Genomic DNA, 143,317 nt, shown 5'->3' with positions numbered 1-143,317 from the left:
GCTTGCCTGCCAATACAACGGTTGGTTCTGACCTATTGACATTTCCACAGGCCTGAGATTCGGATGCAGGGGCTGTCGCTTTAAATTTGAATTGCCTGATTTTTCCATCACAACAGCCTGATGTTTTTTTGCTCGTGAAGAATAAATATTTACAAACTTTAACTCTAGCCAAAAAAAAGCATTCTGTTCCAGAATTTTCTTGGGTTTTTGTTCTGTTTTTAAATGGTTTTAGAAATCGTTGCTCAACACTTTAAATTCTTGTATTAAAACAAGCAACACAGTAAAAAGATATATGCATGAGGGGATGGACCACAGAAGCTCACTGTCCACCTTCAATGGTTTTCAGCAACACGTTGGAAAATGTCTGAGAGCATTTACAGGAAAGGCAACGGATAAGAGCACAGCAAGTCCAGACAAGGACAGGTCACCCATCTGCAGGAAACACGTGTTCTTGGTAAACTAATGGTGGTTCAACAACTTCATGCAAGCAAATGTGAGGTCGTAAACAAATTAAAAAGAAAAAAAAAAAAAAGATTGAAGACAAATACCCACTCAATGAGACAGCACATCTCCTCCAGCCAGAGAAGCTGATTCAACACTACTTAGACATCTAGAGAGCTGCAAACAAAAACCAAGCCCAGGAAAAGGCAACCTGCTCACCATTTAACAAGTGTTTGTCATCCCGAAGTACTTGACAAGCCACACGTATGGAACATCATCTCCAAGTGCAATGCACTTCACTGGGATGTTGGGGAGGGTTTAGCGAGCCCCGTTTGGGGCAGTGAGCAAAGGTCAGGGTAGACACCTGACTAAACACAAGCTTCCAGCACTGAGATGAGGCTAACCACACTTCCCTCTGCTCGGTGGAGTATAAAGGGAGTTGTATTTCACATTGCTATTGTGCTGGCAAGAACATTGTGTCCAGTTTTTGCATTCACGCTTCCAAAAAAAAGTGTCAGAAGTGGAGAGTTCAGATAATAGCTACGATAATAATTTAGGGTGTGAAGAACCAGCCTTAAGGTGAGAACCTTAAGGAGTTCAGTCAATTTATTTTCCTAAGAAGGTTAAAAAGCAACTTGACTCAGGTCCATGCATTCCTGCACAAAACAATTTCTGGTATTAGTGGCTCTTTAATGTTGCCAACTGCAATCCAACAGCTGGAGGATGGAGCTTGAAAGGTCCAAAACCAGACCTTAGATGAAAATTGTGGCCACATGGGTCCGTGAGATTTAGATGTCTTTCCAGAAAAGATGATCACACTCAATTACAAGTGGTTGTCCATCGACCAAAATCTGGGGGTCGCATCCTCCTGCCTGAGTTATGCTGAAGCCAAAGCAGCTCTCCCTGATTTCCCCAGAGCCCCATCCCTCACCCTTCGCAACTCCAGAGGTGATGGTGGAGACCATTTCAGACCCTACACAGGTTGCACAAAGCAGGGTGAGAAGGTCACCAGCCCACACAGCTGCAGGAGTCTCTGCTTTTTGGACGTTTGCTGCAGGAACACCTGCAGGCAAGCAAGGGCACGGGCATGGCTGAACCGCGGTGGGAAGCAAAGGGAAACCCAGCAGGGGAGATGATCTCCAGTGCATCTGCATTAGGGTCACTGCCAGAAGGGAGCAGCCAGCATGGGCAACCTGGCAGCTCCTGTGGACAGAGAGATGGAGAGACCAAGCTGGGAGCAATGAGATAAATACTGGAGATAGATGATGCATTGCATACCCCACACACAATATATAGCTGCTCGACTCTATTAGGTAGATGGATGGCAGGGAATTTAAGAAGAGAAATAGATTTTTTTTCACTAAGCTAATTAGCTAAAAAGGCTTGTCTGGAAACACGGGCCCCATTGTGTCTGAAGTCTGCTGACACACAGCTCAGAGCAACATTTTTCTTCCCTGTTATTACTCTGCCTCCCGGCACATCCCTCACAGGCACATAAAGGGGGATGGTGATCCCTGCAGCCAACCACTGGCACCCAAGCCACCCAATGAGACGCTCAAGTGACACAGTTAACACATCTGCATATGTGTGTGTATACATATATAGTGTGTATAGCAACTTGCATGTATGTGCAAGCATCTACATATATACAAGCATACATTACTTATAAATACATTAGATTCATGTATATATTAGTATATAAAAAAAAATTAAAAACCCTGAAAGAACAAAGTTTGCAATCAGAACCAGTTTGCTGCTTCACATTAACCTACTGCTTAATTTAAAAGCAAAACGGGGGGTACATGATGAAACAGAAAGGCTGTAGATTTGAAAGAAATAAAAGAAAAATATGCCTTGACCCAGCACAGTCACTTCTGGAATCCACTGCCCCAGGAAGTCACGGAGACACACACCAGTGGAACAGACATTTTAAAGGACTGGATAATTTTATGAGCATTAATAACATTTGCAGCTATGCAAGCTAATAAAATGTTACAAGGGTAATCAAACTTCATGCTTCAACGTGTAAGTTGATCACCTGTGAGCACTGGGAAGGAATTTCCTCTCTGGTGCTATTGCACTGAGCAAGTAGACAGCACTTTTTTTAAAAAGTGGGGGGGGTGCTTTTTAAAAAAAAACAAAAAAACCTAGAAAAAATCAGTGCCAGTGCTGCTGCCGCTATGTCTGTGATTTGGTTTTCTCCTTCTGCAGGAGCTGGCACCCACCAGAGACTAAGCTCACCACATCAATTAGGATTTTGCTGTCAACTTCCTAAGGTTTCCTGGTGCAGTTTTGGGACAACATATCTGACACTATCCAAAAATGATACCACTTTACTCTTGGAGGGTTGTTCCTATATGCTGGCAGCAGGCTTACCCCAAGCTGAACCTGTCATTCCAGGACCATGGATCCCACATTTACTCTTTACTGCATCCATACTACACAAGTTGCGTTGGCCAACAAAGCACTGGCTCTTCCATTAAAGTTGCTCTGAGCCTGTCTCTGAAGGTGGGCTCCAGGTAAACTTGGCAACTTTTGAGCCATCTTTACCAATTCAGAACTACCCAATATGTTATTTATAACATCTGAGAAGCAACCTCGGGATTGCCAGTGTCTGCTAGGCTCAGAAGTTAGTGCCCTCGTATTAATGAGCTGACAGAAAACGCTGCCATCTGCTGCCACAGGCTTTGCAAAAAAAAAAACACCCAAAAAACAACACAACAAAACAAAAAAAACCCCATCCCCCCCAAAAAAAAACCCAGGCTTTGCTCCTGTGCCTACCCTTCTGTTCCAGGGAATCCAGATACAGTTCAGCCAGTGAGGGAGGAGGCTGAAAGGAGGATGGGATGTAGCAGAAGTGTCAAAATAATCCTTCCACTTAAAAATAACCAGCACAGGGGTTTACAGATAGAAGTCCAAAGGGCTGAAGAGGACTACTGTATGCTGTCAGGCACTTGGTGAGAAAACAACAAAAGGATGGTGATGCTAGCAATCAAGCAAGAGACCTGTTCCAGGAGCCTTGCATCTCCAAAACAAAAAGAGCTGGACTACACTGGCAAAATATCTGCTCCAGCCTCTTGACCAGCTTGCCATGGTCAGACCACAGCAGGTTCTGGTGTGCTCTACTGTGAAGTATGGTCCTTGGGAATGCAGGATTACAGCCCCCTACTGTACCCTCTCCACCCCTCCATCCATCCATTGTTGTTAAAAAACACACATCACCATGGTAACAGAATATCAACCTGAATTGTTCACTAAATCTGAGCAGCCTATGCCCAGGCCTGGCTTCAATGCTTGTGTTCCACCTACCCTTGTGGGCCCCTTTTCCTAGGTCTAAGAGCCAGGGGTCTTCCCTTTCCTTTGTTGGAAGAGGCAAAACACACTTCCCCAGGAGAGGAGGAAAAAACATCTCACTGGAATGAAGAGGTACATCACTTACCACTGGAATCTTTTTTATCCACAGATTCCTCATTTGAGCAGAAGGTATGTTCCAACGAGAACCATGAAGATCCACCAACCAGACTGGCCATGCACGAGTCTTGGCCCATATTTCCTCTCCTTCCTGTTTGTCCTGATAGAACATCAGTTCAATAATCCTTTGGGAGAGAGGAGGCGAAGGATGCGAGGATTACCCGCATCAGCCACCCTTTCATCCCCTAACAATCATTCTTACCCTGATGGTGACCTCCAGGCCACAGCAGCCATATATTTCTGAATACACAGCATCTGAGAGCTACAGTTGCTGCCCTTCAAAGACCCTTCCAAATTAAGCCCCCTCCTCAGCAACGGCAGTGGCTGGCCCAGAACACGATACACCCTGAGAAAGCTGTAACTTTCCCCATCACGACAGGAAGGCACTTTAAATCACAATTAGAAGAGCACTGTCATCAGAGACCGGAGCTGACACCACGTGTGATGTCACGCGCATGAACCCCAGCACGGTGACAACAGCCATGGGCCCAGATAGATTTTAAAATTATAGGCAATAAAGTATGACATCATGATGACATCATGGAAGGGGAAATTTAATTCCCAGCTCAGAGGCTATCAGTTACTGTTCTATTCTAAAAGCTGTCATTATCTGCATGAGCAATGAGCAGAATCAATCATTTCCACGGGTCTTTATGGCCACCATAAATTTTGAACACTTATGTCTCAGCCACCTTCCCGTATACATACGAGCCCATCTGTCAGCTCCCGCAACGCTCCCTCAACATCCCGGCGCTACAAAACCCACAAGCACATTTCAGGCGTAGTCACGGCAAATAAAAGAAATTCACGGCCGGTATGAGATCACACACATTTGGCTTTGGGGTGTTCGGGTACCTGTCAGCTCTGCACGTGGTTTCCTTCGCCGCTGTGCTGACACAGATGGGTACACTGTAGACTAACCCTCTGACACGTGTGTGACCTTTAAAAGTCATTTTAAAATCTGTTTTGACAAGCACTCTAAGAGAGATGCTTCAAGAAGATCGCACACTGCAGGCTGCCCATCTCACCCCCTCTCTGCTGAGGCACATAGTGTATGTTAATCAAGTATTGTTTTCTCATACAGATAAAGCATGCAGCACAACAGGTTACATCAGAGGCAAACGTGAATGTGCTCTGCCAGTGAAGTTGAAGCAGGTGGAATATTTTGGGATGGTTTTATGAGCACAAGATACTAATTTGGCTACTCTCACAAATATGATCTGGCTTGTGTGGTCTTACAGACAGTTAACTCGGTCTTCATAAGACCTCCAGCAGTGATAAGTGATGGATTTTTCATAAGACTCTTGATAGCAGAGAGATGCCCCTTGTCTCTGCTTTTTTTTTTTTTTTTTTTCTCTTTTTTTGGTGTATTTTACCTGGTCCTGCAAAAAAATAAAGCAGTGACACAACCTGATAGCTATCTCATAGAGTATCAAAGTATATCAGAGACCTCTTGACTGTGTTATTTCCAGTCATAAGCCAGGAAACTTCCCCATCGCAACGAGCTGCCATTTCCAATTCCTTGACCACCGTAGCATTAGATGAGGCCAAGCAGTCTGTTCTTTACCAGCTACCTTGAAAATATGGAAACATCCTTCTGTTTGCTCCCATCGCTGCAAGATACAATTCCCCATACATACTAAAATAGCAGGACTGACTCATTTTTATCAATTGCAACTGCACTTGTCCTGCTAACTTCTTACAGAACTCATGCAGAAAACTCATCACATACAAAAACGATCACACTGTGTTATCAGTGTGATGGGGAAATGATTGCCAGCTGCTTGGGACCTTCTAGGTACCCTTGACTCATTCTCAAAATCCCTGGCCAGGATGCTTAATGGTGGTGCCTTTAAGGGAGTTCAGCTGATAGGCATCAAGCATGGTACCAAGTTTTGACACATTTTTAACTGTTTGTTGATGTACTGAATAACCTTGTTGATGCATAATCCCTAGGGGAAAAAAAAAAAGAAAAAAAATCACAGCGATAGTTGGGCACAAAATATTCAACTTCTGCTAAGGGAAACCTCAGTAGCAGTATCGGCTGGATCACAACTCAGCACAGAGTTTGCCTCACTTTCAAGATATTTCATAAGATAGTCTTTACACAATCTGAATTCATTACTTCTGCAGAAAGATCAAGGATAACACTGAGTTTTGGAGATGAAAGAACTTTGCAAGTCACCTCTTTTCTCACAGGCAAGGGATAACCCAAAGAACAAAGCAACCTCATTTAAGAAGGGCTGTTGGACAAGTTGCTTTTGATGGAATTTGGGGGAGGCTGTTGATATTCAGGGAGGGCAAGGAGCTGCTAAAATTCCTCATGTAAGAGCCCGCTTCAATTCTCAGGTCTTGCAGTCACAAAAATCACTGTATCATTTCAGATCTGCACCTCTGATTACTTGTAGGCTTTCTGAAAGTGTGACTTCTCACTAATATCCAGCTTCAAGAAGGATTTTAAAAATCCAGTGAGTTTTTCTTAACCCAATTTCCATGGTCCTCATCGGTAGCACCCGATGGACAGGTAATTTGAGGTGACTTATGAGACAGCGGCCTGCATGCAACGCTCACCACGCTCACCATGGCTAATACACTGTACAGCTGCACATACGCCAACCAAGAGGTATGAAAATATGCAAAAGATTGACTATATTACCTGAAAGTTGCTGTGTAGATGTAACTCACGAGTTAAACATCCAGAGCTTATGCGACCATAGGGCTAGCAATTACTGAATTCGTTACTGCTTCAGCTATCATGACAGGCATTGAAATAAATCTCATCTATATGACACACAGTCATCTAAAAAACACTTTTTTTTCTATTTAGAAATTCTTCTAGGATGTCAATGTGCTACACATGGCTCCGTTTTGAGACCTGTCCAGACTGGAGGTCAGGCAAGATATACAAGCCTTTCAGTCTGCCAACTTTCATACTTGTTAAGATCAAGTCTGAATTCTGAACATTTTCTATACGGTGCCTCCATGAATGAGATTAAGGAAGGCCTCTTGCTGTTAAATGTTGGCTGAGTGCATCCAGCACACGTGCTCGGTTGCTGCTGCAACCTTTTGAAGCAGGGCGAGCATCTCCCTGACCGCCACAGCAACCAAGCGAGCAGAATACGTGCAGGGAACGGGTAAGACAAATCAAATTTCCTTCCCTGGCTTCAGGGATTCAAAACCACTTCTCACATCACCCTAAAGGCTGGGTTCATCACTGCTGTGCTCCAAGTTTTGTATTTGCCTCCGTGGGTTAGGTTCGGGATCTTTCTTTGGAGCCTGAACCAGACCCAGATGTTTCTCCTCCCTCTTCAGGCATCCCCACCCACCCACTGGTACCCTGCATCCCCCTTCCTTTAACACACTGACCCAGTCACACCACACCAGAAGACAGGGTGGGCTGAGGAGTCTCTTAGTTGTTCTGGTCCGGGGATGCCAGCCCTCCCAGGTGCAAGGTCTGAGCAACAGGTGACTGATGTCAAAACCCACCAGCATCTCCCTCGAGAGGTCCTGCCTCCTAGTTCAGGGTAGTTGCATTCCTGGCCCTAAGGCAATGGCTTCACCTCATCACTCTCTCCTTAAATACTTAGGAAGGGGACATTATGGCAGATGCTGTAACTGGGACTCATCACATCTACCCACTGAGCAGTGAAGAAAACCACCTGTTATGTTCCTCTATTTAAGTATCACACTACTGCAAATTACAGCTCAATTAGTCTCTCCTGGAATCCATCACACATCTCCATAAGAACACAGGCCCAACTACTGCGCTATCCAGGCAAGTTGAGGAAGTAAACAGAAAAGCCTAATTGGGAAAGGGGGGAGATGCTATTTCCTGATGTTAAAAATATCTGACACTTCCAGGAAATAATGGTATAAATAGAAAATGAAGCCATTCCTCCTCCAAAAATATTTCATAATTACATGTCATAAAAATAATTAGGTTATGGTGAATTAGTACAAATGTTTACAACAAAATTGCCATGCAAAACATTATGGGTAATAACATGCTAATTGCTGTAGAAGCAAAAGCTGATTATGTTTCAGCAATATTAAAAGTTGCCAACTCGGCGCTTCTATCCAAGCTTCAATATCTCTCGGCGGTATCTAGGGACACAAGGAGAACTGGTGACGAGCGAGGGAGGTGGCAGGTAGGCAGGCTCGTGCCCTGCTCTGCCAAACGCTTCCCTTGTTGAGCAGCAATTCCTAGAAAGCTCATGACGGATAACACATGGCACGAGCAGAGGATGCCTGCATCAGCCCTCGCTCCCTGGGTACGACTCAGGGAACGCGGAACGATGGGAGCACCCGGCGTAGGTTGCAGCACGGTCACCTCTCCATCTGCTGCGAGGAGATTACCCAGGCTGGGGGCTGCCCAAGCTGGTCAGAAGGAGCTGAGCTAGCTTCTGTGGCACCAGCTCTGATCCAGAGCAGCACAGTCATTCCTGCGGTTGTTAGCTTTGAGCCGGTTCCATGCAGACACCATCTGAGCATCTGCTCTGCTCCATGCCGACAGCTCTGCCCGAAGGCAGGCAGCCAGCCTGTGGCCAGCACGGCACCAGCGCCAGCTTCCTACAATCCCCTTAGCCCGGGCAACACCGTGCTGCAGGACAGTGCTGAGGCGGAGCTGACATGGCCCTGAGGTCCCTGCAGGGTGGATTACTCGGTCTCTACACCACCTTTTCCAGCCCGTCGCACTCCACTGCCCAACACATCCCAGCTCTCCCCGTTGCTTCAGGTGTGGGGCACGTGCCTCCTGCTCCAGCCAAGAGCTGCCACACCACCAGCCCAGAAGGCACCAGGTCCATGCCGCAGCATACGCCAGAGGATGGTCTTAGCCCCTGGCTGATGCCAGGACAACACACCCCTTGCTCTGTCCGCTCCTGTTTCTGCTGCCCAGCACTATGGGGCCCAGGAGGGTACCATGTTCCTATTTTGAAGCAATCCTACAGCTGAGCATGAGCAGAGGAACGTGCACGGATCTGCACCGTGAGCAACGTTTCACGCTGAAGTGCCCTCTGCTCGATGGAGCATGCTGGTCACTTACTCAGGTGCATGTCTGGAGTCTTTGGACATGACAACAAGCCTACAACCTGAAGCATTCTTCCTCCTACTTTTGGGAAGAGCAGGGATTGCCACAGGCTTGCTCCCAACAACCACCACATGCCAAGGCTGGGAGGTTGATGGCTCCTTCTCCCAGATGCTCTTGTGCTGGCCACACCACAGCAATGCCCTTGGTCACCACTGGGCAGCCAGAGGGTGGCCTCTGCCCATCAAGGGGTCAGGAGCTGCTTTTTCAGCCCACCATGCATTGCCTCCAAACTCCCACCCCACCGGGCTCCTGTGCTACAGGACCACAGGTCTCCAAGGGATGAGCTACATGTGCTAGCAGGCTGCGACAGGGGTTGCAGTAGCAGCAGCCACTGCCTGAAGATGTGGGATTTTGTACTTGCATAGATGTCCCCCTGAGAGGGGACCTCTCTGGAGCCCACATCTCCAACCTGCTGCTCAACTAACTCATGGGCCCGCTGCTTTTTGCAGTGGATTCCCTTGATCCAAAATGTCTCAGAAGAATTGGGCTCTACATATTTCTAGAGAATGGGCAGACATCTTTCACACATCCAAATAAATTTCTCTGGTTCCTTGTGGGCACGTTTGCTTGTCACCAGATGTGGCTAACTGCTATCTCAAAGGGAGCACTAGGTGAAGTTTGGACATACTAGTTGAAGGTGTGAATTTGAAGCGGATTACTTCAAAGTTAGCAGATCCCTACGGGGTGCTCTCATTCAGAATTGAAGTGACATTAATTGGGTTTACCAAACTCATTTCCAAAGCAAATTACGATAAACCGGATTACATTTGAATGGAGGCATTCACATAAAAATTTAACACAGTTTAACTAATCCTCTTTAAGAGCAAATTTGGCTTAAACCTTCTAAGTGCCCCATATTCCAGTTTCTCCTGAAGGGGAGGTGCTGAGTTTTACCTTTGAAAACTTCATCTTTGTCCCTTTCTTTTTATTTTTAAGGTTGGAAATAAGGGGCTTTCCAAAAGGCAGAAATTCCTCATCGCCCTTTTACCAGTGCCCAGAGCCAAGGCAATTCTCAGACCAGTACAGAGAGATGACCTGAGTAAATGGTGCCAAGAGCAGGTGAAGCCCATCTCTTTTAAGGGGCTGTGGAGCAGCCTGACACCTGCCCCAAATCCGGCACATCTCCGCAGACCTCAGCAATGCCCCTCGCATTGATGTCGCTAAAGCACCTCCTCATCCCAGCCTCCCAAGTTTGCAAATACTGAATGAAAGCAGCCGTGGAAATTAATTTTTTTTCTTTTTTTTTTTTTTTGTTTCTTTTCTTTTTTTAAACAAAGCATCGTTTCAGATGTTAATTCTGACGCTGGCTAATGAGAGGCTTTGCTGTGAATAGACTCTGCAAGCGGCTCAAAGCCCGGCCTCTCCCTCCCGCTCAGCTTTTGGTGTTAAAAGTAGTGTTTCGTGGTGCTGGAGCACTACCATCTGCTGTGCCCCGTTCATTATGCACCAAGTCATACCGGGCAGCTCCCGGCAGAAAGCGAAGACGGAGGTAAACTAGTATTTGAAAACAAAGGAGGGCTCTCTCCATCCTAATTAGCGGCAGGTTGCAGAGTGCAGCAGCGGAAGGCGAAGGTCACTTCCCACAAGGCTCTGCTCAGGATGCCAAAACACCCACTTAATTCAAGCAGCTCAGCGGGCAGAGTCAGACCAGAGCAATTACGCTCCCTGGATTTCCCTAAGGAAGGTTTTAACAATGCAACTCTTAGAAAAAAGATGACTGCAGGAGCTCTTTATTCTGCCACCTTGGAGCAGGAGGAAGCGCAGTCTACCCTGCTACCGACTCCGGAATGGCTGTCTCTTTGTGCCCCAGCACTTGGAGGCAAGCTTGGAGGGGTTTGGTTGGGTATTTTTTTTTCCCTCCCTTAAGAAATGAATGAGAGCAAATTTTAACATTTAAAAAACAAAGACCAAAAAAACCCACAGACATGAAGTCCCTTTGTAGTAGGTCGAATTCCCCCTGAGCACTCCAGGTTTCCTTCCAGATGCTGCCAGTGAGAATTAACCTTTAAAGGAACCATCTAAGCATGAAATCTGGGAGCCTTCTTAGAAGCAGCAGCTCCTCTGCTGGGATACTCTGCTGGGCTCAGCCCAAGAATTCGGCTGCTCTGTTAAATGATGCACCACACCCCAGCCTCCTCACACAGACAGCATTTCCAAAAGGTCAAAGCATCGTTTTTAACCTCAGCTGATTCTTCCTCCTTGGACACACCCTGGGTGATGTTCATCCGCATCTGCCCTCCTGCTCGTACCTCTCACCGCTCCACGAGGCAGCAACTCTCCCTTCAAAAGGATCTGCACAGCCCTTGACGCCTTCTGCCAATGGCAGGAGCATTTTCCAGGGGTGCTGCATAGGATCCCCACTTCCCTCATCCCTTCCAAAGGCTCCAGAAAGGGGAATTTATGATAATTTTAGTGGGGAGGGATGACTGATGTATTTATTTATTTATTTATTTGTTTACTTTTACCCCGATAGACAGGAGATGCAGACACCATCTGGATCCCTCCTCAAAGACTTCAAATACAAAATGCTGTCCAGACCCTTCTCCAGTGATCCAGCTAAGAGCAGGTGGTCACCACCACACGCTACAAGGGTCCACCCCAGCCTGTTCTCGGCTGGGAAGCTGCTTCAGACAGCAGCTGTGCAGGAGGCAGCGCAGCCATCGGTCTAACGCAGTTTCCTTTAAAGCGCTTGTAAAATACTTTTCAGAAGACAGCCTGCGGCTCGTTCCCTGGCCACACCACATGGTGTCCAGCAACCATCGCCCAGCGCCACCGAGTCCCACAGACCTGCCGCTTTCCGAGCCCGCGTCACAGCTGATGTGCTGCACAGAGCCACCCTCCACAGTCTGCCAAGGACCTGGGCAAAATCCTGCAGATGCGGTTCCCTCTGATTCCCTCTCCCAGCTACACCAGCAGTAACTAATGCTCAGCACTGGTGTTACAGGGGTTTCCAGCTGTTCACAAGCAGCCCATTAACGGGCCAGCAGTGCTTGAGAAGGCTCTAGTGTGAGCACCACAGCTCTGCCCGCTGTTCCCAGCAAACAGAACTGGCTGCATGTTTGCCCTGGCACAGAGCTGGGGACACCGCACCAATGGCATGTTGTATAGTCTCAGCTGCATGCCACTCCTGTTTGGTGACAGGCTGTAAAACCTTCATCTAGCGACATGGTTAGTGGTGGACTTGGAAGTCCTGGGTTAACGGTTGGACTCAATCTCCTAAACGATTGTAGGAGATTCTATCCTGGCACGCCTCTTGGCGTCAGATTGACTTTGCAGATCTGGGTGGCTGGAGCTGAAAAGCAGTTTTCTTCTTGCTCGGGAGGTGTTTGCCAGGTCCCTTCTGAGAGTGCTAAGAGGCAGTTTTAAGTGCAGGTTCAGCCAGGCCTGCCAGAAACAATGATGCTCTAGGGGGTGTGTGGCAGGGGGGAGGTTGCCACCAAGGACATACAGCTCTCCTCCAGGCTGGTAGCCCCATCATGCACACTACAACGCTGAAGCATCCCATTTGCTCTCAGTCACCCCTGCCCGCAGCGCTGGCCACTGCTCTGCTGATGGATCCCATCAAGACGTCAGCTGCTGCCTCTTTTTCTATTGCTCAGGTTTGCTCTGCAAACATTTACTGAGGGATAAAACCTACAGTCACATGAAAGCAATACAGGGCATCGGCACCAGCGCCATACCACCCCAGCACCCAGGGTAAACACACCGTTACCTCCCAGGTCTCTGTCAGTCCCGGTGGCAGTTAGCTACAGTCAAGCAACCAACACTCACAACAACCAAAACTGCAGCAAGGGCACCCACGTGCTCAGCTGTTTGCTTTTTTTCTGCTTCAAACGTAAACTCACAAAAGCAGTAAGTACCTCACAACTAGCAATTCAACAAAGTTAGTTCTCTCCAGCCTTTTTTCTCCTGACACTCATTGCCTGCAGAGCCGGAGTGAAGAGCTGTTTACCTCTTCTCTTGTCCTCCTCCACATCTCCATAGCCTCTGTTCCGATGAAGTTTTGCTGCTCCCTTTTTCCGTGCGGAGTGATTCTTTGCCCATTTTGTTCCCGGTCCCACGTGTTGTTGGGAGACCATTCAAGAGACAAGAAGCTGCTCTGCTCACCAAACATCCTCTAAGCATTTGACGGGGCATCTGCTGAGCACAACAGCCAGTCCCAACACAACTCATGCTATCGTTTCCAAGAAGTACACCTCTCACACCTACCAGGCTTAAGGAGAGGGTGAAAATGGAGCAGTGCAGCCCAGCTCCCTCCCTTTGCATACTACCAGAGCCAGGGAAGGTCCCAGGAGAACTTCTTCCAAGGACAGAGGATGCTGGCAGGAGATGAGCATCAGCAAGAAGAAATGAGTGCCGGAGCATGGTGGCACGGCTGCGGCATGGAGCCAGTGCCACCGCTCCCAGGGATGCCTCCTGCTCCACAGGTGCCAAAAACAACCTGGGACTGCAACCTGCTCTCCCTATGGAAAACGCTCTGCCTGCCATCTCCAAGCCCACAGGTGGGAGGAGACCCTTGTCTTCAGTGCTCTGCTGACCAGCACAACTCTCCATCCTGACGGACCCTCAGGAACGCCCCTTCTCTGCCACCCGCTCTCCCCCCTGCAGCAATTAAACCTTCACTGCCTTGGCCGGGCATGATAAATGGTGTTTATTGGGATCACTTTCCTGGATGCCAAACATAAAACAAAATGCCAATCGATACAGCTGCCTCACCCGATGGTTTTATTTCTCTTATTCCCCCACTCCTGCTTTTAGTTTTGCTGTGCACTGGAGCTTTTGGTGGGGCTTGCACTGTGGTGATAAACCAACAGATCCTCCTCAACCCACAGTCCATGGCCAACAACAAGAATTCACCTTCTCTCTCTCTCTTTTTCCTGTTTTCTTTTCCTTCTTTCTTTTTTTTTAAAAAAACAACAAAACAAAACAACAAAAAAAAACCCACAAACTCTCCCTCTATCAATATTCGATGAGGGTAATTTCAAAGACTTGTTTAGTATGATCTCCACATAAGGAGTCCTTCGAAGTGTTTATCACGTTTGAGGTATAATTACATTCAAATCCTGAGACACAGTTGCCAGGGTTACAGCTGCTGGTGGTTCCTCCAGCTTTTGTGTATCTGGGGTTTCTCACCGCCCCCTGTGCACACACGCACACCCCACGCTCTCTGCTCCTTTTTCTGCTGAGGTAGGAGAGGATGATGGGCAGGTGACAGAGCAGCATTGGCCGGGGCAAGTCACACTGAGCATCTCCCAGCCTGAAGGAGAAGTCAGCATCACCACGCGGGGCGGATGGAGTGCAGGATTTTGATGCTGCCCTGGGGGGTTCGGCGTGGAGGGAGAGCTGAGCACAGAGCTGAACGTTACTTACAAAAATATGGTAGTAAGAACCTCAGTGGCTGTAGGAGCTCCATGGATGGAGAGACAGCAATGTCTTTCCTTCATCCCTTGAATCCCAAGTCAAAATGAAATCTAAAGAGTGAAGATTTGAATTGCCAGGGGCAGAGGGTTGCATAATCCCGAGGGAGAGGTCCAAGAGAGGCGGGCGCTGCTGCCAGGCCAGCCTGCAATCTGGCCTCCTTGTGCTGTCGGCCTTCCCCACCACGAGGGACAGGACGACCATGCAGCCCTGCCACGAGCTCCTCTGCTCTACCCAGGCCAGGAGAAGCCTCCCGAGAGGCACTTGATGCCCAAGGACACCAGCTCTGCAAGGCACCAAGAGGACACAAACTCCACCTAAGACATTCTTGCAAGAATTCCTGGCATCAGCCCATATATGCTTAAAGCACATATAAACGTTACGGGCTGTCTGCTGGAGACCTGGGCTCGCGTCACTGGCCGTGCGGAAAGGGGAAGGGGCTGCCAGCTCAGGCTCCCTGCCATCAGCTTGGCAGAAGCCCAGCGACAGTGGGGTGGTGTGCCTGAAGCCATCTGCGACCACCGGAGCTGGGAGCAGCCCCAGCCCCACTCTTAGTCAGCGGCATGGACCTACTGAAGTGCCCCACGACCCTACAGTACTGCAAGTTTCCAGCAAGCTGGGAAGAGAAATCAAAACCTGAGCATTTCCACTGCAACGCTCTGTCCCCTTCCTGCTGCACCAGCTACGCGGGGATCTATAGGTCAAGGGCCGTGCTCAACGAGGCATTAATAACCACCATCAGGGATGGGGCAACCCAAGGAGAAGCCGTTCCCCCCTCCTGCCCAAGCTCTGGTGCTGGACAGAGGCTGCCCAGCCACGTTATCTCCCTTCACTGGCCCCAAGACAGGCAGAAACTCAGCTCATACCTTGCATTTCCTGGACAGTGTCAGTAAATGCTATTTTACCCATACAGCAAGGAACTGGAATTGAATTGCCTTTGTTCTAGTTCCAATTTTAAATAATATGAACCTTTGTACAATAGGCAGTGTTATCACTAATCCCCATAGTTGAGCCTGAAATAAGCTTACAAACCACGCGGCAGTCACTGTGGGAAGAACAATTATTCTAACAAAGGATGGAGACGGGGGAAATAACCATGAGCTCCTTGGGTTATAGGGAGGGTGAACACAAACGCTGTCAATTCACAATAAATAAATAATAAAATTTAAAAAACAAAACCAAACAAAAAAAAAATAATAATCCACCCAACAAAAAAACCAAACAACTGCAGTGTGAAGGACTGGTAAAATATTTACAAATATTTCAATAATAGAAAAAGCTACCTGCTACAGTCAATAGGTTGTAAAACAAATTCAGAGGGAAGCTATTGTTTACCCCTAAATCAGCTCTAATGCACTAGCAAATGCGATTATCAGCATTCTGTGGGGAACGGCAGCATCAGCATTCATTACAGGTGTGCTCAGTAAAGGCTCTTTTGGCCACAGGTTCATTTGTAATTATTAAAATGCATCTTGTTAGCCTGCACTGAGCATGCAGCAAGTTCCAAATGTCTGGGCACCAGCATGCAGTATTTGCTTTAGTTTATTATGTGTGTTTTATGTATTATTTTACTGTGTCAGTGCCACAGTGCAAATTAAAACCCTCATCTCAAACGCACCAAATGGAATATAGCTTAGCATTTTATGTTACCCGTGTACTTGGAGTTGGCACATTCTTTGTTCGTAGGGGAAAGATTTTACATCAAGGACAAGCAACCAGAAAGCTGGCAGCCATGGTGGCCATTCTCACTGCCAGGCGTGGGGAAGGGACTAACACAGTGCCTGGACGTACACCAAGGGGGAAAGTGGTAATATAGGAACAGGGAAGCCCTGTTACCTCCCTAAGGGCACAAACCAGACCACTGCGGGGCCACCCTGAGCAGCGGTGTTATTCCAGATGACAGCAAATACAGAGAACTGCTAGAAAACCAGGAAGGGAAAGAAACCACAAGAGAGTTTGCAGCATGCCTCATCTCACTTACCCAAGAGAAAAATGAGGGCAAAACCATGCGAGAAATCCTGGAGCCACTGTGCTTAGGCTGGAGCCTTTTGAGGAGAGGAGCTCTCACCTGGACACAGCTGCAAGGAAGGCTTGGGGCTGATGATTAAAGGGACCAGTGCAGAGGGATACTGGAGTCACTGGGATCTGAACACCTCACCCAAAATGCAGGTTACCATTCCTAAAGCAGAGGACCAGGAGGAGATGTGGTCCTAAGTATTTTCAGATATTGGGGAGGGCGGATGAAGACATTGGGGTGAAGGTCCAGAGCAGTGTAAAGAGCACGGCTTCATGGCCTCGCCTCAAAGCACGGTGGTACAAGGGACACCACTTACCAGAGGAAGGAAGCGGGAACGAGCTGACCACCGAGCATGTCTGAGCATTCAAATTACAAGCAGAGCTTGTAAGGAACAGGATCTGACATTTAATACCTCTGTTTGTAAAGTGCTTGACATTCACGATAACAGGAGTGGCACAGATAGGCAGCAAGGACTTCTGCCTTCCTGGGAAAGCACACGCGTTGCTAAAACAACCTGGCTTTCCCCGTTTGCTAGCTGGGTCCCCGGGAGATACGAGCGCCAGGAGCTGTGTGTCTTACACGAGCAGCTGTGGCCTCCCGGGGCCGGAGTGCCTTCAGACTCCAGGAAAAGTCACCTTATCCCCTGGTGCCTTGGCTTTCCTGCCCAGAAGATGGATTGTCTATTCTGCTTGCAGGCTCTGCAGGACACATACCACGCTTGTGGAGCCCACAGCCCAAAAGAGGCAGGTTTTGATCTTATCTGGGGCCCTGAGGAGCCATTATATGAAAAATAAAGTTCAACACTCGTTTCTCTCTTGGAAAGCTGTGCATTACAGCAGACTGGATGGAAATAACTTATTTTAAAAGGTGCCTTACCTGACAGCAGTTCAGAAATTGAAGTGGCAGAGGGGGAAGGAAGCAATTAGCAGTTAGCGTTGCCATCAAGCCTATGCTCGGCAGAAGTTACATCCCTGGAACCAGATTCAGTGCAGGACTCGGCTTGGAGCAATGTCGCTGCCACCACTGGTGTGGGCACCTTGGTCCCTAGCAAGGAATCCCAAAGTCCTGGCAGCCTGTCTGGTCCCCAGGGGGATCTCTGTTTGAAAGACAAGATGAACCCAGCGAGCAAAATACTCACAGTGGGAAGAAAGAAGATGGAGTAATAGCACAGACCATCTGTTAGGTTTAGTATCACTAGTGCTAACTCTCAGCTTCCCAACCCATCTGATCCCAAGTGTTCCTGCAGGGTTTTCACCCTGGACAGACACTGCCCTGCGAGCTGGCTCATCCTTCCCCATCCCCTTCCCCCAGTACAGCTCTCTGTGCCTCCAGGGGCTCTGCTGAGATGTGGCTGGTGAGCAGACAAGCCCCCAGGGTGGTCCCAGGCTTCACAGGGCAGGTCCTGGCAAAGCTGGGGTCACAAGAGTTCGTACTGGCACATAACAGTATCAGCACCACACGTGGATAGGAACTTACTGGTGCCACGGTGTAATGTACTGCCCAGCGAGGAGAAAGGATGCGATGGGGAGAAAGGCGGTGATGGGGAAGGCAGCAGAGCCCAAGGGCTCTGGAGCACACAGCAGAACCTTGCTGTCTAGCCCATCCATCCAGCCGTATCTTCTCTTAATTACATTAAAATAACACTCTCCCACCTCATTTTTTATTATTAGAAATGAACAGATTTAAAGCTTTTCCCCTCAAATTATGGTTCACCTGAGTAGATAATTAAGAGACTATAAAGGAGATACATTTTTATGTGTAATTACGCCTACTTCTGCTGCTGTATCGGGGCTTCAAAAATATTTGCAAAACAACTCAAAACTTTTATTTTGTCAGTGCAATAATTGCTGCTTGTCATGGCTATCGTATGGGTGTCTCTGCTCTAATGAGAGCAGCGTCTCGCAGGCAGCTTTGCTGAAAGAGGGAGGGCGGGTGCTGGAGCTATGAAGCATCACGGGTGCGCTGCTGGCGGAACAGCTGCGCACGGTGTGACACCAAGACAGCACAGCCGCGGGCTGGCCCGGAGCTCACCCGGAGCCAAGGCTCCGCCGGGTCCAGCTTCAGAAAGGAGAAGGATATTTGTTTGCATTTTATGGGGAGACAGGAGGCTGGAGTGGGGAGGATGCTCAGACTCTTCCCCTGAACAGTACAAGGTTTGCTCCCCATTCATCATGTTAGTGGGCACACACGGGGCTGGATCTCCTCCACACACTGCTGGATGCATCTGGTTTTGTTTGGCACACTGGAGGCTCAGTACAGAACCACAGACTGGTTTGAGTTGGAAGGGACCTTTAAAGGTCATCTAGTCCATCCCCCCTGCAATGAGCAGGGACATCTTCAACTGGACCAGGTTGCTCAGAGCCCCATCCAACCTGGCCTTGAATGTTTCTGGGGATGAAGCATCTACCACCCCTCTGGGCAACCTCTTCCAGTGTTTTACCACCCTCAGTGAAAATTTTCTTCCTTCTATGTAGTCTGAATCTTCCTTCTTTTAGTTTCAAACCGTTATCCCTTGTCCTATTGCTACAAGCCCTGCTAAAAGGCTCAGTAATACCAGTGTGGGACCCAGCTGCCACCTCCCTGGGCAGGCTCGTACCCCAGGCACATGGGGACGAGGGGCAAGTCACCCACCACATGCAGGAGGCTCCTGCAGAGGAGCCGAATCTGCCCCTGTGCGGGCTGGCAGCACCCACCGTGCATGCAGCAGCAGAGCTGCGCTCACACTGCTGGCGAGAACAGGCTGGAGATGGGTGTTTGCTGCTCCTTGAGAGGCTTCCTTGGGTTTGGGGGATGCAGCCACCTCTTCCAGCAAAGAAGGGTCTCAGTTGCTGACAACTCGGCCTGTGGTGACCCTGTGGAGGCCAGCAGCTCCCTGCCGGCACCCTGCAGGCTGACACCCCCGCAGCACAGCGTGCCTGGGCTCATTAGCTTGGGCTCGGAGGCGACCTTGCTGTCACTTGGGCTGATTAGCACAGCCCAGGGCTGCGTGAGCAGCTTCAGCGCTCCCAGCCCCGAGCTGGATCCTGGCTATCGCATGCATCGCACCTCGGTTAATAAATCCTCCCCAAGCTAAAAAACAGTGCTGACCTGACATCTCCTGCCCTGGTACGCACTGCTTCTCTCCACATCCCTGGTCAAGTCAGTTGGGGCTTACCAGGGGGGAAAATCTAAAAGAAAAGGGCCCAGCAGGCAGCCCTTGCACAAGGAAACAAGAGCTGAGCACAGCAGAAAGATGCTGACTCAGCACAGTGTGAGGCCACCTGAAGAGCAAGGGAACATGGATAGCTGGGGAAGGCAAGGAGCCCAAGGGCAGCAGGAGCACTGAAGGGCACAGCGCCCGGGAAAGAGGTCCCACAGAGCAACAGATAAGGCTTGTGGCCCCTGATGCAATTCAGAAAGCAGAGAAGAACAGGGAGCAGGCTAGGACGGGATGCTGCTGCACTCCAGGCAGCTCCCGGTGCACCCCAGGCGAGCCCTGGGCTGTGGTTACAGCTACAGACAAACCTGAGCTTCGTGCCTGTGCTGGGCACAGCAGGTCCGAGACAAACAACCTTTTGGGTTTCTCCCTGACTTGTCCTGGGGAAACAAAAAACTCCCACAGTGGTGGATGAAGCTACTGAAGTGGTTTTATGCTTCACCTGGTTACACTTGGGATAAGAACTTGCGTCCATGCGCTGCCCGGTGACCCTCACCCATCAACACAGGAGCTGCGTTAAGAACAGGCTCGGCCACCTCCCAGCAGAAGCCCCCGTTGGACACGAAGCTGGGGAGCCATTGCAGACCTGGTCGGCGTGCCACGTGCACCCTCTTCTGCAGCTTTAAGGCAGATGGGCTTCCGCGAGTGCACGGGCAGCAGTCCCGTGGTGGAGTCACCACACATGATATTGCACCTGTACATTTGCAGAGCCAAGCAGTCAAATAAATGCTAAATACAGGAGGGAAGGTGGGTCTGCCGGGAGGAAGGTTCCGCTGGGATGAAGGCTGAGTGGGGACCACCAGGACGGGGGCCAGCTCTTGGGTGAGCATCATCCACCCTCCTGCTGGGACACCCGGCACCGGCTGAGTGCCCACAGCCGCTGCAGGCAGGGTGCCCTGAACACGCCTGGTGCCAAACACCACCAGCCCACGGCACAGTGGCGCTCCTGGCCTCCCAGGGTGCTTACTTGGCTTTGAAGTTCCCAGATCTGCGCTCAAACTCACTGTGCATAACGAAGATATAATACCCCATCTCCCTCATAAGGGCATCGGGAAATAAATTCATTAGTGTTTATAAAGAACTAAGAAACTCTGATTAGAGAGCCATGGAAAAAGCCCACAAGGGAAATGAATAATTCGGTGTACAGCACTGTGCTGGGAAGGCGCGCGGTAAATAATGCATGGGCTGCGCGTGGCGCCGGGAGATAAAAGGCTTGGGAGCAGCTCCAGCGCCGTGTGCCGAGTGCGGCAGAGGTCCAGGGAGGGCAAAACATCCTCTCAGCTGGGGAAATGGATGACCACCTCGTCACGCCTGGATGGGAGGGGTCTCAAGCCAGGCAGCACCAGTACTTTGGGGTTCTGGGGAGCCCAGCTTTGCGCTTTCCACGTTCCTTCAGCGCCGGCTGGCTGGGGAGTGGGCAGCAGCCTGTGCCACGCAGGGTGCAGCAGCACGACAGGCTCCTCGCTGAGCCGCTGGGCCCCTGCCTTTAGCCCGCCTGCCTGTGGTAACCAGAAATAAGGGCTGCCCGTGCTGCTCCTAGGCCAGCTGGGCTGAGGCTAACCCCTTCCCCAGCCCCACCTGCACTGCTGCTTTGCTGCCAGGCCGGGCGGAGGGGGGCTAGCAAGGCAGCACCAGCATCCCCAGGAGGTCTGCAGGGACAGTCCCCAAGGATGGGGTGACAGCAGAGAGATGATTTCCCACTCAGGTTAACGCCAGCACCCTGGTGCACCTCATAGCAGAAAGCACTGCCCACTCTTCCAGAGCCAGGCGGGTGCGAGAGGTGCTGCCAAAGGGCTGGTCCTGCAGGGAAGCATCCTGCATCCTCTCCCTTGCTGAGGGTGGGGGCAGAGGAGCCCAGCTCGCAGCAGAGGAGCAGCTCAAAGCTGCCTTCCCTCCTGCCCAAATCACAGGAGGTGGACCCCTTTGCTCAGTTAGCTTGGTGAGAGCATGTTAATGGGGGCTTCATGCAAAATGCCCAGAGAAATCCACTGCGGAGGAGAGGTGTTGCAAGCCGAAGCTGTTGCTATCGATTTGCTCATCTCCTTGCTCGTCATGCCCAAGGGTGCCACATAGATGATGCTGCGGGCAATCCCTGCGCAGAGATGCGCAGATGTCCTCATGCCAGCGCGTGAGCAGAAACAATCGCATCAAGGAGTTGCCCAACCAGCTCTGGAACAGAGCTGGGGGTTTCAATTCCTGGCGCTGGCACTGGCTTTTGGGTGGCCATGCAGTTTTAATCAAGGTGGTAACTGGAAACCAGCTAAAAGCAATTAAATGGAGTAAATCCTGCCCTGTCCTGAGCACCTTGGGGCACAGGGAGGATGCGAGCTGTGCATGTGTGTGGCTGTGCACGCACACACACGTCGGTGCATGTCACTTAGGTGTATGTGGTGTGACCTGATAAACAAGCAATTTGGCTGGCGACAGGAGGTGGCTTTCTCAAAAGCATCCCTGAAAACCTCTCCCACAGGGTCTGGAGGAGATTTCAACACAGCAGCAGCCTCAGCCCTGCTCCATCCGAGTCCTCCTGGCTCCATCCTCCAGGAAAAACCCAGCACTTTTAACAGGCGTGTGGCATCTCCAGTAATTCCAGCAGATGATGTCATTTAACACGGGTTGGCACATAACTTCATAATCGGACCATATTGCTCCAATTACAATTTAGCCTATAGTCCTCTTGGGCTTGTCTTTTATTTGTCTTTCATTGCCAAGCGCAGGATGGAGGGGAGGTGGGAGAGGACTGGGAACCTGTGTGCCTCAGACCTCCCCCTCCTTCACTGTCACGTCTCTGCGCAGCCGATACCTTCCTGGCCAGGGCTGTCCTCAGCCCAGAGCTCTCCCTTGTTTGCAGGGAGCAGCTTGCCCCTCAGCGATGGAGTAAGAGCAAGTGTCTTCCACCAGACCCCCCAGTTGAACCCCGCTGGGGGCAGCCCTCCCCATTGCACCCCACGGAGCATCGTGCCTCCCGTGTCGAGAGCAGTCCCGGCTCAGTTTTCTGCTTGCAGTGGTGTAAATCAGGAGTTACTCTACTGACGGTGATTGAGTTAGGCTGGCATCAAGCTGGTGTGTCAGAGTATCAGGTATATTGAAATTTCTGGGAGCTGCTGCAGAGTAATTGGAGCCAACATGCTGCTTCCATTTTTCAAACCTGAGAGCCATGAAGGAAAGATTTTTCATTTTAAGAGTTAGTCTCTGCTTCGGCTGTGACAGCCGCCTGTGTCTATATTCAAAGCTCAGGGAAAGTTTTTTTGGACTCTGTGGGGCCTGGGTAAAAGACATCTCATTCCAGCTGGGATGCAGGCGAAACTGGTGGCTGGGAAAAGGGACAGAGGGGCCAGAGCCCGCAGCTGTATGCACCGGTCCGAGGGAGGTGAGGGTCCATCTGGCCGGCCCCAGGCCAGGATGCTGCCGGCCAGCACAGGACCAGCCCCAAGCCGGGCTCTGCTGAGCGGCTCCGGGCTCCGGCAGCGACCCCGCGCAGCTGCCGCCCTTCCGAGCCCATTAAAGCATCAAACTGTCAGCAGGGCTCCTCCAGACCCTATTAAAAGGCTATTCCCAGGCAAGCTACTTTGGGAATGTTAAGCACAGGCTGTAAATGTCTTTAGGTTATTTAAGGGGAAAACCTCGGGGCGACCTGTCTAAGGGATACACTTCCCTGCGCCCCAAATCCCAGGGGGGTCAAGAAACATGAATGTTCATTTAAAGCACACCAGTAGCCCATTAAATCAAGTATCTACTCAACTTAATACACACAAACAATTTCAGCTCTGCCCTCCATCAGCCGCTGCCTGTTTGCATCTTGCATGTCCGAAGACCTGCCAGGAGGCTGGATTTTTATGGCAGAGGCACTTCTGGTTTCATTTGTCAAGATGGGCTTGGAAAAAAAAAAATAAATAAAAATTCCCCAAAACATCCAAAACCCCAGTTACTCTGGAGTTGCCATTCTTCCCCTGCGTACAGCGTGAGGCAAAGCTCACTGTGCGTGTGAGCCCAGGGCAGCAGAGTCCTGCCTGCAGGGACCTGGAGCCGTCACTGCGAGCACGTGGAACTCACTTGCTCAAAACCCCCTAAAGTACCCCCCTCCCCCCAGCAATTAATGGCCCTGGAGACCAGCAAGAAGTCAGAGACCTCCCGACAGCAGGCGTGAGAAAGCCCCGCATCAGCAATACGGCTGATCTGAGATGACAGGGCAGCAGGGCGCGGGGGGACGTGCCAGCCCCAGCTGCGGTGGAACCAGCGGCCGCCTCCCTCCCTGTAAGATCACCCCAACAGCACGGGCCATGGGAAGCCCGCACCCCCATCTCCAAAGCCCTCTCAGCAGCAGCTCCGCTTTCTGAACCCCAGACACCTGGGGTCGTTGCGTATTTCTAGACCTATCCCTTTACAAAACGTTCCCGTTTTAGCCCTCGCCGCCAGCCGGACACTGCTCCCTGGGGTCACCCAGCGCCAGCGGGGTCAGCTGCCCTCAGGTGGCATCACCTGGATGGGCTGTGGGGTCCCCGCTGGATAAAATGCCCGAGTGTAGCTGATGCAAAAGGAAGAATCCATTGTCATGCCATCATTTACAGTAATCCTTCAGGCAACCAGGTTCAAGCTGAGCACGGCCTCTCAACGGACAGGCTCCAGCAAGACAGGGGAAGCCAGGAGCCGCCACGCTCCCCCAGTGCAGACGGCATTTTCATCCCAGTCAGTGCTTCCAGTGTGGCTTCTCTGAGCGATTGCACATGAGGGCTTTGAAACGTACTTCGCGGAAAAACCCGTGCCAAGAAAATTCCTTCTCCTGGCTTTCCGCAGCAAGCAAACTCTGATAGGGATCGCCGAGAATAAAGTCACTTCATTTACAAACCAGAGAGCCAAATCTGATAGACATCAAAATTCGAGGTAAGTCAAGGAGCGATGGAGCACTGCCAGTTCCCCAAATGAATATTCATGGCAAATATTCACCCAGCTCCAAGCTGAAGAGAAACCGGCAGCAGAAAGGCTACCCCTGGGAAGAGGAAGGAGAGGGATCGGGCTTATTTCATCATTTTTATTGAGTGCAATTTTCTCTTTAGTACAATATTCTCTGAAAGTTACTGTTACAAACTCTGACAATTTCAACACAATCAACAAATTGGTGGAAGGCTGGGGAGGGGTGGGGGGAGGAGGGCAAAAAAAATTACAAGGGTTGAAATCTTTTACAGACATCTCACTGGTTATGTACAGGACAGGGTACGGCTGGCTGGCCCAGGGCACGCCGCGGCTCGGGGGGGACAGGGCTGCCGGGGCACTGTGGACACCTCCCGGATCAGCATCATCTCATGGTGGCAGGGAGGTGGGGGGAGCGGTCCCTGGGGACCGGTGTCAATCCCCTCTCTGGTGCTGCTGCCCGGCTGCAATGCTGGACTCAACGCCCCTGCAAGGCAAGAGGGAGGGAAACAAAAAGCGGGTGAGAATAAACACGTCCTGTGCCGGGAGATGGTGCACCTCCCCAAAAACACAGGCTGCTCCTTCGCAGCTGGGACCTGCCACAACCCGGCCGGTGAGTTCTGCACCCAGCGAAACCCAAAGACTTCTCACGACAGATACAGCCTCTCTAAAAAAAAACCAACCCAAACCAAAACTAAAAACCAACCCACAAAAAGCAGCGATTAATTAATATGCTGTCAGAAAAGTGATGATTTCACTGAAAGCTCTCAATTTTTCCTCAGGGGAAAAAAAAAAGAATGGAAGAGACGTGTTTCTTTGTGAAGCCGAGATGCTTCAGAGAGCAGAGGCTGAGACTTGACTTTGGGGGTGGGAGAGTTACCATGTCCCCCAGCAGTGAAGATGTTCCCCATGCCCCACCCTGCAATATGAGCATCCCCCCGGTCTAAAGCGAAAGCAAACTACCAGGCACCATGAAATCACTTTTTCCAATGTAAAACAAAAAAATAGCCATTTTTCGCTGCTGCTGGGGGGGAAGCCAGAAGCTCTCCGAACCAGAAGAGCAGCCCCAGGAGCGCCTCCTTCTCTCCCTGCAACCAAGAAGTGCCGCGCAGCAGCAAAATCCCATTATTTAGCCATTTCATAGAGGCAAAGATGCTTTTAATATACAATTGCACCTTGGAAACATAAAGGTGCCACATTAAATAACAAAGCAATTGACCGCTGTGTCCCTTTGCTGGGCCACCAATAACTGGGGCTCACTGGTGTTAATTATTGCTGGGCGTCTCTCTGCCTCTCCAAATACACCAATGCTTTCAAAAAACAACTCCAGCTGTGTCTGACATTTCAGTCCTATTAAAATTCATCATTCTCCTGAATGAAAATAGTTTTTTTAGCAAACCCAGGTAGTAATGAAACTTTTATTTAGTAATTTAGTGTTTGGCAGAAAAAGGGGCAGGGGAGAAAGAATAAGAGAAATTGAGATTATCTTAAAAACAAAAAAAAAAAAAAAAAAAAAGAAAAAAGAGCTTCAACTGGGGGAAAAGATATCACTGTGCATTTCTTATGCACTGGGGTCCATTTTCAGTGCCTCGCTTGGAGACTGGGTCTCACAGCTCCCATTAATGTTAATGGGAGCAGAACAGCTAAACGGCTGGAAAAAAAATCGACAACAGAAGTTCCAATAATGTTTTACAAAAGGCAGCAGATGCAGGGCACAGCAGACGACGCTGAACACGCTGCTGAGCCGGGCAGGTCCTCGGGGACCGGCGTAAATCAAGGTGGTTGCACCCAGGTCGGTGGGGTGACGGTGATTTATATCAGCTGCAGGTTTGGCCACATTAAAGCTGAAGCCGAGCGATGGCTCCGGCCGCGGGCGCTGCTCCCGGCTCTGCCACCGCCTTCCCCCGTGGCCTTTCCCAGCTCATTCAGCCACAGCCACCCAACCCGCCCGGCTGCAGCGGGGCCAGGAAGGGTTTGGGGGTTTGCAATGCCCTGGGGAGCCTGCGCCTTCCCTGGCAGGGCGGCTGGTGGGGCAGCTCTGCCACGGCGCCTGCAGCTCACCCCTTCGTCCTGGCAAAAATGATCTGGGAGCAGCTACCGATGATTTGGGCCGATCCCAAAGGATCGACTCCAAAGGACCTGAGGGACAGGTCACGAGCAGCTGGGGGAGGACAGGGAGGGGGCAGCACGGTCCAGCATCCCCCAGGTATGCAGCCACCGAATCACCCCCCACACTGCACACCCTCCTCCCCGTGCTTCAGCATGGGAGCCCCTGCAAAGCAGCGTGGCATGGAGGGCGTTGATCTCAGCCTGTAAGTGTTGGTGTCACACAAACAGCAATAAAAAGGCCACGTTCCTGAGATGAGAAGGCATCCCATAAGGGAAGGTGTTATCAGCACCAGCGCGGCCGTAGGGGAGCAAACGGTGTGGTTGGGGTGCAGGCAGCGTGCTGGCCTTGGGGCGCTCTCCCCTTCCACTCCCATGGGAATGGGGCAGCCTGGGCAGAACCGCAAATACCCGAAGCAATCAAAGGATGGATAGCACTGCAAACCCAGCTGCGTTCCCGAGCGCTGCCGTGGAAAAGGGGAGCAGCAGGTGGGAGCGGGAACGGGATGGAGGCACGCGCAGAGCTGCCCCCAGCTCTGGGAGCGCCCCGAAGCCATCCCCGTATCACCAAAGGCTCCTGCACGGCCTCCCCGTGCATGGCCCAGCCGCTGCCCTCACCCAGCCCTTCTGCAAAGGGGAGTCACACCTCACCCTCACCACCGCTCCCCTGGGACAGCGGGGCAGGGGTCTCCCAGGGCCCCGTCCCCATCCACGCACCACCACGGTCGGGACACAGCGCTGCTGCCTGGGCACTAACCCCAGCCTGAAGGCGGGAGGCTGAGCCCCCGACTGCCAGCAGCCTCTGGCTGTGGACCTCCCCCCCCCCCCCCCCAAATATTTAGGCTGGGGAATCTGGAAGAAGTTCACCCAAAGTGTGGTGGGGAAAAATAAACAAACTGAAGTGGGCACATTTGGCAGCCACCTGTCCATGAAGCCCCCGCAAGGCCCCAGCCCACGTTTCTGACGCGAGGCTCACCTTGCTCCTTAGACAGCACTTGGCATGGTCTGCACCTCCCACCGTCAGCCCCGCTTGGTGCTAATTAGCATTGATAATTGCACTGATGGCAACCGTAATTTTCCTGCCCTCCCTCCCCTACCTTCACGCTAGGGTTCAATTGCCTAATGAGACCCCTGAGGATAATCATCAAGAGAGGAGCAGGTTCACCCGCACTGCAACGTCAGCTCCTGGGCACCATGTGGGGCTGGGAGAGCAGAGAAAGGAAAGCCACAGCTGGGGCTGGTGGACGGGGAAAGCTGCTGAGCCTTGTTTACTTGGGGACACAGAGAAAAGTTCACTCCAATTAATTTTTTTAAGTGGATAGGCATTAATCCCCTACACTTATCTAGAATTAACGCAGCCTTAAGTAGATTTTTGCCTAATCCACTTCCACATCTGCCCCAAAAGGGCACATCTGTTTTGGGAACAAACGGAGTTCAGCTAATCCACTTAAAATTCAGGCGGCTGGTTTGTTCAGATTAACCTCCTCCAGCACCTCCCCTCCAGAGATGGGCCAGGAGCCCTCAGCACCATCCTGCCTCTGCCACCAGCAGGGCCACCCCATCCACGGTCACCTCGCCCAGCAATGCAGCTGGCTTCCCCGCCGCTTGCTGTCTGTGTGTCAGGGTCTGCCGGGACCCGGTGACACCCCTCAACCAGCCGCTGCAGCAGGGGACGGGCAGCCAAGGGCTTCACGGCGTTTTAAATGCCAGCGGCCAGAGGAAGGAGAGCAGAAGTAGTGGAGAAGCTCAGCCACTGATGGGGAGGGAGCGGGCAGCTCTGCCTAGGGTGGAGGGATGCTCACGATGCTGTTCCATGGAGGACAGCCAGAGAAAGTGGATGGATGGCCCTGGGACACCGTCCCCAGAGCAGCTCTGACAATCCAGAAAGGCCCAGATGAAGGGCACCATGGTCACCATAGGCAGATGTGCTCTCCTCCCCAGCACCGATCTACTTCTTTGACATGAGCCAAGAGATGAGATTTAATGCCTTGGATACTTACAGTCCCCAAAGGCAGTGCCTGGTTCCCACCTCACATCCCCTTCCACCATAAAAAGCAGACGAGGCCCTCTCCTGACCAGAGCAGCCATGCCCGCTCTCCTTTCCATGCCCAATCCTGGGATAGCAACACAGCCCATCAGGGTCCAACGACATGGACACGAGCCAGGGGACCTCCCTGAGACACAGATGCAGAACCAAAGCCCAAGGGCATAAAAATGGGAGAGCGCAACATGACAGCAGCTCTCACACCTCCCAGAGACAGGGTCTGGAGGAGGCTGAGCTCAGCTGGGACAGGCACAGCCATTCCCCCTGGGCAGGAGGGTTAGACTAGATGACCTTGACAGGTCCCTTCCAACCTAAACTAATCCTATGGAAAACATAAGCTAGAACAGGAGCAATGGAGAAACCACCGATGGGATGAAACAACTCGCTACGGGGGTCCCATCGGTGTGGACTTTGCTTCTCCTCTGTCATCGCTCAAGAAGTTTCTGGCTGTTCCAAAATTGAGAGGAGACTCACTGGGAAGTACCAGAGGTCTCCTTCAGGCTCTTTGAAAATAATCTGGAAGGCACCCAAGCTGTAATTAGATCAGCATTCACCCTGGCAGGATCTTTCATAGAAGAGGCACCAAAGGAGATGATGACACAGGCATTAAATAACCCCCTGCAGCTCCCCATGCAGAGGGGACGTTACGGGAGCAGGAGACACACAGCACCTGGATGAGTGCACAGGCGGGATGTGAAACCCCGGCCCCAACCACCCGCATTTCCATCTGCACTTTAACAAGGACAGGTGGCCTTGGAGCGATGTTAATGCTTCCGAGAGCTTGAAAATCTGCCACAGGGTCTGTAAATCCATTCCTCATCTAAGAAACTGATTGATCCTTTCTTTTTTTTTTTTTTGAAGTCAAATTCAATGTTTAGGTGCAATGATTTCCAAGTGAACAGAGAGTGGCTCAAATGTATCGGCAGCTTTTATGGATCAAAGGCAAAAGCCTTAATTCAGACCCTAACGAAAGCAAATGTATCTATCCCCATCACAAAACAAAGGTGGTGGTGATGCAAAAATAAACCTTCATAGGTGATGCCCAATGACCTACTCTGGGCCATGGGCCAGCTGTGATGCTCGCCTGGCTCCCACAAGGATGTCCTCGGATGGCAGGCAGGGATGCAGGCAGGGATGCAGGCAGGGATGCAACAGCTTTATCGACAAGACCTCTGCAAACCAGCCCCAAAACAACCCTTCCCTCGCTCCGAATCAAACAGCCCGGAGCAGCATCCTCCACACCAGCTCATCGGGAAGACGCCATCGCCCTGCAGAAGAGCAGAAAGCAGAAGAGGAGAGATCCCGCGGGGCTCGGGCTTGTGTGCAGGGAGTTCCTGGAGCAGAGGGAGGAGAAGGGAAGGGGGACGGGGGGTCGACAGCCCTGTTTTCTCCTAGGGGAAGGAGCACTACAAGCACCAAAAGCTGACAGGCTCAGAAATAATGGTCTGTCGGTCTTATTTAAAAACCAGCTGCCTGCTGTTTTCATCGCAAGCCCTGCTCTGACTTGCAGCAACATTTAAAATTAAATATACATAAGTGCTTTCAAAGAACTGTTAATTCGAAGGTCATTAAATGGCGTAAAATACACTCCTTTTTTTTTTCCTAGAAAGAGGCACATAATAATGCTATTAATACGTTCTGCTCTTCCACATTCAAAAGCTCCCTCTTGCCTTGGATGTGCGAGTGGCTGAGTTCACCTTCGCTTGCAGTGGCACAACATCTCATTTTAATTACTGCTATTGAGAAAGCTGCTGCTGCTGCTGCCTCCTCCATCGTGCATGGCACAGCCCGCCAGGGATGGGGCTGTATAAAAGACAGGGCAAAGCCCAGGGGGAAACAATGCAGCTGAATTGCCAAGGGGGATTTTGGTGGGGGGATGAGGGGAGCAACACAGCAGGGCTGGCACCGGAGGACGGACGCAGGAGGGGGCAATGTGAGGCCAGCTGGCAACACCCAGTCCAGACGTGACCATCTCACCCATCGGTTCTCACACCAAGACCATGGCCCAAGCTTAGAGAAGGGTTTTTGTAGCAAAAATCCCTTTTTTGATGTAACGCCACATGCAAAAAAGACAAAGCTGACAGAGACACAAAAAAAAAACAACCTAAAAAGGACACAAAAGGGCTGAGGTTTTTGCAGTTGCCATAGAAACGTAGAGAAGCTGACAACTGCAAAACGCTTCCCTGAAAGGATGGGATCAGGGTGAGCGTGAGGTGGGCTCACTCAGAGGTGACCTGGGCGAGCGGCCACATCTCCGTGCAGTGCAGAGATGGGATGCAGCCAGAGGAGCAAGGAGTCACAGCCGTGTTTCCACTAGCAGAGGTGGCCAGGGGCCAGGATCCGTCCCGGTGGGGTCCCCCAGCAAAGGGCACCTCCCAGAACTAGTACATGGCAGATGAACCCACCAGAACCCTGTATGATGGATGAAACCCAGCCTGGAGGAAAGGTCTGTGGGGTGCGTTCACTTTGATCAGAAATGCCTATTTCTTCTTTTTATTTCTGTGCAAATCAAAACTTTGGGGGAGGGGGGGGGGGGTGTTAAAGAAATTTTTGAGCTATCCCTTTCCCTTTGGGATTGAAGAAAGGAACTCCAACACCAACCACAGCACTGATCAGGTGTGAAACGGGAGCTTCCATTTTTAGACCACAGTTAGCGACTTCATTTTTCTTCTTTTTTTTCACTGGTTCTTTCCCACATTTGGCAGAGCCCCTCAGTGTTGGCAAAGCACCTAACGGATCCAAACCTGCATCACTCCTCAGTCCACAGAAACACAGCAGTAGCTGTAAGAGACAGCCTCCTGCCTCAGGTCCCACCGCTGCCTGCAGCTTCACACCCCGTCTCTGTACAGGGCAAAGCCAGAGCATCTCGACCACTTCTCCATGACATCACTAATGCAGGAGACTTCTTAAATGACCTGGACAGTGCAGTCACACAGCTATTGCCAAGGGCCCAGGAGTCTCCTGTTGATGCAGAGAAGCAAATATTGGCAGACAGCCTTGACTTAATCAGCACCTCTTCGATGGTGCCCTGCACCTCCTACTCCAGCAAAAGCCTCCTCCTTGGCATCTGAGAAAGGAAAAGAAGGGCCAGTCCAAAGACACACAACTCCGCTGTCATGGCCAGACAGGGATGACGCTGTCACTCCTGGACAGTAAAGTTTCCCAGGTTGTGAAACACCTTTTCCTTGAAAGAGCAAGCTCTAAAGAAGTAAAATGGTCTGTTAGAAGTGTTCTGAATTTTTTATGTTTGGGGTTTTTTTTTTCCAGAAAAAGCAAAAATCAAACATTACTGTTTTGCACTTTCCCCTTTGTTTTCCATCAGATAGAAAACTGACAGCTTTTGGTGAAATCTTCCCTTTGGGATGAAATGCCTTTTACTGAAAGGCAGGAGAGGAGGTGGCCCTCCCTCAGGTATCATCTTGATGGGGACCTCCTTGGCCAGCTCATCACCCAGGGGAGCTGTTTGCACCACCTTCAGTCTCCTTGTTCAGCCCTGAGCACCATCAGCCTGCTGCTGGGCTCTCGCATGACCCTGGAGGGGATGTCTCCAGGTCCCTGAGCCACTGCTGGTGGACTCACCCTGCTGACCCAGCACAAGGCAGAGATACCACCTTTGCGGAGAGAACGGGTTAGAAGAAGTGGGATATGGAAATCACTTGCCACGCCACAGCACAGGAGGCATCAGATGTTGGCCAGCTGGGAAAAAGCATCAAGGTGGAAAGACCAACAGCCCTGGTATTGCCAATGGGCACTGGTGCGGCCACATGTCACCTCTTGAGGGGACTTGCCACCCTGACCTCCTGCTGATCTCCCTATGGGTGAGATTCGGGTGGTGCACGAAACTTCTCTGGGGCTGAGAGTGGTCTGGAAGGCATCACCTCCAAGGATGATGGCATCAGCATCTTCACCCAGCCCACGGAGCATGGGAGAGACTGCATGAGGCTAGACCCAACACAGCCCTCAACTCACACCGCAGCCCCGTTTTTCCTTGCCTTCCAGCCAAAAAGAAGAGTGGGCGAGTGCCGGGCTGAGTTAGCCATCATCAGGGTGTAACGAGGGTTTGGAAGGCATCCCACAAGTTTTAAGAGGTCAGGGTGAACCCTCCCATTCCCTGCGCTGTGCAAACACCGTGCCACTCCGCCTCTCCCTGCTCCATCGGCAGCAGTCCTGGGGCCCAGATGTGTTTCCTTCCCACACCGACGCCTGCAGAGCAACTGTCTCCCCAGCCAGAAACCTGCCTGCAGCCACCCTCCCATGCACATGGGAGCAGCGGCACTTCGTCCACAGCTGTGTGGCAGCATGAGCAAGCTGAGGGCCAGGGAAGTGATGAGCATCGTCCATCCCGGGAAACTGAACCAAGACGTAAAGGAGGACTCTGTATCTCCAAAAGCATCTGAGCACCTGGACAACATGGTTTATTCACTCATGGGTACCCAGTCTGCTGGGTTGGATGGGCAAGACTGAACACTTCATATTAAAGATTTTATGTTTAAAAAGGTGCCATCGCATCGTCCTTCCAGCCCCGGGTGCTGAGCAGAGAGGATGCTGAGCGGGGCTGCAGGACCAGCTGCCTCACAGGTGCTTGCGCGACCAGGCGACACGCAGCAGGGGAGTCATAAAGGTGGAGTTTTGATATTTAGCCTGTGTCGCTCTCATTCGTTTCTTTAAATGCCTTTAGCTTCCTTCTAATAAAAAAGAAATCATAAAAAAACCCACAAAGGATCCTTCACTGCCGGCGAATATCAATGTGGTGAGGCGGCATATTAGTATGCACGGCACCCACTCCATCTGCATGTTGTATTCGGTGTGACAACATCCTGGAATACAGATTTGGGCCATGAGTATCCCAAGAGGTATTAGCGATCGTCTATCAGACAGGATGAGGAGCAGTCCCTGCTGTTGTAAACAAGGGGTGTTTTTCTCTGCCTCTTTCTCTGGGGAAAGTTCAGTGATTTGAAACAAGCTCATTCCTGCATCTTGTTACTTCCTCTTCTCCAGCAGAGCAGTGGGTCATCTTCCTTAGACAATTCAAAGAAATAAAATTGGAGGTGTCAAGAACACCCCATCACCAGTCCTTCATCTACTGGTGGTGTCAACTGCCATCCTCCCAAAACAAGCACTGCTCCCCTGGGACACACGGGGGTCCCCCGAGCCAGAGAGCACCCCCAGGGCCCCAGCACGGGGGACAATGCTCACACCCAGAACACGAGGACAGGCACTGGTAGCAGGCAGAGGAAGGGCTTGTTCCTTTGTGTTCGGTGGCAGCAAACAAATCTGGTGAGGCATCTCTGTGGCATAGATGGATGTAGGGCAATCTGACGGTGCAGACGGATGTGGAGCAATCCCATGGTGTGGATGGATGTGGAGCATCCCCACGGCACAGCTGGACTTGGGGCATCCCTGGGGCACAGGAAGATGTGGGACATCCCCGTGACAGGAATGGATGCAGGGCACCCCCACGGCACAGGCAGATGTGGGGCATCCCCACGGTGGGGATGGATGTGTGAGGACGGAGAGTTTCTCGACACGTATGAGCCACCACACCACTAAATTACGGCAAGAACTGGCAGCCCTTGAGGCACGGCTGGGCAGCCCGCCCGCACCACCGCTCCCCCTGCCACATGGGTGCTGCCTGCTGCCAGCACGGTGCCTGCAAGAGCACGGTGATGGATCATTACAACTCACACACAATCATCTAAGTAAAAGCCTTATTAAGAGTTCATTCATTTGATAAACTCTCAGTGCGATCCACAGAGGGATGTTAGATTGCCCAGTCTTACAATATTCTGTGTAAACACTGACACGCGTCTAGTGATTTTAACTAGATCAATTTGCAAAGGAGACCAATGGTGAAACAAAAAACAAATAAACAAACAAACAAATTAAACAGGGAAACAATCACTGGGAGAGGCTTTAAGAAAGCGAGCAGAAAAATACCGAGAAGGACGGACGGATGGACAGAAAGGCACACGAGACAAATGGACCTACCTCTGAAGCCATGAAAACTAAGTCTGTAAATCAATATCAAAATCCTCAGGTCCACAAGATGGGGGGAAAAAAAGTTCTCCATAGCCATCTTCTGCGCATCGCCGAGGCTCTGGAGGCCTTAGCAGTCTGTTTCCCAGAGCATCTCTCCTCCTTCTCCAGCAGACACCAACCCAGTCACAACCAGGCGGCGGCTCCTCTGGTCCCATCCTGTCCCTGCCGCGCTGGCCGGCCCTTGGCATCCTCTCATCCCTGCTTGCAGGAGGCTGAGCACTTGCTATGCCGCCGGGTAATTCCCTGCTACCTCCCGCTCCTGGGGGCTGCGGGTACAATCCCACGCCCCCACCCCGGGCTGGGAACCGGCCGGCTGCTGGCCACAGGGTCAGCGGTGATCTTCGGTTATGGACAAGCAGTGAGTCCACGGTAGGTTGACAACGTACACACGCGCACGAGCGCACACACACACGGGAACACCTCTTTCTGTTTTCCAGGATGGATTATTATTTTTTTTTAATCCTTTTTTTTCCTTTTTGCAAAAAAAATGCAAGCAAAAGAGAAAAAAAACCAAAAAAACCAAAACCAAACCAAGGTTTTCTATTGAAGGTACATCTCTTCTTCAATATGAAGACATTAACTGGACTGAGTCGGAACCCCCATGCAGTGGTCAGCGAAGTCCTTTGGTAGTTGCCGGAGTGGCACCCGGGTAGGATGGCAGGGAGCTGCGGAGACGTCTGAGGACACTTCCACCCGGTTCATGAGCAGAGAGGGGAGCGAGGTGAGCAGGGAGGGCCAGGGCAGGGAGGGAGGGTGAAAGAAGAAAAGGAAGGTGGTTTGTCCGGACGGGATGCTCCATCTCATGCCTCTCCCTTCCCCAACAGCCCCTTCCTCCTTCTCAGTTTTGACCACTGCTCAGTGGTGGTGGGATTGGAGTCTGGTCTCTAGGGTTTGGGTTTGCTTCCCCAACACACATTGGTTTGTCTTCATTGTTTTTTGTGTTGGGTTTTTTTGTTTGTTTTGTTTTTTAAATATATGATTTGTACATATTTATATGTATTTATACGCTGTTCCCCATGACATTGGTAAGTGTGCTTCTGTTGGTGAGGAACGGAAGTCACCAGTTAGAGATGAGTCCCAGGAACATCCTTCGTCTGCGGTCACAGTCCCCGGGCAGCGGCAGCACCTCTCCAAATGCTCCCTGCAGCGCCCGTCAGTTCCTCCCCTCCCACATCTGCCCCTCCGCTGCATGCCCTCCCCATCCCCTCCCCGTTGAACAAGGGATGTCATGCCATCGAGGTCGGAGATTGACTCATCTGTACTCGCATGGACTGGACGCTGTTCAGGATCTTCTTCTGGTGCCCGGCCAAAGTCACCCCTATTCTCAGGAGGTCTCTGGAAAGCAGACAGATGGAGGAGTATCAATGGGCAGCTGAGGGCTTTACATCTGTTTTGCTGTCTTGAAGCGAGATGAGGGATGTAAGCTCAGCTGCTCCACGCCTTCCAGCAGAGGAACAGCCACAGAGCCCAAGCTCAGCCCTGTGAGCATCACTGGGGGCGAGCTGGGACCCCGATCAGCGAGACACCCACACGCTAACCCCTGGATGGCAAACGCAGCCACCTCCAGACTCAGTTGCTTCTGCTGACCAGTGTGATGGATGCTCACACCCTTCCTTTGTGCCTTGAACTGACCTTCCCACCTCCCTGCAACCCCAACCCGTCCCAGGCAGCACCCAGCTTTTGGGCAGCCCTGGCACGGCACCCAACTCACTCGGATGTCATCTGGGCAACCAGCTGCAGGGAGGTGAAGCCAGCGGTCAGGAAGCTGTCCCGGTACTGGCTCATCTTCACAGCGCTCAGCCAGTCATCTACTGAGGTAAAGGCAGTGAAGTCGGGGATGGAGCGGTCGAGGAGGGGCTGAGAAGGCCTGCAACAGGACACACCGCTGGGGACAAGCCTCGCCGGTGCCAAGGGGCTGCCACACGTGAGCCCAGCTGGTGCACTGGTGCGCTCCCCCACCCACCCCTCCATGCCCCTGAGCTCCCCTCGGCACTGCCTTGCTCCCAGCACATGCCTGAGACATGGAAGGCCACAAGGAAGGCCCGTCCCATGGGAACACCGCTCTGCCAAGCAGCGCTTTGCAACCCCGCACATTGTAATCCAGCCGCGGGAGCCACAGGGACGGAGGCACTGGCAGAGCAGACACTGAGCCTGTACCGTCACACACCATAAAGAATCAATAGCAAAGAATTATTGCTGTTGCTTGACTGAAAACTACATGTTCTTTGTCTGACTGTCAGGCAGAGCAAAGACAGAACCCCACACCCCCCCCCGGCACCTGGCAAATGATTTATGAATTCCTGTCCCTCCCCCGGCAGCACGAGCTGCTCAGGGAGCCTTTCGCTGCGGCTTGGGATGCTGACACGAGAGCATCCTCCGCGTGCTGGGAGACTCACACAGCGGTGATGGTAGCCACAGTTTTGAGGCTCGCCGGATTGCGGATCATTTTATCGAGGGTGTTGACTATCTCGGTGAAGCGCGGTCGGGTGTTGCGGTCCTTCTGCCAGCAGTCCAGCATCAGCTGGTGCAGGGCGGCGGGACAGTCCATGGGCGGCGGGAGCCGGTAATCCTGCTCGATGGCATTGATGACCTGCAGAGCAGCAGGGGAGAAAGCAGCACGTGAGGACAAGGGACTCGGGGAGCTCGTGGAGGGAAAACCACAGCCACGGCAGGGGGTGAGCCCCCCCACTGCTCCTCTCTCCGAGCCGAGCTGCCTGTGTGGGCAGAGGTGCTGCAGGCAGCCCTGCCGCAGGCCGGGAAGGCAGCTGCCAGCCCATTTGATCATCAGCAAAGGGAGCAGGAGGAGATGCTCCCAGCTCTGTCGGAGCCGGGGCTCTCGGAGGTTAATCTCCACTCTGATGCTCTGCGCACTGCAGTTCCTCCCGGCGGAGAGCTGCCACTCATTATCTCGGCAGATCGCATCGGAGTACAGCAGTCCAACTACCAAAGCTCTTTCCCCGCTTGTAAACCCTCTGAACATTTTCAAAGGCCCTGCAGCTTGTTGAAGTCCAATTACCAGCCCACTGGCTTTTCTTCCCAATTTCCCTCCTTGCATCCTCTCACTCGCCAGCCTGATTCATCTCCAAAACGGAGCACTGCCGAGGCTCTGGGGAGGAGCAGACAGCCCTTCAGGCAGGGCTTTCTTTGGGGAACAGGCCCCCCCACCGCCCCAGAGCTGTGTGGATGACCCCTAGTGCTTACGTCTTGGTTGGACATGTCCCAGTAGGGCCTCTCCCCAAACGACATCACCTCCCACATGACGATGCCATAGCTCCAGACGTCGCTGGCCGAGGTGAACTTGCGGTAGGCGATGGCCTCCGGCGCCGTCCATCTGACCGGGATCTTCCCCCCCTAGGGAAAATGGGAGAGCAGCTGAGAAACGGCTCCCTTGGCAGAGGAGCCTGGACACCCGCGACCCAGGGCTGGAGCCATCCCACACAGCACTGGTCCCTGGGGACCCCGCTGAGGAGTGGGCCGGCAGTACCCGATGGGAAGAGGAGGCAGGAGCCAAAACCACCTCCACAAACGTGTCTTGTACCTGCACAAAGGGCTTAGCTAAACAAAAGGGTTTACCCCACTCAGGTGGCACCTCCCCACTCTGGCCGCTCTGCAGGAGCCGGCACATGGGTGTCCTGTCCCCAGGTCCCTTCCCAGGGAGACATCAGGTGATAAGGACTATGTAGGACTGCCACTAGTGCTCATCTCAGGTAAGCAGCCACAGGTATCCCCATCCCTTGACCTTCAATGGAAACGAGGTCTAACCAAAGAGCATCCTCTAAGCATCACCTGGGCTTCCACAGCTGCTGGATGGTCCTTCCAGCTCCACTTTTGGAGTGGGATGCAAAAAGCAAAACACCTTTAAGCCCCAAAGGAGACTTGGAAAGCACTGGCATAGGAAAGTGCCTCTGGCAGAGAGCCTCACATTTCTCCCAGAAGCTCAGAATCAGGCTCAGCATCTCAAGCCATCCCATCAAGCCAGGGCAGGTCCCAGCTCCTGGCAAGACAGGAAGGGCTGGAGGCCATGCCAAGGGGGCAGGGATGCTGCAGAGAGGCAGCATGCACAGAGGGACTGCTCCTTGGGCAAGCACCGCTGAAATAACAGCAAAAAAAGCCACGGGATGAAGGAAAACCACAGACATGCACGGTATTTACTTGGGGCAGAATTGCACTGTAAATCATTTAGCGCAATTGTTTTCCGTAGCCTTCCCAATGAAGCGTCAGATGCTCTTGAAGGATGAATGGCAAAAAAGTTGATTTGAATAACTACAAATGAAGAAATTAACTGCTAGGTTGTTTTTCCTGCCTTTTCCCCAGAGCTAAAAACCTGCTGTGGGAGGCAGTGTGATGTAATCGCAGGCACAGCATCACTTCCCAGCTGCTGGGGAGATCTATTATGGCCTAAATTAAATAAAAACACAGATGAAATAATCTCTTTTATCTCTAAAGGTGGGAGAAAGGCTACTTCATGCCTCATCCCAGCAGCTACTGCTGGGGGTCTTTGAACAAAAAATAAATAATGGGTGTCTGCTCAAAGGCCAGTGCCTGCAGGACAGGGCTGGGCAGGGAGCAGGGCAGGTCTAGCGTGGGGGGAAATGTCCCACAAGCTGGGGGGCAAGAGCAAGGGGCTGCAGCTGGGCCAAACCCCAAAGTCAGCCTTAAAGGCGTGTCCATGGGTTTTGCATTTTGGAGGCTGGAGACAGCCCCAGTGGCTGGGCACAGCTCAGCAGCCCAAGAAACTGCTTCTGCAGGAGTCAGTGCAGCCTTGTGCTTGCACCCAGCGCATGATCTTTTAATTAATCAATGCAATGAGGCCAACGGGTTGCTCATCGCCTTCTCCTCTGATCATCCTTAACACCACCAAGGGTCTTGCGAGCCCACTGGCATGAGGATGGCCACGGTGGGGAGCCAGGGGTCCCCTGGGGTGGCAGGGAGCGAGGGGAGAGCAGGCTGCCATTACCTATGAATGAGTTAATTAAGGACGAGAAGGGTGGCTGGGGAACAGCGGAGCTCCCATTAGGCTTGCCTCTTTAGTTAATGCCTGGAACAAGTTTCCAGCAGAGAAAGGCAGACCAGACCTAGAGCGCTGGGGGGAGTTAAAACACCATCGCTGTGCTGGCAGCAGATGCTGTGATCTCCCTGTCTCTCCAGGGACTCCTCTGTGCACCCGCCCTCCACGAAGGAGAGGGAAGAGGCTTATCTGGAAACCACCGAGGGAAGAAAGGTGCTTGAGGGAGGAGAGAGGCAGAAAACTCATAAAAGGGAGGAAGAGAAAGGAGTAAAAAAAGGACGATGGGTGGGAACCACAGCCAGAGTCTCTGGGCCATGAGCCTATGTGGTGGCAACCCTCCTGAGATGCTCCCACCCATGGTAGAAGCTCCGGGGCATACGTCCAGCGCCCTTCTCCCACATCTAGCTGGCAGCAGGGGATGCTGAGCAAGACAAAAACTTGTGAGAGGTACATACCAAGGAGCTGGTGTAGGTGGGGTCAGACGTATCGTCCTGCAAATAGCGTGAGAGGCCAAAGTCGGAAACTTTGCACACCAGGTTGCTGTTGACCAGGATGTTCCTGGCAGCCAGATCTCGGTGCACGTAATTCATCTCTGCAAGGTACTTCATCCCAGCAGCAATTCCTCTGAGCATCCCCACCAGCTGGATAACTGTGAACTGCCCATCGTTTTGCTGTGATCAGAAAGAGCAGGCAACAGGGTGAGTGTTCAGAGCCCACCATGGCACCAGAGCCGCTTACCCCCAACCCTGGGAGGATGCTGGACCTCCCCAGAGGACTACCCAGCTGCCCTGCCCTGCCGGCTTAAAGCAGAGGTATGCCAGCACCAGAACACACGTGTTTCGGGGGCGTACAGCACACTGCAACCAGCTCCCAAGCTACAGAAACAGGCTTGGATGCCAACATCTCATTCCCAAATCCCACAGCCGAACAGCAGCCCACAGGGCCCCAGATCGTCTTACCCGCAGGAAAGAGTCCAAGGCCCCATTCTCCATGAACTCTGTGATGATCATGACCGGTCGGCTTTTGGTCACCACCCCTTCCAGCCGAATGATGTTGGGGTGGTCAAACTGCCCCATAATGCTGGCCTCGCTCAGGAAATCCCGGCGCTGCTTCTCGGAGTAGCCAGCTTTGAGCGTTTTGATGGCCACGTAGATCTCCCGCTTGCCAGGCAACTTCAGGCGTCCTTTATATACTTCTCCAAACTCCCCTGCAAGTGGAAAACCATCCGCTACCACCTCCTCCTCCACATGAAACATTGCAAAGAGTAATGGTACCCTGAGCGGCTTCATCTCCATCCGGCTAAGAAATGTCAGCCAGTTAACCCTCCAACAACGTTCTCCTCTACAAATCTACCTGCTTGTCCTCTTTAGAAGGGGCAAAGTCTGCTACTGATGCCATGTTTAGGCTTGCAACCTTCTCCAAGGTGACAGAGCCCAGCACCTACAGAAGCAGAGGCTGGGGCCGCTCTTGCAAACCCCCGCAAGAAGGATTTGCTGAGCAAAAGCATCAGCATTGAAGAACTAGCTCAAATAGAGGGTGCTGGCGTTCATGATCTCGGTTGCCTTTTTGCACATCCCTTATCTCGAAATGGAAAATAATTGGGCTGTTTTCATTGCTGCCCTCTGATTTAAAATACAGGGGAAAGCATCCTCTCGTTTTCAGCAGGAGAGGTTTCCCTTCACCAAGGCAAAATTTGCCTGTGGAGGGATTACATTTAAGCCACATTTGCAGCCACTTTGCCTTGATGAGCAGCAAAGGGCAGCTGATACATTGCTGAACTTGATCCCGACCAAACTAGCTCATTGCTTCTTTGCAGCTTCCCCCCGGCTTCTCACTTTCTCTTCTACCAGTATGACAGAGTTATTTAAAAATTGTAATAAAAGCAGCACAGATGACATACAGATACGTGCACGCGTGTGTATATATACATATGGATGGAAATATGGCACAGACTAGAGAGATCTGGCTTTTTCTTGTTACCTCATGGAAAAGCCAAGTAGGAAATCCCAAGGGGCCCCACAGTCACACAGCAAATATTCATGGAGCCTTTCACACCTCAGAGGAACTCCGAGAGCAGAAACCAACCTTTGTCCACCCTAACCCATCACAAACCCAGGAAAGCCTGATGTCTCAAGGCTTCCTTGAGGGTTTCCCATGTGCACCTGCAGAAAACTGCTCCAGGTGGGTGTCTGGCCACGCAGGAGTGGCAGAGAGGCAGGGAGGGACGGGCAGCAGGGCACGGTGAGACCCACCTGCTCCAATGACTTCTTCAATCTTCACAAAGGATACATCGATCTCCTTGGCGAACTCTCGGACTGCCTCATTGGGGTCCTCGTAAGTGAAGGGGTCGATGTAGATCTTCATCCCTGGAGACCCTTGTTGCAGGAAATATGGGAGCAATGGCAAAAGGGAGGGAAACCAGGAACAGTTGTGCCATGGCCGAGAACTGGAGACCCCCATGTCCTGACACCCTCTGTGTGCCTGTTAAGATGGCTTCTATCGCTGTGCTCACCTGCACCACTTCCACAAACGCTTACCGTACTCTTTGATGCCCCTGCTCCACTCGACTCTACCCTGCATCCCCTCCTCTCCCTCTCTGCTCTCCACTCCTCCGCCGTTATCCTTCCTCTTCCTCCTCCCCGGCAATGGGGAGCAGTTACAGACCTAAACTACAATTAGCTGGCTTTACAGCGAGGGCTTTACGAGCCTCCATGCATTACTGAAGAAATATTTATTTACCCAAAAAGGCCTCTGATAGCTTTGTGGCGGCCACTAAATTGACAGAGTGCAGCAATTATAATCAGCAACCTGTATGGAGCCATAAAATATGGCTTGGCCGACCTCCATGACAAGTATGTCGTGCCTTGCACGGGGGCAACGTGTGGCAGCAGGATCCGGCCACGCTGCAGAGAGATGCAGCGTGTGGGCTCTTGCCCTTTTCAAATGGGGGGAAAAAACCAAAACGGGCGCCCGGATTCCCCAGATGGGGTTTGTGGACATTGTGTTTGGATGCCCTGGGGCTTGCAGAGCTGCCGGGTGGCATGGCCACAGAGCAGAGCGTGGCCACTGCCATCCCCGGGGCTCAGTGGGGCACTGGTGTTATGGCACAGTTCCCAGAGGGGACCCAGAAGGAGCTGTGGCTCCTCTGTGGGGGTGCAGCCTCCCATGCCATTTCTCACCCAAAAAGGGGGCCAGGAATGGCATAGCAGCCCCTCAAGGTCATCTCTAGAGACCAGGAAGGACACTACTGCCTGGTCCTCCTCCCCAGCTGCCCTTATGGTGATGAACAGCACTTGATCACACTGTTAAGGACCTCACCAAGGGCCACGATCCCATCACCCCGGTGCTTCCCAGAGCCCTCCGAGAGGCAACATGCAAACGCATGGACCGCAGCATCGCCTCTGCACGGTTCTGCGCTGGGAATACAAATCGGCTCTCAGCTGCTTTGCAATTTTGCCGGCAATAATTTGGGAGGAGGCATGAAAGCCTCGCAGGGGGGCACTGCCAGTGCAAAACAGCCACTGAGGGAGAACGGCTTGTGGGGCAGCTGGGACTCGGGAGGGACCAGGCAGGAGCATCTGCATCCCCCAAAGGGGTGCTGGGGGCAAAAGCTTTGCACCTTGGAGGCGGGCAGGGAAGGCTGCAATGAAGCCATCTGTGCATCTCCCAGTTCATAAATCCTTTTACGGCTCTGTCTCATACACTTTAACTGCCCCATAAATTTTTTTACAAGAGCAGCTGATGCTCCAGCCAGGATTACAAAGGGATTTACAGGATCGTAACCGAGACTGACTCACTGATCAAAATATTGAAGAAATAAAGAAGACAACAGTGCCAAAGTTTCCTGCCCACTGTCAACACAGGCTGTTTTTCAATCACCCTCTGATGTGCCCCAGGGTCTGCGTGCTGGCTCAGTAACCACCAGGTTCAGCTCCCTCCTAATCCTCATCCCACCCAAACCAAGCAGGATTAGGGCACCTAAACCCATTACCCATCTCGGCAAACCTCAGCCACTGGCTCACCACCTTCCTGGCAAAAGCTGGACAAAATGCTGGGTCCCGAAGTGCCACATCAAGGGCAAGCCATGCTGAGCCTACCTGCAGAGAGAGCTTTGCGCTCTTCAAATCGCCCCGATACTCCTAGGAACTAGATTAGGCCATTTATCACTACCACAGACGATGGCAAATTTTTTATCACTCCTCTAAAGTCGAAGCGCTCTGCACTGCAACCCTGACTCCACAGTTAGATTCCTTCCAACACCGTTTTTCCTTGGGAATAAATATCATCAGCAGAGAGAAAAACCCTTGCCTGCCGAATTGCTGCTGCTTCAACGGGACGTTTCCCTGCTCCCCCGATCTCAAAGCTCCTGGTGAAGCAGTGGCAGAGATAAAACACGAGAAATTACAAGCTGAGAGACCCCAGCTCACCCCCAAGCCCACCTGGGGCAGTCCTTGTGGCAGCAGGCAGCCAGCGATCCCGGGGAGCTCTCGGGAGGGACAGCAGATCTGTGCCAGGGAGGCTGTAATTGCCATGCTGCTAAACGTGCGGGTCATTTGTTTCAGTGGATGCACTCATTACTCCATTAGTCGCTTGCCACAAATTTCCCACCTGTTTTGCTCAAACGTCTACAATAACCGAGCACCTGGAGGCTTGCTAACCTTGAAAGGGTTTTGCTGTGTCCCCCCAGGACCCCCAGCTTTCAGGCACCGATCCTCACCTCGCCCAGCTTTACAAACTACAGACAGACACACGCTCCACTGCTTTCCCACCTGGTTTGAGCACCCTGGGGGTTGGGGTGCTTGGGGCAAGCTAGGGATGCGCACAGGGTGAGTGTTTCAAAACAGAGGGAACACAAGAGGAGTCCACTTGAAGCCCAACAGGGGGTTAGCCATCAGGCATCAGATAAATCTTCTGCCAACCACAGTGCAGAAACGTAGAGAAAAAAGGGATGAAAAGCACAGGTCCATCATATTTAAGTAGCACTTGGTGATGTTTGGAAAACAGTTTATGGTTTGCTTGGAGGTTTACAGCCCCCCACAGCCCTGCCATCACATTGGAAGGGGTTGGTACGAAGCCAAGAAGGTCAAAAGAGATTCAGTGCACTGCTGCTTGCCTGGGCTCTCCTGGCTGCATCCAAACCCTCTCTGCTTTTCTCTGCCAGGCAGATCGCTCCATCTCCATCCTTCCCCTCTGCTCACCCATCCTTTCCTCCTCCTTCTCCAGCCATCCTTCACCCATCCTTGCATCCCACCACCATCCCTTTTCCCCAGGCAAGTGCTCAGGACCCAGGGGCGGTTTCTTCCCGCAAGGCAGCAAATTGCACCTGGGAGGCAACTCTAGGAGAGCATGAAAGGGATTTACGTCCCGTGGGGATGAGGCACAGAGCCTGCAGGCACTGGGTGACAACTCCTCAGCCCTTGAAGCTGCTGCTTTGCTGCTTTGTTACCATTTACAGCAATCACAATGGCTCACTGGCTGCTGGAGGGGCACCGGAGCAAGCATTATACACCGCTGACACCTCCAATTTATTCTGGTGCACAGCTCCACCAACCACAAAGATCTCTGAGGAAAAGGCCCTTCAAGCTCAGGCTCTCCTAGTTGTTTGCCAAGGGGATCAGCAGCCCAAAGCCAGTTAAACCTTCCCAGTCACTGGCCACATACCCTTCCCAGAGCAGGGTGCAGGGCATCAGCCACGCAGCCAGAACAGCAGCAATGCTGGCCACCAGCCCCCACTCCCCAGCCATGCTCCCAAAATCCAGAGTCCCTTTAGCAGTAAGAGCAACCCAGCACTGATCCTGGCCAGGGCAGAGCCTGTGGCAGGAGAACAGGAGCTCATCTTCCCTCTGAACACCGCTTCCCTCCTTCCCTTCCTCCCATGGGAGTCTTCACAGCATCCACTCCCCATCCCTTGTCCCCCTACATCCCCCGCTACCCCTTATATCCTCCGGTCACCCCAAATCCATCCTCATTCCCCAAATCCCCCCTGTTGTTCTTTTTTTTCCACCCACAATGCTGCACCACTGCAACCCCCCCCCCAACGCCCTGACACACACTTGTGGACATCTCTACTCCCACCCAATGGTCCTCTCCATCTGCCCCATGGGACTTTCATCACCCGATGTGCACATTTGAAGGTGGAGGAGTGGGGCACATGCCGGGTGCAGGTTTAGGAGTGTCTCCCCTACCCGTTTTTCCCCCACTCACCTCGCCCGGTGCTGTAGTGCTGTAATTTATCGCTGTACACTGCCTCCTTGCTGTAGGCGCGCTTCCTGGAAGAAGAGGGGAGAAAACAGCCAGGCTTGAGGGACCAGTGGCTGGCAGAAGCCCCAAACCGCTCTCCTGCCAGCAACACACAGCAAATGATGGCAGCTCAGCGCTCTCTCCAGCTATGGGGGTCCCCCTCCTACCCCAAATCTGTCACAGTTATGTCTTATGACCTCCCATCTTCCAGGGATAAAGCATCCCACGGGGACCCACCTGCTGCAGACAATAGAAATGGCCACCAACGAGACGATGAAGACCACCCCAGCCGCTGCAGACCCTGCAATCAAAGGCAGCTGCTCTCTCAGCTCCGACTTGTAGTCATCTGCAAGAGAAGAGGGACGGGATGAATTCTCCCTTGCACACTCATGGAGTAAGAGCAGCCTCCTGGGAAGGGGTCCTGTACCACCCCCTCTGATTCTGTGGCTGCTGCTCCCATGGGAGGGTGGTGGGACAAGGGGGACCCGGGCAGGAGCGTTGGTTGAGGCAGGCGATGAGCTGGCACGTGTTGCACAGGGAAGGATTGCCACACTCAGCTCAGGCAAACTTTGGGTTAAAAATACGGAGGAGAAGGTCCTGGGAATGAAGTCAAACCAATGTGTGCGGGCCCAGCTTCCCAAAGACATGAGGTTCATAATGTGGCTTTGTCCGTGCCTCTGGTGTTTCTCTTCCTGCAATAAATGTAAACCTGTTGGCCATTTTGACCAAATTTAACAGGGGGTCTCACAGACAGAGTTCCTACAAGTTCCAGGAAAGGAGGAAAAGATCCCATTAATAACTAAGCCAGCTGGGGAAGGCTGCACCAGGAGTCCACCCATATTAAGACACCGGAGAGTCCACCATGCAGCATTTAACCTTGAGAGAGAGGCCCAGGAGAACCCAAGCCCCTTCACTGCAGGTCTGCTTGTAGTTTTTACATCTCAACAGACTGCAGGAGCCAAGTCCTTTTGCAATGCCAAGGCAACCACAGCATCCCTTCCACATCGAGCATTCCTCAAACCTCCTGCACCCCCTCGGCCAGCCCCTGTGCCCTTCAGCAGCTGGCTGCAGTGAAAGCCAAGGTGGCACAGGGAGGACTGGACATGCCTAGAGGAAATTCAAGAATGTCACCTGCAACCTCCATGTGTCTCCCCCCATTTCCCCCTTCCCCTGCCCTGCCCTGTTAGCAGTGTGGGTACCGGCGCAGGCAGTATCTGGCCGACCCCACCTCCTGGGGCTTTCTACAGCCCTCCAGAAACAATCCCCTCTTCCAACCATCCCCAGCAAGGTCTGCCAGGCTGTGTCAGAAGCTACAAGCAAGGGTTAAAACAAAATTTGCTCCAAAAAAAAAGCATTTAGCACCCTTTTATCTGTATTTTTCTACTCCGCGGTTAATTACCAGCAACTAGATTTATCTCTTGCATGCTGTTTAAATCCCGAGACATTCTCATCTAACAATCAATTATTATTTAATAATCTACACTATCCATTCTTATTAAATTTCAATTAATTGCTTATTTGAGGCAGGGTTTTTCTTCTCGCTTCTCTAATCTTGAGTATTTGAGGCACTGGGGGGGGATTATAACCATCTCCTTCCCTTCAGTCACCCTGCGTGGTTTTCCCCTTCCCACCCCAGCTGGCACTCAACATGAGTGCAAGCACAGCACAATGCAGTTTTAGGGAAGAAGAAGTTTTAGGAAAGACAGCCAGCAGGCCTGGGACCCATGGCTGTCACCTAAGCAGAACAGGGAACCACGCCAGCAGCGGCAGGGAAGGGGCTCTCTGCAGGGACTTCAGCCGCCCCAGGGGTAGAAGGACCACAAAAGGAGCCATGCTTCACTCACTGGCTTATGGATTAGTCCTGAAGCTGGGATAAATGTAAAACCCTCCCACGAGTTATCAGTCTCTGAAGGGATGTGGTGTTTGTGGGTGCAGGGAAGGGCTGGGGCCAGAAATGACAGCACAACCCTGGCAAGGAAGCCAGAAGAAGCCGTGAAGATCATGAGCTGGCCCTTTCCCTTGGACACGTCACTTCAGGGTGAAAAATCAGCTTTCAGGGATGGGTCTGACCCTTCCAGCTTTCCCTGATGGCCCAGATGCAGCTCTGAGCATCCCTGGAGAGCATCCCTGAGAGAGCATCCCGGAGCCCTTCCTCCACGGGTCTACAACCCTCCTCTCCTCCCCATCCAACAGCGCCAGGCTCGCAGCTGGTGGCCGGAGGGCTCTGCCACCACAGTCGGAGGCAGGAAAGACAAAACCGCAGCTAAATAGCGGGGGAGAAAACAGAGCTAAGAGATTTAAAGCAGATTACTCCTCCAGCTGGCGATTAATAAGACACCGCTGTAAATCACCTGCCTTTTGCCATGCTGCCCGCTGGGAGAGAGGTTTGTGGAGACAAGTTCGTTTAATCCAATTAGAGCCCAAACTGTTGCTGCGAAGACAACCACTCCCTTCACCTCCCTGCCCCCCCCCTCCCGGACTCACCATCCGTCAGTGTCTGGAAGCACATCTTCCCGCTGTACTTGCCGTAGCCAGCCACGGTGCGGGCTCGCACCTGTACCACGTACACCATGCCGGGTCGCAGCCCCTCAATCCTGGCCGTGTTGGTCTGGCTGCGGGCCATGGAGGAGTTGTACTCGTTGTGGTCCTGTGGGTATGGCCAAGAGAGACAGTCAGCCGTGACGGGGACAGGGGACAGCAGGGGGGATGATGTGATGGCAGAGCACGTCTCCCAGGCAGCCCCCCCGGTCCCACCATAGCGAAGAGCATGGAGCAGCAGGGGGAAACAGTAAGAGCATCGAGAGCAAAAACACTCATGAGCAGCAAATTCCTCATCTTTGAACCACTGATGTCCCTGCACGTTTCAGAATCGTCATGCTGTTACAGAAACACTGTAACGCAACCCTACGAGACCCTGCTCAAGCAGGTTCAAGGGCAACTTGCCTCTGCTGAGAGCTCCAGCGCCTGTGGTCCCTGCTCTGCTGGCACAGGTCCTTGTGCTAAACCTTGGTGGAAACCTCATGCATCTCAAATCTCATTTTTTGCAATGTTCCCCAGTGATTTGCTGTGAAGGGGCTGCTGCTGAGATCATCTAATTATTCACATTTGGAGGAATTCATTAAAGCTGGCAAGACACAGGAGGGATGGAACAGCTTGGGCTCAGCACAGTTCACCAGAAGGGTCGAGAGCGTGTCCCCTACGGGGAAGGACAGCTGCCAGTGAAAGGACCCAACAGGGAGGCAGTGACCTGGGACAGGGACAACCCTGATAACCTTCGCCAGCTCTCACTGTCCCCCTCCTTTCCTCCTGATGCTGCCCTCATGGCTCATGGTCCTGGCTCACCCTAGCAGATACCAGAGCCAAGGCAGCAATGAGCGCTGATGTGCTGGACGCCACAGGGGAGGAACTGGCACTTGCAGCTACATCATCAGTCCCACCCTCCAGAGCCAGTCCCACCACCCAGACCCTTCCCAGCAGAGCCTGACTCAGAGCTCACCGATGTTTCCCCTCTCCCAGCAAGCTCAAGACCTGAGCAGCCTCCCCAGCAGTGCGGTACAAAGCTCCACGTACCCCGAGCCCACCCTCCGTCACAAGGTTTCCAACCGAGCTCACCGCTGCCGGCCTGGAGCCCACGGTGCTGCTGACGTCAGGCGTGCAGATGCGGCTCACCTTCTCGTAGTAACGGATCTCGTAGTCCAGGATGATGCCATTGGGCTGCTCAGGCTGAGGCCAGGAGAGCGTGATGCTCCTCATCGTGGCACTCACCTGGTGCATGATGGGGACGGTGGAGGGTGCTGCCGAGGAAGCAGGGAGGGAGGGAAAATTAATGGAGAGGGGCAGGACCAAGGGCCTTGGGGAGGGGGAGAATCCCCTGGGCACACAGAGCATCCTACATCTCCCATGCCTGAGGTTGTTCAACCCATGGGACAAGCTCACGCATTAGCAGTGGGAAGAGCAGCATCTCAGCAGCTTACATGGAACCAGAGCAGCAAGCCAGCAAGGGAATTCTGGTATTTAAACCTACTTTTTTATTAAAAAAACTACTCTTTTTAATTAGGGGCTTAGAAATCCTCAGCGTTCCTTCTCCCTGGGATTGTTTGCTCCAAGGATGTCTTCCCACAGCGGGGCAGGGCAGCAAAGCTCTCCCCAGCGGAGACACACCAAGGCTCGATGGCGGTCTCCAGCTCTGCTTGCCATCTTTTGCTGTAACAGCCTCCCTGAGGGAGCCAGCACTCAGCACTGCAGGAGTCTGTGCCGCCGCTGCTGCAACCCCACATGCTGTCAGTAATAGAATATAGGAGCAAAAATCTGCCCACCCTGAGGACAGTGACAGGAAACCAGAGCAGGGACACCCCACCCCAGCACAGGGACCCCAGGGTGCTGAAGCCTGTAGCACAGCTTTGGCTCAGCCCTGTCCCAGAGGAGCAGCTGGGTCCATGCTTAGGGGCTCTTGGGGGACGCTCAGCCTCGGTGCCCAAATGTGTTCCAGGAGTTTTATTTCCAAAGCCCAAACAGCTGCAGAACAACCTAAAACCATCCTTCAGCTCCTCACCCGCCTCGGGCCCATGGCACAAGGCTGCTCCAAAGGCAGCACCTCCATCCCTGCAGTCCCTGAGACCTCCCAGGCAGCAAACCACAGGGGTCCCAGGCATCTTGTCGCAGCATCCCCGGAGAAAGCAAGATGCTCGGCACTGGCCAAGAATGCAGGCAGCATCAGGTGTGAGCCCGGCTTGTCTGACCTGCTTCCCTCCCTGCCACGTGTTCCCAGTCAGTCCCGCCAGCTACGCCACACACCACGTTGCTCTGCAAAGCAGCCCACAGTATTTCGGTTCATGCACCAGACCAGAGCTAAGCCAGCAGGTTTCCCAAAATAGCTGCCAGGCACATCCTCGCCACTGCTGCTGCTCCCTGCCCCGCTCTCCACACACACTGGAGCAATCCCGGGGCTGCTCTGTGCCAGCCGGGGAGCCGAGCATCCCTGGAGCTGACCATCCAGGAGCCAAGCATCTCAGGGCCTGAGCATCACTGGAGCTGAGCATCCCTGGCAGCAGCGACACCAAGGACACCAAGCCACTAAATTAGCCAGGAGCCAATTTTCCAAAGGCTTTTTGCCCTCCAAGTTAGACCTGGGAGGGCCAGAGCCAGCCAACACAGCCCTGATCCTTCACTTAATCCTACCAAAAGCCTCCAAGAAAGGTACACAAGCTTCTCCAAAGCAGCACTGGCATGATCTGCTCACAGGGTCAGCTCCCTGGCCAGCACTCTCTGCCCTCCTCCTCACCATGCCCAGAGTACAGACAGCACTGGGCAGGAAAAATACATCCTCCATGTGGGTCTAGGGCAGAGCTCAGCTTAGTATGACCAGCTTGGGGCACAGGATCATGCCATGGAGGGAATATCTGGGGGCAGCCGGAGCACAGTTCCATGCGGCCACACTGGGAGATGTCAATAGTTCAGCACCACCTTTGTTTCCCCAGCATATGTAATCTCCCCCTTTTTTTTTTTTAGTCTTTCCAAATCAGCTCCAAGAAGATGTTTGTGGGCTGAAATTAAACACTTGGCTTGATTGGTGTTTTATTAACTGCTGCGTTCCCCTCCCCATTAGCGTGGATAGTGGCACGCAGGCAACCTGGGGCTAAGAGCAGTCCGGCAGGCTGGACGCACTAACCAGCCCGGATCCTGCCCTGCATGGGGAAAGCAGTTGGAAAAACCCACTTCAAAGCCAAAGGGATTGTAGAGGGACAGCGCCAATCCTGCTCTTGACACACCTGACGCATTTCCATCAGGTTACCCCGCAGCCTGTCCTGTGGCACTGGGAGCCACGTTCGTATATTCAGCCTTTGCAAGACAAACAGGGAGTGTGGGGTACAGAGGGACAGCCACGGATGCGCAGGCTGTTCCCAGCTCCTGGGCAGCCCTGGGGTGGGAGATGAGCAAAGAAACCACCCTAAAAATCCCACTCTCAAAAAAAAAAGACCTGGAAGCAAGAGGCAGATTTGATTGCACATGGTTTAGGAGACAATGATGCCAGCCAGGCACCAAGCGTAGATTTGTATTCCCCAGAGGCAAGAGACTAAAATACGTACGCCAGGTTTCCCTGCCGCACCCTCCCAAGGGAGCGGGTTGGCGAAGGCTGCCTGTGTTACATGCTCAGCACAAAGCAGAAACTACCATCCCCTTCCTCTGTCCAAAGAGACGGTTTCCATCCCCTCTGCTCCCTATCCTCCGCATTGCAGCCCAGGACCAGATCCTCCCTTTCATCTGCACATCCACCCTGCCAGCGTCCCAGCTTGGCCCAGAGCTGCTTCTTCAGCTCCTGATGCCTGATCGGGAAAAGGGAGGAAAAGGGACAGGGGAGCCTGAAAAAGGGGACAAGAGGAAAATGAAGGGAGAGGGATGTGCCAGAGGAGACGGAGACTGAGCTCAGCCCCGGGATGCTACGCCCTCCGTGCTGTAATGCAGCCAGGCTGCATTTCAAGGCTGGAGTCACCCCGTCTCCCTGCTCTCACCTGGGAAAAGGGGGGAAATGGCAATGCCATTTCATCTTCAAGCAATCTAGAGGGGGATAAAAAACAAATATTGGTTCTCACACCCTTTCCTCCCAAAACTCATCTCTCAATTCGCCTGGGGTGCAGCCACCCCTCCACCTCCTCAATCCCTCTCCCTCCCTCTTTTCACCAGGGCTGGGTGCGGGTCCCCCACAGCCACCACACACCACTCACACCCCAGGAGCTTTTGCCTTTGGACATGGAGCTTCCTTCCACACGGAGCTTGCAACTGGTAGGGTACAGCCAAACCACCCCATCAGTGCATCATCTCGGGACTCACCGGCTTGGTTGGTGGTGATGTTGACGGACACGTGCTGCTGCGGGAAGGGGCTCTTGTTGGAAACCCCATTGACAGCCTGGATCTCGAAGGTGTAGGGCGTGTGCGCCCACAGGTTGCTGATGAAGACCCGGGTCTCTGTCAGCCCCAGCTGCCTGGGGACAAAGTCCACGTTGTCGTCACAGCGGGAGCAAGCGCGTCGGTCCGACCGGCACTTCTTGCAGACGATGTTGTAGGTGACATCATCCCGACCCCCTGTCTCTCGTGGCGGATGCCACTCCAGGATGATGGACGTCTCGTTGACAATGGAGATGACATTGCGGGGACCAGAAGGGACACCTGTGGAAAGGGAGAGTGCTTGAGACAGGTCCTTGACCAAAACGTTACGCTCAGCCCCACTAGGGCTCAGTGGGAGCCTCAGGGGCTCCAGCACACAGACACCTCATGGCTCCATCATCTCCTGCCTCAGGAGGGATTTGGTCTCTATGGTTTTGCTCGATTCAGGGTCAGTCTCTCCTCATCAGCAATGCCAACCACCTGTGCCACCAGCCAGAGAGGGGTTTCACAGTTGGGGATGAGGACTCCCATGGCAGAAACTCAGTCTCCAAAAAAACCCCACCGTGGAGCACATGCAGATCCATCTGTGAAGGTGGACCCATTTTAACAATCAGGAGATGCCGAGATAGCTCTGGTGCACATGTGGAGAAGCACCTCAAACAGATTATCACAGCGAGAGAAACATCACTTAGTCAGCACCAGGGAGAAACGCAGGGGCAGTGGGTGAAAAGAGAGTATGGAAAGCAGTTATTAACAGTTCGATATCTCAAGTTGGGAACCCTGGCATTTAACAGCGTAGAGGAGAGATGGCACCGCTCACTGGTTTGCGAGCAGCTTGGATGTTGGACGAGAGATCAAACTTGCATTGATCAAATCCGCCGGGAGCCGTCGCAAATGCTTCGGAGGACAGGAATTGAATGCAGCACCGATTGCAAGTGCTGCCAGAACAGGGCCAGAGTCCATAGGGAGCAATTCAGGAGGAATCCAGGCAGGAGAGCATCATCGAGGCACAAACATATGTCTGCCCAGGTCTGGGGAAGGATTTGGGGTAAGCCAGGATGGCTCCACAGCCAAAACCGCAAATTCCAGCTGCTGGGTTATATTAAATAAGGAAAGTGATCAATTACTCATGCTGGCTGGGCTCGGTGCTGCACTTCCAAGGAAGAAAAAGGACTTTGCCATGATGCAGAGAGCAATAAAAATGATGGAGGACTTGACCCACAAGGAAAGGTTAAGAAAGCAAAGCACGCTCCACCTTGGGGAAAACCATCCCAGAGGAGCCCTCCATATGTGTGTTCTGGGAAGCATCATTAGGGGCTGCAGATAAATTAGCCCCGATAGTGGCCAGGGATGGGATGGGCAGAGGCGTCTTCATCAGCACAAGGCTGATGTGGCCAGTGGATAGAGAGGTCACCCTGCATGGATGACCTCCGGCTGACACTGTGCTCTGGCCACCGGTGACAGGCAGTCGTGGGGGACATGGGTGCCCACCCCTGCCCAGCTCCCTGCCTGTGCTGCCCTCTCCCCCTGCTCCATAACCACAGCCAGCCAGGCACTTTGGGAGCCTCTCTGAGCCATTGCTACGGGTACTGCAGATGAAAGAGTTTTGTTAAAATGTCTAGGAAAATGACAGACTTTGAATAAAAAAAAATAAAAGAAAATAATTCTGTTCCTTTAATTCTTTTCCCCTTTAGCAGGTAAACGTGCCTGTCACGGAGCAGTCGCCAGCATGGCATCCTCACTGGAAAGGGCTTTTGTGGACTTGAGACACCACAGACATCCCACTGCAGGGCACCCCCAAAACCCCATTAGCACACAGTGGAGAGGTCAAAGGTGGGTTACAGGACGGGTGGTAGGGGACATGTGGCAGGAGCAGCGGGAAAAACGCCAGTTCCCCAGGGAAACCAGAGCAAAGGACTCACAAAAGCTGGGGGACAAGGATCAATAAATAGCAAGTCACCCCCAAAAAGCTGCAACCTGTCTCAGAGCCTTAACCCAATCCCCCTGTTCATACCTTAAGCAGGTAATATCTTTTCAAGCTTTTTTTCAAGAAAAAAGGGAGAAAACCATCTTTCTTCCCAAGCTTGGTGGCAAACCACTGTCTCCCCACATTCATCCCCCTTTAAGTGCAGCCTCTTCCCTCCTCTTCCAGGGATGCGGGGCAGAAACTGCACCCGCAGGCATAGCCCTGGGGAAGAGCTGTGGTCCAGAGCAGCGCCTGTAGCTCCAGGCTGTTATTTACGCCTCTGTCACAGAGAAACTTTGTCGGCGAACAGCTGGCACCTCAAATTAAAGCGTTGTAAAATTAAGTGACGCCGAGAAGAAATAAAAATCAGCAAATAGACTTTTTTATACTGTATTTCTAGAGCACAGCAATACTGTAAATCAGCTATATAACGAGACATAATAAAGACATATAGATTATCTGCAGTTGTGCTACCTGCTGACTACCTCTGATCTGACAGCTCAAGTGGTCCAGCAAAACAAGCAAATCCTTTCATCGTTTCCGACATGCATTTCGGGCACTCCCCAGCACCAAGTGTGCAGAGCATCCTTGTGCTAAAGCTCCCTGACGGGCTGATTCGAGGGCCTGCGGCATGTTTTGCAGGGGGAGCAGAGGCTGAGGCTTGCGTCCCCAGCAGGCTGAAGAGCACAGCAGGTCTTTCTTCTCTCTTGGGCTCTTTTCTCACCAAAAGACAGACTTGAGGCTGCTGCTGCCATCCCAGGCACTTTGGGCAGACAGCCGAGAGTGATGCATCGCGCACACAGCACCGTGCTGAATACTAATGCTTAACGCACCCTTTCCCCCTGTAAAAAAATACTCCATCTGCAAGACTATGAACAAGACAGCAACAGCAGATAACTTTAAATTCTAATCTATCCTGGGGACTATCTCCCTGCCATCACCACCGCTGCCAGGGTGAAGTATAAACTCAAACGACTGCTGGAGAGGTGGGTTGCGGGGGCTGTCCCATCACTCATCGGTTGGTGCGTGTCACAGCGGTGTCCCAGGAAAGCAGAGCAAAGGGTGATACAATATCACGTGCTTATGCCAGTATGGCAGTGAAAGGATTCACGTCTGTGTAAGAGGTGTTTCTGTAGCACGCGGAGGCGGTGCCGTGCCGCGCGGAGAGGGGTGGGTATTCAATAAGGGTACCCCAGCTCCCCGCACAGCTAAGCCCCTGCGGTGGAGGCTGCCCTCGGCTGGCTGCCAGATGCCCACCCAACTGCTCTCTCGCTCCCCTCTGCAGCAGGACAGGGGCAGAAAACAAGAAGAAAAAGCTCACGGATTGAGACTTTATCCCTGGCCGCTCCCCCAGCAGCAGAGCGGAGCGAGGCCCCACGGCCTGCCCCACCAACCCTGATCTGTTACTCACTGGTGCAGGCGGCTGCCGGTGGGTCGAAATCTGCCCGGTAGTAGCCGTTGCGGCACGTGCAGACTGGCGAGGCCTCGGCGGTGGAGCGGCTGTTGGAGGGGCACGGCACACAGACCCCTGCGCCCTGGCTGGCCTTGAACGTCCCCGCTGGACAGGCTGCAAGAGAAGGGAGGGGAAAGCGGTTGGGTGTGGAACCATCCCTGAGCAGAGGCAAAAGCAGGTCCTGTCCTTCAAATGGGGCAGAGAGAAAAAGAAAAGCACGAGAGCAAACACAAAAGCTTCACACTTGTGTCAGAGGTAAATGGGGTGGCACCTTCCTGTGATGTTAGGATGGCCATAATTTTCCACACTGACCATGAGTTATTTCTGGAGCCACCAGGAAAACACTGAAATCACACAGCAATGATACAGTAATTAGCCAGGCAGAGCAAGGGGCCAGCACTCGCACCCAGGCAGGGGGACAGCCGGGAGCTGCAGGACCCCCTTCCCTGGCAGCACCCATGGGGTCAGGGACACACAGAGGCAGGACAGTGTTCCCCTCCTGCTGATCCAAAAGATCTCTTTCCGCCACCCCAATGGCACGGCTCAGGTCTCACATTTCTTTTTTCACGCAAAATTTGAATAAGTGGAAAGTTGATGTGACAGCCATGACAGTGTCTTATGGGTCCATGCCATTAATCCCCCGCAGCCCAGGGCTGGGGCTAATAACATTCCCGGCCTTCGGCCTCAGAGTTCATTCAAGCAGGAAATGGCAACTAATTCATAAATGAGAAGATGCTCCAGTTACGGTTACGGCGAGGCTTTAATCAGCGACAGGCAGAGGTTTCATTAATCAACCATCTCATTGCTCTGCAGTTAGAGGGTGGAGTGACAAAGATGGGGTCCCTCATCCCTCCCCTACCTCACTGGTCCTACCAAGTAGGCACTGACGAATGGCTGCTCATCCAGCCCTGACATCTAACAAAACCCTCAGGTGACCCCTACGGAACCAAAGGCTGCAGAGGGGAACGTCTGTATTTTGGCACATGTATCCAAGGGACCAGACTTCACCCAGGCCCACCCCACGTCCTGGGGGAGACTGCTCCTGGCCTCAGACACAGGGTTGTCCCACCTCTGTTTGGCTGCCGGCTCTGCCCCCACGATGCTGTCACCTCCCAGGCATGGCTCTGCAGAGAAGCACCCTAAGTGTCTCATAAACACGGCGATGATTGAGATAATGGAAAGTGCCTCTTAGCCCCTGCCTGCTGCATCAGGATATGAGGCATCTCCTAGCAGCCATGAAGAGGAAATTAATAGGGGCAAGCAGGAGTAACCACTTTGATGCAATTTCCTTGGGAGATAGTGGACCATCTAATCTTTATTGGAGCCCTTTAACCTGTCATTCAAAACTCATGAAGGCCTCTTGCTCACACAGTCTTTCCAGATATTAAAAGATGACAAAAAAGGATAAATCAAAACAATATTTTACAATTTTATTATTCAGGGGATTCCCCACCCCCCTCGCCCCAGCCTGAGGCGTACAACTGGCTGCAATGAACCGTCTCTTTCCAACAGCACTAACAGCTGAGTGGGGACATGGCATCCCAGAGGGACCAGCCACCATCTCACGCTGCTCTTCCTCATCCCCACAACCCGAGGACTGCGCGTCCTCCACACCCTACCGCAGCCATCCCACACGTATGGCACCTTACAGAAGCACCTAGGGCCATAACCCACTACCTCATGCAGACAGGCAGCCATCCCACACGCGGGGTCACACCTTGCATTGCAGGACACTGGGGGGGCACATGAGGGCTTGAGGGGGAACTTCAGGATGCCAGAGCAGAAGGCAGCCAGCCGCAGACCCTTCCCTGGGCCACGCACACAGCCCTACGCCCCCAAAAGCGTGAGGAAGCAGGGTTACACCAGGCGCACGAGGCAGGAGACGCGACCACAAGTGGACACCAAGACTTAGAGGTGGATCTCCAATTCTGCCCCTCTCCCTTCCCACCAGCACGTCCCCGCAGTGTCCCAGCAGCACTGCGCTCCCGCCAGGAGGCCTTAGCATCCACCAGACACATAATGGGTGACCGGCAGGCTCTGCAGCTGGAGGGCACGTTCAGAAACGTGCCTGAAACGTGCTGCGCTCTTCAGAGGTGCAGGATGGGGAGGGCAGTGGTACCAGGGAACAGCCACCTGAATTTTGATGGAAGGGGGCAGGAGAGGGAGGGAGGAAGACAAAGGGTCATAGCACTATGAACACACCTTGGTTTAAAGAGTAGAGGCATGCTGGTGGGTCAGGTAAAGGGGTGTGTTAATACTTAATTACAATTAATCCAAGTGACGCATTGTCAAAATACCTGAACAAAGAACACTCTGCAACCCAGTGTCCTCAGGTTTCTTTTATCACACGTCACTTATCCATAAATTCCTGTAATCTGCAGGTATGTGGCTTTTAATTATTATTATTACCAATTAGCTTTTCTCTCCCGTAATTGCACTACGCTTACCTAAGGTCTCCCACAGTTTCAGGGGAGGCTGGTGCCTTCTCCTTCCACCCAAAGCCGCCACGGGCTGCAGCCTTCCACTCTTGCTGTTGCCTGTGTCTCCTGTCGTCCTGGGGGAGCTGAACCATGGACCTCACACTGAAGATGAAGCCAAAACCCCCAAGCCCCTGCAATGCCGCAGCGGGATTTAGAGACCTGCGCAGCATGGGATCCATAATCCTTCAGACGGTAAACGCACAGTCCGAGTGTAAGGCTCAGATAGAGGGCTCAAGGCCAGGAGGGAGCAATAAATCACCCCGCTAACGGCAAGCACAATGTTTGCCTTGATTTAAGGGCTGCTGCAAGGAAGTTTCCCAGAGCTGGCAAGGTCCGGATCCGCAATAGCACCTCAGCCAAGCGCGGGATGAGGCTCTCCCTGCGGAAACGGGCTCATTCTGCCGCTGCCCAGGCTGCGGCGCAAGCCGCAGCTCCTCAGCCCACAGAAGAATTAATTGATTGTTGATTATGTGGGCTGGATAAGATTAATGATGTGCTTAACTACCCATTTCCTCACGTTTAAGCACATGGGGTGTGTTTGTAAACGATGAGGCATGAAGATCGGCTGTGCCACTCCACGGCTTCAGCGCTCAACCGCCCCGTAAGCCGATGCCACCTGCAGATCGGCCGTCCTGCCTGCACACCAGGGATGTCGCGCATCCCAGGCAGCCAGGGCCAGGAGTTTGCCAGCAGGACCCCTTTCCCAGGGCCGATGTAGGCATTTGGGGTAGGAGGGAGCATCGTTGGGGGGCTGCTTTAACGCAGGCTTCCTGAAGCAAGATGTCACCTCTGGGAGGTTTGAATGGGGGGGAAAGTAGAGAGAAGTTGCCCTCGTGCCCAGGGGGTGACGGCAGGGGTGGCAGCTGATTTACAGCACCCCACAGGGCTGGATGGAGCCAGAGGTGCCCCCCTTACCCCCTCAAAGGCTTGGGATGGGAATGCACCCACATCGCACATGGGGCAAAAAACCCAGTGAAGGCACCACAGACCTGCACCCCCAGCGCTGCCTCCCTCCTCACTCTGCAGCTTGCACAGGGCAGGATGAATTACTGAAGCAGTAGTGGCACGCAACAGCGCTGCGAGGCTTTTTGCTGCTGAAAACTCTCCTGTCTTAACAGCATGTATCCTGCATCCTTGTATTTCGTGTGCCAGTGGTTCCAGAAAGAGCCGGAGGTAAGCAGGATCTCTCTGCTCATCCACCCCTGCTCCTGCCCAAGGCAAACCATCATCAGCAGACCAGACGCTCTGCGGAACATGTGCAAGCATGGGGGAATGCAAGCGTTTCAATCTTCAAACTAAATCCTCTTGGTTAGCACCTGGAACTTCCACTTTTTAATTACTCTCTCAGGGAAGCTTTAGTCAAAAAAAAAAAAAAAAGAGAGAGAGAGAGAAACAAGAAAGAAAGAAAGGAAAAGAAAAAGCAGACATCTCTATATTAACTTGTGCTAAAGCTCCCTGGGGACATTGAGTGGCATTTTTCCTTACCAGGTTTTAAAATAAGAGTTTCTGCAAAGAATTACAGGCTTCAGCTCATGATTCTGCAAGCCCACTTCTTTCCCCCGGCCCTCACTGGCACCCCGCCACAGCTCCCTTCACCCACAGCAAACCCAGTCTGTGTCATCTCATCGCTCCCATGCCCCTGACATCCCTGCTGGGGCAAAGCTAACCGCATTTGCCAGGTATTCCCCAAATCCTGCTTCTTCTGGGTTCCTTTTTGGGTCCAATGTCTTTGCAGGGCAAACCCAGTGTTTTTAAGCACAGCTGTGGTCACACCAGCACAGCGGGCAATGAAAAGATGGGTTAGAAGTAGCAGCACTGCAGAAGGTGATGCCCTCAGGCAAGCTGGAGGCACAGACAGGACTGCCACATGCAAAGGCACTAAAGAGCCTGGATGATCCAGCCTGGCTCCAAAAAGACACGTGGCTGGCACTACCAGCACCCCCCGGAGTTGGGCAGCAGGGAAGGTGCCCTGTTGGGTTTGAGAACACCTCAGGCCATGAACAAAGGAGCAACTACAGCTCATTGCACTTACAGCCCACTGGAAAAAGATTCAAGGCCATTTCCCCATTTTCTGCAAATGACAATTTTTCATTAAGAAAAAAAACCTGGCTCCTAAACCAAACACTTAAACACTTTCTGCATGAGGCTCACAATGTTTCGACGAAACCAAAAATAAAAAAAAAAAAAAAAAAAAGAGATGCTCACTAAAAATGTTTCACAGACACCTTCAACACAAAATGTATTTATATTTAAGCACGCCCCAAAAAAAAGTAGTAAAAAAAAAAAGCCCCATTAATTTTTCAGTCTTCAAAGCGATTAGCCCCAATTATGGGTATTTTAGCGGCCAGGCAGCTCTCCTCCACGTCCCGCTGCCTCCACATGCAGCCTGTGCACAGGCTAGGAAGCCCTCCTGGATGCTTTCAGCTGCAAGGCACCATCCAGGCAAATAAACACCCACGCAAAATTGTGTGCTATGAAAAAACAACATTTAGAGGACATCGTGATTACAGGGGCAGGCACTCCAGCAGGCGGCACGGCTTTCCCAGGCAGCTACTGCTTCGGCTCCGGCTCACCCTCCTGGGCTGGCAGCACCGAGTGGCTGGTGGCACCATGTCCCCTGGGGCCACACACCCCGGGCTGCAGAGCCCCAGTGTCACCACGGGCTGTAACACAACCGATGTTTTTGGGTTTCGCTGCCTTTGATGTGATGATGACACCAGGGATGCAAGCCGCAGTTTGGGAGAAAAACAGAAATCAGGCAAGCTGTCACCCACTACGCTGCCGCTCCCCAGCAGGGGCTGCCATCTCCCCATCTTCAAAGGGCAACAAGGGGGCTGCCTTCCCACCCTGCTTTCATCTCCCTTGTTTCCCTCCCTGCAAACATCCAGGCAGGGAGTGGGTGCCTGTTGCCAGAGGTTTAATTGCATCCCTATCTGATGCTGATGCTCTCCCATCATCCCTTCCCTCCTGCATCTCCGTTGGGGAGGGGGGTGGGGGGGGGGTGTTTTGTGGGGGGTTTTCCACCCATTTCTACTTTTTAATGATCTGATTCCCTTTTATATCAAGCCAAGTGCTTCTCCTGAGTGCCTCAGCCCTGGCACAGCCACAGCGAGCTCAGCAGGCAGTCAGCAATGCTGGCGGGTGTACTGCCGCACCATCCTGCACGAGGCATCAGCAAATTAATCTAGAGAGGTTTCTGTATTTGGAGCAATGCCACGCTCTAGCGAGGAGGGGCAGGAGGGTACCCATCGCACACATCCTGCCCTCCTGACTATGCCAAGAAGGAAGATGGGGATCAGACCCGGCCCTGAAACACCCTGTCAGCCGCCAAATTTCCTTTCCTACATCCAGTCCTTGGGACAGGGCAAGGAGTGTGACCCAGACAGAGAAACAGGGAAGTCCAAGCATCCCTGTCTCCAAAACATCCTCAGACAGATGGATGGATGCTTGCTCCTCCAGAGAGGGAGCTCAGCACGAGCCCCCAAGCAATGCCTGAAACTGCAGCATCTTGGGGACAGGACACCCCAGTGGAACCTTGTCCCAGGGATGGATAAAACCTTCACTATTTTTGCCACCAAAGACACAAATTCTCACCATTTCAAATCACCCAGAGCTGCTCCTACCTCAGGGCCAAGCGCTTGCCCAACCTAATTACAAACAGCACCCGCCTCGTTGCATTGCATTTCCAAATTTCAGTGCTGTATAGGCAGCAACTCATGAGATAAACATGAGCTTCCCAGCATCTAGGTTCACATCCTGCAGGCAATGGGCTGCATCCCTCCCTGACACGCGGAGGGAAGAGGCTCCGGCTCCTCATGGTGCAGCCAGTTAATTAAAGCAGCCCTTCACCTCTGGAGGAATGGGTTTAGATCTGCCTTGGGAGACATGTAAATTAAAGTCAGCAGCTTCTGAGCCCAGCCCACCATGGTGTATGTGGAGGAAACGTAAAATTCATTGTGGTTTTTTGTTTCTCAGGGTTGGGTTTTTTTTCTGCTCCTCTTTTCACAGATGAGAAATGAATCGAAGCAGGGCAGGATTTCAAAGGCACATGCAGGGTAGGTAGCTGTGCGAGGCTAATTAGAGGCAACAGGCTGTGGGTGCATCTGCGTTCACCTCTCCCAAAAATCCCATTCCTCATCAACCAAGGATTTGCTTCCCTGGCATGGGCCAAGATGCTCACAAACCGAGCCCCACGCACTCGGCTGCACACAATGCAGCCAATGCTCACCCAGGAGAAGTGTTTCTCCTCCAGAAAGGCAGGCTTGGGGAAATTAAGGGTCTCTGGATGCAGAAGAGCTTCAACACCAACTGTTTACCGTGACCCTAAACAATGAGCTTAAGCCTAGAACAGGGCATGGAAGCAGCCGGTTTTGGCTCCCACATGCCCTGCAGCACCCATCTACCCAAGAGGTTCACACTTGCCCATTCAATCACCACTCTGGGCTTGACTTTCCCTCTTTTTCATGGTTGGGAAGATTTTGAAGGTCTAAAGACAAAATCTGTCCCCGATCCATTTGTTGGATGAGAAAGGGGAGAGCACGTATGCCCTGGGCAGACGGTGCCGCAGGGCTGCCAGCTCGCCACAGAGCAGGGAAACTTGCTTCACTCTCCAGAACAGTCAACGGGGGAAAAAATACCCAACACTTCTCAAGGTCACTTTTGCAAAACGCTTTTCTCCCACTTGGGTTTTGCTTCACTTTAGCTTCCACTTTGCATCAGGCTGAGGTGCCTGGTCTCACCCTGCCGCTCCCCCATGGCTAGCAGCTTCCCCTCTTCTCCATAAAAGAGCCGTTGAAATAACGATGCCTGACCTTCTGCTCCAGCACTTTTCCACATGAAATCAGGGTGAAACATGGCTGGCAGGCATGTGGTGCAGCTCGTGGAGACTCCCAAGCCCCATTTCCATTTGTCCCCAGCTCTTCCCCTTTGGGAATTAAAGCACTGCTATGAAGAACAGGAGGGAGGCATTGCAGGGAAGGATGAGGCTGGCACTGCCTCTCTGAGCACGCACTTTCATGATCAAACGCTAAATAATTTCATCAAATCCCAGACAATTCATCCACATATGCAGAGAGGTTTACAGCCGCATGGCCACGGCGGTGATTGGCACCGGATGCTCCTCACCATCCTAATGCTGCCTGAGCTTATTATTCTGAGTCAACAAATGAAGGGGGAATGAAGTTCTCGGCAATGATTTGAGGTTATTTAACCTCCTTATACTCTGCTTTAGACACATATTTAGCAGCTGCAGCCTGCCACCGGCTCTTCCCTCAGCTGAGGCCGTCAAACCTGCCAGCAGGACAGGGCTAGGTTTGCCATCACTGCCCCAAACCCTCGTGGGCAGCAGGGCCAGGAGCTATCTGACTAGTAGTTGCAAATTAAGTACCACCACGCAGTTCTCCCTGTGGGTGTGACATAAGGAAAGGGGAGACTGATTTACCAGTAAAGACAGTGGTGTCCAGACCCCTACTCCTGGGCTTCTCCGCCCCGACCAGCACCTAGATGAACATTTACATTTCTGCTGTACATTAAAACCAGAGCTAAGGGGTGGGGAGGATGCCAAGAAATCCACCCTATGCCAGCAATGAAAAACAATTTAAGGAGAGAAAGGGCGAGCAGGATGGGCATGATACTGGGGAGCCAGACAGCACCAGGAGCGGAGCAGCCAGGGGAAGCACTGGGGCTCCAGCGGCAGGGCAGGAAAGCCAAGGTCTGCCCAGGCAGAGGCTGCTCCCACCTGACCTCCAGCACCCCCAGCCCCGCCGTTTCACCCATCTTTAACAAACAGGGTGGTCTATGACAGCTGGGTGCCCTGTCTGTGGTTATCGGGGTTTCAGGAAACCCTCGCAACCTGGGGCACACTTGGTTTTAATGAGGGCGATAAACCTAAGGCTGAGCTTAAGGTGCTACGAAGGCATCGAAGCGATGCTCACGTGCCACCCTGGTGATGCTGATGTGCACCAGATCACACCGGTTCTGGTAAATCAGGCCAAGCACGAGCCAGAGAGAGGACCACCAGGACCAGTCCCAGGGAGCAGAAGCATCACCAGCACTGCAACATCACCTGCAATGAACCTCCGGATGCATTAGGAGCAAACAACTGGGCAGAATCCAGATTGAGGCCAGGACTCATCTCCCAAAAACACAAGCCCCAGAAGATGCTCTACTCCCAGCACAGGCACCGGGCTTGATACAGGAATCACAGAGCGAGATTATTTCCCCTATGAACTGCAGCAATGTGAGACTCCACGAGTCGATGGACATGGACTGGAAGCTGTACAGAAGAGCCAATACTGTCATGTACCACTTAACCCAGCACATCGCATTCACCCCTCAATGCCTGTGTGAGATATCGAGCCACCTAATGAGCAGGAAAGTGAGTTGCCATGAAAACTCATGGTGGATCTCAGAGAGTAGCTCTTCCCCCAGGTACAGAGGTGCTGGCTGCAGGCAGAAGCCCCCTAAAAATGACGCATCTTTGCTTTGCAACCAGAAGAGCCCAAATCTGGGGATTTGGGGAACTTGATGTAGCTCCAGCCCCATTTCTGACTGGGAAATCAGGGCAGCATTGTCCCTGGGCTCCCGAAAGCACAAACCACTCCTGGCTGGGAAGCAAACATCTCCTGTTCCTAACAGGAACTAATTAAGCACCTTTTCCTCCTTTGCCAGCTCACGCCACACAGTATCCCCTCAATCTAGAGAACATCAAGAGCTTATTAATTACATCTGAAGTAGTTCCTCATTAGTGTTGACAACCTGGGCTGGGGGATAGCTTCAGCCACGGGGCCAGGCTCGTGCTGCCAGCGCAGAGGGACACACAGACACATGGCTTCCCTTGTGTCTGTGCCACAGCACTGGAGGACATCACGCCTTGGGTTGCACTGGGGTGATGGCATGCCCCATCATGAAGTAGGACACCCCACCCCCACCCCATCCTGGCAGAGACGAGTCCTGGGGACTGCAGGTCTGCTAACTGCTTCAGGACAGTGCCCAGGGATGGACTTGGCATGGAGGGGTGGATTCGGCAGAGCGGGGTGGATTTGGCAAGGGGGGGTGGATTCGGCAAGGGGGGAGATGTCCCAACCAAAGTGCTCTCCCATATCCTTCATCCACCCCAAGAGCCCCATGCATGGAATTAATTAGAAAAGTAATTAAGAGAGCTCCCCTATGAATATTTATAGCAGAACGAGCCATAATTACTATTCCTCAGAGCAAAGGCGCCTTCCTACCCAGCCGCAGAGAGGAGAGGGGAACGCGGCACCAATGCGGGCACCAGAGGCACTGTCCTCTCCTGCCTTCACATCTGCTGGCCCACACGTGGCCCTGGGAAACTGCCTCCACCATCCCACGCAGGCAGGAGCTAAGTGCTCCCTTTCCACCCCTGGGGGTGGCATTTTCAGCAGCAAGCCGTATTTCCTGCAGTCGGGTGCAATTTACTATTATTTCTACATACAAAATATCCACATAGATATTTTGAGCGGTTTCTCTCTCTTTTAATAACACCTCCTTTCCCCCCGTAGGCAGTTAAACGGTGGCCACTGCCATTGACTTGCCTTGCTCCTGCTGAGCTGCTCTTATCAGCCCTGATCTCCTGGAGCCAGAAAATGCCTAAAAAGCAATTTCTGAAAGTTTTACCTATCTCTCTTCCATTTATTTATTTTTTCCTGCCCATCTTCTCCCTCTCTGCTCTATTCTTAAGATTTTCCCTGCCCAAACAGTGCACTTCCAAGCACCTTTTCCCAGTAAGCTGCTGGCTGAGTCCCCACCTCACTGTCTTCATCCCAGTGCTTCCCGACTTTCCAACACCCGCAATATAACAGCATGGGAAAGCACAGGAGACCATGGAAATTTTTACTTTCCTTCCCAATTCCCCTCCCTCCACATACAGCAGAGTTAAAAACTCCTCCCAAACCCACTTCCAGCTGGCAGAAGAGCTGGTCTCAGGAGCATCCCAACCCCTAAGCAGCTGAGCCCAGCTGCCACCAGGCACCACAACAGCCAACAGGCTCACCACAAAAGAAATACCTTGAAAAAAATGCTTTCTCATGGCACTTGGCCTCCACTACCAGATAGAAATAGGAAGTGAGGAAAGATGAAAAAGCAAAAATCACAGATGGGCTCCTTGGGCAGCACATCGCTGCAGTGCCAGGGCAGAGGAGAAGGGGCTGCCAGGAAGACAAAGCAGTTGGATCTCCTTCCATGTCCCTCACCCTCTGAGGTTCTCCCACAGGATCATGCCCACCAATGGAAAATTTAGCCGGTGCTCAGTTTCCACCCTCTCCTCCCTGCACAACACCATATTGCAAAAGATGCTCAGTCCCAAGGGCAGAGTCCGGCCCGTGCGTCAAGAGCGAAGGGAGGAGGTGGAGATGATGTTCATCCCCCAGTGGACATGCTGGTGTTTTGGAGACCCTGCATGCCAGCCTAACCTCAGCAGCTGCTGGGGCTCAAGCAGCCCAAACCGACCGAGATCCCTGTCTGTGAGGAGTTCAAAGGCGAGTTCCAACCAGACAACACACTACAGTTACTCAGTGTGACTCGGCTCCAATGTAACTACCATCAGGTCACCGTTGGTTGCAAGCATTGCTGGACAGAGAGAGGAGCATCTCAAAGCAGTTTCCAGGGTGAAGCACAACAGTGGAAAGCTATGGAAGGTCATTCTCTGCAGCTCATCAACAAGAGAGACGGAACGGGAGCAGGTGGCATTCCAACAGCTCTATGTCCAAGGGGAAACCAGAAGCATGTGGTGCTCCTCAAGGGTACGTACTAGGATCACTACTATTCAATACTTTCATTAGTGACAGAGACACTGGGATTGAGTTCACCCTCAGCACGTTTGCAGATGACAGCAAGCTGAGTGGAGAGTTGATTTGCTGGAGGGAAGGGATGCCATGCAGGGAGACCTTAACAGGCTTGAGGAGTGGGCCCATGCAAACCTCCTGAAGTTCAACACTGCCAAGTACAAGGTCCTGCACCTGGGTCAGTGCGACCTGCAGTATCAGTATGGACTGGGGGATGGATGGATTGAGAGCAGGACTGTGGAGAAGGACATGGCAGACTGGTAGACAACAAACTGGACATGAGCCAGCAGTGTGCACTCGCTGCCCAGAAAGCCAAACATTCACTGGGCTGCATCCCCAGCAGCGTGGCCAGCAGGTCAAGGGAGGGGGCTCTGTCCCTCTGCTCTGGTGGACCCCACCTGCAGCGCTGTGTCCAGCTCTGGGGTTCTCAGCATAGGAGACACAGACCTGTTTCAGCAGGTCCAGAGGAAGGCCATGAAAATGGTCAGGGGGCTGGAACCCCCCTCAGGCTGAGAGAGTTGGTGGTGTTCAGCCTGGCGAAGAGAAGGCTGTGGGCAGACCTTATTGTGGCCTTTCTGTATATAAAGGGGGACTGCAAGAAAGATGGAGAGAGACTTTTTACCAAGCCCTGTAGTGACAGTACAAGGGGAATGGTTTTAAACTGAAAGAGGATAGGTTTAGACTGGACCCAAGGAAGAACTTTTTTGATGAGGGTGGTGAGGCACCAGAACAGGCTGCCCAGAGAAGCTGTGGATGGCCCATCCCTGGAAGTGCTCAAAGCCAAGTTGTTCAGAGCTTTGAGCAACCTGACCTAGTGAAAGACGTCTCTGCCCACAGCAGGGGAGTTGGACAGGATGACCATGGTTTTCCCACACCAGCTCACCCCCATGCCACAGCCGGGAGGCACACAACTTGCTCAAAAGCTTCCAGCCAGGGCAAGAACCTTTTGCAAATGGCACGAACACACTGGCACTGTCCATGTTGGTGCCACCACTGGGGACAGGAAAGATGCCCCAAGCTGCAGGGTGAGACAACACCCACTAACCCCATCACTGAGCACAGCCAGCTTCTCCCTGCCAAAACCGCCACCTGTGTCCCACATTGGCGGTAGCAACAGGCAGGCAAAAATAAGTAGTCTCCTTCATCCTCAACATCTGTTACACATAAGTCAAAGCCACCCGAGATTGCAGGGATTTACTGTACGTAGGCAGCTCAAGAAGCTTTTCTTAGCTGCCAAACAAAATTTGCACCTTGGGCTCTCTAAGAATAAGTTGTTTTAAATAATAATACATGATGGAGAGCTCACGAGCAGATCGGATGTGGAGGCAGGAGGTCTGTGATAGCTCCATCTCTCACCCCATCTCCCTCATCCCAGCACAGCCATCCCACTGCGAGCACCAGCCCCACTTGCCCAGTATGCTGCTGCAACAGATGCCCATGGCAGAACCAGGAGATTTGGAGTTTCGCCAGATGACGGTCCCCAGCAGCACCCAGAGAACATTTTCACCATGCCCAGAACCATTTCAAGCTTTCAAACAGATTCCTTGCTTTGCAACAGAGCAAAACCCACAAGCATCAAAGTAATCACCGCTTCCGAGAAGGGCGACTGACTCCCTCTGCACCATGGAGGGGACACGCATGCCAGCATGCATCAACTGCATCAACACAACCCACAGCTACGTCCAGGGCAGGTTTCTTGAGGAACTGATTTTAAGCACCTCAGTGACATCACACCTGGACGCAAATATGTACTGCAATATAGTTAAAAAGATTTAAAAATTGGATCAAAGTAAGTTGGTATCAAGTCTTACCTCACAGGCAATTTACCCTCTGGGCTGCAGACCCAGCAGAGAAAAGCTGGTTGAGCTAGGGTGGAAATTACTTTTTTTTTTTTTTTTTGAGAAAATTACCTAATTACCTTTGTATATCGGTTCCCCCAGGATGCCTCTGCTTTTACGGAGGACTTTTAGACAGCAAAGCCCAGAAACCAGGCCTGAGGTCAGAGTCCTCCGCCTCTGGCATGGCACACAGCCCTGTGCCCCAGGCTTTGCAACTCTTGCCCAAAAAAGCATGGAGATGGCAAAGCTCTGCCATCAATGGCATCATCCTGGAGGGGCCCTGGGGAGGAAGAGATGAGACAAGACAAGGACAGCGTTAACCCAGGCATCGCTCTGTGCTCACGGGGATGCTGCTGCCAGGAGGTCAGTAATGACCACGTGGGATGCAGCCACACCAGCAGCACCAAGGTGGCCAGCTCCTACGCACAACCCTCTCCCCCCTGAAAGCCTTTTTCATACAATAAATACAGAAGCAGGTGAGCCCTGGGATTAACATGAAAACTAAGCAATGCAGTTCCACCCCATGCCGTTAATTAAATTTTCTCGGTTGCTGCTCGCTGGGTGAGGCTCCCCTGGGAGCCCGGAGTGGGGGAACATCAATTCCCTCCTCATGTGGGTTTGCACATCTTAATTCGAGGCACCCACAACTGCATATTTAGTCTGGTTTGATGCTCCGATAGACAAGGCGTGGATCATTTCTTAGCTGTGTCTGCTGCACCGGTTGAAGACGGATGGATTTTCCCAGGGCTCCTCAGCACTCCTCCGAAGCCTTGCTTAAGTGTGCAAGCAATGCTTTGATTTAATCACTGCACTCCTGCTCTCGACGCATCCTCTGAGATACAAGACACCAGGCGTGACAAATGACCACTCTTAACACACTCTGAGCTAACACCCACGGCACCGCTCCATTTGTCACCGTCTGGGTGCAGAACGACCCAGGTAGCAGACACGGGGGTTTGGAGAGGGTAGAAAAATTAAAACTTCAGTAATCTGCACTGATTAGTTTTATTTTTCCCTCACGCTGGTGGGCCCCATCCTTCCTCTGCACATACTGGCAGTACCCCAGGCAAGTCCAACCCATCCAAAACTCTTCTGAAGTCAAGGGAAAGCAGGGCAAGGTACAGCAGCGTGCCTCACTCCACCTAGTCCATGGCTTTTTCATACCTTGCATTTACAAGATGGGTCTTTCACTTATTAAAACATCAGCAGCAAAGGCTCGTTCCCCAAAGCAGAGGTTGCAGGAGACCTGCAAAGCCCATCTGCAAACCCAGGGCATGGCTCCCAAACAACGCCCTACACAGGGGAGTGCTGATGAGTTGTGGCTTGGGAGTAAAAAAAATCCCTTTTATTAATATTACTATCCAGCTGGGGAAAAAAAAAATATCTAATTTTAAAATAATAGTAATGACAATTATTATTAGCCAGCTAGGGTAAAAAAAACTTCTTTTTTATTTTATTAATTATTATTATTAGCAAGCTGGAGGTAAAAAAACCCAATTTAAAAATAAATAAATAAATTATTATTGCTAGCCTGCTGGGAGAGATGCTGGCTCCCAAAGAGCTTGCTACAAGCTGTACAGTGCCACACAGTCCCGAACATGGGAGATCTCAATCCCTTGGCAAGCAAACTGCAGCAAAACGGCGCCAGCCAGAGTCTGTTCCCAAAAGAACTCTCTCATGACTACTTAAAAAAAAAAAAAAAAAAAAAAGTTATAGAAAGGCTTTAAAACTCCCCAGGCTGAGTCACCACTTTGCCAGGTGTTGGCCATTTGCAAACAAGGGTGGAAACAATGCGGGTGCCGGACGCGGGCCGGATCCTGCGCTTCCTCACGGCTCTCCCATTGTCCGAGAGAACAATCCCTGCTCTGGCTGAGTGCAAAGGGCCTTGGACACGATGGTGGCGGGGTGAGAGCCGGGTCTCCTGGGCTGGTGTGAGCGAGTAAGGTTATGAAAGCCGGGTGGGTTTTGCAGCCCCACCGCCACAGGGATGCTCATGGATCCGTGCCCATGGCAGCCCCTAGAAGCACACATGGAGCTCTGCACCCCGATATCCCCAAACAAGATCGGTTTCCCCAAGCACTTCAGCTACCACAGAAAGCTGCCTAGACACACCATTAACAAGCCAAACGTTTGGAAGCAGGTTTACACACCATTTGTAAACAGGCACATGAGGAGACCCTGGGGGGATGGCAGTGGGGAAATTAAGGGGGTTTTTTAGTTCCTCGTTGAAGACTGGAATCAACGTAACACTCAAAAGTTCTCATTATAGAGAGGGGAAATACATAAATGGCCCATGGTACAATTTAAGGAGGAAAAACAAGTGATATGCAGAAAAATAAAGCCCCACATCACAACTCAGGGGCTGTTCCCTAATCCTCCAAGGCCACGTGCAGCTACAGGTGGGCAAGGGCAGCCCAGCCCTGTGATGCTCACCTGGCCTCCACTCATGCCTTTGCCGGGGTATTTTCCAGGTTTCTCCTTCGTTTCTCTTTTGCAGTGGTCTGGATCGCAGGGATGACTGAGACCCTGCTCAGGATTTGGGGACTGAGCCAGAGAGCAGCGGCTGCAGTGCCTGCAGTGCCTGAGCCTCCTCGCCCGCAGCAGCCACCAGGACACACGGTCCTTCCCCATCCCTGCGCCAGGGGGAAAGAAAAGGGCCTGAATCCACCAGAGGACCATTTTGGCTAATAATGTCTAATTAAGACTTCCATTAAAAGCCATCACACTCATTAGAAAAAAAATGTAACATGGTTTTCCTGCACATTTTCCTTGCAAAATTATTACGGAGGTTAATGGATGTCCTTCATTAAGGCATAATTTAAGAAAAACCATACCTTTTTTTTTTTTTTTTTTTTTTTTTTTGGAGGTGCAGTGATTCAAATGCTTCTCCTCGGCAGCGCGGCTGTGGTAAAACTGGGCTGCCTGTTCCACCCAGCGGTGGAAGCAGGGAGATCGCTGCCAGGAGAACGCAAAGCCCCCGCAACAAAGGGGAGCATCCCTCCATCCCCAGGCATCGCTGCCTGGATTTGGAAAGCGCTGGGATTGCTGCACTCCCAGCACAGCCTAGCCAGGGACAGCGGCTTGGGCTGACGCAGGATGGGAGAGGAGGCAGGAAACTTGATATTGGGGGGGAGGAATAAAAAGCAAACCCATTTTGAGCGGTCAGAGGCTTGTGGCTGGGCTAAATCCATAATAAAATACCCCACAGTCATCTCCACTGCCGTTAGGGGTGGAAGGTGCCCCAGTTGTGCAGACGCTCTCACTTCAGTCTAAAACCAGCTTGTTTGATGGTTACTGTCTCCCAGGCGCCCAAGCCTCAGGGGAGCAGAGGCGCAGGAGAGGAGGAGACCCGCTGCAGCCCCGCCATGTCGGCACACTGCCCAGCCACCCCTCCGTGAGATGCTAAACAGGAGAAAAGCTTGAAATCCTACTTCCAAACCCACAGAAGAACATTTTCCCTGCAAAGCCACCTAAAGCATCGTGAGTGTCAGCTGCAGCCACAGAAGGCTCCCTTGCATCCGAGCTGCCAGGCAGACATCCCACCAGTGCATCAACCGTGTGTCCACAGGTGCAGACAGAGACAAAAAGGTTTTGAAACAAACGAGTTGACCTTGTCCTGGTCCCCAGGAAAGAACCTGAGAAAACACTGATGGCTTTTAAGCCTTATTTAAGATTGTGGGTGGGGGTCTCGCAGGCACCCCAGCCCCTGATGTACCCACCCCGCTCTGGGATGCTGCCAGCCCTGTCACATGCCTTGCCATGGGATGGGGCAAGATGCCATCGTGCCATTGCACCCTGCAGATGCCAGAGCACCCCTCCACCAGCTACCCTGGCCATCAGCCAGTACAATGCCCCCAGCCACCAAAGCAGGGGTGAGGAGAGGAATGCACTTCCCAAGCAAGCCGGGAAGCCGTGGCTCCACTAAACCACATCCACAGGCAGATGGAAGGAAAGATGGGCAGGGCAAGCACTTCGTTTTTCCCTCTTGGTTTTCACCTCCTGTTTTAGAGGAGAAAGTGTTCAAAAAGAGATCACAGTGGGCCAGGCAAGTTGGAACGAGACGCTGGAGAGGATGTGGTAGGGAGCCGAGAGGCGGTGGGGTCGGCTGGAAGGGAGATGCTTCCCAGCCATGGGGAAGCGCACAGACCAGCAGCAGGGAAAAAGAAAACTAAAACCACCCTATAAGCAAAAAAGGGCCGTTCTGCAGCCCCTGTGATGATTCGCATGAACACCTTGACCCAGGCACTAGGGCAGCACAGAGCTGCAGCACCCTGGGACAGGTGCATCCCAAGGCACAGGAGAGCAGGGTCCCCGCAACATGGCAAGGCAGCCCACAGCCTCCCTTGCTGGCATTTACCCATGGGACAAAACCAACATCACCTTCATCACCCCAGAAAACCTCTCCTGGGTGCCCCAACACACTCCAGGGGTATCAGGTTGGACAAGAGCACAGCAAAAAGGCAGGCAAAGGCACAGCCAGAAAGACCAAGAAGATCCAGTCCTCAGCACAAGACACAATTTGATTGGGAAAACCTGACGTTTCCCTTGTTTTAAATGTTAGCGAATTATTCTACTACTAATTATAAAATGTTTGTAATTATTATATTAAAAAAAGATTTTATAATTCCCATGCTCTACTATTGTTTCCAGTCTTCTGTGATGGATAAATGGAAGAAATCAATAATTACCACCAGGGCTGCTCAGCAGGAGCGGAGAATAACAGGGGGACCGGCATGGGGCTGCTCACTCCTTGACGTTCAACTGGTGGGACATGTCTCCCCCCTACCCCTTTCCCAAATCCAGCTCTCCAGGCACAAGGCAGGAGGGAAGGACAAACGGAGAAAGAAGACAAACTAAAGGGATGAAGAAAATCAGAATAAACCCACACACGGCTCTGGCAAAGGCTCGACACAGCCTGGCACATCAGTCTGCAGCCAAAGAAGGGCTGAGGGATCTGGATATCGATGGGGTAGGGGACCGGCTGCTGTGTGGAGAGCCAGGGATGCCTGGGAGCAAGGATGCTCGAGGAGAGGCCTCTGCTTCACAGGCATCACAGCCCAGCTTTGTTCTTATTTTCTGCATTGGTTTTTTGTGGGTTTTTTTCACTTTGCCACCCCTGCTAGCTCAGATTTCCAGCTGTTGCGAGCAAGCAGGTTAGTTCATTATCCCAAGCTGTGGCAACTTGGAGGCTTTTGACCACTCACAACAGGAATTTGCCAGGAGGCAAAAACGGAAAAGCCCAGGGAGCAGCTGGACCACTCTCTTGCCCCTTCCCCCTGGGTTTACAAATACAAAGTAGAAATTCGGCACAAAGCTGATTTAGATCCAGACTTTTTACTTTGCCAGGTTCTCCGTGCAACTGAGTTACCACCTGGTAGTAGGGAGGTCAGAGAGAAAATCAGCGTGATTCCAGCAGACAAAAATACAGTGCCCAATCCTCAAAGTCAAAAGGGATAAAAGCTGAGACACCCACGACAGCCATCATTCTACTGAGGAGTTACCTTGCCTTCATTAGGTTTCAAACACCAGCAGAGAAAGGGTTTAATAATTTTCCTCAAGGAGAAGATGCAAAATCCACCCAGCATGCTCATCCAAGGTTTTGAACGATTTCCCTGGCCTCAGAGCAAATCCCCGCTCCCACTTTTCCTCCCACCTCCTCCCCAGCACGATGATGCATTGCACCTTGACCACGCAAGAAAGCCATAAAGCAAGGCGGAGGGATGGGGCAAAGCAAGACAAATGGATTTAATATCAACCCGAATGGAGCGTGGGCTATCGCACTAAATGAATTATTCATTTTGGATTCAATAACAGCCTCCATTTAACATTGACCCACAGCTCTCATGGGCACAAGGTGCTGAAGAGGATGGGGTTTTGGGTACGGCATGCCATCACCCAGCTGAGAGCAACACGGCTTCGCACCAGCCAGGATGCCTGTGCCAAACCCCAACCAGCCCGGAACAGAAACAAATAACGGAGCAGATCAATAAGGAAACTCTCCTCCCCTCCCACCTCCATCTCAGCGTTGTAGTGGCAACGACCCCCCATCACTCTGACCCTACAACACAACGATAATCTCCTCAGGACTCAAAATAGCCCCAATGAAGACTGCGCTCTGCCTGTGCATTTCGTGAGTGGCTAAGTGCCGATAAAAGCTGGTATTAATAAATCCCTCAGCGGCCTCAAGCTCTGCTGTCAGCACGAAACTGCTCCAGTCTAATAGCCCCTTGATAGGCACAGCCTCTATCCCAGGGGGTGGGAGGGATGAGAGAGGGCTGGGGGAGCTAAACAATTCAACCCTATTTTTTCCCCACTGCTAAGGAATTAAGCCCATTTTCTCAACCTTAAAATACCGAGGGATTTTTTTTTTTTCCTTGGTGACAATTCCCCCAGGCTTTTTAAGTGGCTCATCTCAGGTTGATGAAGGCTTTGAGCATATGTCAGGAGCTTGTGCCTCCCAGGAGCCAGGGTGCGATCCTGGCAGCATCCCTGCGAGGCAAACCCAGTGGGTGAATGAGGCAGGGGAATACAACCCCTTTGAGAACAAAAAGACAAATAGAAAACAAACAAATTATTAGTTCTAAACCTTGTGATGTGCACCTCCTGCCTGCTGACCTTCGGGAAGGGCTGCAGTGGGCTCAGTCTTCCCCCACCATCTCCACAGTCCATGGGGATCCAGGGAGGAGCTTGATGGCCAAAGGGTGCACAGGGGCTACCACAAAGCCAGAGTCCAACCAAAGAGCAGATTTTTACTCAAACACAGTTAATTTTCCAACAGTCCTAGTAAGCCCTGGTGCTGGTTTTGGTGAACTTCCAGGAGGGGCCGATGGGTTTATTGGGTTTCAGTTCCTCGCTAACATTGAGCAGGACCTTCAAATGCGCAGGTCCCATGTACAATCCCAGCCTTTTGGCCAGCCTCCTGACATGGGACCTGAGAAATACTCTCACAGGACCGGGAGAGGGGAGTTATCAGAGCTCTGCTCCAGAGACAGCATCATACCAGTGCCCAACAGCACCCACAGAATCATCAAAAAACCACGGTCCCATCATCACACACATGCTTGATGACATGTAACCACCTGCCTGGTCTGCACCCACTTTCAGGACCCCAAATGCTGCCGGTCAATCCATAAACATTTCTACCCGCGTAGACCTGTGACAATCCTGAATCTTCCCCTCAAGGAAGCCAAATGCAAAGCGTGCTCCCCGTGCAAAGGCAAAACGCTCTCCAGGAGCTCTGCACAGCCCACCCTCAGCCAGCACGAGGGGTTTCTCCTTCAGCACCAGCGCTGCCGAGGAGTGGGAGCACAGCTGAAGATGGGCACTGCGGCACAGAGAGCTCAGCAAATTCCCAGTGTACAGGGGTCTGCCAGGTGCAGCTTTGATGGCGTGAACACATCATGACCATTTGAGGTTTGCACAAGAAAAGGAAATGAAGAAAGCCATGAAAGGTCTAACACCCACCCTGGGCAGGTTTGTTCCCATGCCTCTCATGTCCTGCTGTCCTCAATCCTCTGTCCTGCCCCAAATTACGAGCACTGGGAAGGTGGCAACACACTCCTCCCAGGGGGTTCGAAGCATTCAAGACCCCACGTGGCTCCACCAGCCTGGCCGGCAGCAGACAGGAAGATCAACACCAGCAAAAACAGTTTTACATTATCATTGTTTGCCTATATTTCTGGCAAAATGACACTATTTCCCAATTCTAGTCTTTAGCTAAAGTTAGTATTTCTTTTTCCATTATGAGAAAATGTCATTTTGCCATCAAACCATGTGTGCTTTCCGTTTGTTTATTCAATAGCAGAGAAACGCCTTGCCAGAAACGCTCCGGTTTGCAAAGATCCCTCCCTCCGACAGAGCACTTCAGCTCCTCAAAGGAACAGACCATCTCCTGGTGGGAACAAAACCACATTCAGGCTCAACCATGAAACTTAAAGGAATCCACCAGCAATGCTGCTGGATGTGAAAGCAAGGACTATGACGGCTTCCCAGTTGTTGGAGCCCTGGCACAGGAGGGCATTGCTGTCCCCACCCTGGCCAGGCAGGAATGTTGTTTTTCATGGCAAAAACTTACACACATTCCCAAGTTTAAAGCAAATGAACAAGCAAGCTGCTCCATAACTTGAATCCCAGCTTCGCCATTTTCATATATATGGAGTTACAGGAGGAGAAAGAACACCATGGTGCTATCCCAAGGAGCATCACAGCCAAGTCTGGTGCTACACGTGCTGCCACCTGCACCAAAAGAGGTCCAAGTCAGACCTCTTTCCATTGCCCCCTGCCAAAACCAGGCCTACAGCATTCTGACACCTGCCTTTGACCTTCTCCTTCTTCCCAACCCTTCCCTGACCTGGTAGCGCCCACCTTCTAGAAGCTATTCGGAAAGCATCAATGAAACAGGGTTTGCCCTCTCCTCTTCCCTCCTTCCAAGCAGCGCACAAAAGCAACACCTTAATTTGGGAGAGGAGAAGGAAAGGGCAGTGAGTAAAGCTAATAGAAAAAAAAAAAAAAAAAAAGAATCTTCCAACAGGATTTGGGAAATATTCACCAGAACAGTGAAAGGAGATGAAAAGCAGCGAGCACTATTTCCATATTTATAATGCAGTGCTGCAGAAGACTCCAGCAGGCAGCAGCATGCTGGCGGCTTGGCTAGGGGAACCCAGAAAAACAACAAAAAAATTCCAATTAATACTGAGAATCAGAGAGGCTTCGCTGCAGTCAGGCCCAACGGCAGCTTCCCGGCTCCCGCAACTTTGCTGGGGAAATAACGAGGCAGATGAAAGCGGCTCAGCTAGCAAGCGCCGGCCGGCGCAGCACTTTGAAGGCAGCAGATCACAGAGGCAGCTTCCAGCGGGCTTGTGGCAGCAGCTGCACTGGCACAGCATCCTCGCCATGCTGCTCGCCGAGTCTGGCCACTGACCGGAGCACACCAAGAAGCCACAGGCTGACCACTGCTCACAAATCCCCGCCTGATCCCCAGAGCAAAACCACTTCAGGGCAGGCAAAAGGAGCAGAGCCAATTTCCCAACAGATGTTGCCCAAAACAGGTTGTTTGGGGACAAACACTTCAGTAAACAAAGCTTACAAAAAATAAAAAGTGAAAGTGCCTTGTTACCCAAAGCCAAGCTTACCTTTGCAAGCCACGTTGTTCTCCGGCTCGTAACCAGCCTTGCACGTACAGCGGCCGATGGGGACCATCCACTCCCCGTCCCCGTTGCAGTACAGTTTGATGGGCACATCCACCTCCTCAGCATTGGGGATGCAGGTGCCACGAGCAGTCACTAGAGAGGTGCTCTCCGCTCCTGTCATCGTCTCTGGGAAGATGGCAAAGTTCTGCACCACACTGGGACACTTTTTGAAGAAGACCCTGACAGACAGCAGAGACATACAAGCCCCATAGTCCTGGAAAGCCAGGTAAAATCCATTGCGGGTCAGAGGCCCGAAACTTCTCACTTCTGTGTTCACCTTCATCAACCTGCCACCAAAGTCCACCTGCGAGAAGCTCTCGTCAGCAGCAATAGTGTCCACTTTGAGGTAGGGTGCCTCCGTCCAGAAGGCGGACTTCTTGGTGGCAATAACAGAGTCTGTCTCGTAGTAGTAGAGGTTGAAGGTCTCCTTGCAGGAGCCGGGGACGTTGGGGAGGCTGCTGCAGTCCCGCACAGTGAAGCGCATCTCGGTGTAGATGCGGTGAGCTCCACGCCGGTTGATGAATGTGGTGAGGAGCCAGTTGTTCTGGTTGGGCTCGAAGACGTTGCACACCTGGTACGTACGGATGGTGTTGAGGTTTTCGTCGTAGCCACTGACTTCTTCCCACTGCAGAAAGAAAAAGAAAAAAGTGATGAGGGGGAGGCAGAGGGACCTGCAGTGGCCCATGAGCTACAGAGGTACCACTCACCCTGCACAGGGCAGGGCAGGGCTGGAAGGAAAGTCCCAAAGCCCCAGATGGGACTAGGAATGTGGTCACAGACACACAATGTGATGCACGTGCAGAAACACCACGCAGGCTAGAACCAGAAGAAATCCTCATCCTCTTGCTCCTGCATGCCTCTCCCCATTGCTCCCAGCTGATGCTAAAAAAATCTTTCCACATCAGCAGCTGCCTTCGCAGACGTAAAAATGGGAAGAAATATGGTCCAAGCACCCAGAGGTGGGAGGGAAAGCAGCAAGGAAGCTACAGCTTCATTAAAGCCCAAGCTAGCACGTGGGCTGGAGAGCAAGCCTGACCCCAGGCTCTCGGCACAATGGGACCATTTTCCCCCGGCAAAGAAAACTAACTAAATAAAACATAACCGCCGTGGAGAGAAAGAATATAGATTTGCAATTCGATTTATAGAAGGGCATTAATATAATCCAGGCTACAATTTCAATTAAGGGACAGCGGCAAACTGCGAATAGTCTATGATGGCATTAGAGTCCTACAGACAGATTTACAACCTCATAATCCATTCATTTTAACTAATCCATGTTTACAGTCTCCTCATAACAGCATTATTCATATGGCAATCTTTAAGCAGCACTCTGAATATCATGCATAATTTCCAGGAGCGATGCTATAGCAGCACTCACACATGTTTGTGCTTACGTGGGGGCGCAAAAGCAGACAAGTGATGCCAACCTGCCCCTTTGAGTCTTCCCAAACAGCTGATGCACCATGACCAACCCTGCAACCTTACAGGTTTTGCCCTCTTCCATTTTCCATTAAACAACCACACTCCTTACCTGCTCCCCAAGCTTCCCCCTTGTAAACCAAAGCCCTGATATTAAAAAACACAAGGTTTTATTTGTTTTTCAAAGCAGGGTCCTCTACACACTGCCAAGAAGTGCAGCAGGACATTTGCTTCCAGGTCCACCTACTCAGCTCCACTAAGTTTAAACAAAGATCACAGCTCAAGGTTGCACGCTGTTGGCAATCAACGTTCACCAAACCCACGATAAGACCTCACACATCCAGCCAAGTGCTCTCCCTTTTCATCCTATGTCATGAAAGCACTGCAAAAACCTCTCTCTACCCTGAACAACATGTGTGCATTCAATGCCTTTGCATTACCAGACACCTTTTCACAAGACAAACCTGCAAGGTCCTCCGCGATCGAGGCAGGTGGCATTGTTTCCCATTCCCACCCAGGCTTTGCATTACAGCCTTGTCATCCAATTAACACCAGACAACAAGCTCTCTTCCACTGCTCACCCGCCAGCATGAACACCAGGCCCACTGCTCTGCTGTCTTTGCTGCAGGAATCCTCTTCTTCATTCTGCCCCTGCTCCTGCACCCTGGCTGGGGACCTGACCACTACCCTTTTATTCACAGTGCCCATCAGGGAGCCGGCTCTTTCACCAGCTCCTTCCACTGAGCATCCCCTGCTTTGCTGCTTGTTTGGGGAGGGGGTGGAGGTGGCGTTGCAAATGGACCCTCAGAACTCAAGAGCCAAAACCTGCCAGTAGACCCTGCTGCACTTCAGGCACCCAGCACACAGGGCTGCCCATGGCTGGGAATGACATGAAACGCCACTTGGAAAACCCTCATGAGGGTTTGGGGACGGATCCTGATGCCCCCTTGTGCAACCCTCATGTTGAGCATTCCTGCAACTGGGCACTGAAGAGCAGCAGGTCCCCGTGGCTGGAAAGACCCGCAGCGCCAGCAGCTGCTGCCATCAATGCTGTAACAATGACAAATGCATCATTTTGAAGAGAACCCACTAAATATTCACAGGGAGCTGGGGATTAAGACAATGTTTTCTGTCTCCACCGAGATTTAAAGCACACCCATCAGGAAGAGCAGAAGAGCCCATGTCCCGTCACAGACAGCCCCCAGGGACCACAGCCGCTGCTGCCCGGCTGGCACCAGTGCCCCAGCATTAACACCAGCGGCACCCCCTGAGCCCCAGGGCACATCTGTGAAGTAGGGTGAAGTCACTCTTGGAGCTCAGCACACCATGGGGGGAACACCACCACCCAAAGGAACCCAAAGCCTGCATGAAGCCCATGCTGATGGCAACCCCAGGGTCAGGAAAGAGAGCTCATCAAACCCCTGTACCAACAGCCCAAGAGAGATGAGAGAAGCCTAGGAGAAGGAGCCGACACCCCAGAAATGGACAGAAGCATCCTTCTGTCTCCTCCCTCCTAGCCCAAGGAGCAGGAAGGTCCCATTTACAGATGGCTGCTGCTCTTCTTCCTCTCGTTTCTTTGCTTCTCCCTCTGGTCCTCTTCTTTGGTTGTTCCTGTAATGCTACGGCTCGTTGCTAAGCCCCAAAGCAAGGCTGCCAGTACACTCTCAGGTCTTGGATGAAGGAAGGCAGAGAGTAAGCTTTTGGTTTCTTACCCCATCTTTCAGCAGTTGGCTGAAAAAGAAATAGCACAGCCCCAGGTTGGCTGCTTTTGGGAATCAAAGACTAAAAACAAGACCATAACAACGACATCTGGGGTCTTTGTTGACTCCAGCTCAAGCAGAAATCGCGTGTATCTCAGTGCCTTTATGCCGGGCTGTCTGGACAGGTCATGGTCTGCAAACCCTCCCCGACATCTGCACTCTGGACAAGCCTCACCCAGATACTGGCCATTACCCCCAGACATGCCAGGAAGTGGCACAAATCTGCCCTCAAATATTTGTTGTGAGCTACTAAATGAGATAAACCCTAAAACCGTGCTGTAACCAGGCAGCTCGTAAAGACTACTACATGCCTGGAGCGAGAGGGAGACATTGCTTATTTTCAGCTGGCATCCAACCTACTCCAAAACCTGCTTCAGCTGGGACATGATACCTCCAGGCTCACTCCAGGAGTCCAAATACACCTTAAGATGCTCAGTGTCTGCCCACCAAAGCACCTGATGTTACAAAGAAAAGCCCAGTCCACCAGCAAGGGGATATCACAGAAGTCATGCTCTCCAACATACGCTACAGACTGACCCTATGAGCCAGGGAGGTCCCAGTTGACTGGAGGTCAGCAAATGTGATGTCCACCTACAAGAAGGGTCAGAAGGAGGACCCGGGACACTACGGGCCTGCCAGCCTGCCCTGGGTGCCGGGGAAGGTGCCGGAGCAGACGGTGCTGAGCGCCATCACCCAGCACGTGCAGGACAGCCGGGGGGTCAGGCCCGGCCAGCGCGGGGTTATGGCAGGCAGGGCCTGCCTGGCTGCCCTGATCTCCTTGTGGGACAAGGTGACCCCCCTGACGGGTGAGGGGCAGGCTGCGGGTGGTGGCTGCCCGGGCTGGAGCGAAGCCTTTGGCACCGTCCCCACAGCATCTCCTGCAGCCACCGGCTGCTCCCGGCCGGGCCGGGGGGGCTCTGCGCGGGGTCAGGAGCTGGGGGGCGGCCGGGCCAGGGAGCGGTGGGGCATGGAGTCACATCCCGCTGGCGCCGGGCACACGGGGGGTTCCCCAGGGCTCAGCGCCGGGGCCCGTCCTGCTGCGTGTCTGCACCGCCGGGCTGGGCGAGGGGAGCGAGTGCCCCCTCAGTCAGGGCAGGGGGCACCCAGCTGGGGGGGGCTGAGCTGCTGGGGGGCAGGGGGCTCTGCGGGGGGGCTGGGCAGGCCGGGCCGAGGGGCCGAGGCCAGCGGGTGAGGGTCGGCAGGGCTCAGCGCCGGGCCCTGCCCGTGGGGCACAGCGGCCCCCGGCAGCGCTACAGGCTGGGGCAGGGGGCTGGGAAGGGCCCGGCGGGACAGGGCCTGGGGGGGCTGGCTGGGCCGGCTGGGCGGGAGCCCCCCGTGTGCCCAGGTGGCCAAGGCGGCCAGCAGCGGCCTGGCTCGTGTCCCAGGCCGTGTGGCCAGCAGGGCCGGGGCAGTGCCCGTCCCCCTGCGCTCGGCACCGGTGCGGCCGCCCCTGACTCCTGGGCTCAGGGTTGGGCCCCTCACGGCCAGAGGGACATGGAGGGGCTGGAGCGTGTCCGGAGACGGGAACGGGGCTGGGGAAGGGTCCAGAGCACAAGTGCTGTGAGGGGCGGCTGAGGGAGCTGGGGGGGTTCGGCCTGGGGAGGGGGAGGCTCAGGGGGCCCGTATGGCTCCCTACGGCTGCCTGAAGGGAGGCTGTAGTGCGGTGGGGTCAGGCCCTTCTCACAAGTAACAGGCAACAGGACAAGAAGAAATGGCCTCAGGTTGTGCCAGTGGAAGGTTTAGATTGGATATTAGGAAAAAATTCTTCCCTGAAAGGGCTGTCCAGCACTGGAACAGGCTGCCCGGGGAGGCGGTGGAGCCACCATTCCTGGAGGTATTTAAAAGACATGCAGATGAGGCACTCAGGGACGTAGTTAGAGGTGGGCTTGGCAGTGCTGGGTTAACAGTTGGACTCTGATCTCAAAAGTCTTTTCCAACCTAAACGAGTCTATGATTTTAAATAGAAGTCCTGGTATTTTAAGATACTTTGTGGAAGATCTAATACACACTCCTGTAAAGGAGAAGACTCACCAGTAACTCTCAGTGCCCAGATGCAGGGATACAGAGCAGGATGCAGGGATGTGGGATGGGGAGAGGCTTCACTCTGCTGCTCCACAGAGGGTGAGACCGCCGTGCCTTATGATGCAGGCTCCCTGCCTGCCTTGTGCTTTCAGCAATAGCAGCTGCAGGCAGCTATTTATATCCCATCTCCATCACCTGCACGCTGTCCCCCTCCATTTTGCCAGCAATTTACCCAGGCCCAGATTTTTTCCAAAACAATTCAGTGCCAAAGCCCCACGTTTCAAGGGCCTCTGACATGCCTGCAGAGGATTTCGTACCCACTGCATGTGTGGTTCAGCTTTGGTGAAGGTGTGCAACCTCGTTTCTTCTTGAAGACCTGCCCAAGCCAGTCACACCCTAACAAAGATGCAGGCTGGCATGCTTTCCCCTTTGGTGCCAAAGGCCCGGGGGACGGACCCTACTGCTGTACCCATCCCTGCCCAACCGGCTGCCTGTCCCACTGTGATTCCCATTCATCAGCTCACATCCCCTCCTACCACTGCTCCTCTCCCCCTGCAGCTCCATCTCTCACTTTCTCTGCCAGGAGAATGTGAGTCAGGTTATTTTATGCTTCCATTCCTCAAAGGCTCGTATTATATAAAAAAGATGTTTTAAGTGCCTCAGGGTGTTTTGTTCCTCATTACTTCATAAAAGTGACATTAATAGCCAGGGAAGAGCACTGCCGAGTGCAATTACGGATGATGTTCCAGGTATGAAAGCTGTTTTGAGCCTGCTAATGTTTCCTAATTACAAGCCTTTTGGCACAGGGAGAGGTAAGGTGCAACGAGGGGATGGAGAGCAGTGATAGGGCCAGACCCTTCACCTGGGAGGAGGACAGGCAGGGAAGGAGAGCACACAGAGATGGAGAAAAGCTCCACCTCCACCAAGACTCCAGGACTAGTTCAGGGAAGGGATGTTCAGCCCTGGACCAGCCGCACAGCTCAGCACAACGATGCCTTGGCCACCTCATGCCAGCCCAATGAGGCACCGCTGCTCCCACTGTCACTTCCCCGGCTCCCCACCAGCATTTTAAGATAAATAGCGCAAACACCACAAGATCACAGAAGGACCAGCTGGACAAGTGGCACTTACCCCCGAAGGAGGGTTGGCGGTCCAGCCCAGCTCGGCCGTCGCCGTCCGCGTATCCATCAAAGTTTCTGAGGAAACACAAGGAAAGAAAATAAAAAGTTGTTACTCCCAAAGTTTTTTATTATGTTATGAGCACAGAGCCAAAGAAGAATGTTCAGATGCTTTCACGGAGCGTTCATCTGACCCTTGGAGCTGCTCATAAATAAAGCAGCAGGTGCCCTACTACACTGAGTGAGCTAAGGGCAGTTTCACTCCAGAGCAAACAGTGTAGGACAACACTCTTCACAAAGAGTCGCAGCCTGAAGCCAGCCCACACTGCCATCTCTGACCTTCCCAAGCCTAGAAAAGGAAAACAGCATTATCAACTAAAAAAAAATAAAATTTAAAATTAAGAAAGATACTGCATTTCATGCAGTCATTACACACACACACAAACCCTTGTCTAAACCTGAGCAGGGAGTTTGCATTAACTTCCTGGAAGTCACAAGAGGCTGGTGAAGTCGCCCGCTGTGGGCAAAGCCCCAAGTGCCTCTATACAGGCTTTCAGCAGGTCACATCAACTCACTCGAGCTACTTGCTTCACTCTGCAACACCAGACGTCCCCTTTTATGCAGTACATCTGTCTGCTGCCCTGATTCCTTGCTCCACACAGCTATTATTTGTCAGAATGATTTCAAATATGTGAATAAAAATCACATTGTTGGTGCAGTATTCCTCTGCTGGAGGTCCTTCAATGGAGAATTTGGTGGGAAATATTTAAAAGCTGTAATACAGCTGACATTTCCCTATTTTTATTCTTTAAAATAAAAAAAAACAAACCAAAACCAAACAACAAAACACAACAAGAATAATAGTGAGAGCAACAATATATAGAAGCAGATGGGGAAAATCCTCCAGGTTTTATTTATTTGTTTGCAGCAAGCAGACATACAGATTAATTTCCTCAGTTCCTGTGTCTCGACCAAATGGGAGGAGAAGATGTGCTGGTTGGCATAGCTGAGCATCCCCCACCCCTCCCCTTTTCTTCATAGTCCCAGGTACTCACAACAGCTTTGCAGCACCCGGAAAATGGGTGCAACCAGAGAAATAAAGGTCAGGAAATAAAAATCAGCCCAGGAATATGAACTGCTGTTGGACTGCTGCTTTTAATCTCTCCATGTCTGCTCCAGCAATCACAAGCGGGAAACGAGACTCCTATTCATCTTCCCACCCCTCCCTCTGCCAGCTACTGTGGGATGGGAAGCCGGAGAAGCGTGACCGGGAACTCCCCACCCTGCCACCAGTGATAAACGCTCCCTCTCCCAAAATCCCCACCAGAGCTGCCAACTTGGCCTGGCTCCCAGAGGTCAGTGGCCACTGATGCAGAGAGAGCAAGGCAACCCCCACCCCCCCCACCCCCAAGACGGAGCAGAAAGGTGCTTAGGAGCCTGCGAAGCTTCTGCGCCCCTAACCAGTGCTGGGATGCTGCCGCGGCACTGCTGAAGGAGCCCCAAAGCCCACAGCCTGCTGCTTTGCACGGTGCCTTGCACGCTGCCAGCCTGTTCCTCACAGTGCCCTCAGAGAGGAGGCGTTTCACCCCCAGTCTGTGCAGGGAACAGAAAAGCGTGGTGGTCTTCACACTATCACAGCATGCCACTTCATACAGTTTCAGTGCCTTTCTGTCTGCAGAAGCCAGCTAAAAATGATGCATCCCAGCTGAAGCTCCCGTTTCGGGCTGGGGGCTCGTGCTCCAGACCTCCAGCAAGTTTCTGCTGCCATCACCCTCTGCCCTCCCACCACCACCAAACCCTTCTTCCCTTGCCTCGTTAAGTGGTCATTAATCCTTGCCGTGGCCCTTCAAATAAGCAGGCAGACATACCCATGCATAAATGGATGTGAAGATGGAAGCGAAAGCCATGCAAACATCTTCCAGTCCTCCCCCCTGGCGGGGCTACGCTGGGAGCGATGCTCCAAGAGCCCTTAAAACGCTTGGTGTTTTTCCCCACAGCAAACAGGGTGTCCTTGGGCCATGCAGGGGAAACTGAGGCAACAGAGTCCAGGGTGATACAAGGAGCATGGCTGGGCTGGAACTCAGACCCAGCTCACCCACTCTCTGCAGTAAATAAGGACACGCTCAGTTACAGGAAAAGCCTTTCTTGCAGGGGTTTGTTTAGAAAGGGTTTTCACTCCATCTCCCTTCCTGCGCCACACACTTACAGCTTCCTTCCCCAGGCGTTGTACTTTTCAGTGGGGCGATGACAGAGGAAAGTACTTTTGATAAACTACAGCCACGGTGTAGGACTGTAGCACGTGAGGACCAGCTCTGCTCCAAGGCAACACCCACCAGGATCCCTTCCAGCAGCTCCCTTCCAAAAATCTCACCCTTTCCCTCCTGCTCTGTTCCTCCCCAAAGGCTCCATATTTTGGAAAGCAGGCAGGATGGCACAACAGCAATGTCAGCATGGCACACAGCAGCTCCTGAAGCAGGAGACTTGAAAATAACTAAAGAGAGAAAGAAATTAATAAATTGAAAAGAACCACAGAGCAGCTTTCACTTTGGAGGTTTCAGGAGTTTTAAGGGGCCTGTGTGGCCTGTGGCCAGGGTGGTCACGCTCGCGAAGTTTCCACCGCAGATGCAGAACTTGCACTTCAACAGCTCCATGTTTCTACAGCAATTTGCAAAGCAAAGGAAAAAGAGGGCGAAGAGCCACCACTGAAAGCCTGACCCTCTACAGACCATCTCCTGCTTACATCCAGCCCTGACTCCCAAGGACACTGCCACATACAAGAAGATCCATAAGGTGGCAAAATAGTTTGGTTGGCTTTGTTGGGCTTTGTTTTGTTTGTTGCTTCTTCTTCTTTTTTAATAAAACAATATGGTTAAATCCACCCTTTCAGCTTAAAAATTCCTGCTGAGCTCACCCAAACCTCATGACTGCAGAGGCACTGGCACCAGAAGGACTTGGCTTGAGCAACTTCCCATTGACCTCCACTGTTTCCTCTTGGATGAAACCCTGGATTTTACTTCATTTTCTAGGATGTACGACTGATGCTGTGACCCCAGGGGAAACCCCACAGGGGCATTTGTGGCCAGGCTGCTCGGGGCTAAGGCTGCTGAGCACCCTCCTTCAGCAGCGAGGGGCGATTTGCAGATGCTGGTGCTTCTTGTTCCAAGTCCTCACAGAGAAAAGGGGGAACAAGATGGGGCTTCCAGCACTCACATCTCCATCTCTGAGCTGTGAATTATCACCAGCAGTGAGGGGACACAGGGTTCACACACCCCCCACGACCATCCATCACTTGAGAGTGGGCAAAAGAGGGAGAGGCAGCAAACCCCCTTTGCTCTGCCTGCTAACGAGGGGATTACGGCAGATCAGCACCTGAGCATCACTGATCAGTGGAAAAGCCAAGCTGCACGGACACCTCGCACTTCTCCACCTCTTCCCTGCCTTGTCATGCTGCAAAGACCAGTCCTCACTATTTGGCACTGGGTATTAATTAACCCCGCCCCCGCAGGGTACATCATCTCACCATGCCTCCTACATGTAGCACTGCATCGTTAGCTACGTCAGGTGAATCACATGCTGCCTGTCCACCTGCACCGGCCGGTCCCCGCACCTCCACCGCACCAGCTGGTGGGCTCAGTGCCCAACAGGCAAAAGCAGGCAAGACACTGCCCTCGCCTCGCCTGCCGAAGGTACCGCTCCTCCAGCAGCTCCTCCCACACCCAACCACCTGCGTGTGGGCACAGCGGATGCCCAGGGGATGCTCTGCCTGGGAGGGAGCTCAGCACACTTGCTTGGAGAAGCCTGCGGGAGCTGAGCCTCTGCCGAAGGCGGCTGACCAGGCTGTAATGGCTGAAGCCCTCATACGGGAGAAGACGAGCTCTGCTACTGAGAGCTGAGCTCTCTTAGAGTAAAGAATCTTCAGCTGTATACAGTAGATTTTCTTTAATGGACACATTACTTTAAACTAAGCCTTCGCCATCTGTTCCAGTCCCTAATTATCAATACAAAAACAAACGTCTACTCACAATTACACTCGTAACGAGTAAAGATGCCAGCAATTAGAATGCACCAGCATCCTTGCCACCGAGCAGCGCATCCATCTGTGATGGCACTCGTGCAATCCAGGCAGGGAGGACTCGCTGCTGTCACAGGCTCCCCGCACCCTCCCGGGCAAACTGGGTGAGAGATGTGGCCAGAGCCGATGCCTGTGGTGGGATCGGCTGCACCTCGGAGGTGCAAGGGGTGGGCTGGCATCACTCAAGCGGCAGGGAGAAGTTATCTGGGGCGAGGGTAGCCAGGCACGGAACAGGGCAGCGCAGCATCCGCTGCAGGAGCTTTCAAGTCACGGCAGCTGATGCCATCTTGCCAACCACCCTTCCCTGAGAGGATTTAAGCCTCCTCCAGAAAAACCTTTCTGAACTACCCAAACCAAAGCGGGACTTAGTTCCCAAAATCCTCAGCCTGAAACCCGTAACTCAGACCTCCCCAGCGTGGAAGGTGCAAGTTCTCCCTGGCAGGGAGCGGGGTCTGGCTAAGGGCAGAGTGACACAGAGGCAAGGCAGCCAGCCCAACCGGATCACCTTTCCATGCTGTCACCTGGAAAAAAAGAAATAAGAGAGATAACAAGAACAAATTTTTTGCTCGGGAGGCAACAAAGAAACTCCTCCAAGTGCTGCATTCCTCAGTAGATGCCTCGGGGACACGGTCCCTCTCCCAAAGCAAGCAGCAGCAGCTCTCACTCCTGCACAAGAGATAATGGCAGGAACCAGCCTAAGGCACTTGAAAGCAAGTGCCTGGGCATATGCAAAGAGACACAGGCATGTCTAAGACAACCAAGAGGAAAGAGACAGAAATTAAGCAAAATAAGGAGAGAGAAGGCTTGATAACAACAGATGGGTAGAGGGAGATTTGGAAAGGATGCCAGCTGCTGGAAATAAGCCCCCCAAGGTGCGTGGGGAGCGCAAAGGTGTGTGTCAATAGCTGAACCTTTGGAAGGAGAGGGGAGATAGGAGGGCAGCTGGCGAGCAAGGGGCAGGGCGTGCGTGGCTGTGTGGGACTCTGGTCCAGAGGGACAGAGCATGCTCTGCAGGGGGATCTTCAGAGACTCATCCAGACGTGCCCTCGCAGAGTGCAAAGCAAGCACCGATGGGGTCAGCGCAGGGTCCAGCCCCAGGGCACGTCCTCTGGGCAGTCCCAGCCCCATAGCAAGACCTTCTGAAGGGGAACAAAAGCAAGACTTCTTTCCATAAGCAAAGCACCATATTTTCCCCTCTATTTCACGCTCATAAATGCCAACTTGCTTTCTACTCCCTCCTTCTCTCCTGAGAGCTTCAACAAAATCAGCCCAAGGCAAACGCACAGCTTGGGAAGCTTCTGTCCAAGTTTGGTGACATTACCAGAGAAAGGGAACTATAGAGAAACAGAGCCAAGACGCTTTATTACAAAGACTAGTGCTAAATAACATTAGCTGCTACACTGCCGCAAGCTCTGCCCTCCCGCGGTTGTTGTGACTTCAAGCTGAAGCCAGACTGCATCATGGCTTTCATCACCATGACCTATCTGCTCGTGGTTTGCATCACATCTCTCGATGTCAATGTAAAGGAATCCTACAGGTGCTGAGGGAATCCTTTGAATTTAAATCTTGCTCTTCCCCATAGATGAAGGGATTCCAGCAACACACCAGAAGGTTGCCTGAGTAATTACAGGTTGCTCTCCATGACCATGCTTCTGACTACCACATCCCACAGACACGGTCCAGGTCCGCCTGTGCAAGGTTTCAGTACATCCCGAACTTCAGGCTAAGCTAGGAAAAAGCAGGAACACAAGATCCATGCGGCTCTGCCACAGAAACCCAATGGGTGAGCTGCTGGGCACACATCCCACCCAAAAAGTCTCTTCTGCAGGACCTTCCCCTGCTTCTGGTTCCTACTGGTAATCGGGAGGGAGCGCCGCTGCATGCCCTTTGTGCCACGAAGGAGCCGGTGGCTGCACAGCCTGAGCACCGTGACATCTCCCAGATGGTTTAATTACTGCGCCGGAGAGGCGGGCAGGGTAAGAGCAGGATCAGCCTCTCCCCTCTCCCTGAATAGTTTCCTGAGGGCACCAGCTTCTGAAAGAGCCGCTTACAGTATCTATACACTTTCAATCAAAAATATTACAGCAACAACTAATTACGTCCCATCATTCCCATGGCTCTCTGCCTTTAATGGTGCATTTTGCTGCTACAGAATGATGGTGAAACTGCTCTGGAAGTGCATAACGAGCTCTCCCCATCAATCTCCCGCGGGTTCATTATGAAGGATTACCTGCCAAATAACAAACCCAGTTGAGAAGGGAGAGGATGCACTAAACAACAACACAAGTCAACACGAAACATTTCCTGCCTGTATTTTAAAAGAAAATGCCAATGGTTTGGGGTCCGTATGAACGTCTCAGGGGAGAGGAGCAGCTGTGCCTGCTCTGCAAAGACATGTCAGCCATGACACCATCACCCACGGCCACCAGCCGGCATGAGAAGATTTGCAGTGGCAAAAAAAATAAAATAATAACCCACTTTCAGTTAGAAAGGGAAAGAATTTATATATATATATCAGCCAAGGACAAGCATGCTGTGTCAGTTTGTGATGGGATACATTAAGCTGCGGCCACACAGCACAGCCCCAGACGTCCTCCGGGATCTCCTGTCAATGGCATGGATTTCAGCATGCAATGAAGATGCATCGCAGCAGGGCAGGCGATAACTTAATGAAGCTCAGATTTGGGGGTGTTTGCTCAGCAACTATATAACAACTTTATCAATAAACCGCTGCCTGCTGCGACTGCAGGATGAAATGCTCTAATTACAAGCAGCAAACAGTATCCGTATCAGGATATAGTAAACTGAAATATGCTGGTTGATGTGCCTGAAAGCGCCCAATAAAATACCTGCTTAAATTTTTGCAAGTGTATGTGCATACAGACACGTGCGCTGCAAACCCTGCATATGAGGCAAAAGAAAAGCACAGCCAAAAATTGTAAGCCTCACACCTAAAGACAGGTTAAAAAAGTTCAGAAGGTGATGTCAAGTTTGTAAAGTCCCATTTACCAACACTCACTCCTCCCTGCGGAAGAGACCCAGCCCCAGCATCTCCCCTTGGTTTTCATGCTCAGAGGGATCTTGACCCAGCACGGTACGTAGTGTTGGATGAGTTCAGCCAGAGTCATACAATTCATTTATCATAATCCTACCAAAGAGAGATACAGTAAATCAAAGAGACAACCTTCCTGCAAATAAATTACAGGGGAAGGGAGAAGGGGAGAGGAATAGAGAGGAAAAGAGAGAGAACTGCAGTGGGAGAGATAAGAGAGGGAAGGAAATGACAGAGAATTACCAAAAAAAGCTTGCATCACAGGGAAAAAAACAACAAAGGGGACCAAATCAAATATAAAGATAAAAGAGAGACGATATGGCTTTCAATACCTATTGTTTTCCAAACTGTAAACCTATTTTAGAAAATTCGCGAACAAGTTTTAATCCACGGAGCTCAAACCAGACATCAGAGACAATGGGAAAATCTCAGGATGCCACATTACAGGTCACCCTATATTTTGCACATTTAAGGAGCTCATTTGCTCCCATAGCGACAAAGCCAGTTGCTGATAACATACTTTTTTGAAATTGCACACAGGCCAAAGATAAACCAAATCCACACAGTCTACACACATTGATCACATACGCTATAGACATAGATCACAGTCCCTATTTAAGTATTTACTGATGGGCGTAGGTGCATTTGGCAACTCCAAGTCAAGCAGCACCAAGGGCTGCAAAAGCACTTTTGTGAATGCTCTGGCCCACCAAGACAGACCCAGCCACCCCAAGAGCCCAGCTCCTCCACCACACCACCACCCAAGGCGTGATCCAGGGCTGTAAGATGACAAGGCTATCTTTCAGGACAACGTTTTCCACAACAATGTCACTGTGCATTTAAATCCTCATCTTTGCTTTCGCGAGGCTGGGTTGCCAGCCAACATCTCTGAACGCTGCAGCCTGCCCCAAAAATCACCATAGGTCAAGACTGGAAGTTACTCATTTCATCCTCCAGAAGATGTGGAAGAGGAACTCAGCTGCCCTGGGACAGGCAGAGGCTTTCCCAGAAACCCTGACCTCTGAAATTCTTGTGAGGCTGCCCAGGAGCGGTAGCACCCTCCAGCTTGAGGTCCAGCTACGCAGTGTGAGGTCTGGCTTGCATGAAGGATTGCTTAGGTTGGGGAAGGGCAATCACCCACTCTTCACCATCCATGCTGCCACCACCCAGGAGCACACACCAAAGCAGGTGAAGACTGAAGGTCAGGTGCCAGAGGACACTCTATCCCTTGCCACACAGTCAGGTGGCTTCAGCACGAGCTGGGCACAGCAGCCGCACATCACTGGACTTCTTGGGTGGAGACCAGCTGGCTCGGACAACCATCTCACCAGCCAAGGGAGATCCAGTACCCCAACCCATCATACATCCCAGGGGGAGCACAGCGCCTTCAGTGATGGCAAGGATAAAGCAAACATCAGGTAGCGATGTCAACAGCTTCATATTTTCTGCTGCTTTTCTGTAGCTCACTTTGCGTTCAACAGCCGTGTACCAGCATCAGCTGCACATGGTGTGCTCCAGCAAGGCTGAATGGAAGCAAGTGAGCTCTCCAAGGGAAGGGCATTCTGCCAGCAGGTCTCCTCTTGGGAAGAGGGAGCTTGATCTTTATCACGCTACGAGAAAGTAAGGAACCCCAAAAAGAAGAGGGGGGGTGGGGATGGGGGGTGCGGGTGGGAGTAAGAAAGAGCAGTGTTCTGAGATTTCACACCCATGGGCCACTGAAGCCTAACGAGTTCAGTGGAACCAGGCTCCTTATCGACCGAGACTCCCTTGGAAATGATAGCCTTTAAATACAAAATTAGTTGACTGAGAAGACAAAGCAGCCATAAACATCAACAGCATCTGCAATTGCACGTGCTAGGATCAATTAAAAGGACACGTAGCCTTCATGCCTGGATACACAAGACGCTCACCTGTGGGACCGCGGGGGGTTCTCCCCAGCAGTGTGCTCATATGGGTCTAAGGGCTGCACCGTGCTTGGCTGCAAAGCCGACTTTCAAGGCCACCGGCACAGAGGCAACGCTGGAATAAGTACATTAGGTTTGGCTGAACTAATGCACCAGACCCGTCCCCCCTTTCCCTGATGCTCTCCTTCCCCGCTGGATTTATTTTGCCTTGCTCCGGGATAACACCGCCTGTGAGGAAAGCTCTAAAAATCAAAACATTTATCCTGCATTTCCCTACACGCCATCACTTCTTTAGAGATTCAGGATGAGTCATTGTCTTGGACCACATTCTCCAGAAAAGCTTCGTGCTCGCTACAAAAACATGCATCTCATAGAGCCCTAAATCTAAAATGCCAGCCGTGCTGTCAAAGAGCCCTCACAACGAGAGATGCACCTGGCATCGTCCAGCTCCTGTTTACTAGATCTTATTTTAAAATGTCAAAGGGATTCTGCATGAGCTACGAACATGACAGACTGCTCAGATGGTGAGGAAGCACCGTCAGGGGACTCAAGCTCAGCGAGCGGCATCCCTTCACCCATGCGCACCTCCTCGCAATGCAGCCAAGTGCTCGGAATTTCCCCCAAACACCAAAATTTGTGAGAAAAGCCTCCCTTTTCACCCCAGCAAAACCCCTGGATGCCAAGAGTCAAAGCCAGACTGTTCAGTCGAGGCAGAAACCAAATCGCCCCACCAAAATTAGAGGTTTGCAAAGAAAAATCCCGCTCTGGACAAGCGAGTGTGGAGTTGTGGGATGAGCCTGCCAGCACGGCCCCAGCACAGAACAACGACAGCCAGACTGATCCTGTATTTTTTAATGCAGCATCTGACATGTAGTAAAGATTTCAGGGAGGCCAGCCAGTAATTTTCCAGTTTAAATAAGAAACAAACAAAAGCAACAACATTGCTGGTCCAAGGACACATCCCGAAGATCCCCCGCTCACACGCTGGGGGTCTTGGCAGGGAGTGGAGGGAAAGCAGGGGAGTGAGAGTAGGAATGCACAGGGATGCTCTGGCTGCCACCGGAGGTGACGAGCTCAGCCCTGGCCACAGCAGCACAGCCATCGAGGGGAGGAGGTGGAAATATTGAACCTCAAACGGAAGAAACTGCAGAAGCTTGTCGGCAAGCACCTCCCTGCGCCACCTCCCCTCCCAGTGCCGGCCGCCGCGCCGAGCATCGTCTCTCCAGTTTTTGCACCATATGGAGTCAGCTCGCGAGTGCAAATGAGGCAAAGAGCGTGAGAGGCAAAGGGAAATAAATCTGTGCTGACACAGGAGCACACAGGGCTGCCGGCAGCATGGGGAAGCCTCTGTCAGGACGCGGACAGGACGGGGGAAGGCTCTGCCTCCATCCCCTGGGGACGCCTTGACAGAGCGCCCTGTCGGGGGGGGACAGGCAACAGGGCAAAGGGGGGGACAGGTCCATCACAAAGGGCAGAGAAGCCCTTGAGCAGACCCCACTGGGTTTTTTGCTCTGGCTTCACATCCAAACGCTGCTTCCCAAAACACCCTGCAAACCCAGCCCTTGGGACTCCCAGCTTTGCCTGGGACTTACCTAATTTTTTAATTTTTTTTCTTCTCCAATTCCAGATTTGATCAAAACACCCAATGGCCAGGATCTGTAACTATCCTGCACCCCCTCCTGAAAACATTACTATCAATCTGAGCCATCTTTAGCTACACACACAGATGACAGCTGGTCCGTTGAGTAAATAACAAAATGTGTTTGCCAAGATTTCTAAGCGCCCATTCACACAAGGTGCCGTACCAGCTCAGACGGGCCAGCGGGGCTCTGTTAAACCCTCGCTCGAATACGCTGATAGCTATCAGCGACTGCAATCGCCCCTTTGGAAGATGCTCTTCATCAAGAAGGTGCACAGCAGGGACTTCAGGACCCCTCTTCATGAGCTCTTGGTGCATCACCTAAGCTGTGCCAGAAGCAGTGGGCAAACTGCTGCCTGCCTCCCCCAGCTCCTGCCTGCGCGGAGGCAGCACCGGGTCCTACACTCCCCACACACACACACACACATCCCTCCAAGCCAGGACCCCTGGATCCTGTAAGAAGAGAGGAAAAACAAGTACTCCTCTAGATCAACCTTAAATCTCAAGACTTTGCTTGGGACCCAGCTTATGCCAAGCTTTTCCCGCAGGCTACGGCGGCCGGCTGAGCTGCGGAGCGGCCACTGCTCCCACCAGCCCTGGGAGGCGAGGAAGGGGAGGAAGAGGAGGATGCTGGCAGGAGGTGCTGCTTGGCAGCTGGCCCGCCCAGCACACCCCTGCCTCCAGCCCCGGCACCTGCACGGGTGCAAGCTGGGAAAAGGCTCTAGTACGAGGACAGCCATCTGCACGCTGGGAGCCGCGCCAAGGCAAGGTTCGGGGGATTATTTTTCTCCCCCTTGTTCACCAGGACAGTCTCCTTCCCGAATGCATGGGTAGAGCTGATTTAACACATGGGTGACACCTCGTCAAAAACTTTCAACATGGGGTTGTAGGCAGGCAAGCAAGAGAAATCCACCAGAGCCACCCCGGCAGCCTGCAAGCCCGGTCACCAGCCAGACCCCGAGGAGGTGCCTGTGATCCTCCATGGGCAAGGGATGGTCCCGGTGTGACCAGCACAGCTCCATTTCACGCAGTGCCAGCTCTGCTCATTTTTAAAGCAGTGCCAGCTGATGATAAAGTTTCCCCTAAGCTCATCTCCATACCCACCTCTTCTCCTGATGACACTGACCCATCCTCCCTGATTGTGGTTTCCGTACTGAAATAAATCACTTTAAGTGCACGTTGTGCTCTGCGTCTCATTACTGTTCATCATCTTCTGTGCAACGGAGCTGTCACATCGTCACAAATTCTGTCACCTGGGTGACACGGGAGTGACTTGGGAGGGCAGGCAAGTGGGGAGAAAGTGCCTGCAGCTTGACGGGGCACCAGGAGGTCCCCACCCCTCTTCTCCTCAGCTTTCAGATGGTGGGCTCACACCTATAGCCCCACACACCCCTTATGGCACAAAAGCTCAGAACAAGAGCAAGAAGGAGCAACACATGTGCAAGGCAGGATCATTGCACACAAGGACCCAGAAGATGGAAGGATGGCAGGAGTGATGGCAGATGTACCTTGATGGCCATGACGGTCCTCCTTCAGCAGGGTATGTCCCTGCAGGGAAACCTCCCCCAGAAGAGGTGGCAGAAACTCCCTCTCCTCCCCAAATTTAAAGCAGAAACACCTAAAGGAGGGAAGGAGGAAGAGCTAGCCACAGGGGCTGTAAGATGCTCACCAAGCCTTCTGCAGCATGGATCCCAGGCAGTTCAACTCCTCATCACAGAAGGGTGCTTCCAACTCCACCAGGTTACTCCAGATTAATCCAGAACAGAAGGTCATGGTCATGCTGCACACAGTAAATTAATAGCTCCGTGCCAAAACCCTGCAAGGACCAATCAGGCGACAGCAATGCAAAGGCATCGTTTCCCTGTCACATCACTTTTGAAAGCCAAACACTCAAGAGAGCGCGAAAGGGAGCAATTAAGGCTGCCGCTAATCTTGTAGTGTCCACAAAGATGGGTCTATTGTTTTTTTATCGAGGAGGGAGTGTAAGCACCACCAGCTTCCAGATGGCCAAGCAGCCCTGCCAGGGGCTGGGACCTGCCTGGTATGAAAGGCCAACCCCGCCAGCAAGGAAGGAGCTGCTCATCCACTGCCACAAGCTGACGCCTGCATCCCTGCCCGTCGGCACGGCTCCCCGGGAAAAGGAGCTGTTTGCTGACACGATGCTTGGGAGGGTGCAAAGGTTCAGGTTTCCTACCTACATACACCCTTGAGCATGACCATGGAGAAGACACGCCGGTCTCATGCCTTCTCTAAGGTCAACACTCATACTTGTCTCTCTCCATCTCCCCCATCCCATCACAGCTTCATAGGAACCCCCCACACCCCCCCTCGCTGTCCCAGTGAGCGTGGCAGGGCGGGGAGACTCCTGGAGATGCAGGAGGAGAAGACCCTCAGAGATGCAGGTGCACCAGGACATCAGTTGCTGCCAGGAAGGGCACCCCAGAGTGGTCCCAGAGGCTTCGCTTGGCTCTCCCAGTATCCCACCCCACTCCAAAGGCCCAAGCAGGTTGCTGCCGCCCCCACGCCCCCCCATTGCCCAGGGCACTTGCACACATGTTCGCACACACCGGCACAGAGCAGGAGGCAAAGCCACGGTGCAGAAATAACACAGGCACACAAACAAAAGAGCACAAGCCATTAATCTGGGTGAACCGGAGGAAATGAAATCATTATGTCTGCAGCTACAACATCCCGAAGAACAAATTTCCTGCCTGGATAATAAATGGATTCTTTTGTTTCACGTTGGCCCCAACCACGTGACTATCTTGGCCTATTCCTCATCCAAAACAACTTGCTGTATAAATACCCAGACGGGCTCGAATTTCAGCTGCTAAAAATATGTTTTAATTATAATAATATATAATAATAATAACAAAAAAAATATCTAACTCTGCAGGCTCCCCTTGCCTCCTAAACAACCTCTGAAGGCTCTCCAGCATGCAGGCAGGCAAACAAAAAGTCTCAAAGTTGCCAATTACAGCTGAACAGCACAAATGAAATCCTTGAAAGAAAGACTGAGGCACCCAAAAGGCAGCCTTGGGTTAACACCCGCAGTAAGTAACCCCTGCCAGACAGAGAAACGATGGGTGCATGAGCATTTTAAGCACAGACAGCCCAAAAGTACCTTATAAATATCCCCCAGCAGCAGGGTGGGGACCTAAGCCACGTGGCACACCAATGACAGCTTTGATCTCCAAACCTTGGGGCTCTGCAGGTGGTCTTATGAGCCAGGTTTTCTTCTGGCGGCTTTCCAGTGCCTCACTAGGGTTTGGGATTTATTCATTAGATGAATGGGGAATGAAAGTTCTGGCCTCCCCTGGCTCAGCGAGGCTATCTGTTGGCTGTAGGAACGGCTCTGGGAGTCTTGAGGGATGCTGACCTCTAGGAGAGCTGCACAAATTACTGGTTTCAACTGTCCCTTTAATCTGCAACTCCACCAGATCACTCTCTTAAAACCATTTTTTAATCTAGCTACATATTTTGTTTCTGATTTCAGGTCCTTTTTGCTAGCCTTCCCAGCTTTACAAACACATAGCAAATGCTGCAACGAGTTTCAAAACAAGACACGGTTTTGAATCCAAACATCAAAGCCCCTCAGTCCAAAAAGTCTAAATTGTTTGGATGTTAGAGAGACCTCCATGAACGGAAACAAGCTCAAAAATTCCTTCCAAGCTAGTGGGCAGCTGGAGGCAGAAGATTCAACCAAGCCCACCACGCTCAACCATAGCTCTTACCAATGCAGGGCTGTACTTGTTCTCCATCACCCCGAGCATCCCCCAGCACCCCATGGCAAAACTCCTTCTCTTCAACTTCAAACATAACCAGAGGGAACCCTGATTTTGAAAGCCAGCTTGGTGCATCGCGCCAGAAAAACTTGAATTTCATTTTCCTTTGTGGGTCATCTTTAATTTCAATTATATTTTGGATGCTGGGGAAAGTGTCCAAGCATAGCTGCTGCCTGCTGTTTCTTCAAGGAAGGGAAAAAAAAAAAAAAAAGTCCTTGGAAACTAAATATTTATACACCCACATACGCTAATCCCAGCAGATCCAAGGGTGGGAAGCCTATTTAAAAAAAACATCCCTAATTACTTTCCCATTTTAAAGGGAATAATTTGGCAATTAGTTAGAATGCTTTACTTAAGTAATCACATATTTTTTGAAGAGGAATAATCTGCTGGAGTGTGCACAGACAGGACAGGGGTCTGACAAACCGTTTTTATACGCCTCCCTCATGTACAGCTGCTGGCAGCCGAGTGGCACGCAGGAGCCGGAGGCATGGCCAGGAGGTCATTAGAAGCCACCCTTGGGAAGCCACCCCGGCATGGGGACAAAGCCAGCTCAGGCAGCGGAATCTCACCAGCCCCTGGACTGCACCGCAAGGAAACCTCCTTGCTGGGAAAGTGGCAAGAGAGCCCCAGACACCTCGAAAGGCCATCGGTCACCTCGCAACAACACCCCAGCAAGCACCCACATCCCTCCCAGCAGCACCACGAGTGGGGAAGCACAGCGGCTTATTACTGCAACACCCTGATTTATTGGGAGCATCTTTCAGTCCCTTTCTGCTGATGTATTGACAAAATGTACTCTTTTATCAGATAGTAAGGTGGTTTCTGCTGGGAAAAAATCTAAATAATCCAGATGAGGGGATGTGTGGAAGGATTTCCAAGGTCCCCCCTGCCACAGCAAAGCCAAAGGCAGTAATTTGCTAATTAGCAACAGCCGTTGTATTGCTCAAGGAAAGGGCTGAAGTCTTCCGGATAGGTGAAAGTTTGATTATAAGACACGCATGGCAGATCATTTAGAAAGATAAAACCACGTTCACTCTGCCGCAGCCAGCTATTAAAAGTGGAGAATGTTATTTCAGGTAATAAAGAGCAAGACCTGAGGACTAGCCTGGGAATTCAAATTTACTACTTGTATCAAATTCATATGCTGTAAAACTTCACCTAGTTTATAAGTTTCTTGCCAACTTCATAAAACATGTTTTATTATTATTGTTTTCTGACTCTCCTGCCTTAATAAAATTCCTCTCCTAGCCTGTGTGGGTGTTGCATTATAAACATTTGCACTTTGATTCATTCAAGACTGAAGAAAGCTTTCAAGGTAACCTATTAGGAATACTTTAAATGTTCCAAAGACATCCCAGTTTCCCCTGAATGTCGCAAAGCTTTAAAGAAATAAAGAAGTGCCTTGCTGCAAACCACCTCCAAAAATCTGCTGGACTGATGCTCAAGAGATCACATTTGGGAGCGACCAAGTTGCATGCCAGCCTGGCAGGGTCCGTGTCTGGCACGGGGTGGGAAAACACAGGGGTTATCAGGGCACAGGGTAAGGCAGGCACCCATCCATCGCCCCCCACGCCCCCTCGGCAGCGAGCCGTGGGGATGCTGTGAGTGGGTCCCACTGGCTGGAGGCAGCTGGACCATCTTGTCACATGTTATTAAGGACCAGAATGTGCAAAAGTAGGGGTTTCCCCATCCCTGGTCAGCCCTGGCGAGCAAAGCCCAGCACTGGCACACAAAGGCAGAGCCAGAGGGTGCTCTAAGCGGCATCCTTCTCAAAGCAGCCCATTTTCTCCAGCCTCGGCCAAAGCCCATTGAAGTTAATGAGCGTCTTTTTATAGCTTTCGGCAGGCTTTCAAGCAAGCCTTTCAGCGCAGCAGACTCCCGCGTGTGCGCAGTGGTGCCAGCCATTTCAGTAATAACCTACGCATGGCACAAGGAGGGATAATAAAAGATGATTTTTAGAAAGACACCGAACACAGTTAGCTACTGACCTTACAAGTTCCCACCAGCCCGCATCCACCTCCCCTCCTCTGCAAGGTTGGTTTCAGCATCTGTGGGTCGTGGGGGGCATCACCAGCTGATGGCCAGAGCTCGGGAGGGCCCTATCCAGGCTGGGTCCAAGCATTGGCACCTTTAAATCCTGCACAGCTGATGCTTTTCTCCATTTCACTGAGCAAGAGTAAGGTTACCTGGTGTGATGCATGTGGCTCAAGGAGGCGCATGCCCCTCCCCAGGAATCACAGCATAGAGCTGATCCTCCTTTATTTTATTAAACCATAAATTACCGCTTTACAGCTTCATATCTGGTCCAAATAATATCATTATATCTGACCCCACAGTGCCTCTATCAAGAGCCTGATGGGCTCAAAGGACCTAGACCCCCACCAGCAATTTCATTTCAAGGGGCAAAGCACAGACAGCAAATGCCACGCATCTCCAGGTGGTTCATCCACTTGCATGAAAGCTTCTGGACAGCTTCAGCCAAGCCCCAGGGGCTGGGCAGCAGCGCTGTGCACCTCAGGCTCACTTGCAGCCAGGTCATGCCCATCATTTCCAGCACTCGCTAAAGGACACAGGGACCCAACGTGACTGCTTTAAAAAGAACCACAGCAGAAGCACAGGGATGGAACGGCCACACGGCGAGGGCACCTCTGTGCTGCTGTGTACTGTGGGCAAAGCCCACCGATGGGGCGACATCGCGGGGGCGCCACGCCAGGTGAAGGTCCTGAACTAGTCAAAAACATTGTAAGAAGTACTGCTGGCAAGACACCGGTGATCTTGAAAAGCCAAATTTTGCTCCTTACCAACACATTGGTTTCAAAATAAAAGCAGAGCTGATGCCTCCCAGAGCAATCAGAGCATCCCGCTCCTGCTCTGTCCCTAGTGCCCATCCCATTTCTTGGCCACTTGGAAAGATGAAGCGACAGGTGTTGGGTGAAAAAAAAAAGAAAAAAATAAAGCGTCCAGCTAAGGCCAGCCCACAGTTATTTCTCCAGGCCACCCCAGGCTGTCCTCTGCCAGCCGGAGGGCAGGGGGCTGCCCAGCAGGAGTGGAGCACAGCCCCATCACCAGCCTCTTCTCCTCCTGCCCCCCAGGGACAGTATTTCCTTTCCAGCTCTTCTGCTGGGTTCCTGGTTTTCCCGGGAAGATGTAATTCACACCCCTTCGCCTCTTCTGCGGTGATTTAATGTCTTTTGAGCAAAAAGCAATTATCCTCATATCAACAGGACCCTAGTGAGGATGATAATGAGTCAGCTCCGACCCCGCGGCTAAGGAAGTGACTGAAGCGAGCGGAGGCCTCTAGTAATCAAAGGCCCATCCCTGGACTCTGATTGAAAAAAAAAAAAAATCTTCCATAAAACTTCAATCGTTGCTGTTCCTTGCTTCACCCCTCCACCCACGGCGTAGGTTTTAACACCAGGAGAAAGGGGACCAACACCAGCCCCTGGTCACCTCCCTTTACCACCTGGATGTATTTCAGGTGTTGCTTGCTGCCTCACCCGCAGCAGGGAGCGGGCACAGGGGGATCGATCTGGGCTTAAAAGCAGACACCACAGTCCCATTTTCCCAGGTTTTGGGCTCAAGGAGAAGCACAACCTCCATCCGGAGTCGAAGCCAGAAGGTGACCTGCTCTACCCTGGGGGATTGGCATGCAAGGCTGGGCACGGGGGGGGGGGGGGGGGGGGGGGGGAAAGCATCCCCATGCTCTGCCCTGCAAATGGAAAGAAAATAGGAAAAGGGAGGCAAAAACATGGGTGTGCAACAGGTCTTGGGCTTTGCAGGACCGGAGAGGCTTCCCAGGAGATGGCAGAGCCAGGAGCAGAGAGCATCCAGCGCTGCCAAACACCAGGGCAGCGGGCTGAGCTGCCCTACCCCTCAAAAAAATAAAATATGTAGCCAGGCAAAGACACCAAAAAGCAGCCATGCCGAAAGCAGTCCAAGGAAGATGCTGGTTGGGTCTGCATAAACCAAACCGTGGTGCCTGTTGCTGCTGGGATGTGGCGCACAGGGTACCGGCGCATCGGAGAGGAAGGCATAATGCCAGGAGGACTTTTTGGGAGAAAATATCATGAAACAATCCTTTAAAGTCATGACGAAGCCCTGACCTGGGATGGGAGGAAACAGCTGAAAAGCAAGAATTCCACAGCTTCTTACCTATTCCCAGCCACCACTTTTACTTGCTGCATAACAAATTAAAGCTTAATAAGCTTCGAACACCAGTAACACTGACTGGATGCTTCCCCAGATATCAAAAATTTTTCTTACTACACTAACAAGCACATACTTGAGGCTTTACTAATCCTTAACTAGTTGGCATGGCTATTTCCAAAGGCAAAAAAAAAACCAAAAAACCACATACCAAGATAAACTTAATACTGTATATTCTCCACCATCTGCAAAGACATCGAAAGGACTCCACATGCTTATTAAAGGGAATGACTTAGAAGAGAAAGCAAGCAAATTAACACTCATTAACTAAAACCACTCCTAACCCTCTCCTCTGCCAGGTGACCTCTTGCCATCACCAAGATGCCATCACCCAAAAGCAGATGGCACAGAGGGACCAGCCGTGGGGATGCTCTGGGGGCTGCAGGGACCGACTGCTCTTGGGCTCTTCTCCTTCCCATGGGAGCATCCCACCCGCCAGGTTTAGGTTGGAAGAAGCAAGGCCAAAGGAAAGTCATCTTCCTCGGCCGGGCTCGGCACAGAGCCCCTTCCCTTTTGAACTGTTGCCTCTGTGATTTTTCACCGCAGGGCTCCCAGCAGGAACTTATTAATGCCAGACTAAAGCATGTATGCTTTAATAGTAATTAGGTCACCCTGGGTTGTGGGCTTAGCAGGCAAAACTATAATTATTTAGAAACATCAAGTTTAAATGCCAAAGTGTCTTAATGGAGCTGAGCTAATTAACCAATTTCAACGGAGTAACTGATTAGCTTAAAAAAAAAAAAAAGAAAAATCAATGATCATAGACAACAACATTTTCTTTTAACAGGTTGTTTTCTTGCAGCAATTCTCAATTGCACAAAAGGAGACCAACAACCCCCGCTAACCAAATATTATTGTAATTAAATATTCAACAGAAAGCCTCTTCAATTATTCAAAAGACTGATAACACTTGTTTATAATTGGGGTGGTGGGAGAGGCTTCCAGAAGCAGGGATTTTGCACATCACCAGGCTCCGGTCACAGATGCAAACCCACGCAGCCAGACAGGTTGTGGCATCAGTACACGGTGCCACCTCCGGCACAGCTCCAACCACCGCTCCCATCCCTCCTGCAGAAACCAAACTCAGGGGAGACGTACGTTTCCCAGCCCAGACTTGATAAAACGGACCATATGGTCCACATGATTTCTGGATTCTTGTTATCTGACCAAAAATTAGGGGACTAATGGCCAGTTTCCAGGTTTCACACCATTTTCTGATAGTAGCGTTACTCCCCCAACAGAGAACCAGGAGGAAAAACAGACCCCAGTGTATCATTATAATTCACTAAGCGGCATTACCATAGGAAATTACAAATTAGCTTTTCAGCAAAGGATAGGGGGATGTCTAGATTAGCTATAGAGAAACTACAGAACCTTTCAGTCCATTTATCAAAGCTCTCATAGCTCCAACTTCCAGGGAAATGAAACAATAATAAATATTGAGCAGGGAAAGTTAATCTCTGCCGAACGCGCTTTAATAATTCAAAAGTTATAAGAAATAAATAAATAAAGCACAGAACCTTTAGCTCCTGCAAACAGACATCCCACTTTTCTCACCATTTCTCATAATGTGACTTCTGGAAAACCGATGGTGACCAAAACCAGAAAATTCCCCCAAAATCAGCTGTGGCTGGGAGTGACCACATTTACAGGGCAGGAGGGAGCCTTGTATCTCCCATGTCTGCCATTTATCTGGAAAGCCACAGAGCTGATCTGGGCAAGAGTTTGCTCTTGTTGTCCCCAAGGAAAGGGCTGTGTTGCGTCTACCTGCTAGTGCACAGTCTACAGCAGCCTGGCACCTGCCCCCTCCCCTGCACACTCCCAAGCAGCCTCCCAAGCTGCTCCCTTTTGGAAACAGTGTATTTGCAGCCCCTAAAAGCTGGACTGTGAAATTACCAGCTCAGTGCCTCACGGCCACCCACGGTTCCAGCTGTTCCAGCTCTCTCCTGATCCCGCTGTGAAATCACTCCATCCTTTTCTGCACACTTCTGCTCCCATACCAACCTCCGCCGAGAGGAGAAGCAGGGAGGGATGCCAGGGGCTCAGCCAGCAGAAGCACCCTGCGTTCCCAGGTGGCCCACAATCATCTGAATGCCTTCTGGAGTCACGTCTGTTTGCCATCCCTACCACGCCGCACCACTTCACAAGGTGCCCTCAGTCACCAGTGGACTCAAACTCCTACCACGTGGGGTATCTGCACCACTTCCATCACACCGGCTCCAGCGCCCTCCGTAAGCGACACACACTCCTGCTTCCCAACATACAACCCAGGCTATGCCTTTCCAAATTGCTACCCAGCAAATACCCAAGCTTAACATTTGCCTTGTGCAAGTATTCATGCGTGCAACACTTGATAGCTCAAATGCTTGCAGAAAGAGAACAAGGTCAAATTGAAATGCACTTTCAAATACTAATGAATATTTGGAGAAAACATTCCCTTCCCCAACCCCAACTATTTACCCAGCCTCACAATGCTGTTAAATGACTGCTTATACCGACCCTGTGAACAGAGTGCTGCAGCACCCTTCAGGCAGTGTCATCAAGTTTGGGGCTCCTGCATGAAGCCACTTCCATGCCAGGGTATGATGAGCTCGTACCTACAGCTGGGAGAGGTAAAAAAAAGCCTCCTCAAGCTGGCTGGACCTCAGCGAGAGCAGCACAGCACACACCACAGGCGTTACAGCAGCAGCGCTCCACGAGCCTCAGCCTTGCTCCGAGCATCTCTTCCATCAGCCTCACCCCACAGCATTCCTGCTGCACTGGGGACCAGTGTCTCCAAGACTTTGCTGACCCATTGCCCAAGGCACCGTTTTCCCCCTTTTCACCAAACCTGAGTATTTCTTCAGATTACAGAACCCATCTCTGCTAGAAACATCTATTTCTCACCCCCACGGCCTGGATCGAGAGCCAGACAAATGCATTCAGGCTACTCCATTATGCAATATAAATATTTTCTTCTTACTTTTAAGGCCAGCGGAAGGTTTTTACTCTGTCCCGCTGTGTCAGGAGCTGCACCCAGGATGGGTGAGAGGCCACCTTGCAAATCGCCCTGGCAGCTCTCGCCACAGCAGACAGGGCCACTAAACCCCCGGGGAGCACAGGGCGGTAACCCCATTTCCATACAGAGGTGGTGAGCAGAAAGAACAGAAAAAGAAACGCATTTATCACAGACCCCACCTTCCTCATGAGTGGAAATATCAGCCGTTAGTCACAAAGAGGCAACACAGGCATCTGGGGTCTCAGGCCCCTTTTCCATGACTTGACAAAATGCTTTGCCTTCAGGCCGACAAGATCTGGGCTCACTCATCAAGCCGAGAATAAGGTTTCTTCCCTTAGGGTTTGGGGTTTTATCCCCAGATTACTTGTGCTTTTTTTTTTTTGCACAAACTAAGGGACAGCTAGTTACTAGCACTTGTAAATTCTCTCTTGAAGGCTTATTTCTAGCTTCTCCTTGAAAACTGCTCTGCTGCGGGTGAAGCAGCTGGGCCAAAGGTGGAAGCCCGCGTGGTGATGGCAGTGGCAGCGATGGGAAGGGCGGTGCGGCGTCCGCCGGCTCTCAGCCTGCTCGGTGCCGGCACCGCTCCGGCGCCTGGCGGAAGCGGAGGAAGCCCAAAGGATGACTGCAACAGATGTGTGCATCCCGAGCCAAAACGGGAGGAGACAGGGCACCCGAGGTGGGTGGCACACACGGAGCAGGAGCCAGGGACACCGCTCTCGAACCAAACCCCTTTCCCTGGTCCTCTCCCAGGCTGCGGTTCCAAAAGCCACGCAGGCAGGAGAGCAGATAAGCACGGGAAGCAAAACTAAGCTGGATCCGCCAGCCCTGAGCAGGGCTTTCCACCTCCCTCCTCACACTTTGCTTGTTGTGATGCTGCAAGCAGCAATACAGGAGACAGAGAAAAACCTGCTTTTTAAAAGAGCAGGCGCAAGGAAGGGAGATGACAGATAGGTAAGCAGGTAGGCAGATTAAGCAGCGTACGTGGAGAGGCTGCACCACAACGGACAACAGCCCCATCTGACCCACCGACACCTCAAACCCTGACAGCTCCCCAGTTAAAACATGTAACATCGGCTCAGTACCACCCTCTCTGTATGCTAAACGTGATTATATTTGGTTCAGCTAACACAAGAAAGAGCACGCGAGCGGCTCCTGAGTGATTGCAGGGTGTGGGAGAGACAGTATTTGTTCCTGTCATCTTCTCATGTCTCTCTTCCTCTTCACAAGCCACACACACACAAAAAAAAAAAAAGCAGAAAAAAAAAAGGGCAGAAAAAAAAAAAGCAGGAAAAAAAAAAGGCAGAAAAAAAAAAAGCAGGAAAAAAAAAAAAAAGCATAAGCTTCCAGGTATCCAGCAGAAAATGGTCAGCTAAGCCACGGGATTTGGTAAAAATCAAGTAACCATAAGGAAACTCAGGTAAGTGACTATCTCCAGGTTCACGTACCACAGGCAATGGTACACGGGGTTTTATAACCTGCATTATAAAATATTTTTTATTTTATAAAAAATAGCAGGGTTTGACAGAGGGGAAGAGAGATATGCTTGCAGGCAGCCCCTGCCCTGACCCCAGCTGTATCCTCCTCCCCTTCCAGCCAGGTCCAGACCCCCAGACATCTCCCCCCTGCCATCCCGGAAAAAAGACTTTTTGTCTCAAAGGCTTCTTCGGGATGCAGGGAGCCTTCCCCCTCCCAGCTGCAGCCGGCCGTGCTCAGCTGTGGCTTTGCCTGGTTGCCAGAGAGGGCGGCTGGCAAAACCCATCTGCGGCCGCCCAGGGGAAGCCAGACCCCAGTGCAGGTCAGGCTCTGGGAGACGCTTCGGCCCAGTTAGCCAAACCCACGTTTCAATCTAGCAATTTCAGCCTCCGCACAGACAGGATCTGTAACATTCAAATAAGCTCCATAAAAAGGTGTTTTCTTTACACAACCACGCCAGGAAACTGTCGCCTTAACTCCAAATCAGATTCAATTGCTCTGCCTCAAAAATTCCCCGTCCAAGATTTTCCCTTAAATCCAAGATCTCTCCCAGAATACTACTCTACTACCCAAGTCATTTCCTCGGCAGAGTAGAAATAACATGGCTCTTCAACAGGTTGAGTCCCGGGCAGGGATGCTGGCTCTGCCAGCCCTGCACAAGCTCCTGGGGCAGCTCGGGACAAGCTGGGGAAGACCCCGTGTGACACAGGGACACAAGACCCAGGAGTGCTCTCAGACAGGGACCGAGCCAGGTCTCCCAGCCACCCCCCATTCCAGCAGTGCCTCAAGCCGCTGACGCTGCAAACACTGGCTCCCGAAACGCTGCTAACAGGTCTGGTGCTTTCACGTGTGGCTTTGTGACCGAGCAAACACACGCCTGCTTGCATCACGCTTAGCAAAGCATTCGCATTTCCACCCCGAGTTATTTCTATGGAGATGCAATGAGGTAGGAAACCCGAGAAATAAGAAAAGCAAACACCTGGGTCAGCCAAAAGCAGATGCCGCAGCAAGAGGGCCTGCCTGCCGCGATCCAGCCGGCATGCTCGTGAGCGGAGGGCACTGCGGCCAGCACCGCTCCCATCCCGCTGGATACCACCGCAGCAGCGCTCCGGCTCCAGAACCAGCTCCGTGCTGCCCGGAGCTGAGCTGCCGGGCTCTGGCACCTTCCAGTTCAGCCGCATCTATGCCCACATCAGCTAAATCCCCCCTCCCCCAAGGAAGGGCCAAGCCCCACGGCAGCTCGGTTCGCCCACGAGCCCCCACGCATCATCTCCCCACACCCACACGTTTCTTCTGCCAACAAGTGAGGGGCTGCACCACGTCCCCTGCTCGCAGCCACCGCTCAAGCACCGGGCAACCTCTGCCACAAGCCCGTTTGCCCGTGTTGTACCAGGGAAAAAGAAGAGGCAGTGGCAAAATTAAAGGGGGGAAAAAAAAATAATACAAGCGATACTTCTGCAAGCCGTGCCGGCCGGAGCACATCGATGCACCAGCATGAGCGTGGGATGAGCTGGTGGTCCTGCCAGGCAGGATGCCCCGAGGCTGGCTGGTACCTGCGGGCACGTCCCGGGGCACAGCTAGTCCCACAACCCGTCGGGTGACGGGAAAAGCCTTGAGCCCAGCGGGACGCACCCGGCCGAGGGGATGGATGGCCACGCGTCCATCCCGCCGCTCCGCCAGCGGGCCAGGCGCCCCCGCACCCGGCTGTCCCAGGGAAGGGGACCCTCAGCCCGCACCTCCCAGTGCGCCCGTCCGCTTCCACAAGGCTCTCCCCAGCCCCCACCGCCGTCGCGAGGCACAGGAGCGGGACGGTGCCAAGACGCAGCTTCCGCACGGCCACGGCCCCTGCGGGTGTCCCCCGCCGCCACCCCGGGGAAGGGACCCAAAGAGACCCTGGGGTGTCCCCCGCCGCCACCCCGGAAAGGAGCCCTACGGGGAAGGGATCCAGAACAGGCCCTGGGGGTGTCCCTCACTGCCACCCCGGCAGGGCTCTGCGGGGAGGGGACCCAGGGAGACCCTGGGGGTGTCCCCCGCCGCCACCGCGGGCAGGGCTCTGCCGCGGAGGGGACCCACCGGAGCCGTCCATCCCACCCAGATCCCGGCGGGTTTCCCAGAGCCGACGCCGGGAGCTGGAACCACACGGCCCCTCCCGAGCCCCCCCCCCCCGGCCCGGAGCGAGCCCCGGGCTGCCAGCACCGCCTGCGGGCCGGCTCCCCGCGCTGCGGGAGCGGGGCTGGCTCCGCCGGCCGGTACAGAGGGCAGCCCCGCGACCCCCGCCGCGCCGGCAGCCAGCCCCGAGCCGCTGCGCAGCCGCCCCCGCGGTGCTGCCCGGCGGGGGAGCCGGTGTCGCCGGGCCGGTCGCGGCGGGAGGAACTAGCAGACCGCGCGTGCCGCGGAGGACGCGGGGACTCGCCGCTCTGCACACACCCCCCCGTCCCGCCTCACCTTCCACGGCGGCCGCGGCGGCGGCCAGGCAGAGCAGCACCACCAGATCCGCAGCCATCGCCTCCCCGGGCCCCGCGCGTCGCTGCTCCGCAGGCGTCAGCCGCTACCGGCGGGCGGCCGTGAGCGGGCATGGGGGTACGTCCGCGGGCCGGGACGGGGCAGGGCGGGCCGGGCCGGGGCCGCGGGACGGGACCGCGCCGCCTCCCCGCGCCGCCCGGGTCACATCGCCGCCGCGAGTGGCGCGTGCGGCCACGCCGCCGCCGGCCCCCGCCGCCGCCCGGCCCCGCCCCCGCCGCCGCCCCGCCAATCCCCGCGGCGCGCCACGCCCCCGCCCCGCCCCCGCCCGCCGCGCGCTGCCGTCCGAAGGGGAACGGCGCCCCCTGGCGGCCAGCCGCCGGCCCCCGCACCGCTCCCCTCAGCGGGACCCCCCGACGGGGCGGCCCCTCGGCCCGCCGCGCCGCCACCCCGGGCGGGGGCCGGCTGGCTCAGCCCGCCGCGGGCCCGCTCCCTGCCTGCGCCCCCTGACGGCGGCCGGAGCCAGCGGGCGGCCCCACGCCGAGGCGGGCCCCCCGGCCCCCCGCAACATGGCCGCTCCCCCCTCTGGCTCGGGAGGCGGCGGCCACCGACCGACGCGGGGCCCCCTCAGCCTCTTGCTCTCCGCCGGCACCGTCTGCTGGGCGCCGCGCCGGGGCCGAGAGCCGCTGGCTGCCCTCCCTGGCCTGGGGGACACCGGCCGCGTCCCCCCCGCGGCACCCCCACCGCCGCCAGCCCGAAGCCCCTGTCCCTGAGGCCACCCGGGGCGCCGGCCTGGCCTAGTGCCCAGCACCGTGGGGCCTCACCCGTGCGGCGGCGGCGAGGTGCGCCCACGGCCCCGAGCCAGGCCCTGCGGGAGGGGGCTCACCCCGTCCCCGCTGCCCCCGCCGGGCCAGCCAGCCCTGCTTGCCCGCGCAGGGCTCAGCAGCCCCCTCGCCCCAGCCACCTCACCGCTCGAAGCCGACCCTAGCCCTCCCTCCCACCCAGTTCGTGCATCCCCGTGGAAGAGAGGGGGAAAGCGAGGGCAAGGGGGGCAGCAAGGGGTGGGAGAGGGGGGGAAAGCGAGGGCAAGGGGGGCAGCAAGGGCTCCTCCGGGTCACGGTCACCCGCCTGCAGCCAGGCCGCGGCGGGGCCGGGAGCCCTGCAGAGATACCAGGGCTGGAAAACCATCAGCTGTTCAGCGAAAGACTGCGCAAAAAATGTTCAGAGGTGCCACGGGAACAAGAGTTTTCTTTTGCGGTTGTGCAAAATATATTTCAAGCTGCTCCTATTCAGCTGAGCAAATAACAGAAAAAATTGCCAAGAACCTTCTGGCTAAGTTTTAAGGAAATTTGCTTTCATCTTGACAACCCTTCTTCATTTCCTTCCCATGAATATCTCAGCAATCCAGTTTACTCACTCAGAGGATCACAGAAAGAAAACTGTGAAGTAAATGTCAGTATTATTTGCATCTTTATCCAGTCTGCCACAAAAGCAACACCATGTTATTTATCTGATCTAGCACAACTCAGTAACAGCTCAAGTATAGAATATTCATGATGTGCAAAGCAAAAAAATGTTAATCGTTTGAAAATACAAGAGGCAAAGAGCTGAGACTGTGAGTTATCCAGAGAACTGCCTCAGTTGTTTGGTGGCTTTTTTTCCCCAAATAATTGCTATCAACTGAAAAAACTTGCATTCAGAAACTAACGTTTGACCAAAAAAAGCCTGCCGTTTTTGTATGGGGAAAAAAAAATAATACATCAATATTCTTCTGATTTCTTTTCAGCTGGCCAAAGAGTTGGATGCGCTGGGTAAAAGCCAGCTGTGTTTGTTCAAAAAGCTTTCTATTCTGTCAGCCTTGCTCCAAGTCTCTGAACAGCAATGCTTTGCTTCTCCTGAAGGAAAAGACTTAGAAAAAAACTCTTCGCCATGCTGCTGTCTGGAGAGCGGGCATGGGAAAGCGGCAGCGATGTGTCACAGGGCCACTCTTTCTTGTCCACCTGATGGGATTGTGGTCACCAGCTGCCCCAGAGCAGTCACAGAGACCATGCCCACCAGCATCCCCTTGGAGGACACACCAAGGACATTAAAGCCAGCTGTTTTTTTGGCATGTTTTGCTCCATTTCCCGCTCTGAGCCAGCCATGGGTAGGAGGCTTCTCCTACAGTGCCCACTCTGGGACCAGAAGGCCACCAACAAGGTCCCATCTTGCTTGCTTCTCTCCAGGACCCCGTGTCCCAGAGCTGCCTTCAGCCCCGGCAAAGCACCCTGCAGAAGGCAAAACTACCCCTCCGGGCCACAAGTGACCTCCAGTTCTGCGCACCAGGCACCTGTGCAGCACCTTTTGCAGGTCAAAGACCTGCTAAGAGCACAAACAGCCTCCAGGAAGGCTTTCAGCAGCCCCATGCCCGGTGTGCATGGCCAGTCCCTCTGCTCCCGCAGCATGTAGCCAGCAGTGCATCGAGATGGCTGCCAGAATTAGCTCTGTCTTAATTAACAGCTTTGCCTTTGTTCTCTGACGATGCTTCAGGCAATGCCAAACCCTTTCTGGAGGATGAAGATCTGGGATCCCAGTGAAAGGAAACATCAAGGGTTATGATATACTGCGGCACAGATCTCCTCGTCAAAAACCCTTTGGAACCACTTTCAGGACCAAAGATGTCACAGCCTGCAACTGTCCCCTTCTCCCAGACCGCACTGCACTGGCTGTGAAGGACCAGCTGAAGCACAAAGATGAATCCCAGCCGCCCATCCCTGTGCATGTGGTGGTGGCACCCATTCTGCAAGGGGGGCTCTGGAGGGGTCACGCCGAATCCTTTCAGCTGCAAAGCAGCAAGCCCAAGCCCCGGGAGCCTGACCTGTGACATTGGGTGCATCACCCAGAGGGTGACCAAGGCTCCTGTCCCGCACCAGAGCTACTGCCCAGCTCAGACTGGGAGGCTCGGCTGGGGAGGTGCCCTTGGTGGCAGGAGGTCCCCAGCAAGCCGCTCACTAACGTAGGAGCAGCTCAGAGCAGGCATAAAGGTCAAACAAGCCTTCCCCTGCATCAGCCCCACGGAGCAGAGGAGCTGGCAGAGGACACAGGAGCCTCCCCTAGCCAGAATAAGCACAGGCACTAAAGCAGCCATGACGCTCCCAGTTCATTTTCCAAGCTGAGGCCAGGCCTGTGGGGAGGGCAGGAAGATTTCTGCACCGCGCAGAAGCCATCCTCAGCAGCGCTCTCACATCCCTAATCCTGCCAAGACAGCGGCAGGCTGCTCCCAGCAGCTCGCCTGTGCATTAATTGCAGAGAAAAAGCATACACCTACAGCATCCTCCCAGGAGTCAGAGCCTGAGGAGCTGATAAATCCTCTCCCTGATAAGAAAAGCAGATTCCTTCAATTTTCCAGCATTTCAGACTTGTCTAGTGTGCCGCAACATGCGAGCTGGGTGAGACAGGTAAGCACGGGCAATGCTGGCAAGCAGCATCCAGCCCCTGCAGTACTGCCTATGCGGTTGAACACCCTCCTGTGAGTCCAAATAAATGTAATATGATGTAATAACATTAATTAGCACCAGTAAACACTCTGTGTATTCAGGGCACAACTCAGTCACTTGGCATAGCGCAGTCCAAACTGCTTACTGTACTCCCAACAGAAATAAGCTCAGGGAGACTTCTGGACTTAAAATGCCATAGGGAAACTAAAGGGAGGGAGGGAGGGAAGTTATTCTCTTGAGGCATTCACAGAAAATTCAGGTATCTTATCAGAGCAGAAGTAGAAGCTGTAGGAAGGATGACTCCTTTGTCATGTGAACAATTTGAGGACTAAATTGAAGCGAGACGTGAAGAAAAAGTAGGTGAGATGAAGGTTAATTTGGCAACCGGAGTGAGAACAGAGGGAGCTAGGGTATGGAAGAGTCTATTAATTCCCTGGGCAAAAGAGACGCAGTCAGAGCCAGGACTCGGAGTAACTCCCTGCACAGTAGCAAAAGATAAATGGTGAGTTCTTCTTGTGGAATATTCTGTTTATTAAGTACAGGAATAGGAGACAGTCAAGTGCCAAGTGCCTCGAGCCTCTCAGCGCCCGAGAACATATTAATCACTACACATGATTGAACAAAAGATGAGAGTGGTATTAAGACAGGCTCTGGTGTGACACCATATAATGCAATGGACCTGCAGCTTTCTCCACCCCACACTGCCACCACCTAGGGAGGCAGGGAAGGTGCCTGCTCCTCTAGCCATGGATAGGCAGGACGACCTTTGCAGGACAAGCTAAAGACCAGCAAGTTCTCCTCTTAGGAGCAAAAAAATTCACTTTGATTTTGTAGATGCTGCCATTTCCTCTTCCTGCGTTTTCCCTTCGATTGTTTTTTTTCGGGATGGTTGCAAGTCCCAGTAGACGTGCCTGCTGCAGGACAACACAAGCGCAGATCAGGCATGGTACATGCTCTGTGTTTTTCCTTTCTTCCAGTCTCTCCAGGTGGAAGGATCTATTTGCTCCCTTTGAAGACAGAGGATTAACAACAGCAAATGCAAAAGAGAAAAACAAAAACTCCTTTGTCTGAGGATGGATGACTTCTTTTTATCTGTTTCTAATCTGGCTTCAACTTTCATTTCTTTAGGACAAAAAAAAGTCTGAAGATTAAATTTTATGCCAAGGCAAGCTATAATAAGTGACAGAAACACTCCGTCTCAGGGTCTCTGCTGGCTCTGTGAAGTCAGAACATTCATGGTGAAGAAAGCAAAATATAGACAGACAAATACTTTCAATGGAGATTTAAAATAAAAACTCCTCTCATGTTCTGAATGCAAGAGCTACAGAAAAATATCTCTCTCCTCCAAGGAAATTTCATTATCTTGAAGCAAAATGCAATTTATCTTTGGAAGCTTAAAAAAAAAAAAAAAAACAGGGAGGGGAACCTGCCACAAGAGTTTTGCTTTATCACAGCATTTGGCTTGTTGCAGTCTGAGCTGTGTTCCTACTTCTGTAAAAAAAGATGTGAAGTTTTTAAGGTGAAAGCCTATCCAAAGAAATAAAAAGGAGGCAGAATGGTCCAGCCCACCCCATATCTACAACTTCAGCGTACCAGTCAGATGTTTTTCTACTGAAATCACCCATTAGAGTATGAAAAGCTGGCTGCCAGTGGCTGGTTTGGATTGGGTTCCCATCTCATGCACAGGAAAGTTCCCATTTTTTTCCTACTACATCATGATGAATTTCCAATTGTCATCTTGATCAATGGCCCCATGAACACTATCATAAGGGTAATATGAATTTTTTTTCCCTTTCCTATCACTCACAGGGTAATTACACAGATGACTGCACTCAAGGGCAAGAGCATGTGTCCCGCACCCTTGCACAGAGCACAACACACGAGCATGCACGTGGCACTTGGTACTGCTGGCTTCACCAGCGCAAAACAACACAAGTTTTTCCCCAGGGAAAGAGAACAAGAACAGGAATATTCAAACCTACAACCCCACGTGCCAGACACAAGTGAACGTCAAAGATGGGTGGGTGCGAAGGCCAGAAGGACCTGCTGCACCCCCCTAACCTAACTGCATAGACATTAAACCTCACCCAGCAAGTGAGGGCTTTTGGCTTGATCATTTGACTCCTTGCAAAAGAAACCTGCATCTCAGTGAACTCTTTACAAGATTACTCCTTTGTATGTCCCAGGTACACATTCAAGCTTCCCCAGCAGCACCCATGGGCCCCTTTGATCAGGTATGATGGGCACCACAGGGTCAGCTGACAACATTCAGGCTGCCCTTCCCTGAGCCCCTCCGGGGGGACCAGCTGCCAAGACCACGAGATGCTTCATCCTGGCTCCTGTCACACACAACCTCCTGCTTGGGCAGCTGGGGTCTACACCACCATAACCCTGCTAGTGACCTGCACATCCCTAGCTCCGCTTCATGCCAGCGGCAAGGAGGGGAGGAAGACTGTCTTGTTACTCTGACAGGGATGTTGTAACCGCACAGTTCTCAGCTCCCATCCCCCCATACCACAACTCATGGTACCCAGGTGCTTAAGAATTGCACATGAATGTGGCTGTGTAAAGGCAAGTAGCTGGGAGAGGAACGCAGCCAGTCTTCGTCAGGTTTGATTGGCAAGAGACATCAAGAACCCTGCAAGAGGGAATTTGATGAAGTTTTGCATTTCAAACAGGGCAGGCAGGCAGAGGTTTACCCAGAGTAAAGAGGGAAGCAGTGAGGCTGCCATTTCATCGGTTAACATCTGGCAGCTGCAAAGCTCAGAGATAATTCTGCCTCCGTCCTCCAGAGAGTTCGGATCTGGGAGGGATGCCAGAGACGCGGCAACTGGGAGGGGATGAAATTCCTTCACAGAATCCAAAACAGGCAGTCAAACGTCATGATATTCTTCCTCCCTTTAAATAAGTGACTCTTTGATGCTGATTGAGCCTGTGGAAAATTTCTTTCGTCTTAAGGGGGAGGAGAGCAGAGAGGGAGATACAGGTGGGGGAAGGGGAAACAGACAATGGCCTTTTTGACCAAAATCACAGCTTTTTGATGAAAACCGGCGAAGACTTTTGATCAAAGTCTGCACTGAAAGCTTTTAACAGTTACCTATATTTCCATTTTTAAAAAGCCAACAAGGAAACCAAATCATTTCCATTTATAAGCACCGGGGTTTGGTTACAGAAAACCAATAAAAAGATCTGGTTTTGAATAAAAAGAAAGCTAAGCCTGCTCTGATCTTTCAGCCAAAACTTGAAACTCATTCAAGGCTAATTCTGAAAATGAATGAGCATGTGCTGTAACAGCTTGTGTAAGACCATCACTTGCGACCAGATTATTTCATTGTGAGCAGAAGGGTAATCTCCACCTGAGTAGCATCCTATGACCCTGCCTCGCTGCCAGCTTTGCACTCGAGAGGACCACAGCCCAGCCTGGGAAGGTGACGGTCTTCACCAGGAAGGGGTAATAGACCACTGAGGCAGTTTTTTGAGCTAGAGAAAACTGTCCTAATGAAGTTTGGACACGTATGCTGCCTCTCTGCAGGTGTTTCTCCCATCTATATCACCAGGTTCATCCAGAACCCTTTCCAGTTGGCACATCCCTGGCTCAAGGGCACAAGCCCTGGGAAGAGGCAGCTCAGCAGCCCCATCCCACAGAGCGTGGCATTTGCAGCAGTTCTCAAGCAAAGCTCTGCGCCTCAGCACAGGTTACTGAGAAGGTTTGTCCCCACTCCTACAGTCCCAGCAGACCCGAGATCCCCAAGCCAGCCGTGGGTGGGCCCGTGCAGGGATCCCTCAGGCTGCAGAAGGGGCTCCTTGCTGGTACAAATTAAGATGAGACCCCCTGAGGAGCACCCCGAGCAAGGAGAGCTGCTCAGGGCTTCACCCTGGCCAGCTGTCCCCCTCCCCCCCAGCTGGGCATCAACAGGCAGCAGTGTCAGGCTGAGAGCAGACACCCCATTTTGCTGCTGCCTGGGCTCTACCCTGGGCTGGGGGCCAGCACCCCGAGTCCCCTCAGGCCATGCAGGTGACAGGTTTTCTCCCACCAACCTCTGGAGGTCAGCAACAGGCAGCACTGGGGATCTGCATTAGCAGCTGCCACTGGGGGGTGGCAAGCCAAAAAAGCCACAAAACAAATCCACCGCCCCAGGAAAGCAATGCCACGCGGGGAAGGACCCAGCGGTCTGGGCACAAGATGCTCCCTCCATACCACAGGTGACCCCAAATAGCTGCAGGAGCCAGGCACACATCCCCCCTGCACTGCTCTCCTTCCCCGCAGGCATGCAGGAGTGCAGGACCTTTCTCATTAATGGGAAATTATTAATTTCTAAAGCTTGCTTTGCCCATTTCAAAGCTACAGGTCTTGTGCCAATTTGTCCGCAAGTGAGCCCCATTTCTGGGAACAAGAATGAATCCGCATTTCACTTCACCAGCCTCCAATGTCATTTTCTTGTTTCATATCTGAAGGACACTACAGCAAACCCTTTACAGCTAAATCATTACTGAATTTACAGAGGTTAGGAGTAGCTGGTAATGTAAAAAAAAAAAAAGAAATCTCTTGGTAAATTTATTACATAGAATCTGACATCGTCCTGCATAAATCTCAGTGTTCCTGGTAAATACAAGTTTCCAGTAAATGAAAGACACCAACAAGAGCGTAGGCAAGTAAACTGGAGGGGAAGCTGGTTATGGAGAGGAAGCAGAGCAGAGACCACATCCAGACCTGTAAGAAACCCCCAGCAAAACCCACTGCGCAGAGGAAACATCTCCAGGATCTCCCAGCTCTGCCAAGGTCTCCCAGGGACACGTTTCCTTGGGCATCAGCAGGAAAGCCACTGGCCAGAATCCCTCAGAGCCACAGCTCTGCTGTGTGCCAGAAACTAAATACTGACCAAAAAGGACTCCTCCTCCCGACCATGGGGCTGTGGCAGGGGTGAGGCCCCCTGGCTGGGCTACAACCCACTCTCTGCTAACTGGAAACATAGTTTTCTGCCCTCCGGGAAAGAGTTTTCATTGCTAGTTTTCATCCAGCTTTCTAGGAACACAAAAGTCTTACTTTTAGGTGAGGATCATTAATCTCATTATTTTTAGATGACATTTCTAGGTGTGTTCTCAAAGCTCCAGGCTCATGGGAGAAGCACAAACAAGAGGACAGGTCCATCATGCACTGATACAAGATCACTCCCAAAACAACTGGAAGCAGATGAAGGGTAACAAGTCTGGGACTGGGGGGGTCAAAGAGGAGAAATGGAGGACATCTGCCAGAGGACAATCAACTGCTCCTTCCTCTCCCCATCGAGGGAGGGGTATGACATCCCTGAAGCTCGCTGATGGTCGGCATGGGCTGTGGGACATTTGGTCCAGCACCACTGACACACAGGGTCCTCTTTGTGAGCAAGCAGCTGCCTTCCATGGCCAAAACAGTCCCGTACTGCAGCCCCCCAGCCAGCTCAGTCACAGGGTTATGGATGCTTCCATCAAGCCACCACACCGGTGGGAGGAATTAACAGCTCCTGCTTTGCTAGAGGGGAAAATAAGCACTTCACCCATCCACAGCCTCTGCCACGGTGTCAGGAGCTAGCCCCAGCAGCAGGCCTGCCTTGCCCACCCTCAGCACCATCCCTCTCTGAAGCACCCAGCACAGGACCCCAGCCTCTGCAGCAGCACACCAGCTCTGCCCCTGCCTGCTGGGAAGGGACAAGAAAAGCCTAACATGGTAGCCAAGGGAAGAGGGCAGGCACAACGGGTTTTCTCATGACCCCATCACTGTGATGTGATCGGAACCATTAAGGCAAATAAATGGTCCTGCTGTTCCCTTCAGGTGTTTTCCACGCAGCAAAAACCCTGTGTTACACAACGGTGTGATGTTTCCAGCCACCCAGAGTTCCCAAACCAAGGGCAGCTTCCTCAAACACTCACCCACTGCGGGTGCTTTGCTCCTGCACGCAGCCCTCATTGCATCGCTAGAGCTGCTTTCAACACTGAGCACTACAGCAGCGAGCCAGAACCTCCTGCACTGCACCTGGCTCCTTAGTTATCCTGTGACCACATCTCAGCTGCAACTCATTTCTTCCTAACAGGGCTCCTCTGGGATGTAGCTCACAGGCAGCGGGCACAGCCTCTCTGTATCAACCCACCTTCAGCTGTTCTTCACCAGGTGACAGTTCGCAGAGACTGCTAGCTGTGGAGGAGCTCCTGGGCTGTCCAAGCTGAGGAAGATGCTTCAAAAGCAGCAGGAAGGGAGATTGGGCTGGGTTGGTTGGTCGTGGCATGCTCCCAAACCAAACTGGTCCACACTGTGAATGTGGCCAGGCAGCCACAGGGCTTCCACCAGCACCTTCATTGCTCCCATCCGTCAGCATCTCCTTAAAACCCAGCAACTTGCACTCATCCATAGCAGCGCTCCCACTTTCTTTCTGGGAGCTTCAAGCACCTCCTGATGACATGGTGCTGCGCCCCCTTCCTCTCCCTGCCCTTTCATTTCTCTCATCAAAGTTTCTTTTCATCTCACGCCTCCTTGCTTCGGGGGTTATTGTTCACATCCCAGCAGCCCACAGAGCCATGCTGCTGCGCTGGGAAGTGCTCTGCACCCAGCGCGGGGGTGGGGAGCAGGCGCCAACATGGTGCCCTCCCAGGGGGGAGCAAACGCCAGCAGCAGGGCAGCTCAGAGCCCCCCTCAGCCTCATGAGCTCCCTGCAAAACCCACAGAGTTACAACAGAGTTATGTGGGCTGAGGTGCATGTCTACATCTATCAGACAAGCACGTACATAGAAAAAGGTAGGCACATAGTAAAGTGTGTTTTAGCAAGGCTGCAAACACGGTGTTTAATCTGTGGGAGTCTACACCCCCATAAAGAGGCTCAGGTCATGCCAGCACAGCGAAGAGCAGTGATCCTAAATGCTAAAGGAAGAAATAAGGACAAAGATTCCCCAGGCTGGACAGGCAGACACAGCCGGAGGCGCAAAGGTTATCTCCAGATTACAGGTGTGATGCTCCCACCGTCAGGGTGTGGAGACAGTACAACATGAGAACAAGACCTAGGAGAGGGAGAAGAGATAACAGCTTGAGCGAAGCAACTTTGGCAACAGCAAAATCATCCCTTCGTTTCAGATTAGCCGATTTTTGTGTCTGTTAGACTTTTTTCCAAAGGTCAGAACATCTGTGCATGTTCATGTGTGTGTGTGCCTGTTTGAAGCAAAACGCTGACCCCTTTTGAGGCTCTTCAGTGTTACGTTTAGTTCATTCCCTTCATCTCTCTCTAGACAATCTGGAAACATCTTTAAAATCGCTCACACTGAAAACCAAACTGTTCCCTGAAACAACTTTTTTTTTTTTTTTTTTTTTTTTAACTGTTTCATTGGTCCTCATGTGCAAGGGTATCACCAGAAGCCCCCAGACGAACAGCAGCCTTCCTTCCTCCGTCCTCGGCTGCCTTCTCAAGGTGAGGCAAGGCTTTCAGCACACACGCTGTTTTCTGCAGAGTCAAGTCTGCTGAGGGCTGACCCAAAGCCACCAGCAAAGCCCTGCTGTCCCATCCCAAGGGCAGTCCTCACCGCAGGCCACCCCCACGGGGAAAACAGGTGAACGCAAGATGTGTTGGCTTGGAAGTGCAAGAGGGGAGATGCTGTGCAGAGGCGTTTCTCTTTTCAGCTAGACGTAAGTGTGCCCTGCACTCAGCTAGCTCATAGCATGCCTACTTGCAGAGCGTGCCCAGGCCCCACTGGCCGTGTAAAACACAGGCTCTGCCCTGCCTTTGCTTCTCCAGCCCACGTGGCTGGCAGCCAAAGGTGCAGCACACAGGCTAGACTGAACTGGGGGTGCTGGGATGAAAATACACTTTCTTCCCCATTTGCACGGAATGTTGATATTTTGCCAGAATCCAAGCCCCCACAGCTGGTTGAGATTCATCCATTAATCACTGTTTAAAAAGAAAAAACCCTTTGCTGCCCCTGGCCACCAGCGAGCCAGGCCAACACGTGCCAGAGCACAGGGACAGGCACGAGCTGCTGCCTTGGCGCCAGGCAGCACCTTAGGACTGATGCTTTCCAGCCCTAACTGTGCTTACAGTTTTACAAACTTCATAAATGCATGTATAAAATAATCTACTCATTTCTCTGGAAAAAAACCCAACCACAAACAACCAACAAGTTGGGAACCACAGTACAACAGACAACCTTAGTTGTGAGCTGTTGATTTTTATATGATATATTGTATCTGAATATGATGATGCAATGAGTGGAACATACCAATTTGGCTAATTGGTGAGGGCCTGAGAGCATGTATGTGCTGCCGATCTGGTTGCCTTAAAATGTATGTATATTTACAGTGCCAGCTTGTTTGCATTTCTGATGATCTGAAACGCTGAGAAGGTAATCAGCTCCTCTAGTGCGCGCAATCAGCTCTGCAGCGTTCTCTGCTCTGTTGTGGGTGAAGCTGCTAAGACTGTAATTTTAAAGCCGACAAACGCCATTAAACTGTTAAATGGAGCCGGGGAAAGCTGCTGCTGAGACCAGGCACTGTAGCAGATGCTCCCTTGAGCTGGGAGGACACCCAGGCACTGCGGGGAGATGGAGGCAGTGAGAAGCGATGCCAGGACCCAGGACTGACCGACAGTCAGGACAGGGCTACACTTACTACTTTGAGGCTGTTTTCAATTTAACCCTGAGCGTTGGCTCAACTTTTTTCACTGTATGTTAGCATTCCCATTCCCCCACCTAAAATCCACTTGAGTAATCAACTGTAAAGCTAATGACTTGGGCCCCAAATCAGCAAAGTACTTGAGCACATGCTGAAGTCCCATCGAAAGAAATTAGACCTAAGCAGATGCTTTGCTCCAAGGGGAGGGGGGTTACGTAAAAAGTAGCAAGAAGGCAGTTCAAAATACATGTAGTATTCTATGAAAGCAAACCATACTCACTCAAGTAGCCTCCGAGCACCCTGCTCAGCATTTGCTGAGGCATGGGAAACCTAAAGCTTCAGACTTGACTTTAATTTGTTGGCAGCCAAACCTGAATAGGCTTCAGAGGACACTCCTGGGACTTGCAGGCTGCTCCCAGGTCCTACACACCGCACGCCCACGCTGCGAGAGCACCTCCTGGGGTGCCCTCAGACAGCAGCTGGGATGGGGATGAAGGGCACAGCATTCACCGTCACCCCAGGCAGGACCAGCATAGCCAGCATCTCTGTATGGTGCCGCACTGGGATCCCCCAGCGAGCTGCAGGCAGGCTCTGACCAGCACCTCTCCCTGCAATAAGATACACCACGGCTGAGCAACAGGCAGGCAGAGTTACAGCCCGGGGACCCTGAAATGAGCCCCCTCCTCGCCAGCAGCACTCTCCTGGATTTTCTGAGGACAAGTGTCCGGGCAGGACTGAGTCTGCACATTCCCCCAGCCATTCGATGGCTGTGCTCCTGCCCCGACAATCCCCTTTAAGCCTGCTCGCCAGCAGGTTCACAGAAATCCAGTGTCTTGGCCCCCCCAGCCACCTCCCAGTCACGCTCCGGAGTGACGGGAAAAGCAAAGATCAAGTTTCCCTGTGCACCGGAGAACAGGAATAGCATTCGCTCCTGCCAAGGACAACACCTCGCTCTGGCAGGTTGCACAGGTAACCACCCAGTGCGGTTGAAATCTAGCTATAACTTGCCTTAAATATGGGATTTTACAGCCCCACATGGTGTTAATGCATATGTATCGATATGCATATGTATCGATAACCAACTTGATCAAAGGAGACAGTTTCCCTGGAAGTTTTCCAGCACCTGGATATCTTTATTATGGTGAATTACTTAGGTCAAAGCCTTAACTTGTGTAAACTGGCACAGCTCTGCTGAAATCAATACCCCTACGCCAGCTTCTGCTATTTGATGAGGTGGCCCAGGATCTCCGTATTGGTTTTACTGTCTTCTGCCATCATCTGCCCAGTTCCCATTTCAGGGCCTCTTGCTGAAGCTTGTCTTCATAAAGAACCTCAACCAGCAGGGATGGCTTCAGGCTAAACCAAAGCATAAACAGGGCTCAGAGGGAGCGGGAAGGAGAGCAGATGTGCTGAAGCAGGCGGTGCTTTGCTGGAGCCACTCGGTGCTGAGCCTCGTGCCCAGCCCTCTGCTAGCCACCAAGTGAAATCCTGAGCATCCCCCAGCTCTCAGGAGCCAGTTCAGCTCAGGATAACGGGGAGGCTTTTAGAAGCGATAATGAGGACTGAGCGACTCGTGCGGGTTGAGCAGAGGCAGTGCCTGGCTGTAGCAGGACACGGCTGAGAGCGTGTGCAAGGGCAGCTCCCGTGCTGCAGCACACCGAGGGGGCTTCTGCCCTGCACCATTGCAGCGGCTGCCTGGGCTGTACTCTCTCCTCCACAGATTAAAAAGCAAACTGCAACCCCATCCATGCATCTAATCCATCCATAACTGCTCTAAGAGAACCAAGAGGCTGAACATTTAGTTAACGATTTTTAAAAGATACTCTATTCTCTTATTTTTCAGCTTATTTTAGTTTTGTTTGTGGAGTCCTGGGGAGAGAGTGAATGCTGCAAGGAAAAGAGCAGACCAGAACGGCTTGACTTGTAACTGAGAAGTTCAGTCACATTCACTGTCTCAGGGAGGGTTTGCTTTCTTTCGGTCTCCCAGCACTTTGGAGATTACTCCTTGGTCTCCTGGAGATCCCTGAGTCTGACACTTCCCCTTAATCCCTTCTAAAAAGGTGTCCAGCCCAGGGACCAAGCACGGGGCCAGCCTCAGACATGGTGAACCAAGAGGCGTTCCTGCTCTCCCACATGCAAGCAGGGTGAAAAGACATCTGCAAAAAACAGGAAAAAAACCCACTTTATTTCAACAGCCTCCTACAGAAAGTCAGAAGCAAAGTCGTAACAGACATTTTTTACAGAGGCAACTGCAGCCAGTGGGGTAAAAGAGAAGGACACGCTCGGCCTCCGCAGTGGGACTGAACCAGTTTACGTGCTAATCCCAGTGTGAGCAACCAGAGCTGGCACCAGCCGGAGCCAGTTGTCTGACTTCAGCATTTGGCAACGAGGGACGGATGAACAAAAATATGTAGTGCAGGAGCTGGCTGCCTGGAGCCACGGGTTGTTCTCTGTCAGCAAATGAAGCCAGACAGAAAAATAAATACAGAGAACACCTTGAATTTGGAGAGCGATTCCTGCATCGCTGCAGGGCTCAGCAAGACCCCTGCCTTTGCTTTTTGGTGCCTGCAGCACATTTCATGGTGTGGCCAAGGGCAAGGAGAAAGCTCCCACCCCTTCCCCAGCTCACACATGTCCATGCAACGCTTCCAAGCTCAGGGATATTTCAGCATTTCTTATTTCTGAGAAAAACAAAAACAAAAACAAAACCCAAAAAACACACAACATAATCCTGAGGCCAGAGCAGAGGAGGAATGAGGGCAAAGAAGAGATTTTGGCAGGAGCACAAGGGAGAATGATGCTGCGAAGGGGTTATATTCTAGGGGACGGTAGCCTGATGCTCCCATGGGACAGCCACGCCGTCCTTGCTGACAGCCCAGGACCCAAGCATCCATCCTCGCAGATGCTTTTGGAAACGCCACCTGTACATGTGCAACATCACAACACAACATGCCACTGTGACAGGGCTGGCACCCGGCTGGGCACCGAGGCAGCGTGGGGAGGGAGAAAGGGATGCGAGGCAGCGTGCAGATCTAAATAAGGCCATAGAGGTAAGGACAGGACCATTTTAAACAGTTAAAGTTTCATTTTAATGGATACCACAAGGGGAAAACATTCCCAATGGCAAAGGGCGAAGCATATACTTTCTTTTTCTGGATGACAGGTTTTGCAACCAGCCTCTCCGAGGAAATGAAGCACGTCTGCATCCAGGCCCCCACTCCCTATCCCACAATTTTAGCACTTGTTAGTTAATTTTAGCCAAGTTGGAGGTGGGGGATGTCTCAGGGGACTTCTGCTCCTACGCCTTCTAGGAAGTAGAGACAGCCAAGTCATGGACAGTCCTGCTAACAAACCCTATGCGGGAGATGCTGCTACCCCAGGACCCAAAGTCCACTCGTGCCCTCTGGGTAGTAGCTGCTCGGCACTTGTCCTTTACACCCATATCTATTTCAGGCTCAAGTAAAAATCAAGTAGAAATGGCTAAATACTAATCCTGCTGCTCCTTCCAGTGTTTCTGCCAGCAAAGCCTCTCCCCGTTCCCCCCCGGAGGAGAGCCAGGCTCCAGGGAGCGCTGAGCCCAGGCACCCCACTCCCACTCCACACAGCACAGCATGCTCTTGTCTTTGGTCAATATTTCAGTCTGCAGATCAAACATCTCAATTTCCAACCAGCTTCTCTACAGCACGTAACTAGCTAGGCAGTATTTTCTTCCCAGTCCAACTTCCCCATTTTTTGGAGAAATGTGGTACTACTCAAACACATAATACCTTTTTGGAAAAAAAAAGAAAAAAAAAAAGAATTAAAAGTATTTCCACCGTTACAGCTAAATGGCCAAACCCCAGCCAAGCCCACTGAGTGCACTTCTGATTTCTATTTCAAACCCATTAAGCTTGTCCAGCTTGAACAGCATAGATCTACAAGCACCTAGCAGGGGTGTACCCCACCTTCCCCCAAAAAAATCATCAGCGTTACCATTTCTGAGACTGTATCAGACAACTACCTGCTGGAAATCATCAAGGCAGAAGCTGGTGGTGCCCTGGCGCAACAGATGCCTCATCCAGCCTATTTTTACGAGTCTGTGTTTTGCATTGGGGTAAACTCACTGCCACTTAAGCAGATTGGCTCAAGGACAGCTAATTAAATAAGGCTAAACAAATCAGTCGTTGGAAATAACAGCTCTAGTGAGCCTCACATCTTGCCGTCCTTGTGAAGTGATTGTGAGCCAGTCCATTTTCTCATTCATTCACTAGGGAAAACATAATAAATCACTATCCACACCATGACTTGACCCCCAACCTTCCTAAGTGTTTGCGGGCAAACTATGGCGCTGGGTGCATCCACTCCAAAAGCAGCAGTAGCTTTTCTCTTTCTGAGAGGACCTAGTTCAAAGGATGGGAGGGTTTTCTGACTCCTCCTGAGGCTGGCAGGAGTGTGGTGTCACCCACATACTCCAGCACCCCACATTACTGGAAGGAGGAAGGTGCATCTACCCCAGTGGAGGGATGCTGGGTGAAACCCCTGCGTATCACTAGGCAGAATGACAGCAGTGATTGCTTTTTCCTGGTCTGTTCTGAACCTCACTTGGATTTGGGGCTGAAGGGGCAGCAGCTTGGCCCAGCTCCTGTTGCAGTCCCATTGGCTCCCCCATGGCCTGGTGGAATTAATAATTAAACACGGGCCAGGTGAGGAGCAGTAGGGCTAGAAGGCAGCTGAAATTTTTCCCTTTTAAAAGACCAGCGGGGCAGGAGCTGGAAGCTAAATGGCAACTGATCTCACTTCTACAGAACAGCATTTCAAAGTAAATTTTTAGGGCTGAGCCGGTCATTGCCATTTACGTTTCCCATGGTTGATGGCAGGCTCCAACTGCCCCAGAGACAGGGCAAAGACCACAGCTCACCCAGCAAACACCGAGAGCACAAACTACCCCACCAGCAGTATATTCACAAGTGGAAGAGACCCTTCCCAGACAGCCGGACGGAGCGGCTGCCCTGCCACCGTACCTCTTGGAAGCCTTCCACTAACGCCAGCTCCGAGCCTTTTGACCGCTCCCTCCACCATGACGGCAGATTTGCTCCAGCCTAAGTTAGGCAGCCCCAGGGCTGGCTACCGGCATGTGTGCCAACACGTCTGCAAGCACCGGGCTGGGCTGGCATGCCCATGGACCACAGAGCCCTCCCCAGCACCAACCACCCTGGTGGCTAAACCCATCCTTCTGGCTTCGGACACTGCCACAAGGTGACAGCGGGTGTGCTGCCACCCAAGCCAAAGGGTCCCCAGCCATTTACTCAGGCACGCAGGCTGCTCTCACCTCTCTGTGTCTGGACACCAAGGGGAACCTCAGCTAGGAACCGCCGTGTTTTAAACTGGATGGATGCGGGCCCAAGCGCTGCCCTTCGTACTTTTAACAGCCCAGCACCTCTCCGGGTGTCTGTGCACAAAGACAGGCAATGTCATCTTCCCGCGGCTCTCTTAACTGCTTATCGATCCCAAAGAGTCTCCAAATGGATTTTTCTGGCTAGCTATCATCCTCCATAGCCTGGGAGATCCCCTCTATATTATAAAGTAGACATCTCAGTTATAGCTTTATTTACTGCGAAAGAGCAATTAAGCCGTCCCCATTCGATTTATGGCCGGCACAGATAACTCCTCTTAACACAAGCCAAGGCCAGTTTAACTTTTGGATGCTTACCTCTTGCCAGGTGCAAAAAAAAAGCTTCGTTTGTGCATTTTTTACGTCTCTAGCCCAAATTCAAACCTCATCTGTGATCAGTCCAGTACAAGCTGGGAAATTAGTCCTTAGAAGTGTGTTTAATAAGTTTCCACTGTGCTCATGGCAGTCATGAAGTCAGAGCTCAGCTCAGCTTTTGTTTTCTGGGCACCACATCCTGAAGCTGGTATTTGGGATGCTTATGCTGTCAGTACCCAAAGGGCTTTAAAAGTACAGTTCCATATTCAGGGCAGCATGGCAGAGCCACCAGGCTATAAGGTACATCAGGAGAAAAGCATGCCCAGCCAAACCCGTGGTGCTGCTCCACTTTACGGATGAGAAAGACACTCTCCTGAGGGCAGGGCTGCCCGGACAACCAGCTGGTGACGAGGGCACCCAGCCGAATGCCCAGCCAGCCTTGACAGAGGGGCTGGAAGCCAGGGCATCCCTCCCAGCCCCTTTCTGACATGCTCTGGGGGTACGCCGTGACAGTCAGCATCCCAGCACACAAAACCTCTTGCGGGTATGAGCCTTAGCTGCTGTTCCAACAGTTTTCAATGGATAATGTTCATACTTTACAGCTTTACGGAAAATCACCTAGATTGATACAGACCTGCACTTTATTAATTTTTCCAACAACCAGCAGTGAATTAATCCAGTTGGAGACTTATCTAACTTCTCAATAATGCCCAGATTTTCTACATTATCAGATTCATTTCTCATTACCCATTAGGGCAAGCAGCGTTTCGGTAGCCAGGTGGATCACCTCGGCATTGCTGCATAATGCTCCTTCCAGACAGCTGAGCTGCCGAGAGCCCACTGAGAATATACCCGACTGAGGGATGTCCTCTCTGGGTGACAGTCTGTGGTATTTGAAAAAAACCTCTTTTTAACTAACTCTATGTCTTGGCAAGACAGATCATTAAGACTGGAGAGAGCAGGGGGAAGCACTACCATTTCTGACTCAAGGAGCTACTACACGGCTCCAGTCTTTAGAACGCATTGTAAAGTGGTTGCCTTTGCTCTCAGACCTAGCTTGTTAGATCAGAAAGAGGCTTAATTTCACATTTGTCCAGCTGAGCTCTTCTGCATTTGGTCCAGCAGCACGTGCTGACATGCCCAACATACTGAGATGCAACCTGCCTTCATCTGCAGCATTGCCCACACCACCTGGGAGCTGTAGATGTGGGATCTAAAGGGCTGTGGTACCCAGCCAGCTTTCCCCTCCTGCTGATTAATTGGACACCCAATTTCTGTTCTAGGCCTCATTTGTTCCCTAGCATGAGACATTTCCCTGGCTGATGGCCTGGAGACCATTTCTGATGACCCCACAAGAACGATGCCAGCACCCACTCAGCTACTTGTATGCTGACCACGACCAGGCAGTGATCAGAGCCACGCTGCAAACCAGGGGGAGCCGTAAACGTCTCAAGATGCTGCTTTTTCTTAATCATACCCTTAAAGAGTTTCTAAACAATACAGAAATGAATAAAAATATCAACAATGATAGCCTGGCTATTTTTGAGCTAATCCTTGCAAACAGAGATGAGCTAGCCTCTGCACGCCAACCCTGCTAAAGTGATGTTGCTTCCAGTCTCTGTTGTCTGATTGAAGTGAGATTAATTTGTTTTTTAATCCTATCAGTGTTCCTGGAGGAGCAGTTCTGGGGTGTTTACATGGAGCACCCTGGTGATAACCCGAGAGTGCTTTAAAGGCAGCCACAGCCTACATTGGTAAACACTTCCTCCCTGCATAACTGCAGGTGCCACCACCCAGCAAACCTGCTTTCCCTTTTGCTTTTCATTCCTGCATCTTCCAGGGCCAGTTGGGAAGGAGCAGGTAACCGGCCCCAGCTTGTTTCCCTGATGCCTCTCTGTGCTCTACAGCACCTGCACGCATCGGCATTTCCCAATGCACTCACACGTGCTTTCAGCAAAAAGCCCAAACCATCTCAGCCAGTGCGTTTGTACCACACCCAGCCAGGTAAAAGGGCCTTCTCCTCTGCGAGCTCGAGTAAATGGTACTGCCACTGTGACTCAGGCTCGCGGGTACAAAGACCAGCCCCGGCGAGAGTACATACTTCATCTCATTTCCTCCTTTTGCCGTAACTCACCCTATTTACTCTAAGGAAAGCAAAGCTGCAACCTGTTTCACGGAGTCCCAGAAGCCCGGAGGTCTTGCTCGCCTCTTCGCCTGCATGGGAAACATCAGAAGCTTCTGCATCTCCTGGGCAAGGAGGTAATAACAAACCCAGCAGGCTCCTCGTGTGAGGGACCGGTGCCGTTAGCAGCCACCGGGTTTTAGAAAATATTGCAGGATATACAGGCTCCCCAGAAGGGAGAGATGGGAGCATTGGGATGGGAGGTATGCTGGTGGAGGCTGGGAGCACTGGGACAACCACCACAATCCCCAAGTGGTACAGCAGATTTACATGCTTATTTGGCTGTTTGGTCTCACACATTATGAAAACAAGAGGGGAAAAAAAGTAAAGACCCGTGCCCCTTATATTTTTTCCCCTTCTAGCACTTTGGACAACATCTGAATGTTAATGTAGCAACTTCCAGGGAGGACAGCAGCCTTGTTTTATTGTACGGTGACATATTAATTTAGGAGGGGAAAAAAAAAACCAAACCACATTCAGCATCTGAAATATAGTATTATTTCCTGCAGCATTAATTGGTGACATCAGTACCGTGTAATTTGTTACTGGTGGCATATTTCTGTATGGCTTCATTTCCTTAAAAGCATGGGAATTAATTAGGTGTTTGTGGTGGTAAGGGACTGGCAGGCACCAAGCATAATGTGGGCAATCACCGAGAGGCTTCCCGGCTGCACGTATGCCTTCAAGGTTAGTAAAACACTGGTGTAAATACCACAGCTCCCCTGACTTATGGGGATTAATTTACTCTGAGACAGATGTGTTTACACCAGCTGAGCACCTGCCCCTCTATATTTAAGAGCAGAACAAGAATTCACCTCATCTAATTAATTAATATATGGCAACATTTAATCATCTGTATTTGTTTCTAAGTAACTGAGTTACTGAGGATGCCTTTTCCCAGCTAACTGATATCCTCAGTAATTTCTGCTGAAAAGGCAGTTAATCAGGCAGCATCCAGCCCTGTGATGTCACTGGCCCTGTGATGTCATCAGCCCCATGAATCACAGCCCTTCTCTTGATGCTGTAATTGTATTTCACCTCCTTTTCTTTTACACACTGAGCAATTCTGGGTGGGAGAACACCCGTCTGTCATAAGAGCAAGCAGCCCCGGTGAAGAGCTGCTGAGGGGACAATTTGCTGCTGGGGCTTTGTGCCCCCAGCTGTGTGGAAGCATCACGAGCAGTTGCAGGCGAGAAGCATCACCTCCACATTCAGGGCCAGGGTGGTGGAGCAGCCAGAGGCATGGCCCACGTTGCCCGCTGCGTGACTGGCTGGTGCATGCTGGGACCATCCTCAGGCAGGGCAGAGATGGGAGAGGGCTCAAGGAAGGACCAGAGATTCATGGCAGGGGACACCCACGCCTGCCCCCGGAGCCTGTTCCAGCCCCATGGTGCTGCATGGTGGGCAGCCACAGCACAGCATCAGCATCCTCCCCGTGCGGGATGCCCCAAGCGTGCCGGCGGCTGGAGAGCTGTGGCTTTCGGAGCAGGGGGTTGAGCTGTATCACTGCTATGAGGTTGATGAGGCCAGGGAGGGAGGGTAAGATGCTCCACATGAAGCTTCATGCTTCGCAAGTCAAAGAACAGCGCACAGCTGTAAACAAAATAAGAACTGCAAAAAACTGCAATAATACAACGATGGAGCATGCTTGCACCTACACGTACGCACATATGCACACGTGTCTGTATGAAACCACTTAAAGGCAGCAAGCTCCCACTGGCACAGAGGTGCTGCACCGCCGGCGGCTGCCTGCCCTGGCTCCCTGGCGGAGGGCCAGGAGGCCCCGGTTATGGGCACGGCCAGCACGGCCACCGCTCCGGCACCTGTGCCTGGCGCCTCTCCGCCTGGCTGCCTCTTGGGTTCCCCCACATCGCGCCAGCACTGCAGCAGAATTAATGCTGCCGGTTTGTTAGTCTCATTTGAAAAATACGCCTGGGAAAACCAAAAAATTACGTTTCTATGAGCCAAAATCCTGCAGAATTACTGTATCTTGGGCCTTTATTGTAAAGCACAGTCAATACTTCTTGATGGGGTCAGAATTAAAACAGACAATGGCTCTGATATCACCAGCACAATGAGTTACAACTTTTCTTGATGGCCCTGTAACCATCTTTCATGGCTTTAAGCAACACAATATGTGATATAACCAGGGCAGGAGTTTTGCTGGAAGCTCGTGAGCCTCTGCAGCATGTGAGCGCTGCTGGGGTCTGATAGCCCAGGGCACAATTTGAGCACCAACAATTTCCACTCCTTTCTGACTTCTTGCTGGCAATACACAGCCAGAAAAGCTTATAAATCAACATAGAGCGTGTCCAGAGATCCTCTGACCTGCCACTCAAATGGGTTACCCTAAGAAAACCTTCCCATGTTTTACAGTGGTTCAGAATTTACTCTAAGAGGATATATTTTATACATATGCGTTATGTATTTATATGAACTTAACCTTTTAAGAGCTGCCCTGTGCACTTGTTGAGCATTACATATAAACCGAATATGCAATTTTCAAACAACAGCTTCAGGATGGCATGTAGGTAAAATTCAGTGCTGGGGAAAGGAGAAAAGAGGCAGGCTTAGAAAATCAAGGACTAATGAGAAATGTTCCTCTAACCTCAGCTCTGCAGCAGGTTCACAAGAGGCTTCACCCCCAGACCTCGGTCCTTGCTCTCCAAGACACAGGCAGGAGCTCAGATGACCTTTTTAAGGTGTGCTGAGATCCTTGAGGATAAAAAACAGAGGTGCAATGGTGACTTTAGCTGCCAAAATCCTAAAAATAAAAACTGAACGATTTTTAGGCTGGTCAGCAAACAGCAGAAATGTTACAGGAATTAAGAAAAAAAAAAAAATTCCCCAGTTTCATACTTCCTCATGGGCCTTCTATAGAAGACCTTTCCTATAGGTAACTTAATAAGTCTGTCATCAAACCTCCACTAAAGCAGATCAGAAACAACCTGAGTCTTCAAGTCATAGTTGATGACTGGTGGTAGTGAATTTCCCAACGCAGGGCTTGCAGTATTAACATTTAAAAAATCGTGAGACCCTCAAATATCCTGACACTAAGTCTCATGACCTTTAAGTCAACTAGATTCAGGTTTCTTTTTCTCTGACTCTCTTTGTGCTTTTGGGATGGAAATTTAATACCTTGTTAGGTTTAGGGAACATTGCAGGGAGCCACCATCACCCATTTCTTCCCACATTTACATTTCTGGTCCCCTAAATTCAGTTATCGTAAGTGCGAAAGTTCTTTCCAGTGTTGATGCAGCCTGATAATCCTTGGTATTAAGCAAATTCATGAAAGGTTGTAAAGCTCAGCTGAAATTAATCTCCCTTTGAAGCTCAGTCTGACCCAAACCAGCAACAAGCAGGTTCTGAAGTTTGTCCAAGTTAACTGACAAAAGAAAATCTCTTTCCACTGAGCTAGGAGTGGCCTTAAGCATTTTACAAGTTACAAGGAAAGGAGTGGACTAAGAGTCAAAGACAGAATATTAGAAAATTCCCTAATACCGAGGTCCCAAAGCACAGCCCCGTGCCACACCATGTCCCTGGGTGCACAATACCCAAGCAGTCGTTATTCATTCCTTTCACCACGTTTCTGCCTTTGATAACATATTCCCCTGAAAAATCAAAACCAAGTTCAGAGAAAGCCTTGCATTGGAGTGCATTAATTTTGTTGGCTGAAATCAAAATGTAGAGTCAGGTGTTTGACGGCTGCTCTGTAGCACTGAGTGAAAGCCCTTTCCTGCCTTTCTTCTGCACTGCCAAGGTGTGTGTTTTAGATAAAAGTCCCATTCCTGACCAAGGCGCTTGCTGCTGCTCCCATAACCAAGAGGACAGGGTCTGCTCCTGCTCTCCCCCATCTTTCTCACCATCACAATGTCCCTCACAGCTCCTGGCCCTTGGCTTTACCTGCTGCCATGAGCAGGCAGGGACCCCCGGCATTCCCTTCTCCGGATTGCAAACAGGCACAGAAAACCATGAAATCCTGCTGCCCACATTCAGCAGCCCCAGGTTTCCGCCTCGCCGGCTGCTGCTCTGCAAGCCTCTGGGCTGCTCCGCAGCGCACCAAGGCTGGATGGAGCCGAAGGCGTTGGGACGCTGGAAGGCAGCTCAGCACGGCCCGGCACAGCTTAGCAACACCCAACCATCTCAGCCAGCGCACTCTATTTGTACATACAGATAAATATACATAAGGCAGAGCTGAAAAGACAGAGTCAGCTCCTCTCTGAAGTCCTTCAGCTCCTGTTACTGCCAGATCCCCAGCGCTCTGCGGCACGCACGCTCTTTATAGCAGCCATCAGCCTGGCACAGTGCGGAGCAGATGGTCATAACGACTTGGCCCCAGGCCGCTGTCACCCCCGGCTCCTTGCCTCACATGATGTTCACCGTGCCACCTGGGCCTCCCGCGCACCTGCGGGGCTGCGCAGGACACCGCACAGCCAGGGGCAAAGCCAGAGCAGTTGCTGGCATCGCAGGGGTTAACACTGAATGGTCCCAGAAATCACCGGCTAGTGATGCCCTGTAATGTCCATCTGCCACGGATGATACTGCTCCTGCTTGAGCACGAGCAACAGGCTTGGGGTGGCTGTGGGCAGAAGGCAGCAGGGAGATGCCCCGAGCAGCGCTGAATGGCAGAGGGATGGCAGGACCCCAGGCAAACCTCAGAAGTCTTGTTACCACCCAGTAATTACCTGCTCTTGCTGGTGGTTGCTGGTGCAGCTTCGTGCTGCTGCCGCGGCTGCCCAGAGGTCCCAGGAGGCACCTGCTGCCACTGTTGGTCCCTAAGGGCACAAAGGGCAGAAAACAGCAAAGCGGGGCGCATGGCCAGGGCTGCAGGAGGAGCAGGCAGAGAGGGAGCGATAGCAGGGGCAGAAAGCACGTCCTGCACCTGACTAGCATCCCTTGAAGGGGTCAGGAGCTAGCGGGGAGCCTGGGCACAGCCACAAGCCATCGTCCCCGTGGGGCTGGGGACACAGGCTGGGGACCCAGGTCTTGCAGCCTGGCTGCAGGGAGCCTTAGGCAGGAGAGAAGCCATGTGCAGAGATCAGCTGTGTGCATCGCTCGGGTGTTTCCCCCACAAACTGGAGGTTTTGCACTGTCACCAGCAAACTGGGGGGAGTTTTTTGCCAAGAGCAATAGCCAATCTGGGCAGTTGCATGAGAGCCCCCGTGGTACCGGCACAACAGGGCCTTGGCGATGCGTTGGTTGGGGAGACACCACAGCATTCATACAGGCATGGACACGTGAGAGCCCTCAGCTCTCCTGTGCTCCACCATGGTCGGGCTGCGCACGTCCATAAAGAGGAGAGGCAACAGCAGCGCTCCAACTTCCTGGCACTCGGGGAATCTTCCTGGATCACGTTACGTTCATGTGTCCTTAGCTCATCCCTGTACAGTCGAAAAACACTGTAAGGGGAGCCAGTTAATTGAGACAGCTGGTCTGGCGAAGCAAAACCCAGGGAAACGGTTCCTTCCCTCTATGCTTAATTGGAGACCTGCTGCTTTAACCAAACCAGCCCGTTTGCACAGCCCTGCTTTCTGGAGATGCTCCCCGCCTTGCATCCCCCTGCGGGTCAGCATCGGAGGGGCCGTGCTGCCCACCAAAGCTGCTGCCCGCCAAAGCTGCACGGTGCTCCCAGGCTGCTCTACAGCACGGCCCGAGGAGCGGGCGGTTCCCCACCATTTTGGTTCATTGAATTAACCAGAATCAGGGAAGGAATTAACGGCGACAGCCGGATGCTCCCACCAGGCTGGCATGGAAGTGGCAGGGTGGGGATGGTGGGGAAGCAGTGTTATTGCAACGACATTCAGCATTTACTCTGCCCGTGATGCATGTCAGGACCTGTGCTGCATGAAAGGCTCCTGGGCTGTGGCGGGGGATGTTCCTAGGCACTGCCACGATACAAATAAATAATGATAATAATACTCGGGGGGGGGTCGGTCATCTGACCCAGCACCGATGGAAAGAGCAAAGAGCTGGCTGCCCGTGTTCGCCGCCAGCGATCTGAATCTGCTGACATTTGGCTGCTGAGCAGGAGACGCTGACAGTTGTTTTGCAGGGGAGCGGCCATAGGCAGCTCGACTCGACGGCGGGCCCACCGGTGACCGGGTGTGCTGCCACGGCAAACCGGGGGGTGCTGGCACCGGCACCCACACGACTCTGGGCTTTGCTGGTGCAAACCACTCACAAGCAGACAAGCTCCAAACACCAAGCGCACCGTGGCCAGCCCTCACACGCAGCACCTTCTTTATGGATGCTCACTTAAGGAACACTTCCAGAGCAATGGAGCTGCTATGTCTCTTCAGTGAAGTGTTTTCCCTTACAGCATGGGGACTGATCCTCAGCTCCTCAGCTCTGCAGGGGCGGTCACAGGAGTCTGGGTCTTCTTTTGCATGAATAACCCTAAAGCAGACAGGGACACAAATCAGGAGAGCAAGGCATGGCGCCAAACGCAGCCCCGAGCCGCGGGGCAGGGAGAAGGCAGAAGATGCTGCCCCACGCGCGTCACCAGTGGCTCCCCTTTGAGATAAATGGTGTGAAAGAAGCACAACACAGATGCAACAGAGAACTACTCACTTCCAGGGGGGCAGCTCAGTTGCTGCGAACTGACAGTCATGTTATCCTTGCAGGCTCTGCCGGAGCTGTGGAAGCGAAGATGAAGACAAAGCTGACGACCTCAGTAAGTCAGCTGTGGGACCTGCTCTAGCAGCACATTAGGTGGTGGCGCTGGTATTAAAAATACAAGCTGAAGTATAGCACATTGGGGTTCACGGAAGACACTGCCTTACCTCTTCTGCTTTTCCACTTTCTGGGCATCTTGAGAAAGATGAAATAGCTTTCTGCTCTTACCAGCCAGGAGGGATACAATCCAAGTGATGTTGTATCAGGATGTGACACACAAACTCGCAGTGGTGACACTAATTTCCAGGGAACTAATAAATAGCATGAATGATTAAAAAAAGTATTTGATTTGAAAATGGTGCTATGATACCACAAAGCTTTGCTACTTGTGTTCCAGTACAGTGTTGACAGTGTTACAGCTCGCTTATGAATTTGATCTTCTTTCACCTCTCTAGGAGTATGTTGATATTTTATATGACATAATGAAATATTTCTGGAAAGGAAAAAAAATAAATAAATGCTACCCTTGCTAGCAATGCAGCAACTGATACTCCTTCCCACCCAGTTTGCCTACACCAAACATAAGCACATCTACTTTTGCCTTTAATCTTCATATGTGTGCTGGGCTGGATTAACAGGGAAGGGAGGGCGGCTGGTAGTCACCAGCTCATCTTCAAAAGAACCAAATTACAGGCTGCGCTGAGCACAGTGGCTGTTTCAGCACTATGGTAATGTGGGACTTCTCTGGGCAATCTGAAGGAGCTGGCAGGAGAGAGAAGGCAAAGCGGAGCATCATTCCTGGGGTAACAGTCCGTGCACACTTTTCCACCCCTGCCTGAAGCTCAGGCTTAGCAGGAGCCCGCAGGAATTGAGTCCATCGCATTTCCAGTAGGGAAGCTGAGTGAACAGCACTGTCCTTGCAACTGTCTCAATGACACAAATAATGTGCCGCAGAGCTAAGGGGGACAAATGGTAAATCTCCAGCTAAGAACAATGATAATGAAAGTACAGAAGTGAAAATTCATTACTTGAGCCTGCTTGGGAGCTATCCTGAGGGACCCCCCTTAGGCTTCTTGGGTTGTTTTAACCCTTTGGCTCTGGCTGCAATACTCAGGCCCACGTGCTGTGCCACTGACTGCGCTCCCCTCCTCTTTTTTTTCCCATTTCTTTATCAAAACAATTTTTTCCTTCCCCAAACAAAGCATTGTGCATCTCACCAGACCCACAGCGTCGTGCCGTTCAGCACTCAGCTTCCTGAAACTATGCAAGCAGAACGAAAAGCTTAATGTGATTTTTGGTCAGCTGCTCGAGGAAGGAGTCTAATAACAATTTTTGCAATTTCCAACAGCTCACGTGGAGGTGGGAGCAGCGACTGGACAAGACAGACAGCCCAGCTCCACAGGTGAGCTCATTCCCTCCCAAGTAGAGAAGCCTTTCCCAACTACTTTTTGGTCTCCTGGAGCAGAAGGGATCTATTTCAGCTGCTGATATTGCCTAGGATGCCCCGGCATCCTGCCAGGTCTCTGAAAAGTTAGAGATGCCCATCAGGCATCTCCATGGCAACCCCAGGATGCTCATTCCAGCCGGGCACAGTGTCTGTGTTGGAGCAGCAGGCTGTCAGGTTCATCTTCTGCATTTTGGAAGGGCGACGGGAACCAAGAGGTGTCTGGTTCCCCCCGAGGCACTACCAGGCGGCTGGGGAAGCAGCACGCCAGATGCCTGGGGGCTTCAACCTGGGGAACCCACGAACCAGTTCCTCCAAGCTGGTAGCAAAATACCTGGCACAGTGTGCAGGTTGGGCCAGCGTGAAAATGATTTGGTGTTTTGGCTTTGTCCCACAGCCGGGGTGAGCAGCAGCAAGCGCAGGCAGCCTGCACTTGGCAGGTGTCGCGTGCTACAGCAAAACTGCCCCTGTCCCCGGCAAGCAGCCCAGCTACCCCCACAGGGGCAGGCAGGGAAGAGGACACCACTACAGGCTCTGATGTTGGCATTTTGGGTGGGAATGGCAGTGGCACAGGCAGCCTGAGAGAAGGTGCGGCCCTCAAGGAGGCAGGAGCTGCAATAAAGGAGGATGCCGTCAGCGCCTGCTTGACAGAGCAAACCCACACGTTTGCCCCTTGGCCATGAATAGCATCAGCACCCACAGTGTGATGCAAGGAAGGGGCAGCTCCAGGCAGCACATACCTTCTGGTTCTTGGGCAAAAAAATATGAGTATACATGTGGAAGAAATAGTTCTGCCTCCCTATGGACACACTCCCCCCGCCAGCCAGCTCCGTGTGTTGTGAGGGACATAGCAGACCTCCTTCGTGTCACCCCCGGCCCTCAGAACACGCGGAGCCAGCAGCACTCCTGGTCCAGGGACCCCTATATAGCAAAACCAGGTCTGACTCACCCTGAATTAGGTTTATCCATCTCCTATTAGCATTGTCACACCCCATTCCATCCTGACAAGCACCAGATTCTTCATTTGACGGCACCTGAAACCACATTTTGGTAGATGTCATTCCGAGAGGTACCCACTGAAACTCCAGGGTTATTCCTCCGAACAGAGGTCTCACAGCAAATTCAAACTGCTCAGCCCTTCCCCCTGACACTGGTATGTCCCACCAGCAACAAATACGCAAAGACCATCTCAAAGACAAGAGATATTTTCCTCAATAGCTTCTCTAAGTCATCAATGTACTTGCTTCTGTTGTCGTCGTGGTGCTGTCAGCTCATCCAATAGCTCAGGCATCTGCGACCACCGTGTACAGCCTCCAGCTTCTTCCACAGCATCCTTGGGTTAAGAAGAAATAACGCCAGTGAGAACTGTTTCCTGAGCTTGTTCCCAGATGACAGTTCAGGTCCTTTAACTCTAGCTCCAGGTAAACACAACCGGGGAGCAGGCCCACCTGCAGCCAAAGCTCCCAAGGAACAACCACCCCGCTCTTACAGTGTCTCAGGAAGGAAGGTTTGGGGGTTCAGTCCCCCCAGGGTCCTTGTCACTTCCGAAGGGTTGATTACTAGCACATCTGCTTTCCCTCAAACACCACTACTCATACTGAGCTGCACGTATTTTGTCCAAGCTTGCTTTCCATTTGCATTTGTCATTGTATTAGAAAATACCAGGTTGACTGGGCAGAGGAGATAACTCATTCGTCTACTGGGTCAACCAGAAGAAGAGCTTTGCTCATCACTGCAGCACAGGGATGTTGATAAAATGCAAAAGACGATGCTTGGTCTAGCAAAGTACCTTCTGCATCTCCCAGGAAGAGACATGCTGCTTATTTAATTAGAAGGGGCAAGGCTCCCTCCTGAATAAACCAGAAATAGCCTTCCAGGGGAAAAAATAAACCTTCCCGGGTATTCTGGAGGACTCAGAAAGAACAGCTATACAATCTGCTGGAGTCGCAGAGTATGAGACCCAGAATTTCAGAGCAGGGGTATGTTGAAAAAGCCAGTCTGCTCAAGGGGCTGAGAGATGAGACCCCAACCCCCTTCACATGTAATACTGGTGTAAGTAGGCACAGCAGGTTTTCTGCCCGCCCCCCTCGTTTCTTCACCTGTGTCTCTTAAAACATTTGTAACTATACTACCCATCTCAGATGCATTGCACATCATACGTTAGCTGAGCCTGTCTGAGGGCAATTTTATGGTAAGTGGTTAACGATAAAGCACGTCGCCCCGGGGCATGGCTAATGCATCATTCAGGTTACCGGGACACCTTAACAAACGATCCCTAAACCCTCTGCAGGGTATCCAAAGGCTAGCGCAGCCCGTCCCTGGAAAAGCTGAACGAGCCACTTTGAGAGCTGGTCTGGCAGCGGTTGGGAGAAGACAAAACCTCTTCCAGTGACCAGCAGAAGCCAGGAGAGCTCACTGGCCCCCCAGCAAGGTCTGGGGCAGGGGGTCCATTGCACCTGCCCTCACTGCCTTCAAAGGACAAGCTATTTGAAGATTATAAAAGGATTAATGCTTTAATGACCGCATGCAGCCCGGCCAGAACTGCTCTCCTCATCTAGAAAGGCCAGCGACAGAACGCAAGCCAAGCAGCGTGCTGAAGGTCAGCAGGTCCGTGCTCGGACGGCCAGGGCAGCACGGCTCCCCAGCCCTGGCAGCTTTTGATGGCAGATGCCCTGCCCGCAGCCCCGCTCCCTCCTGCAGCAGCCCTGCGCTGGGGCAGGGGCAGCCCAGCCTTCGGCCACCGGCGCTGCGGGCAGCGCGGCACCCAGCTGCCACCACGCCAGGGAAGGAGCACCCTGCCACAGCCACCCAGAGCAGCCAAGGGCACAAGAGCACTCCGGCAGGTCCCTGCCACAGGGCATCAGTGTTGGGATTTTTCTTTTTTAAAAGTCTTAGAAAAACATCTGCTGAATCTTCAGTTGCTGGAAGCTTGCTCTTCAAGGAACAGAGAGCAGCAATCATCACGGCAATGTTGTTTTTCACTGAAAAAAGGGAAAGTAGCAGAAATCTGCAGAAATATTTGCAGTTCCCTCTCTGAGCGGACATGTGACACTCTCATTCCCTAAGCCACAGCTCCGCATTCATCACACAGCTACTTCCAGCACCTCTGTGCGGGCAGCCAGGGCATGGGTGTCCACACGCTCCCCAGCAGAGCAAGCACTGCACTGTGTCGCTAGCCAAGGGCCAGCCAGGCTTGGCTTTGATGGACCAGCAACCCCAGGCGAGATGCATTACCTCCCACCAGAGGCTCTCCCACCCGGGGACAGCTACTTCCCCAAGGCAGGTAGACTACGGCTTCAAAGCATCGCCCCCACCCTGCCTCTTCCTGGGGGTTGTGGCATTCAGATTAGTTCTGTGTAGAGGAATGAAGCCGGGTTAATTAGCATTGACAATATACAGCTGTGGGCTGGCTTCAGGGGCGGTGGGGCAGCTGATGTAGATAAGGTGCAGCTGTGGCTGGTTCTGTTAAGAGGTTGGGCAGCCAAGGAAGAGGGAGGAGGAAGAAGCAGAGAGAAGAGAGAGAACGCACGCCTGGGATGAGGAGAAGGCAGCAGAGGGACTGGCACGAAGAGTATGTTGGTATGAGATGGTAAAAGCCCTTGTTGCAGCTGGTAGTTTGGGGAGTGCTGCGACAGTTCTGCACCAACCTTCATTGTCTCCCTGCAACCTAAATACGTCCTTGACCTCTTCTCACAGCACTATCCCAGCCATCAATTAGCTTCCCAGTTGTGTGGATACCAGGAAACTGAATACACGGGTTTATAGTTCAGTGGAAAGTTCTGCTGCCGTCTTAAATCATAAAGCACAGCTGCTGACGCAGCAGAAGCTGCAAAATGAACAGAGCATCTGAGCAATCTGCGGTTTGGAAGCCGCTGGGAGGAGAATAAGTGCAGCGTCTTGCAGCTCTGTTTGAGGGAGGAAGAAAGGACAGGCAGGCCGAAAGAGCAGATTAAAACTCATCCGAGTGCAATTGTAGTGTGTTATACAACAGGAACACATCCTGGCGCTCCAAAGTTTACTTGCAATTGAGAGAGCAAATGGCAGCTGAGATTCCATGTCTACAAATGCAAAGCAATGCCTAGGGAAAAAAAAAAAAAAACAATTAAAAAAAAACCAAACACAAACCTCAAATATATATGCACACAATAATGGGCTCTAAATGAGTTATTCTGAGTCAGGAGGCAGATCTTGGGAGTCTTTGTGGATAGTTCTGTGAAAATACCTGCTCGGTGGCGGGCGAGCAAAGCAAAGCCAGTGCTGGGACAGGAAGGGCCGGAGAACAAGACAGAAATCGTTGCTATGCCTGCACATGGAGCAGCGTGTCCAGCCCTGTCCCCCATTTTAAAGGGTGTACAAGTAGAGCTTACAAGGACACAGAGGAAGAGCAGTAGCAACAGGGAACAACAACTGCACAAAGGCTCTGCCGCTTGGAGGTGACTACTGCTAATGCCTTCATGGGTGGCCCAGGTGGGAGAAACAGGGATGCTATTGGTCATAACACTGGAACCAGTAAGCATCAAACCACAGACAAAGTTTTAAAGCAATGAGCATTAGCCAATTACCAAAGGTGTCATCAAGGGCATCTTAGCTCCAAACTAAATTAAAGGGGCTGGGATTCATCTTTCTGTAAATGACATTGGTGCTGCCTCCGCTCAAGTTACACAGCCAGGCTTCCTCTTCAGACAGCGTAGAAGACCCTGTACCACTGGTGTGTAAGCCATCTCCCCCAGGCTGGACAGCTAGAGCAGGTCAGGAGGACATGCCCCACGCCTCTGCACCGAGGAGAAGGGCA

The 143,317-nt window shown here is 52.2% G+C and overlaps 1 protein-coding gene across 1 annotated transcript; it reads right to left on the bottom strand.

Moving 5' to 3' along the window:
* Positions 1–24,647: 24,647 nt before the first annotated feature.
* Positions 24,648–110,743, bottom strand: EPHB1 (EPH receptor B1). The gene is made up of 17 exons (XM_056358780.1): positions 110,482–110,743; positions 84,918–84,982; positions 78,529–79,210; positions 56,237–56,392; positions 52,806–53,141; positions 49,590–49,771; positions 48,462–48,624; positions 46,215–46,323; positions 45,942–46,006; positions 41,990–42,112; positions 40,697–40,944; positions 40,193–40,408; positions 37,931–38,080; positions 37,126–37,319; positions 36,441–36,596; positions 34,679–36,064; positions 24,648–25,027 (listed from the first exon to the last, which is right to left on the bottom strand). The coding sequence occupies exons 1-16, from the start codon at positions 110,537–110,539 to the stop codon at positions 35,956–35,958; spliced, it is 3,012 nt and encodes a 1,003-aa protein (XP_056214755.1). The 5' UTR covers positions 110,540–110,743; the 3' UTR covers positions 24,648–25,027; positions 34,679–35,955.
* Between the last annotated feature and the right edge of the window lie 32,574 nt (positions 110,744–143,317).

The sequence above is a fragment of the Falco biarmicus genome, chromosome 13 (genome assembly GCF_023638135.1).
Source record: "Falco biarmicus isolate bFalBia1 chromosome 13, bFalBia1.pri, whole genome shotgun sequence".
Classification (NCBI taxonomy): Eukaryota; Metazoa; Chordata; class Aves; order Falconiformes; family Falconidae; genus Falco; species Falco biarmicus.
Note: the sequence above shows the minus strand (reverse complement) of the source record. Positions and strands in the feature narration are given on the sequence as shown.

Bases quoted from the DNA above. Each gene is read 5' to 3' on its own strand.
- EPHB1 (XM_056358780.1), bottom strand. From the start codon at position 110,539: ATGGCTGCGGATCTGGTGGTGCTGCTCTGCCTGGCCGCCGCCGCGGCC. The intron at 40,409-40,696 runs GTAAGACGATCT...TTCTGATCACAG, and splicing joins CCTTGGACTCTTTCCTGCGG to CAAAACGATGGGCAGTTCAC. The intron at 38,081-40,192 runs GTATGTACCTCT...CATTTTCCCTAG, and splicing joins CCACCTACACCAGCTCCTTG to GGGGGGAAGATCCCGGTCAG.